At 44.3% G+C, this 144,179-nt stretch overlaps 2 protein-coding genes, 1 long non-coding RNA gene and 1 pseudogene across 3 annotated transcripts; 2 read left to right on the top strand and 2 right to left on the bottom strand.

Annotated features, from left to right (window-relative positions):
- Positions 1-23,274: 23,274 nt before the first annotated feature.
- On the top strand, positions 23,275-41,818 carry Xkr5 (XK related 5). The gene is made up of 7 exons (XM_021654748.2): positions 23,275-23,409; positions 25,481-25,664; positions 31,970-32,154; positions 33,258-33,467; positions 34,858-35,027; positions 36,931-37,042; positions 40,215-41,818. Exons 1-7 carry the CDS (start codon positions 23,352-23,354, stop codon positions 41,339-41,341), a joined length of 2,046 nt encoding a protein of 681 aa, XP_021510423.1. The 5' UTR covers positions 23,275-23,351; the 3' UTR covers positions 41,342-41,818.
- A 46,191-nt stretch (positions 41,819-88,009) lies between these two features.
- Agpat5 (1-acylglycerol-3-phosphate O-acyltransferase 5) lies at positions 88,010-133,735 on the bottom strand. Its single transcript, XM_021654744.2, has 8 exons — positions 133,252-133,735; positions 112,735-112,804; positions 107,642-107,757; positions 105,654-105,743; positions 98,135-98,225; positions 94,740-94,901; positions 92,678-92,801; positions 88,010-90,577 (listed from the first exon to the last, which is right to left on the bottom strand). The coding sequence occupies exons 1-8, from the start codon at positions 133,468-133,470 to the stop codon at positions 90,352-90,354; spliced, it is 1,098 nt and encodes a 365-aa protein (XP_021510419.1). The 5' UTR covers positions 133,471-133,735; the 3' UTR covers positions 88,010-90,351.
- On the bottom strand, positions 115,300-116,755 carry LOC110559347 (cellular tumor antigen p53-like; annotated as a pseudogene).
- A 19-nt stretch (positions 133,736-133,754) lies between the features above and the next one.
- LOC132653589 (uncharacterized) lies at positions 133,755-142,988 on the top strand. The gene is made up of 2 exons (XR_009591306.1): positions 133,755-136,828; positions 139,989-142,988. It is a non-coding gene; the product is annotated as an uncharacterized LOC132653589 (long non-coding RNA).
- Positions 142,989-144,179: the final 1,191 nt, after the last annotated feature.

Raw genomic sequence — 144,179 nt, 5'->3', positions numbered from 1 at the left:
TTCAGCTGATGCTTTCTCATTGTCGCAGAAGAGAAGTCCATGTACACACATCTGTTTAATACACTCATCTTTTTAGGGCATCTCGGTTGGTCCCATTCCTTGGCTACTGAGAATAGAGACTGGAGTAGCATGGATCTGTGGGTACAACTGCGGTGACCTGACTTACATGCTACATGATGTTCAGATCACGAGCTACTTCCAGGATTAGTTTCACAAGGAACCTGCATACTGAGTGCCATAGTGGCTGCACTACTTTGCATTCCCGATGGAAGTGTTCGCTGCTGTGTGTGTGTGTCCTGGCCAGCATTTCTCATTACCCTAGCAGATAAAGAGACTTCATGGCTTTTTGTGTGTTTGTTTGTCCTTTTCCATTTGAAAAGAATCTGTTTAATTCATTGTCCATTTACTTGCAGGCTGGTTTTTTCTTTTGGCATTTAACTTTTGGTGTCAAATTTGTTGTTACATTTTCTGGATATTACTCCCCTGCCAGATGAACAGTTGGCAAAGAGTTTCTCTGATTTGACAGCTGTCTCTTGATTCTGTTGATTTCCCTGTTGTGTCAAAACCTTGAAATTGCACAAAATCCCACTTTTCAATCATTGCCATTATTTCCAGAGCTACAAGAGCCTATGTTGGCTGCTTTTGTGTCACTGTGACCAAATTTATGTCATGAAGCTACCATAACTATAGAAATGACAGAGACAACTAGCTGACTGGATAATCACCCAAGTTTCCTCTATAACACTGGGGCATCACCTTTGGCCTTCTGGCCCAAAGACTTTATGAAGCAGGAATTACGAAGGACTTGCCTACCTTGTGACAAAGCTCAGCAATCAACTTCTGTGTCCTGCTTATCCACAGCTTGGACTGCATGCTGTCTGCAGTTGAATTAGCAGTTTTTGCCCAGTGACTATGTTGCCACTTTTGAAGCAAACTCCATGTAGAAGATCTATGATGCCCCCAATTTTTAAAGCAGAATAGGGGTTCTGTCAGGAAATGACATGTCTCACTATCAAAAAAGCCTTTTATTAATAAAGCATCTTAAGTGCCATAAAAAAAATTTATATCATGAACTGTGAAAGGAAGAAACACCCATTATGAGTGAGAGGTCAGAGCGCCCAACCCATGGTTGCTAGGCCCCACGCACTTCTGAAGAACACGGAAGTGGGGGCATATGGTGAAGATGCCCCTTTACCTCATGGCAGGGAAGAGCCAAGAGACACAGAAGAGGTGCCAAGGAGAGAGATGCCACCCACCCCTGTGACCTATTGCCCCAGATACTTCTTATCTCCTAAAGTTTCCAGAACTTCCCAAAGTCCAGCCAGAAACCAGATCTTCTAAATGTGAGCCCATTATGTTGGGGGACATTTAATATCCAAACTATTTCCAAGACCTAATCAGAATTTTTTGTATTTTACATCTTGCCATGATTTTCTTATGTTTCTCTAGTTGCTTCAAAGTTCTAAGTCTTGTGAAAAGGTCTTTAGCACAACTTAGGTTTGTTTTTAAATAATAAACCTAACAAATAGGTTTATGTGAGAGAAACCAAGCAAAATGCAGCCCCCTATATATGAGGACTCAGTTTCCTCAGCTTCCATCACTAAGTGATTGTGTTTTTGTTCAGTGTACATAAGATTTGATCACTGAGACAAAACACCTGTTATACATAACCTATGGGAGGACAGGTTGATGTGAGCTCATACTTTCAGAGGCATCTGACTGTTGAGGGGAGGAAACTGGCAAAGCAGTGACATTCACAGCACCATGGCCAGTAAGCAGCCAAAGCCCTATGGGCTTTCTTGTTCTTCCCCTGTTGTTCCACCTTGGACCCGGTCTATGGGATGTTTCTGTCCAGAGCACATTTTCTGCCTTTAGGTAATCCTCTCAGAAAATGCCACCACAAACACCCCAGAGGTTTATTGCTACCATACTGGCTGCTTCTCAATATAATCAAATTTACAATAAAAATGAAACACAGTACCTTTGACAAGAATCTATCTATCGGTAGCTGTGTGGGTTTTTTCAAGGCCTTCTACTATATTCTATTCATATTTTTGTCTCTGTGCTGATATTATACTATTGCTATAGACAATAGTATAGCTTTGGGGAATCAATTTGAAGCCAGATATCATGGTCCCTGCAACATTCTTCTTTCTGCTCAGAAATACTTTGGCTGTTTTGGAATCCTTTGTGTTGTCATATGAATTTAAGGATTGTATTTTTTTATTCTTATAAAAAAATTCATTGGAATTTTGGTGGGGACGGCTGTGACCCTGTAGATCTTTTTTATGCCATGGCAAGGTAACTTTCATAAGTCAGCTGACCCACATTCATGGAAGTCTTTCTGTCTTCTACTGTCTTTTTCATTTTCTTTCTTCAGTGCTTTAGACCTCTCATGGAAGTGGTCTTTAACATCTTTGATTGTATATACAAGTCTATACATATTCTAAAGACTATTGTTAGTGGGATTCATTTCCTGATTTCATTCTCAACAAGTTCTTTATTGATACATAAGAGAGTAAAACAAATCAGTTGATTATATATCATGCTATTTCGCTGAATATATGTATTATATGCAAGTGTCTTTCAATTCTTTCAAGTATAAAATCATATCATCTGTAAAGAGGGCTCATTTCTATGTTTTGTATGTATTTCCCCTATGTATTTTCCCTTATTGCTGTAGCTATAAACCCAAGCACTATATTGAATAAGAGTGATGAGAATGAATACAAGTGTCTCCTTATTAATTTTAAAGGAATTACTTTCAATGTTTCTCCATTAAGTATAATGTTGGCCATTGGCTTATCACACATAAACTTTATTATAATGACACAATCCTTCCTTCTACTCCTAGTCATTCAGGGCTTTTATCATAAATGTATGGTAAATTTTACCAAAGTCATATCCTGCATCTACTGACATGGTCATGTCATTTTTCTTTTGGTTGTATCTATGTGTTATATTATTTTTCTTATTCTGTAAGACTAAACCTAACTCCTGTGTCCTAGAATGCAACCAACTTTATAAGCATGGATGAACTTTTCAATGTGTTGTTTATTTTGGAAATTGAAACATATGTTCACCGTGGAACACTTGTATGTAACTTTCATCTCTCACTGTTCTGCCCTGTGCTGGTTTGAATGAAATCCCCCTCCCTTGGGCATGTGAGTACTTGGTTCCCAATTGGTAACCATTGGGGAAGGTTTAGGAGGTGCGACCTTGCTGGAGGAAGTGCATCACTAGGGGCAAGCTTTGAGGTTTCAAAGCCTTCCCCTATCCCAATTGACTCTTCCTGCTTCCTTGTGGCTTGAGCTGTGAGCTCTCAGTTGATTCTGTCACTACATCTGCCTGCTTCCATGCTTTCTGCCCTTAGGGTGATGGATTCTCATCTGCCTGGAAGTATAAGCCAACACCTCTTTCTATAAGCTGCCTAGGTTCTTCTGGTTTTTTCATCACAGCAATAGAAATGAAACATACACTCTTATTCAGTTTTGAATCTAGATAAAAATTACTTTGGAAGTATTCTTTTCCTTACTATTTTCTGGAATAATCTGAGAATTACTGATATTTGTGATTTAAGTACCTCATAGAATAACACGATGATACTCCAGTATTGAATTTCTCTTCATTGAAATTCTACTACTGGTTCGATATTATTGATTATTGTATTATAAAACTATTCAGGCTGCTTATATCCTTTCAATTCAGTTTTGACTTGTCAAATGTGTTTAGGAATTTATCCATTTCTCCTAGATTTCATAATTCATGGCAATTTAATTTTTCAAGTATTCTATAACAACCTTCTTGTGGTATCTTTGATAACGTCCCCTCTTTGATCTCTAATTTTAATTTTATTAGATTCCCATTATTCTTTGTTTTAATTAATGTGGCTAAGGATTTGTCTATTGTGTTTTTCTTTCCAAAGACTCAATTCTTTGTTTCATTGATCATTCACATTGTTTCCTTGGTTTAAATTTCATTAATATCACCTGTTGCTGATATTAATTTGCTACCTTGTCTATATTAGGGCCTCCTCTGCTTACTCAGAACCAAAAAAGAAAAGAGATAAATAAAATTTTACATATAACATATATATCTCTGAAGGGCTATGTAGATACCCATGGATTCTATATACTTCTACATTTTTAGATTAGCTTCCTAGTTAAAGATAATCATTTGAAATCATTCCACCATGAAGCTGGAGGTGTACTAAGAATTTTGTAAGATTCTTCTCTGCACTGAGAATCTTCCATGTCAGGAAATAAAAGCTTGAGGGGGACTTCTGCAGAGTCTGGTTGACTATGAGCCTATCTGATATCAACATTTCTTTGACACTATTGCAAGTTACAACAATCGTGGGCAATATGAGTAAGAATCAGGTTGATTTAGAAATAGGATCTGAGCTAGAGATCAAACAATGATGAGGCCTCTGTTATCTACTGGGTGACTTTGGTCCAAGATGCTTCTGCAAATGATGGATGAGGTTTAGGAAGCAGATTTGCTTCCCTTCCCTTTCTGTCTCACAGCATCACAGTCCACTTAGATTTATATGATGACAGAGAGGGTCTATAGATCCCTGTCTAATGCAGAATTCACAAGAAAAATATAGCTATTGAGCCCTGGCAATGTGCCTAGTGAAATTTCAATTTCTTTAAATGAGAATTGTTGAATTAAGGTGGTGGCTTCCATGTTGGACTCAGTAATTTCACAGAGAACAAACGTAAATGAACAAAGACTCTTTTGTTTTTGGCTGATGATACACACACACATTAAATATATATATATAATTATATGTATATATATTTATATATATATATGTATATATGTATGTATTGGCCAATCAAGTCATATTAGTGTCCAATCTAAATACCTCATTTAATGTCAATTAATTGTAAATGCTCTGTCTCAAAAAACTATCACAATCCAGGATAGTAGGGGATTGGGGCTTCTGAGCAGGAATTGTCAGAGAACTTGAGTCATTTCTGTAAGTTACCATAGGAGGTGCGTAATATTATGGTTTGATAGTTATAAGGATAATTGTGATATGTCCTGTATAATGCAGAAGAGTAATCTGGGATACATTCCATGTATTCTGTGATACCCCACAAACGATAGAATAAATACCAATTCCAGAAACATATGAAACTTTTACAAGGTAACCATAATATCAATATAACATTAATAACCATGCGTTTCAGTGGAAGTGGTGGAGGAAGTCTGGAAACTCGGACTGTAGTAAGAAGGACCAATCTTACTAAAAAGGAGAAATTTCAGGGTGTGTTCATGGCACAGTTACGCCTGTAGCATTAAGCAATACAGTATGTTGCATCCGGAGACAAGAGTAAGGTTGGGCAATTAAGTGTACTGGGAAAGAAACTTGAGTCTCAACATCGAAAATAAAATCTACACTCATAATCATTTAAATTTCATTAATATCACCTGTTATATTAATGAAATTAATATAACATAGTGCATCACTAGGGGCAAGCTTTGAGGTTGTATAATCTCCTGCTCATCTTTGGCAAGTGACCTATATGTTGGTGTGATTTCATTACCTGCCCCAAGGAATCAGCTCCATGACAATTGCTTGGAAGAGAAAATTATCACATGAAATTACTCAAATTATCTATCTTGCATCCACCAAATGTTCTGAAGTATTTGGCATTATAACCAAGAACCTAAATTGTATCTGCTATCTGCTTTCTCCTTGCAGTTGTTGGCGATATACTACGTCAGAAACTCAAATCTGAATACCACCGATGCATCGAACAAGGAGGATATTGTCAGTTTCCCAAATGTCCTCATTATAGTGTACATCTGGGCAGCTGTGTGCCAGTTAGGCCCCACTGCTGCAAGATAAAAGACTGATTGGAAGAAAGAACATGGAAGTCAAGGGACAAATGCATAAATGATGTTTTAATAAAAGAAACCTTTTTTAAGCCTATCTACTTTAGATCAAATTGAAACTTGTGTTTCAGGTTAGAAGAGGTTAAGAAAACACAAGGTTTGGGAAGAGACTTGGACCAGGAGATGGGACATTCCGGAAATCCTGTCTAGTCCTGAGTAATGATTTTGCAATGTCACTCTATTTGATTTTATTGTCAAACCACATGTGAGCAGTGCAGAGGAGCCATATAAGACTGGACCATGAACAGCTCTGAAGCCTTCTGAGGCCTGATCTAACAGAGGATGACACTTCATAGCCTTAGCCATTAATGAGGTTTCCTCTCCAAATCCAGGGCTAATGTCTTTTCTTACAGGGATTAGCACAAATGTTATAGGAGTATCCAACCACCTTTTTATTGGATTCAAAGCCTGCTCCATGATATGGAATCCATATTTGATAGTGATGATGAGGCCAAGAACATGAAACTAGATAGATCATGTGGCCTGGGGGAAACCTACTACAATTATTCTGTTGAATGAAGATAATAATAAAATGACACTGTGGTCATACTGCTATTCCCAAAGATCAATGTATCACTCAAGCCTCATCAACAAAGCTTCTTCTTGCAGTAGATAGTAATTAACACAGAGAACGCAATGAGTTTATAGCTCCCCTTCTTCTGGTTTGAATCCCTGGCCTTCTGGCCACCTGCTCCTCCCCAGTGTGTTCTTAGGTGGTATGCCTTGCCTCCTATTTCTGGACCAGTGAGGATAAATCTGTGGTTCATCTTCATGTCAAAATACATGACTGATATAAAAGAATAGAGGAAAAAATACATGAATCTCATCCAAAACATACTTTCCCATATATCCAGAGTTGTTCCAGAACAAATACTTGGCATTGTAATGGACAAATTTATAGCCAATACGAAGCAATATACAAGCTTAATAACATTTGAAAGGCACAAATCCTGCTAGACTTAAGATGTGCTTATACACTGAATCTCAAAATGACCATCTTTAGCAGTGTGACCTCTCGCCTGTCTAAAAATTCCCAGCTGGCTTGCTGTCAAACAAGGGACTATCTTTCAACTGAACACCTTGGAATGACAACCTCCTTCTCTAATCTACAGCTTCTTTTTTTTTCTAATAATGTTGATGTTCACAGATTTGGAGACACATTCTGTGCTCCAACAAGCCAGTTTAGGACACTTACCTGTGTGAGAAAATTGTAACAGTATAATTGATAGTGAAAATCAGAGAAAAGGAATGTATTTGATGTGGTTATATTAGGAAGGACAAATATCTCCAGTAATTCCCACCACACTCTGGTCTATCTTTGATACTCTATTTTGAGGACAAGTTTTAAACAGAAAGGGTGAGGCATTTTTGTATAAGTACTCAAACTAAGATCACTGACACATCTCAAGATCATCCAGCAAGATCTTTCTCCAGTAGGTAAGTACCTTCTCTGCCACATGTCAAGATCATCCAGCAAGATCTTTCTCCAATAGGAAAGTACCTTCTCTGGCTGCCCTCAGGGCTTTAAGCTTTTCTTCTTCTAGAAGGTGACTCCCAGGGGGATTTTAATTTATTTGTGATAACTGTCTCAATAGTCTGATAGCCCAAGATTGGGGCACAGACTGATTTTTTTGGAATATATTCAGTCCTGCCAGGCAGGCCTGTTATATACGCAGACAGTTAAAAATGGCAAGATATTGAAGACCAAATGCACAGGAAGAACACAGCCACGTAAGTTAAATACAAATGAGCTATGAAATATTATATTCATGGTATAATAGCATTCTATGTGAAAAGATGCAACAGAAAGAAGATATCAATAACATAAAAGTCAATCTTAAAATCATCACTGAAATATGAATGTTGGTGCCAAACAGCCAAAAGTGGGACAAAAAGAAAAAAATATATATAAAAAGTAGGGAGATGATGCACTCAAGATGCTCTCTTGTTAAAAGAATTTCAGAGAAGAAAACAGAAAAATGGGGATGTAAAATATCCAAGAAATGTATGAGAAAATTTCCCTAGTTCTTTGTATATTTGAGATATTAGCCCTCTCTCTGATGTACGGTTGATAAAGGTATTTTCCCAATCTTTAGCTTGCCATTTTATTCTATTGACAGTGTCCTTTGACTTACAGAGTTTCTCAGATTCCTGAGGTCCCATTTATTGTTGACCTTAGAGCCTGTTGGTGTTCTGTTCAAGACAGTTTCATATGCCACTGAGTTCTAGACTTTTCCCCACTTTGTCTTCTAATAGATTTAGAGTCTCTGATTTTTTTTATCAAGGATCAACTTGAACTTGAGTTTTGTGCAGGGTGATAAATTGGGGTCTATTTGCATTTTTTTCTATATGCAGGTATCCAGTTAGACCACCATTTGTTGAAGATGCTTTCTTTTACCCATTATATGGTTTTGGCTTCTTTGTCAAAAATCAAGTGCCTGTAGGAATGTGGGTTTATTTCTGGGTCTTCAATTTTATTCCATTGATCAACCTGTCTGTAAAGAACTGTGTTGGAATTTTGATGGGAATTGCAGCAGATCGAGACAGTTATTGGAACTTGCAAACAAGCATGGAGAGGAACTCCAGAGGTCCTGTGGAAGTGTTGGGAGAAAGATGGAAGGACCTGGAGGGGATAGGAAACTCACAAGAGGACCAACAGAGACAACTGCCCCAGTCCAATGGGGGTTTACAGAGACTGAGACATTAACTAAGGAGCATGCATGGTCTGGACCTAGGCCACCTGCATATATGTGGCCCATGGGTAGTTTGGTCTTCATATGGGGAGCCTGTCGAGTAGAGGAGTGGGAGGGGGTCCTTTCTCTAACATGTTCTATATTGCCTGCATTTGGATCATTCCTCCTGACAGTGTTGCCTTGTCTGGCCTCATAGGATGAGGATATTCTCAGTCCTGGTGTGACTTGATATGTTGGGAAGGGTTGATACAGAAGGAGGAGTCTCCTCTTTTCTGGGGGGAAAAGGGAGAGAAGAAAGGGAAGGAGAAGAAGGGGAGGTTGGCAAGAGAGGAGGGACAGGTACCCTTGGGATGTAAACTAAATAAACTGAAAAAAAAAAAGAAACTCTCTAAGTTAAAGACACAATGAATCTATTGAGTAATAAATAGACATTTGAGTGAAAAAGACTAATTTGTCAGTCTCATCTGCAAGAGCTTCCCTTGGAAGCTCAACTGTTCTCTTTTCAGAGACGTATCTCCATCCAAATTTACTTTATTCATGGCTCAGCCTCAACATCCATCCTCATGGTCTTACCTTCTCTGTCTCTCAGCATCATAAGGTCCCCAAGGAAATTTCATTTCCATGGATATTTCATATAAAAACCAAACATCACCCCTGTGTTCTAAATGTCATTAGTTGGTATATCAAATCATTTTTCCTTGAAACCCCAGCATCTGACCTGTGCTAAGTCATGTTTGGCCTTCATAGCCTGAAGGTCCTTGTCAATTCTTTCCTGTGCATGTTTTCTTTCTAAAGTGAGGAGGACAGTCAACCCTGACACATGCTCACTGCCATGCTACCTTTTCTTCCTCTGTACCTCCATTATGACACTTTAGCCAGCATGTCCTACTTCAGATCTGCCTATGTGAAGGACAGTTGTCCTCCTGAGCCAACATTTAGCTATTTCATTTGGGGACAGAGAAGAAAGAGAGTCAGGAGAAAGGACAGTTTGTCACTCATGAATGGCTATAAACAGTCTCTGGCACATTCACAACTGAACAAATAGGACGACAGATCATTCACTCGAAATTATTGGTATGGAGTTCATGACAATTTGAAGATCTCTAGCAATGATTTGTAAAATGGCCAACTCAGTTTCCCAGGAGCTGGTATGGCAAAACATGAATCTTGGAATGCAGCAGAGTGTGAGCTGTTTGTGAGGGATGATGGAAAACCTACTGGATTTCTGATTCTCAGGGTCTGTCTTCAAATTAAGGAAAAAGGAAGCATTCCACTGAAGAATAAGAGAGAATATGAACCTGTTGATAATCATCCAGCCAAGGAAAATAAAGAACAGTGTAAAAAGGTAAAGCACAGGATAGATCATTCAATCAACTGTCTTCTACTGAAGTCTGAGCAACTGTAACTCACAAGATCCCACTGCAATTCAGAACATGACATGTGTTGTATATGGCACTGAGTTCATAGCCATTATGTTTTTGTTTTAATCTCTGACTTTGCTGGCTACTTACTAATGTACAATCATTTTTAAATGAGCTTCATTACATTTCATTCAAGCCTAACATGTTTTATGACCAAGTCCACCACACATGACCCTCCCTTGTTATCACAACACCCGGTTGGACCCATTTCTCATCCCCAAAACTGTTCCTTCTACTTTCATTTCATATTGTCATATGTGAGTTACATATACATATATATATAATATATCCACGTATGTATAATTTTGATTCCATAATTGAGATGAAATATGTGGGGTTTATGAGTCTTTATGAGTCTTCCTCATTTGTCTTGACATGGTAATAGCTAGCTGTGTCTATTTTCTTGCAAATGCTGTAATGTCATTCCATTTTTCTGTTATTGTTTCAGCTCTTGAGATAGTTTCATGCATCTCAGAATTGCCTCCAATTCACTGTGTAGCCAAGATGACTTTGAACTTTGAATCTTCCTGACTTGGTCTCCCTAAGGCTTGATTAGAGGCACATGCCCTCATGCCTGGCTTATGTTGTGCTTAGGGTGGAAGCCTCAGCTTTGTGCATAGTATATAAGCACTCTATTAATATAACTACATCATTTTTCTTAATGGATAAATGAAAAATTAGTATGTATGCATATATACTGTTCTTTTTAGAAACCAGCATGATTTCTAACTATGTCCTAAATATTTGTCATTATGCCCACAGGTATACCTCCTGGGTCTATGACCTTTCCAGTTACAGGCAGTTAGCTAGGTTAGCAGTACCAGGAATGAATTCTCCCTTATTGAGCATGTCTGAAGTCCAATTCGACAACTGTTGATTACCTCCAAAAGCAATACTATTGCACCATTGAGGGTGTCTTGCTGGTCCATTTATTGTTGTGGTTTATGGGCTTCAGAGCTGGGTAAACCTACCAATTGTTCCTCTTCCTTAGAAGAATGCATTGCACCTTCCAATATTATGAGAGCTGGTGCTTGGAAAGGAGGCTTCAGCTCATTTCCAGCTCAATTTCTCCCTAAGTCCAAAGTATGTGGTGCCTGGGCTTAGGGCCATAAGTTGATTAACCTTAAAAGTTTATCTTCCTGTAGGACTGCATAAAGCATCTGGGTAACAATTCATCGTTCTTATGCTAATACCCTGATTTCTGGATCAACATTTTTTTTTCTCGCAACCATGCATGCACAGCGTAACTTCGTATCACAAACCAGTTCCTGTAGTGTTACTTGTCCTGGGAAGATGTGAACAAATGTTGGTTCACTTCAAATAGGGTACCATGGGCAGCTAAGAAACGATTCAACACACAACTCAAAGTTGGCGAGCCAGTAAGTTAATTTGGCTTTGTCATAGAAGTGTGTAATTGAGGGATTTCTTACAGGAGCATGGGTGACCCAAAAACAGTTGTGTTGCTGTATATCTTTTCTGTTGCTGTGATGAAACACCTTGGCCAAAGCAACTTAGAGAAGACAGAGCTTATTTTAGCTTAAAGTCCCATAATAAAAAGAACTCATCAGCACAGGGAAGCATGGCCAAAAGCTGCTGGTAGGGTGGCAGGAGCAGAAAGCTGAGCTGTAGTATCCTTTACACTGCTAGAACTGCAAACTGGAAGTGGCAGGGAGGTATAAATCTCTTAAGGCCCATCCCCAGTGATGCAGTTCCTTCAGCAAGGCCACGCCTCCCAAACCTCCCCAACCCACATCAGCAGCTGAAAACCAAGTGTTCAAATACCTGAGCCCATGAGGGACATTTCTCATTCCAACCACAAGAGTCACCTGCTAGTACAACCCCATCTTCTGTGACAGCTCCAAGCAAGCTTCTTCATAGTCTTTCTTTCAACTGCATGTCTACATTCTATGTAGGCTAGCCTGTCCCCAAAGATGACCTGCAGCCGGAGCACACAAGGAGTAATTGCTGAAATCCTGAGAGTCCTGCCATGCTATCTCTCTCCTTCTACCAGCACGTGTAACAGCCCATTGCAGTTACCATATAGCTAGCTGTCAATGTATCATTTTATCATAGGTTAGCACAACAATTTTTGCTCCATGGTGGCAGCGGATCAGGTCATTCCCAGAGGAAATTGCTTTACCCCAAAATCATCACACAAGCATATTTGCATTTCAGGTCTACATCACCATGAGCCTATTTACACCCAGATGTGTAAAAGTAGGTCATCACCATATTTTTCCTACAGCTCTCTGAGATTTGCTTAAGACTCTTCTCTCCTGAATCTGTAGCAGTATCACCTTTCAACCCCGTTAGTTATAAACATAAGTGAAAGTCAATAACAATTAAAAACAAAAGGTGTTGTCCCCAGGATCAAGTCATAGGAAAAGATTAACTAGCTCACCTATTTCAGTATTTGGACAAAGTGAAATGAATTACAGATATTTTCTCCATCAGAAATTTAAGAAACAATCTGGCTCTGGCCACACTAGCCTCGATCTCAGTAGGAAATCTACTGAGAACACTGGGACTCCTCCTTCACTGACTATCTTGAACCCTCAGGTTCTTCTCAGGGCTGACAAATAGGTATGATGATAGCAATGGTGAATGTCAGACTGATGATCTCATGGGTCAGTTAATAGCACATGGCTATTTTATTTTATGGAAAATAAAAAGTCCATAGCACATGGCTAAACAGTGGCTCAGGACCCAAAGACAACAATCGGCCCTCTGGGTTTTCAGTAGTATGTGACATCTTTAATTTTGCATCTAGTCAGCCTAGTGGGCTTAAAAGTCATTAAAGATGGTGCCCAACCTTGTAGTCATATTAGGGTATCATTTCCTGCTTCCTTAGACACTAATTTTAAGGAAAGGAAAGTATCATAAATTTTACTCCTTGGAAATTGAAATACTATATAAACATCAGAAGAACTCACAATTGCCTTCTTTAACATTTAACATTAGCAATGGAGGAAGGCATAGTTTTCAAGGCTTACTGAGTGAAGGTTATTACTTCCTGATAAAATACAGGTATTTTACATGTTGGTTTTTCAACTTTCTTAAATCCTATTTAATCAGATAGATAGATAGACAGACAGAGAGAAACAAAAACAGACAGACATATTGATAGCTCATAGATATACACAGATGATAGATAGATAGATAGATAGATAGATAGATAGATAGATAGATAGATAGATCATAAAGCCACATAGATTTATTATTGTTCTCCCACTTAAATGGGCCCATAAACCTGGAAAGAAAATCATCCTTCAGGAAACTGTCAGTTCCAGAAACCTCAGAAAAAAATAAAAAATATGTTAAGGAAATGGGATGAATAGCTATCTCCTTAAAGAGATATGCACTTACACACTTCTGAAGCCACTCCCTCCGTTCAGTCACTTGTCCTATCTGCTATGCCTGTCCACATTCTGAAATCTAAAAGCATAATTTTTCTTTTTTTGTTTTAATTTTGCTCTTTTACTTTTTTTAATTTTAATTTTTCTTTTTAGTTACATTTTGTTAACTCTGTGTCAAGTATAATTTTTCTATACCACTCCTGGTCATAAACCCAAAGGATGCTCCACCCTACCACAAGGACACTCGTTCAACTATGTTCATAGCAGCTTTATTCATAATAGCCAGAAACTGGAAACAGCCCAGATGTCCTTCAATCAAAGAATGAATAAAGGAAGTGTACCACATTTACACAATGAAACTACTCAGCTGTTTGAAAAATAAATTTGCTGGCATGAAATTTGCTGGCAAATGGATAATGGATGGAACTAGAAGAAATCATCCTGAATGACAAATGTGGTATTTACCCACTTTTAAGTGGATATTAGCTGTGAAGTAAAGGATAATTATGCTACAATCTATGGACCCAGAAAGGCTAAGGAACAAGGAAGTCTCAGTGGAAACACATGGATCACGGTGGGAAAGGGTTATGGAAGAGATTACCCAGGTGGACTGAGTACACAGGTGGGTGGCGGTCAGGGGGTGGTGGAACAGGAGAAAACAGGTGGATGGGGATGGAGAGAGTACTGGGAGAGACAACTAGAACAGGGGGTAGCTTTGGGGGGGGTTAGGTAGAACCCTGGGGAAAACCCCTAGTAATGGAAGATACGAAGCCTGAACAGGCCATCTTCTATAACCAGGCAAGGTTTCCAGCAGAGGGGCTGGGACAACAACCCAGCCACAAAGCCTTCCACCTACAGCGTATCCTGCCCAAAAGGTGTGCTGGGGGTAAAGTTGGCACAGTACGCGTGGGAGTGGCTAACAAATGAAGAGTCCAACTTGGGATCCATACCACGGGAGGGAACCCATACCTGATACTGCCTGGAGGATCAGAACCCAGAGGAAAGATAGCCCAGATACCTAGGGTAGAACCAAACATGACCAACGAAAAAAGTAATTAATTTTAATTAGTTAAAAATAAATAAAATGAAAATTTAAAAAGTCAATGAAATTAATCCTAACAATACTCTGCTATACTTGTAGACCGGAGCCTAGGATAATTATCATCAGAGAGGCCTCATCCAGCACCTGATGGAACCAGCTGTGAGACTCACAGCCAAACATTAGACAGAGCTCAGGGAATCCCATAGGAAAGGGAAGGAAGGATTATAGGAGCCAGAGGGTCAAGGACACCAAAGAAAACAGCCCACAGAATAAACGAAGCAGGGCTCACGGGAGCTCCAAGAGACCGAACCAGCAATCAGGGAGCTTGTATGGGTCTAACCTAGATCCTCTGCATAGATGTTATGGTAATGAAGCTTTGTGCTTTTATGGAACATCGAACAGTGAGAACAGGGGTGATATCTGACTCTTTTAGTTTTTAATTTATTTTTATTAATTACAGTTTATTCACTTTGTATCCCAGTTGTAGCCCTATCCCCCAGGCCCTCCTAATCTCACTCTTCTTCTCCTATGCCCCTCCCCCAGTCCAAAGATAGGAGAGGTCCTCCTCCCCTTCCAGCTAAGGGCATGTGCCTAGTCTTATTGTAACATAATGTGCCATGTTTGGTTGATATTCCTGGGAGGCCTGCTATTTTCTGAAGGGAAATGGAAGAGGAGTTGATCTGGGGGAGAGAGCAGCTGATGGGAAAGGACTTATAGGAGAGGAGGGAGGGGAAACTGTAGTCAGAATAAAGGGAATAAGCAAGAGAAAAATAAATAAATTTTTAAAGTATAATTTTCTGTCACTTATAATTTTCATATTCATTTTATTAAGAATTTCATACATGCATATGTTTTGATGAAGCCCCCATATCCCCTACAACCACTTTCCTCCACAACTTCATGTGCTTGTACTCTATCTCTCGTTGTATCTCTCCCTATGTTTCTCTTTTTGTCTGTCTCTGTCTCTCTCTCTCTGCCTGTGTGTATCTGTGTGTGTGTCTCTGTGTCTCTGTATGTGTATCTCTTTGTCTCTGTGCATATGCATGTGTCTTTCTCTGTGTGTCTTGCTCTCTCTGTTTCTCTGTCTCTGTATCTATGTCTATTTCTCTGTCTCTTGGTCTCTCTGCCTGTCTTTTTCTGCCTCTGTGTGTTTGTGTGTGTCTCTCTTTCTGTGTCTCTGCCTCTCTCTGTCTCTCTCTGTCTCTCTCTCTCTCCTCTCTCCTCTCCCTAAGTACACTTAGAGATGTCTATATGTACATGGCTGCAGCACCATCTCCTAGAGCATAGTCTCTCAGAGGTCTCTTCCCTGAAGAGAATGACCATTTCTCCCCAATAGTCATCAGTTGCCAACACTGCTCAGCTAGGGATGGGGCTTCCTGAGCCCTTTCTCCACCCATACTGAGACTTCAGGCTAGCTTGAGACTGTTCAGGTCTTGTGGATGCAGCCCCATGACTCAGGTTACAACAGGCCTGTCATGGAAAGCAAATACTGTTTCCCTGCAGATGCTTACAATATTTCTTTCCTGCTCCTTCATGATGATTCCTGAGCCTTGGGCAAGGTAATGTGACACAGAAGCCCCATTTAGAGCTGAGCGCTTCCATCCCTTTTTTCCCCACATGTTGATTGGCTGTGGTTCCCTGCATTAAACAACATCTGTTCCCACAAGGGGTTAGCAGAATGGTTACAGTAGCATTTGGTGTGATGGAGAGGACCACCAAATCATTCACATCCAGTGACACCAAACATGGGGTGAAACGCCTTCATGTTAACCCAAGGGAGATCAGAGTTTGCAATCTGTAAAATATGGGACACCTTTTGTTCCATGTGTCCTTTAAACAACTTGACATGACTTAGCATTCTTTCTTTCTCCCCTAATTACATCAAATGCAAACTTTCTGCACAGAGGAGCATAGCAATAAATCTTGTATGTTGACCCTGGTGTTCTTTTTATTATTCATATTAGAACCTTAATAGGTATCCAAATATGTATTTCTCGGATTAGTTTCTATGAACTCAATAATTCTCACGTATCTTTAGCGGGCAGTCTATATCCCAAAGGGTCATATTCTGTAGCTCAACTAGAGAGGCTGCAGTGGGTGTTAGTAGACCTAGTAACACTTAACGCTAGTTACTTAGACACTACTCGACAGCATGAAGGTCCTGAAGAGAGTCAGCGTGTTCTGCATGGCACCTGTCTCAGAGTAGCCATCATGATCTCCTTAAGCAAGGAAGGGTAACTTTCCTCACATGGGGTTGACAGGCTGTGTATAAATGCAGAAATGTAGTGGTTCGACTGGCCTAACTTCACCCATGCATCAATAACCTAGCATTCAACATTCTACCGTATCTCAGTTAATTCTCTTCTTTTAATAGTACCTGTCCTGTGGCTCTGGGATTACAAATTACACTGTAATTCAGTCACTCACTAGAAGAAATTCTAGGTTTGGATTTCAAAAATCTCAGCTCCTTTGCATGTCATCAACCATAAGACCAACCAAGATGGATACAAGATGTAAGTATTCAATTTAAGTCTATAAACTTAATGATAAAACACCTTAGGAAGCCTTTGAAGCATTGAACTGGGAGAGAAGAGAGAATTCAGAAGCATTGGCACCATTGAGAACTGGACATGCTTATATCTAACTACATTCTGAAAAACAAACGGTGTTAAAAAGTAAGCCCACAATTAAGAAAATATGTGAAAATCATGTGTCTGTTAATAGATGAAAAGCCAAATTATGCAAGCCATTAGTACAATTAAATAGAAAAAAAAGTAAAAGGAAGGGAACTTTTCCAGTGAGACGGCCTACTCCTATAATCCAAGTCCTGGGAGACTGAGGTAGGAGGATTGCTTTGATTTCAAGGCCATTTAGGACTACATGGTGAGTTTCTGGACAATGTGATTTACAGAGTGAAAATGTGTTTGAAAGGGGGAAACATGAATTAAATAGATGGGGACACACAGAGAGAGAAGGAAAGGGAGAGAAAGAGAAGAAAGGAGAGATAGAGACAGCACTAGTGTAAAACAGGCAAAATATTCAAACAGGTTCTTCTTGAAAAAAAACGTGGAAATGCCCAAATAATCCATGAAAAGGGGTTCAACCTCAAAAATAATTAAGAAAATGAAAAGTAAGAAATAATGAGGTGTCAATTCCCTCTTGATTCAGTGGCTACTATGTGAAAAATGAAAGACAAGGAGTTGATAAAGATGAAAAATAAAAAATGAATTTCCTAAGCTACTGGTATAAACGTGACTGACCACCAGGGAGGTGGCTACCAGCGGGAGCACAGGGTTCTTGTGGGAGAACTCCCTGTGTTTATGAGAAGACTCCCAGAAAACAAGATAAGAGTCTTGTGACCTCAGTTGCTTGTTCTTGGGATTTGTTTTAGGGCTCCTCCCAGGTGTACTGGCTAGGAGTGAGCTTGAGTCAGATCACTCATTGCTTGCTGATGTTACTCAGTTAAGTGTTTAAATTATCCTCCATATGCCTCTATGGGAAAACATGTTTTTGACACATGTGGCTTATTCTTATGATTGTATACTTTATTCATGTGATTCTGCTTAACCCACAGAATATAAACTGTGGGTGCTCTAAATAAAATCTCATGGCTCTTGCATGACATTTTAGTCTGCTTCATATATCAGCTTCATTCTCCCAGGTCCCAACACCTCTAGAGCAGTGAAAGCTAATAATGAATATTGTTTGTTGCATGGATGTTTCTCAATCAATCAATCAATCAATCAATCAGTAAAGCATTGATTGCGGTGGTAGCTTCTAAATGATGAGCACAGTTCCAAAAGGACTGAATGTCTTCTCAATATATTTCCACTCAAATGTTCACTGTGATATTATTCATAATAATCAGTACATAAAATCAGCCTCAACTTCCCAGAGACTCATACTCCAACCAAGGACTATTCATAGAGATAACCCAGAACCCCTGCACAGATGTAGCCCAGGGCAGTTCAGAGTCCAATTGGGTTACATAGTAATGTGAAGAGGGACTGCCTCTGACATAATCTGATTGGCCTGCTCTTTGATCACTTCCCCCTGGGGGGGAGCAGCCTTACCAGGCCATAGTAGAGGACAATGCAGCCACTTTTGATGTGAACTGATAGACTAAGATCAGAAAGGAGAGGAGAACCTCCCCTATCAGTGGACTTGGGGAGTGGCATGCATGCAGAGGGAGGAGGGAGGGTAGGATCGGGAGGGGAGGAGGGAGGGGCTTATGGGGGGATGCAGAATGAATAAAGTGTAATTGATGAAAAATTAAAAAAAAATAACTATTAAAAAAATCAGCCTCAGTGAAGCTCAACTGAATTTTTAAAAATATATGAATACACATGGATACCATTCAAGTTGGGGGAGAAATACAGACAAGTCCTTGTAAGGAAATATATGAAGCCAGTAGGCATTATCCTAAGCTTAAAAGTCTATCAAGAAAAACAAATACCACAGTATGGCAGACATGTATAATCTCACAGAAGCTAAACTTATATGTCAGTGTCAGGCATAACTGAAAGGCAGCAACAGCAACAGTCCTATCTGTAACATTCATACCAACCAGTCAAAAGCTTCCTCCTCTCTCAGCCACAAATCCTGGGAGACGGTATTACTCTATTTTAGTCATCTGGAGACCAGGGATCAGACAACTAGAGAACACTCTCTATTTAAGCCCAAAGAAATCATCCAAACTCACCCAGCCAAGACTGTAATGACTGCCTTGCCTTGTCTTCACAGAAAAGTATCAACAAGGTTCTAGCTCCCTCTGCTGGGCGGGCTTCAAATCTTCTTCCTCCTGATGATTGGAGCTTTACAGATAAACTCAGATAGTGTGGCCTGCCTTCTGTCTTTGAGACCCATGAAAATGCCAAACGTGCTTTCCAATCTCTACCTGTCCTCATGTCAACATAGCCAACTGATTGCTATATAAAAAAAAGAGAAGAGTGTGAATTTCATCTCTAGAAACATCCAGAAAACTCATGCTCAAATAAACACTAGGTACCATCACTCCATCAACTTGACTAATAAAGTTAAATGCCAAAATGCCTTGAATGACATCCTGTAGCCACATGCCCTGCTGGGCAGACTGCACACACAGAGCATTAAAAGGACAGTGTGTCATCGACTTGACATCCATAGCTCAATAAATCCAGTTAATTTTAAGCTATCAGGCAAAAGCTGTTCAAAGAGACTTCTTTCAGTTAAACCACTTCCATGAAACAGAGCTTAGATTTTCATCATTAATCATATATATGCAAACATATATGTGAGGGACAGTGTGCACCTGAACAGCAAAGCCACAGGAAGCCTGTACAAACTGCCACTGAGATGTCACATCGTAAGACAGTGATGAGACAGTCTAGGTGAAGATCAGAGACTAGAAAGAACATACTTAGCATTTAGGAATTACTGCAAAATCAGAAAAATTAAATAAATGCAGAGGAAATCTTTGAGAAAGTGGAAAAAAAGCCTACAAAGTAAAAGAAATGAGGAAAATGATAAAAATATATTTCAACACACTTAGAAATTTCTTTATCAGGTGTAGAAAAAGATCAGAAAGAAATAATTTTATGTCATCAAAGAACTCTGTCAGCTACTTCTCCATAGATAAAGAAATATGTGATTTCTAAATTCAAAAGCTGTCAACTGCTGTGGGAAAGACCAGCATCTAGACAAATCTTCACAAAATAATGAGTACAGACTGGTGATGTAGCTCTGTTTGTAGAATATTTATGTAGTATGCACATGGCCCTGGGTTAGAGACACAGAACCACAGAACCTGTCTGTCTGTACATACATAAACGCTTACTGTATCCTCAGGAGGTGGAGGCAGAAGCATCACAAATGAAGGCCATTCTCAGTACCATGGAGAACTTGGGGACTACCTAGATTACATACAAGCTTGTCTGAAAGGAGAGCCCAAAACAGCAGACCAAAGGGGAAGATCCTGTATTTTCTGGAGAGAAATGAAGCTTCAGAGGAGCCACAAGTCTATGTCTACAACTGACTTGTCTTCTGTGGGGATCCTCAAGAAACTGACCGATGGGGCTCTGCAGGAGAATAAACATGGCATGGGGATGGAGGGGGGGGGGAGTACACGAGCCTAGAAATGCAAGAGTGTAGCAATTTACAACACAAAACAACTAGCAGTTTCTACCCATCGGTGTCCTTCCATATTTGCTAATACTTCTCATTGGAAATTAATGACATTTCTAATCAGCAATCAGCAGGACTTCAAAGAGTCACCTATAGTCACAGGTGAAGATAAATGATGATGCCAACAGCTCACAGATGAGTTGGTGAGGAGACTTCCAACAAAGGCACAGTAAAAAATACTTTCAATATTGCATATGGAATAGTACCTGAGGCGACCTCTGATGATACCTAGAGAGCATGGAGAATCCAGACACAGCACCCCCATCAGAGGTGGGAGAGCTATCTGTCCTATCACAGCGACAAAGGCAGGCTGCAGAGCAGATGTGCAGAGACTACACATTTGTACCTCTGCATTAGGGAGAAAGTTAATTCTATACAAGATTTAATGTGAGAACTACAGTGAAAACAGAAATTTATAGCAAATTCATGGCTCAATCATCTGGAAATATGTAAACACCCAGAAGAGTAGATAATGCTAATATTTAAGTCAAGTCATAGAAATTCTTTCTTTAATAATTTATTTAATTTTTATTTTATGTGCATTAGTGTGAAGGTATCAGATCCCTTGGAATAGGCATTACAGACTGTTGTGAGCTACCATTTGGGTGCTGGGAAATGAACCCAGACCTTTTGGAAGAGCAGACAGATCTCTTAACCACTGAGCCATCTCTCTGGCCCCATAGGAATTCTTAAGAACAATAACATGCCGGGGTCCAGCCCCAGAGAGACAAAGCCTGAAGAAGGGTGGATGCAAGAGCAGTGAGGGTCAGATTGAGTCAGGCACAGGGTTGGGGAGAGTCTTACAGCCTGCCTGACAGGCAGTCATAGTTCTTCTCTATTTATACCAGAACCGAGTAAGCAGGGATAGATGTTCCAAAACATAGATTGTACCATTTTGGTCCCATACACATATTTATTTATTTATTTATTTATTTTTTATTTATATGTATGCGATGATCTGCCTGCACGTTCTGGTGCCAGAAGCAGACACCAGATCTCACTCTAGATGGTTGGGACCCATCGAGTAGTTGCTGGGAGTTGAACTCAGGACCTCTGGAAGAGCAGACAATGCTCCCTGCTTGGGAGGCCTGAATTAGCAACCTTCAGAGGGCTACAAGCAGCCCTCTGGGAAACAAGAACCCACATCAAAGAGATGCATGGCTAGCCACAGGCAGCTCCTAGCCCCCCAGGACCCATTTTAGTCCTGGGCATACACATACCCTGTGTGGAAGGAACTCCCCCTGCCCTGAGGAAGGCTCCTCATACTGGGAAGCCCAGTTTTTCTCCAGGAAGAGGCCACTAGCAATCCAAACAGGCCATACCAGCCAGGGGCTGGGACTCACCAAGAGTGTGAGGCGTCTTTGAAACCACAAGCGATCTCCCAACTCAGCAACCTCCTCCGCCTGAGATTTCCCGGGTCATCATTTACCCGGAGGGGTAAAGGATACCAGCATTTTTGGGAAACTCTCCCCTCCTGCCATAACATACTACTGAAAGGAGGCACATTACCCAAGGGGAAACGGTACTCAGCATGAAGAAAAAGAAGGCAGAGAGAAGGAAGGCCGCAGGCGGCTGTGGTCAAGAGCCACCCACCTTTGCCACACAGCCCCATAGACTACCCCACCTGGCATTCCCAGTTGTGTCTTCCATTTGACCCTTCTGTGCACTGTATTCACAACATGCTGAGCCTGGGGCAAGCTGGCCTCCCCAGTGAACACAGCACGCAAGGCAGACCAGAGAGGCAGCCCGCGTCCTGATCGCCCTCTTGCCCTCCTTGAAACTATTTTTAACGTATGAAATACGGGATAGGCAGCTATTTCTCAAACCATACGCCTAGGAACGGGGGCGGGTGGAGGGTCGTTTGAAAGCTAGAAATGTTGAGAACTGTATTGGAATGTTCCCATCCCTCACCAATCATGAGCACTGTTTGCTCCCAGTCCTTATTCTGCTAGGTCCTATTGGGCAGAATGGCTATAGGCCTGATCTCTACTTAATAATTTCCTACACGCCCCTCTTCTCTGGATGGTTTTTCCGTTGGGCATCAGGGATTCAGAACAATCTTTGTCCCCACATCCACGGGCACGATCCTGCGTTACCGCTGCCTTGTGACAAATGCCAGGCCGATGTTTTCCCATCTCCCAGAAAGACTCTCCCTGGGCAGGTTTACTTCCGGCTTCGGAGGATCTGAACTAACCGCCGTGGGTCCCTTGAAGAAGAGTCTGTAAGCAGAGCAGAAGTTGTTGAAGTTGCAGATGCCACCTGGTGAGCCCTCCCTTTCCCTTTTCTGGCCATATAACTGAAAGATTTCAAAAGACCCAATCAACTATTCAAATCCCACCCCCACCCCACCCCCCGTGACACGCACACGGGAGCGCGCGCGCACACACGCCAACCTGACTCATGGCTCACTGGACTTAGCTTTGAGCAAACCCCTCTGACTGTGAGCACTGCAATCACCCAGCGCCTAACCCATGGCACCTCACAACAAATCCGCTGTGCCTTCCAGCCGTTAGGATGCTGGGGCAGCATGAAAATCCGGCCCAGACGAAGGGACAGCTCCAGCGAGACTGCCCCTTAAGAACCTGTGCGCTCCACCACCCCTCAACCCCCGACCCCCGTCTCTGTCCCCGCCCTCACCCCCACCCAACCAGCAACTCGGCGCCAGGCTCCTAAGAAAAGCCTCTTGCCTTGGGGCTCCAGGCCGGAAGCCTCCCCTGGACCTGGCGGCGGGCAGGGGAAGGGGCGGGCGCAGGCGGCAGCAGCACAGAAGATGCACGCGGGGCTCCTGGGGCTCTCTGCCCTGCTGCAGGCGGCCGAGCAAAGCGCGCGTGAGTGCGGCGCAGCCCGCGAGTGCTCACCCCTCCGACACCCCCACTCCACCCCAGTGTGCGGGGCACTTCTGCCACCGCTGCCCCGGGCAGGAGGCAAAGACTGCACCCGCGCACGCACAGTAGAACCCCGGTCCTAGCCTGCAGAGCACTCCTCTGCGATCCCCATCACTGGTGCATGCTTCCCTCCACCCACGCAGACACCCCTCCATGCATGGTACAGATACAACCCCACTCCCCAAACCCTGGGTCCTGAATGCCTGCCCGCTCCAGCCCGCACTCTGCAAAGAGCTGCTTGAGGAGGCTGTGTGGGGCGCCAGCGCTTGGTGAGGCTCCCTGGACGTGGGGCTCCTGGTTGGGGTAGCCGCACGCAAGCCGAGGGCTGGGAGAGGTAGGGGGCGGGCTCCCAGAGGGCACTGATTCCCCTTTGGTGTTTGGGACACAGCAGAACGCTGGCTGCTCGGGGCACAGATCCCATGTGCAGCCAGCAAAGGTGAAGCAAGATGGCTATACTTTTCGCGCCTTTCGCGTTTGAACTTGTAACCCTTTCGGTGCTGGCTTAGGGTGCTTCCGCCCACTTCCGCTGCTCTCCTACAAGGTCTTGTCCGTGGGGAGACCACCATCCTTCCTCTCCAAGGTTCCACGTTCCGCCTTGGACCCGGTATCCCTGAAATTTACCTCTATATTTGCAACGTAGTGTAGCCCCTCCAGATTCCCTCCCCCGAGGCCCGCTCAGAATTCCAAAGGGCTCTAGGCTGGACCCTGGAGCAGCCAGGATGCACGCGGCTACCCAGGGTTCCCTAGGCCCCTAGCTTTCTAAGAGGGCAGGTTTGAACGTTTAGCGGGAAGCACTGGACAGAACCTGCAACCGAGGAAAGAATAGCCGCCATCCCGCTGCCCAGAGCTGCCAGGTTCCCAGCTGTGACTCAGTGCAGAGGGGTTTGTGCCTACAGATCCACATGCCTTGGTAATAGTGGCAATAGTGGTGTGAACGGATCGCCGAGTGCCCTCCAGGCAGTTATCAGTAGTGCCAACACAGCTTCTTGCTGAAATCCAAGGTTATATAGTCAGAGCCTGGCCCCGATGGCATAGGCCTATATAATCCAAGCCACTGGAGAGGGTGGGGTATGTGAACATGAGTTACAGATCCAGCTAGGCTACTGAAAGAAGTTAAAGCCGGCCTGAGCAACTCAGCAGACTATTCCCTCGAAATAAAAAGGGAAGAAAATGGACTGAGGGATGGCTCAGGGGTAGAGGCCTTACCTAGTATAGGCATAGTCCCCTCTTCCCCAAAATTCAATCCCTAGCACCAGGGAGGTGCGATGAAAGGACAAAGCCAGTGTCACACAGCATCGCTCATGCAGCCCTGGTTGGCTGCAAGAGTGTGGTGAGCATGAGATCACCTCATGTTGTTGGACCCCATCACTGGGCCTCCCCTAGGGGAAGGTTCGCCTGTTTGAGCATGTACTAGGCATCAGGTACTTGGCACATGTCCTGTATAACCCCACAGACAGCCCACACACACATACTACCACTTTATGCCTGTCTTATTGCGAGCAGGCCCTCCTGGTTCCTTGCTAATGGTAAGGATGCTGTGTTGGTTGGGACCTAGGTACGTTTGTTTGTTTGTTGTTAAATGATCTAGTGGACAAGGAGCCAGGGCAGGTTTAGCAAAGCTCACAGTTCCTAGGGCCGAGAGGTAGGGCATGCCATGTGAGGCCATATGGGAATACTCAGTTGATCAGGAGCCAGAACCTTCTGCTGTGGCTTCCTCAGACAAGACAGGCTGACTGGGCTGGACAGATTCTTGGTTTCTGCGGGTAGCTGCTGTGAGATTTGGGCTATAGGGAGGGCTCATGTCACTTGGCCCCTAACCCTGGACAGGCTAAGACGGAGAAGTGCCATCACCTAGGGTGCATGGATCTTGGATGGAAGCTCTGGGTTGGATGGCTAGCATGCATGTCCCTGGTGTGTTCTTGGAAGAATACTGTAACGTACAGAAAACAAGTGTTAACAAAACAGCTGCCTGACTCCGCCCCTTCAACGACCTTCCTCTTGTCTCTTACCACAGGCCTCTGCACCATTGTTTACCACTTTGCCACAGGCTGTCTCCTCTGGGGTTGGCTAGCCCTTTCTGTCCTCGTGCCGGGCTTCTTGGTCCAGGCCCTGAGCTATCTGTGGTTCCGCGCAGACGGGCATCAGGGCCAATGGTGGCTGGCGGTGCTACATCTTCTGCAGCTTGGCGTCTGGAAGCGGTAAGAGCAAGCCGCCCCCCTCCCATCTGATTCTGTGGGGGAACTGCCCTGTCCGTACACACTCTGACCTTAAAGCCATGCACGTTCGGGGCCGTGCCCCTGTGCGGCATTGACAGCTCTAATATCGGGGGACTCCTTCTCACTGCACCAGTGACTTTTGGAAAAATGTTTTTCTTTGTCTTTAGTTGGATTCTACATCAGTGCTGTCTCCACCCCTTACTCTAACCTCTGGAGCCACATAGATCCGTTTGCTTAAACTGTTCCATCTGATGCTTTAGCGGCATAGACTTAATTAACCACAAGCTAGACAGTAAAGCCCACATGATGGCATCTGCTTTGCTCTTCTGTGGCAGGAAGCAGTGGCCGGGAGCCAGGGCCAGGGTGTTTGTTTGTTTGTTTGTTTGTTTGTTTTGTATAAAAGGGTTGCCAGGTGTAGGTCTGCGGCAGGTGGCTTCCCTGGGCCCACAGGTCTCTCCAGAGGTGAAGTGTTGTTTCCACCTGGAGATGGGAAGCCGTGTATTTGCAAACCCAGCACTGTTCCGCTCCCAGCTGTCCTGTAACTCCATGGAGTTGAGGGGATTCTTATGAGGAGGGAAGAAACAAGGTGAACCCTGAGGCTCACGTGCTTATTAAATCACAGATGACCAAGGTTCGAAGGGCATCCAAGGGGCCACTGGCAGGAGCTTCTCTCTGTCCTCGGAGGTTGTCTTCCGTCTCCATCCAGGTTGGACTTGGATCGGAGTAGAAGGTGCTTCTGGAGAGACATGGAGTGACAGCCTGTTCTTCATGTTCTCCTCCAGCAGGCATCAGGAACACACACATGCCGGGACAGTTTGACCCGGCTGGGCCTTCCTGCCTGAGCGCCACTCCTGAAACAGGCTGTCACTACCAGGGGGAGGAAGGATATCTCATAGAACTTGGGGTTACAGACTTCTCGGCCTGCTACCTACGCCCTCATCTGCCTTGTAATAAGGCCAGAAGGCTCGCCAAGAGCTGGGCAGTTAACTCTCCAGGGTGAGACCTCCAAGATAATGGCTCGTCAAACTAGGGAAGTAGCTTCAACACAAAGAAGCATTTGATAGCTCAACATCAGAATTCAGAGTAGCCTTTAGAAAGAACCACCCTTCACTGCTCTCAGGTCAATCTGCCTTCTGGGGCTCTGGAGAGACCCAAGCGACCCTTATAAACCTTCAGAGAAGTGATGCCAGAGGCAGAACTCTGGTCCAGATTTATGGTATTTGACAGTGATGGCATGGTTTCTGCTACACACTTAAAAATTAAGATGGACAAGTGAAAAGACAAGTGAAAAATCAAAAAGTGGAAGAAACAAAAAGCCATGTAGAGCTAACTTAGAAAAAACACTCAGGTGACTAAAAAGTCATGTGTACAGCGACATAGTCGTTAATCCCACATAGTCGTTAATGGTCACATAGGCTTTAACCCCAGCCCTCAGGATGGAAAGCCGGGTAGAAGTGAGGCCCTCCGGGCTACACAGTGAGTTCCGAGCCACTCAGGGCTACGTGGTCAGACATACATGCCTCAAAATTAATAATTAATGAATGCAAAACAAACAAATAAATAAGGGAGCTGAAGGGATGGCTCAGGGGCATAGGCTACTCTTAAGTTCCCAGAACCCATATAAGTTCCCAGAACCATATAAGGCGGCCTATGACCGGGGATCTGATGCTCCCTTTTAGCCTCCACAGCCACACACACACATATGCGTGCCCGTACATACAAAAATAAAAAAATAAATCTGAATTTTAAAATTAATGTATAAGGGATGGAGAGATGGCTCAGTGGTTAAGAGTACTGAGTGCTCTTCCAAAGGACCCAGGTTCAATTCCCAGTACCCACATGGCAGCTCACAACTGTCTGTAACTCCAAAAGCTGACACCTTCACACAGACATACATAGGCTAAACACCAATGCACATAAAATAAAAATAAATAAATTTTTGAAAAAATAAGAAAATGAATGCATAATTTTAAAAGAAGAGAGAATTGAGGAAAAATAAATATTGATTTCCAGGAAGAGGTAAAGTAATACGTCCAGAGATAACGGCAGAATATGCAGTTTTTAGAACTGGACCACAGATTCGGCCCTCTTTCCGGCAGCCAGAAGAAGCATAGTGGATGCCCCTCCAGAGTGTGTCAGAGTTCGCAGGGGAGCCCAGCTACAGTCCACCTCCTCAGGAGAAAGCACTGAAACTGGAAAGTGATGAATCTCTTCCTTGCTCCCAAACTGGCTCTCACAAAACCAGGAGATAAGCCAGCAGATCAGGTTTTATTCTGTTCTATTTTCATTGCAGTTTGTCAAAACCACCTGTAGGGGGAGCCAAAAGTGTTGTGTTTGCACAACCTGGAATTTGATAAAATGAAGGCCATTAGCTGGCTCCGTAATGAAATGCAGACGAATGGACTAACAACAGAAAAATCAATAAACGCAAACCCCTTGAGGTAAAGCCACTTATAAAAAATGCAAGGGCTGAAGACATAAATGGATTCTGGTTTTAATTCCAAACAACAGGAACTATAAGGCTAAGTCTACTGCTCAAGAGAACCTGATGTTAGTTAAAACTCATTTTACACAACGGCAGCTACTTTTTCCTACCTGAACATTCTGTTTCCAGTCTAATGGTGTGTGAACTTGCATGTCTTCTACCTTCTTAGAAAGCCTGGCTTCTCTGTTTAGAGACCCAGCGGGAGAGGATGGGAGACTACATAAAGAATCTTCTACTCAGTTTGCCTCTGGTGTTGCGGAGCAGCTTTTCTTTAGTGAGGAGAAAGCCGAGACAGACTTTAAGGGCATGTAAGACCAGCTTGACACAGATAGGGGCACACATTTAAACACAGGTAAAGGCATTGGCCGCCAAGCCTGACCACCTGGGTTCAATCCTTGGGACCCACGTGGTGGAAAGAGAGAGCCAGCTCCCAAAAGTTGTCCTCTGAGTGCCATAGGCATGCCATTGCGCACATGCGCCCACACAGGTGTACACACACTAAATAAATGGATAGACAGATAGATTGCTGATGAAGCACAGCTGTATTCCTGCCTTGCACTATTGACTGTCTCAGCTCTATGTTAACATGGGCAAAAGAAAGAAACACTCAAGAATTCCCCAAGCTGTGAGCCCAGGATAGACTCTTCTAGCTGTGGAGGAACTGTCTGACATTTGCTGTTAAGCGCTGAAAAACGTACTTCCAGAGACCTGTCAGGGAAGGTAATTGCACCCCTAGGCTTCAGTTCCTGACGTGGGTAGTTTTGAATGCGGCTAGGACTCTTGGGCCGTCAGCAGGGCTGCTCACGTGGAGTCTATTGCATTCCCTGTGTACCGCAGACACACATAATCAAGTGCGTGTCTGAGACTAACTCGGGAACAGCCGAACACAGCAGTACCATGAGGAAGGGCCAGGAGCGAAGGAGCGGATCAGGCCTTAGAGAGACAGCACCAGGAACAGTTGGCACAAGCAGCCAGAAACCCAGGACAGCGGAAGGAGGTGGAGGCCTGAGGCACTGCTTCCAGAAGGGAGGTCTGGGGGGAAAGACCCCATGAACAAGCTCCTATGAATCCCATCTCATTCCAACGCCCCGGAAGAGCGGGTCCCCAGCAGCTGCCTACCGGTCTCAGCCTGAATTCCTCCATTTCCCTGCCCAGCCTTGCAAGGCCACACTGCTGTTTCATTATTCCCACGCCTGGACCCCATTCCAATGCCACGGTCCCCACCCGCTGGTCTCTCACACTCCCTACTCCCAGCTCGGCTTCACATCCACAGTGTTCTCTGGGCCATCAGCACTGCTGCAGACCTGGAGCTCCAGGAAGTCCTCACTAGCCACCTTGGCCTCCTCCACATATATGCAAGATAGACATCTGATGCGTTTTTCTTCCTTGATTTAAGCATTTATTGTGTGTATGTGTGAGCATGCATGTCCATGTGCCTGTGTGCTTTCCACAACTGGGACTCTTGTCTCTAAAGAACACCTTTCGTCTTTCTTATTCCTTCTGTAGTCAAAAGCCCAGTAACACTTCAGGTGAAAGGAGTTGAGGGTGTGGCTCAGTGATGGAACACTGACCCAGAAAGCACAAGGCCTGGGGTTTAGTCCCTGGCACCAAAATAGGGGAGGTGAACCAAAAAGTCCTTGGTGGGGACTGGAGTGCAAGCAGGGAGAGGAAAGCACATCATCCCTTGCAGAGATGATCGCGGATGGAAAGGAAAACTATGGCATATTCTTTTAGCGCATGTGGTCTCTCGACAGTAAGTTTGTGTCAGGAATGATGTCCTCAAAGACCCAAAAGAGCTCAGTTCCCTCAAGGAGTCAGATGATGAAAAGAGAAACTTGTTTGTCCTAAACGGCTTTCCTGGGCCCTCAGCTCCAGAAATGAAGTTGTTTCAAAGACAGCCCCCAACCTTGGGCCTGGACAAGTGAATGATGGCCAAAGGTCAGTCCAGTTTGTCGCCTTTGGAATCTTAGCAAGCTGCTTTACTGACCTTCCTAGGTGACCATCAAGGTGTGCCTGGCTCTAGGCCAGGAGGGGCTATTTCTGAACTTGGGCAGAGCAAGGAGGTTCAGCTCCCAGATGGAAGCACTGGGCACTGTTGTCCACATAGCAGGCAGGGCCACTGCCTCCTTGCTGCCCAGCATAGACCCAGGGAGGCTGTTGGGACACTACCCCCACAGTGACCCCATGGACAGCTGGTGTGGTTGTTTGGGCTGTGAGGAGGGTGGCCGCTTCCTGGTCAACTATCACAAGATGAGAGTATGAGAACAAAATGCCTGTTGTGTGTTTGTGGGGACACAGGTACAGGCTCCCTCTAGCTTCTTTCTAAGTTTTGATTCTTGTTGACATTAGGAAGGTCACCTAGTCGTGCCTAAGCTGGTGTGATCCTGTGGCACCACTCAGCCCAGTCCTGCAGGCCCCTGGTCCCTGCTTTCTAGCTGTTCCTCTTACAACCCAGCAGCCTCTTATCTACACTTGACTTTGAGAACACTCTGCACTTGCTCAAACTCGCTGCCCTTCCCATCAAACACTTTTTGGTGACTTCTCTTTCTTCAGGGTGACTAGTGGCTAAGGTTCTGCCTCGGGCCCCCAATATCTACACACCACCTCCTCTAGCCACTTCCTAGCCACTTTGGCCATGCCAGCTGCCTTTGTCCAGGAGTCCTAATTTACAACCAGAAGACCCTGATCCTTCCCAGGTGAGAGGGAAGGCTCCCCTCATTCCCACATTCCTCACTTATGAAAACAAAGTTTGTGTTCTCCACTGTCAATCAGGCAGCTGCTCCAGGCTTCTTTCTGTTACATGTTAGCATCCGAGGGTTGAAGTCTGGAATCTCAGAGTCACCTATAAGGCCTTCTCCACCCTGCTCTGCCAAGTCCTGCTCTGCATACTCCCAACACTGCTACCTTACCAAAGCTCCAGTAATTATTGCTTGAATACTGTATTAGCTTTCTTCCATATGTCCATGCCTTATGTGCATACACACACACATATACATACAGGTACATGTATGTGTGTGATACATGTGGAGACATAAGTGCATGTGAATGCACTGTATGTGTGCATGTATATGTGTGAACATGCATCTACATGCTCATGTGTGTTTGCACATATGTGTGTCCACATACATGTACACATTCATACACAGTAGATATGTATACATTCATCTCATATCTCAAACACAGCATACACACCTCTCCCAGTTTCAATGTCCCAGAGAAAAAGCCAACTTCCATGAGCTGAAATTGAGAACTCTGAGGTTATTCAGTAGGATCATATCAGCCCCTCGCTTCTCCATCTTATCCCATCAGCTGGGACCCATCTTCCCCAGCTGCTGGCTCTTAGAGTGTTCTGGTCTGAGGGCACAAAGAGTTCTACACTCCATGAAGGAAGATGAGGACCCCGTCATCTGTACTCTAAGGAGATGATGACCCACAGTGCCTTGCAGCTGATCTCTATTGAAAGGGTTCATTCCCCTCACTGGAAGATCTGGGGAGAGGGCATTGGTCAAGATTCCCTGCAAGCCTGACCAGACCCAGCCTTGGTTCCTTAGCCCTGCAATAACTTCAGCCTACCCACCCCTTTCCCTTCCAACCTTAGGGACAGTAGCCTGCTGAGCACATGAAGTTTGAACCGAAATGCCAGCTCGGGCTAAGAGCTTAGCAACAGCCTAACTGGTGGCCTCGTAAGCCATCAGTAGGGGTAGAAGACACTTGAGAATGCCTCATATCTCCATGTTGGTTGGTGCTGAAGCCTGCACGGGTGGCCTCATGGTCCACGTCATGATGTCTTTGCTTTCTGTAGGCACTGGGACTCTTTGGCAGCCGCTCTGCGGAAGGGACGGGAGGCTCCCTGCTGGGGACAGCTGCACCTGCAGGAGGCTGACCTGTCAGCCCTCCGGCTCCTGGAGGCTCTGCTGCAGACAGCGCCCCACCTGCTGCTTCAGGTGTATGTGTTCCTAGCCTCTGACTTCACAGCCATTGTGCCAGGTGGGTGCCTTTCACTGGGACTCAGAGCAGCTGCTTCTGACATAGCAGGAACACGTGCCTGGCTTTGTAAGGACTTGGAGTCCCTGCGAAGATTTCTGCTGTTTGGGAGAGTTAGGGAAACCCCATTGTCAGTAACCCAAATGCTGGTTACAACTGGCTTTTGCTAGGGTCCTGAGTTCACAGGGACCTGGTTAAGCATCTAGAGTCAATCCAGAAGACAAAAGTGTGCAGAGCGGAGATAACCTTGAACACGGCCTGGGAAAGTGCTTCTCAGGGCATCCACATGCCTATCTCTCCTGGGTCTGCTCCTGTTACAGGAGGGCTGACACCTGAAGGCCCCACAGGAACAGTCTTCTGCAGCTGTGTTCCCAGCTCCATTCTAGTCCTGACGCCTCATTACTCCCTTCTCCTGCTGCTGCTGCTCCTCCTCTTCCTTTTCTTCCTGCTTTCCTGCTTCCCCCTCCTCCTCTTCTTCTTCCTCTCCTCTTCCCTCTATTTTATTGGTTGGTTGGTTTTGTTTTTTTGAGGCAGGGTTTCTCTGTGTAACAGAGCCCTGGCTGTCCTAGAACGCAATCTGTAAACCAGGATGACCTTGAACTCAAAGAGATCTCTGCCTCCTGGGTTCAAAGGTGTGCACCACCATGCCTGGCTCTTTTTCCATCTATTTAAGTATCCAAACTTAAAACTATTATGTTTATATGTGGCTGCATATTCCTCCATTCTTTCATTAAACCTCTTTGTGTGGGGGAAAATATTTGTAATACACTGGGTCTAGGGCCCTGTGGGACCCATATACTTTTAATCATAGTTTAGACAAGAAGCCTTAGAAGCTCAGGGGCTGGGACATTTTTAAAGGACATCCAGAGGAAAAGCATCTAAGTCACTGGGCAGTGGAGACATTTTTGGCCTCCTCTTATTTCTGTGAAAATGTGTGTTTGAAAATGTGGTAACACCAAGTTACCCATCACCAAGGGGTTTGGTCAGTAGTACATCATCATTGGCTAGTTTTTTATAAGAAGGTGGCTGCTCCCAGAAAAGGATAGTGGGTGCATCTGTGTGTATGCTTTGGAGCCTGTAGAGAGCTCTGTCTGTTCAATCCCCAGGAATCAGCGCCCTGCTCTCCTGGTCTTCACTGTCCTGGGCCCTTGTGTCATACAACCGTTTCCTGGGCATCATGAAGCCAGGCCACCGTACCGTGCTATGGGCTGCTCTCTTGTGCCAGCAGCTCTGGAGGATGGGTGTGCTGGGAGCTCGTGTGTTGAGCCTGGTTCTGTTCTGCAGAGTTTACCGTGTCTGGGTTTTGGTGGTTGGAGGTAAGCAGGGCTTCTGTTCTCTTTCTAAAGCCTTAACAGGAACGGATCAGGATCCCTGCTCCCAGATCCGTGGCTGACTGGGTTTGGCAGAGACTATTCCAGAGACAGTAGAAAAGCGGGTCTCTGTGTTCCCAGGAGACCTCAGGAGGCTGGCTGCACAGATGTGGCGTCTCCCTTCATCGCAGTAACCTGGAATCCCCCTGGGTACTGACAGTTCCAAGAAAGAGAAAGTAGATCTGTCCAGTCCTCTTAAGCCTAGAATACCCACAGCATGGCTTCTGCCATGCTCTGCCGGTTGAACGGTTCTTGGCAGCCCTGACCCGTGAACACAGAGGGCCAAACCCTCCCTAGTACCCAAGAGTGTGCATCCAAGGCAAGGTGGGGGGGGGTGAATGCCGGATCTTTGGATACACTGCCGCAGAAGACTGTTGCCGATCCCACTTTTTCTAATACAAAATTGTTGCTCATACAGAAGTGGGTGTGGATCTCACTATGCCAACCTTACAGGAGGGAGACCTGGGTTCCAACTGGTCCTGCACAAAACCGTGCAGTATATGTGATGCTGCTGAGGGCCTCCATGAGCACCTCATTTCCTTTGGTTGTTCGACACTGTCTTTGTTTCACACAGGAAGGCTCCACCGGACCCCAGCCTTCCCACAGCCAGCAGCACAGATACGAATGTGATGACCAAGAGTCTGGCCCTTCAGACTCCTGAATGGGGCCTGTGTGTCCTTGCCAAGGACAGCCGTGTCCTCTGGTCATCAGTGAATACACTCTGCAAGAAGGAACAGTGTACTCTTGTTTTAAGAGAAGGGAGAACATTGAGAAATAGCTGGCCCATGTACCAAGAGCAAACATTTAATACAGTTATTGGCAGAAAAGAACATTTTTTTTTTGGAGGAGGGGGGAAAAAGCTGTGTCCTTACAGAGAAATTAACTGCATTTTATTCATCATTTTAAAATTCAGCTTGTGCTCCAGAATGAGGCTATTCATCTTAAATATAAGTATAAAATTTGTAGCTCGTGTACAGGGAGTTCTCTTTGGGTCCGGAGGGCTGGGTTTTGTAGCGCAACAGTGTAAAAAGCATAGAGTTTTGTTTTTTGTTGTTGTTTTTATAAATGCCTCTTTAAATGCTTTCTGGGAGCAGAAGGGTGTGCCTATGTAGGGCCTGATAGGTGTCGCTGAAGCCAGTATGTCTTCTCAGCTCCAAACTAGGCCAAAGGGCCCCTGTGAGGCTCAGAGAGATAAAACACACAAAGAATGAGTAGCTTGTCCGGGCCCCTCAGTTCTCTTCTGGTTTGGGGCTCTCCTCTGGGTTGGTAAGTTTCAGTGCCCTCCCCTTTTCTGCCTCCTCACTGAAGGCTGAACTTCCACGCTTACTCTCTCCAGGCGCCCACTGGCTGGTGATGACCTTCTGGCTCGTGGCCCAGCAGAGTGACATTGTGGAGAGCACCTGCCACTGGAGGCTGTTCAACCTGCTGGTGGGGGCCGTGTATATCCTCTGCTACATCAATTTCTGGGACAGCCCTTCCCGAAGCAGGATGGCCAGCTTCTACCTGGCAAGTGGCCACGGTGGTTTTCTTTTGTGTTGCCTATAGCATATTAGGTGGGAAGGTACGCCCACGCACAGATGTGCCTGTATATCTGTTCAAGAAGGGATTGGAGGGGGCCTGGGGAATCAGCTGAGTCCATAACAGTACTTACTATGCATGTGTGAAGACCTGATGTCAAATTCCCATCAATCAAATGCATTGGACCCTAGCACGGGGGGCGGACACAGACAGATCCTAAGACCTTACTAGCCAGCCTTGCCAGAATGTCCAGCTTCCAGTTTTATGAGAGACCCTGTCTCAGGCAGTAAGGGAGAGTGACAGCAGAAAGCACCAGATCTTCTCTACCTTCCACATGCCTACACACTGGGTATATGTGCTATGCAAGCACCACACACACATACACACACACACGGAGAGAGAGAGAGAGAGAGAGAGAGAGAGAGAGAGAGAGAGAGAGAGAGAGAGAGAAAGAGAGAGAGAGAGAGGAATAGCCTAGCCTAAGGAGAAACTGTAAACAGTGATTACACGCTTTGAAAATAGTGTGACATCTAGCTGCTGCTGGCTGCTAGGAGCTTCAGGTGCAGCCAACTCCACAGACTTCCTTGGCAGGTGCACTTGGGCACTTTTCCAAAGCAGAGATGCCCAGGCCCTTCCCCAGTGAGGCCTGAGAATTCTCGTCTTGGAGATAGAATCGGGCAGCATTGCCAGTCCACCTTTGGAGGCTGCACCCATGGACTCACCTTCTCCTTTTTCGGAGGCAGGACAGCTCTGGAAAGCAAAGCTTCACCCATCTCAGCATGTTCATCTCAGCATGCGCACAGCCTACAGTGATCTCAAGGCTAGTGTGCAGCAGAGAAGAATATGTTATCAGAGTCCCAGAGAACCACAAGGGCCAGGTGAGGACAGAGGCTCTGTAGCTAGGGAAGGCTTTGCAAAGGGGACAGTGGATCTGTCCACAGAGACGTAAGAGATGCCTATCTGAAGAGCCTTAGAGGCATCAGGGCACCTCAGGCAAAGCTACAGAGGTGGCACAGGGACTGCAGAGCACCGAGGAGGAGATTCCTGAAAGGCAAATACAACATCCGGTCTGTAGTGATAGAACAGAACTGATTTGTGCAGAGGTGATGAGAAATTCTAGAAGGAAAAGGAGAGAGTAGAGGTGAGGGGTGTATGGGGCTTGGGTTGAGTCAGAGAAATGGAACTGTGTAAGAAATAAGGGAGGCAGTCAGTGGCTCTCCCGTCTGCTGTCTTAACCAGAGCTGTCAAGTGTGGGAACAAATGACTAGTGTCTTTATGAAAGGCAGGAGGCAGGGGTCACTCGGGGTAGAGAACAAGGTGTCACAGGCCGAGAGAGTGGCCTCTTCCCATGTTTGTATTGCAAAGAGATGTTGGCTAGTCTTTGAGGAGACCTTTGTGAGGGTGGGGTGGAAGACTCGTATCTGAAAGGACAGAGGGTAAATTCACAGCTGCAGGCTTTCTGGTGTGTCCACTGTAAGAGAGGTGCGGGCCTGAGTTACCTGTCATCATGCTTCACCTAGAATGAGGTGCCATATCTCCTGGCAGCTGGCAGCTTTCTCAGGCAGGAAGTTCCATCCCGGCATATAGCCTTGAGCTGTTAGAGCCTGCATTGCCATTTGTCCTCTGTCTTGGCATGTGATGGATAGAAACCCCTGTGCCAAAGGTGTGTTGTTCCCACAGTACTTCCTTTCTGTCTGCGATTCTGTGGATGTTTTCGTGAACCACGCCAGCAAAACCTCCCCCTGTAGAAACAATCCCACCGAGGCCTTGCTCCTGCCTGGAGGGGGCTCCTTGGTTTGTGAACCCCAGCAAAGACAGGAGGGAAGAGCTGCAGGCAGTAGGCTATGGAGCTGTGCGCCTCAGGTGTGGTGACTCTCTCTTGACCCCACAGGTCATGCTGCTGGAGAACTCCATACTCTTACTGTTGGCCACTGACTTTCTGCAGGGGGCACCATGGAGCAGCCTGTGGACTGTGGTGGGTGTCTTGTCTGGATTTCTGATTGGTAAGACCTACTCAGCCTTCTCAGGCTCACCTCCTCCCCAATTTGTATTTTATTTTATTTTATATTTTCACATGTATGCATGTGTGGTATATATGCACTTACGAGCACATGTTCACGCGTGTGGGGATGCGTGTGTGTTACATGCCCGTGCATGTGGGACTTTCCACCTGTTGAGAAGGGGTCTCTCACTAAACCTACAGCCCACTAATTCCTAATGGTCCGGCAAGCCAGCCTGCCCTGGGCACGCCCCACCCCCCAGCTGCCCCCACCTCCCACAAGCGGTCTCTGCCTCCCAAATGCTGGGATGCCAGGCAGACGCCATCCCTGCCCAGCTTATTTGTAGGTTACCAAGCGTTCCCATGTCTGAAGCAAGTGCTCAATCCACCGAGCCATCTCCTCAGCTACAACTTGTATTTTTTAAACGAGCTAGGAAGACGGGGGACAGGTTAGGAGCAGTGAGCAGGGGATGGGGTCCAGGCTGTGGGGAAGGAGGCTGTCACCTGTGGCCCGAGACTCTGAGCTTAGCTTCCTCTACCTGGCTGGACTGCTGGGAGACTCGAACGAAGGTAGGAGCAGCTACAACTGTCCAAAATGCTGCCCTTAAAGTGAGTGGTAAGATGCTGATTTCTAAGCCACATGCGTGCCGGTGACGGCCAATCAAAAGCTGAGGATGGCCCGTATCTCACCTAGGCAAGAGCTTCCCTGCCACCTACAGATCCGCCTACATGCCCGTGACCCAGTCATCTTACAGTGGAGAGGGGCTCCCTTGGGATACGATATTGAAGTCTTCAGAGTTAAGAGACTTAACCCTCTATTTGGAGTTTTTTAGTTCACAGCAGGACTGTGCACAGTAGGTAGGCGTGCTCCTGTCCCTTCGTCTCAGAAGGGGTTGGGCTGTGCCATGCTGTTCCTGTGCCCACCAGAAGGTGGAGCTGGACACATCTCTGACTCTCCTTTGGCCCCCTGGGAAATCCCCCAGTAGAAGGAACGTGTCAACATGAAAAACGGAAACAGCCAAACTGTGAGTCAGTCCCTAAACCCAGGCATTATAGAAAGTTATATTTAATACATGTTTAAAATCACATCATATTAACGTTATTGCCAGACACGGAGGCTCTTTTCTACAAATCCAGTACTTGGGAGCCTGAGGCAAGATCACTGATGTTAGTTCCAAGCCATCACGGCCTATGTAGTGAGTCTGAGGCAAGCCCGGGCTAAGAAGAAAAACCCTATTTCAAAAACAAAAATCCAAGGAACCTCCTGTTTGGCATTCGAGAAGCCCTGGGTAAATAAACAATTTAAGCTGAACACGAGGGCTCATGTCTACAATCCTAACACTTAGCTGAGGCAGGAGGATTGACACAAGTTTGAAGCCAGCCTAAGCTCTATGTCAAGACTTAGTCTCAAAAAAACAAGTAATTTCACAGGTGGGGAAGAGGGGGGAAGACTGGGAGGGGAAGAGGGAGAGAAGTACAGGGGGGGATACAAAGTAAATAAACTGTAATTAATAAAAATTAAAATAAATAAAAAAGAAAACAAGTAATTAAAAAAAAGAAAGAAAAGAAAGGAAAAGTTATAGAGGCTGGAGAGATAGCTCAGTGGTTAAGAACACTGGCTGCTCTTCCAGAAGACCTGGGTTTGATTCCCAGCACTCACGTGATGGCTCATAATTCCAGTTCAGGGAATCTGATGGTCTTTTTGGAGCTTTGGACAGACATGGTACACCGATATACATGCAGACAAAACACACGTACACACAAAATAATATTTTCTAAAAGAATTATAGTTCCACCTGGGCACAGTGGTGCACGCCTGTAATCCCAGAACTCTGGGAGGCAGAGGCAGCTGGATCTCTGAGTTCAAGGCCAACCTGGTCTACAAAGTGAGTCCAGAACAGCCAAGCCTACACAGAGAAACCCTGTCTTGAAAAACAAAACAAACAATAACGACAGAAGAATTATAATTCCAAGAACACAGACTTGAGACAGTTCCTGCCCAAATCTAGGCTCCCCGTTTCCTTCTTTTCGTGGATAAACTTAGTATATACTGCACACCAGCTTGGAGCTACAGCCAAGAATCCAGCAGGTGGCAGGGTCCCACAGAAAATCAGCGCGCTCAGCGCCTCTGACTGGGGCAGATCCCTCTGCCTAACGGGCACCCTGCGTGAATAGAGTACTGTTGGGGAGCATTGCGGCCTTTCTCTGGCCTTGGTGGGACTTGTTGCAAAAGATGAGTAGTGATGGGATACCGTTTGGGTCGGTGAGAATGCAGGGCACTGCATAGAAACCAGCATGTGACCTGTGTCCGGTGCAGAGACAGAAGTGCATAGGAATGCTGGTCCTTGTCCCCACTTCCAATCCTACCACAAACCAGTGCCCTGCCCTTATCCCCGGATACACTGAGGGCCTGAGGGCAGTGTCCTTTGGGCTCTTCCTAGGGTCTGTCACACTGCCTTCTCCGGGTGCCTTCTGCCTCCTCCTCACTCTTGGTCCACACCTCCTGCGTGTAGAACGAGCACCCTTAACACAGGCACTTTCTCTAGTGCAACAGGAAACTGGAAACAGCGTGGGCGGCTTACTGGAATGCACTGCTAAAGAGATTACTGCAGCAGTCAACACTTCTGATCGACATAAATGAAGCTGACAACAATGTGATGAAGATGTTTGTGCACAAAGGAAGTGCTGTTGTTGTTCGTGGAAATGCCCTCACGCGGCTTTTGAGGAGCATGGCTGACCTCTGCTTCGGGCTCTTGTTTTTAAGGCCTCTTTCTTACCTCCTGCCTCCCACGGCTTTGGCGTCCTTCCACAGTGTGCCGGTGGTGGGATTCTGAAGGATTCTGGGAGATTTCTACCATGCTCACATGTGTGCACACATTTGCACATAGCTAGAGTGGTTGATGGAAGATGCCCGCCAGGAAGAAGCCTGGGGCTCAGCAGGAGGAAAGCCACATTATACAGCTCTTAGGTTCAAAAACATTTGCAGCTGGTAGATGCTGGGACCTATTTAAAATCCACCCTTAACAATGTCAGTTCTGAAGTCTCAGAGCCTTACTGTAGGCCAACACTATATTGCTTCATTCAGAGTAGCCCTGAGACTGTCACTCAGGGCAGGATATAGGGTGTCCCGGAACATAACATCATGCTCTCCTTTTTGCTGTTATTTTCTTTTGCAGGGTGTGCATCGCTGGTTATTTATTATAGCCTGCTACATCCTAAGTCCGCAGACATCCAGCAGAGCTTCATGAGGAACTGCTGTGGCCCCACAGAGGATGACAGAGCTGAGTCAGAGCCTCCTCCCAGGGCCATGGTTCCCGCTGAGGAGAGGCCGGACAGCTCAAGCTGGTGCCAAGAGGAAAGCTATGAGCTAACAAGTCTAGATAAGGCCTCCAGCCCAGAGCAGAGCCCTGCCGAGGTGGGGCTGGGGGACCAGAGATCCGGGGAGTATTCTTTCTTCAGCCACCACCACTGGCTGCTGGTGAAACTTGCTCTCAAGACAGGAAGCATATCTAAGATCAACGCAGCCCTTGGAAGTGACAGCCTTGGCTGCTCCTGTCCCCCCGTATTGGGGTTGAGTCAACACTGTAATCTGCAGAGGAAGCCCCTGTTTTCCCAGCGAGACCTCCTATCCTCTCCCCATGACCCTTTGACCTTGGAGAAAGGCTCCGAGTATGCAGGTGCGCCAATGGCAGAGATGGAGTCATTGGAAACTTCGAGCTATGTCTCCTTTGCCAGTGAGCTTGAGGACAATGCAACAACCCAGAAGCCACCAGCTACGCAGGAGGATAGCCCAAAGGCTGGGACCAAGGCTGACCTTGCAGCTCAGGACAAAGGCACAGACGGGCCCCTAAAGGGGAAGGGAAGACAGGAGAGTACCACACTGTACTTCAGCGCCACCATGGACAGGACCACATCCTCCTATGAAAAAGGCAGCCCCATGGCTCTGCGGACATCCCACCCAGGGACATTGGGAGAGAGCGGGCCTGTGCAGCCTGCATTGCCTCAGGCAGTCACTAAGCCCTTTCCTGTTACCATGGCCAACATTAGTCCCATTCTAGGCAGAGTCTCAGGCAGGGACTTCTGCCCCCATGCAGACCTCCATGGAAGAGCCCCAGACCGTTGGGAGTGTGAGGAGTGGAAGGGGCCTGCAAAGGACCTGAATTTGCAGCAGCGTTCATTGCCAAAGATGAGCCTGAAACCTGCTGAAGAGCCCCAATTCACATCTACCCCCAAGTCCGAGTCTCTCCAGAGGGACTATAGCTTCAGGGACAGGATGAAACAGGAGGCGAGTTTTTTCATCTGATCTTAGCCATGGTGGAATAAGACAACAGGCCTATATATCAGACTCACCGTGTAGCATCATGGGAAGAGGAATCCCATGCCTGACACCATGGGTCGTTGTACTTCTGATATCTGCCTACACACCTGAAAAGATGAGGGGTCGGGATTGGGTAATGACTGAAATCTCCCCTACACATCACACCTGGCACTTAAGGCACAGCAGAGATTTGGGGCTAGAGAGATGGCCCAGCGGGTAAGGGCACTGCCTGTTCTTCCTGAGGACCCGGGTTCAATTCCAAGGATCTACTTGGCCCCTCATGAACCCCCGTCACTCCAGTCCCAGGGAGATGACGCTCTTCTGGCCTCGGTATACACTGCATACACATGGTGCACAGAAACAAGTGCAGGCAAAACACCTGCACACTTAAATGTTTAAAAAATAAAAGCATGTTTTCTAGATACATTAGTTTTAGTCTCGTATTGTTAGAGAACACAAACCCTTTCTGGAAATAGATGAGAGCTGTAGGTTCATAGTCAACATAACTGAAAATATGAGCAACACTTTGAGTTCAGATCCCTTTGGCAGGATCTAAGTAATATTGAGGGACAAAGGTTGTTTTTTTGGTTCCATTTGGTGGTTGTAAGACAGAATCACCATCTTGCTATGTAGCCAAGGATGGCACTGAGTTCCTGATCCTTCTGCCTCTACCATCCAGATATCCTTTCTACAAACCAACCAGTGGGTCTTCGTCAACTTTATAACCCACTTACTTCATCTCCACAGTGTTGCCTCTTCCACTCAACATAGGACAAGAGCATCAACAAATGTCACTCTCCCAAATGCTTGATTCCTCTCTATCTCTTCCCCTAGGCCTCCTTTGTGGGTAGGATATCCCAGTCACTTTCCAGAGTTCTGCTGCCCACCTGGTTAAGAACGCGAAATCACAAAGCACCAGAGAGAAAAGCACTTGGTAGGGCGAGTGGGGTATCGTCTGCAGACACCTCTAGGTCCAGAGGCAGCCATCAGGCTTGAAAAAGACACGTGGTGCTGCTTAACTCAGCCTTGGGTAGCTAGGGAGACCGGGTCTACAGCGAGCCTTCAGGCCGTCTGCATCCTTGCTGCAAGCACATGAGCTGGTCAGAGAGTGTGGGAGGGTGTTGTGGTGCATGAGTGAGTGAGAGGACCTTGTTACCAGAGGGAAATCGGTGCATTACAGTTGCTGTGCTGCCAGAGGGTCAGGCTCCTGCCCTACCTAGGCTCGCTGCACCCCACCAGATGAGAACACGTGGGCACCTTCCTGTTTCCCCACAGACCCTCCCCACCTCCCTCTTGATCTCTTCCTTTAAGCTCTCATTCTCGCTCTCATTCACACACACACACACACACACACACACACACATACACACACCAAAGTTCATTAAGGTACCATCTCATCTTTGAGCTCTAACTCCAAGGTCCTGCACAGATGGGACAATACAGGAAGGATAAACTAACCACCCCTTATAAACACTGTTACAAACTGTACTTTCTATGTGGATCCAGTGAACAGGCAGTGTTACTGGAAAAGGGGGAAGAGATGGGGAAAAGGGAGGAGAGAGGAGATGAGAAATAGAGGAAGTAAGGATTTATTCTTCCTTTAGCAAACACCTCGCTTCTCAGACAAGCTGGAAGACTAGATATTGTCTTCCATAGTTAATTCTGATTAGTGTAAAGGCCACTAAGTAAGACTGATCCCTGTTGATCCAGGCCTTTGGCCTAGCATAACCTTCACAAACGGCCTCCTCAGGTGAAGCCACCAGTTAGCAAGAAGGGTGAGAAAATGTGTGTGCACTTCTTAGAGAACAGTGGGAAGCCCACACTGAATTGAAATGCTTTTGCGCTGCCCACTGAATGCTGCCCAGCTGCACCCCAGAGCTGGAAGGAAGAGACTCTGCTCGTGGCCATGGTACTCAGGAGAAGCAAAGGATACTTTCCCTAGTCCCCTCTGAGCCTGGCTGCCATCGACAGGACACAATGGCTGATCTAGGAAAACAGACTTTATTTCCTCATCAGGGCTAATGTAAAACACCGAGAAACAGTCTGGGGGTGAATTCAGGACCTTTGGAGTTAACCCATAGTGGGCAAGGTTTTCTCAGTGTGTTGCATCGGGGCGGGGGGAAGCTCTTAGGCAAGCAACAATAAGGATTAGAAAACTTAGTGGTCTTTTGTGTGGTTGGCTGATTTTGATAGGTGAGAGGGTGACGAGGCGGGGCATTCTTAGGTCTGTTCTGAGAAATGCTGCTCTGCAAGTGGACACTGCAAGACTCATTTGTGGAAGGGCAACTCAAGGAGGAAAGACTGTTGCAAAGAGGCAAACTGCACTGTGCACTTAGTGAGGAATGGCAACCTTGGTGTCTGAGGAGCCACAGGGTCTTGCTTTCGCCTAGCTTGAGAAGATCTCCGAGTAGCCTCGCCTCATGCTCTACAAGGTGGTGTCGCCCAGCTGAAAAACACCTGTGAGCTTCAGGCCAGCTCCTAGGGACCCAGGCTGCTCTCTTCCCTCAGAACATTCCTGGTGACTGAATGGCTGTCAGCTTATTGCTTCCTGGGTCACACCCCAAGCAGCCACCCTTCTGGAGAACAAGCAGCAGCCATTCTTCCCATGTCTACACCACAGTGAGAGCTTTACCCCTGTCTTGCCTCCAGTAGGCTAGAGACAGATGACTTCAGTCAAGCCCAGGAAGAGACACAGGGCTGGCCATGGAATCTCTCAGAAGCCCAATGTCATATGGCAGCGGCCCAGCTAGGAAAAGCAGAACCAAACCTGCACCATCATGCCTGTGTCAGTCACCAGGCTCAGAGGAAGGGGAGGGTGCATCTCTGCTCGACACAAGTAACCTGCCCAGCAACAAGCAGCCCACTATTGCCTGCTCTTCCTTCTATATGAGCTGCTGCGAGGGCCAGCTGAGCCTGGAGCTGAGGCCTCTCGGACTCTTCCCTCATCTCCCTCCATGACTTATCCTGCCCTACAGCTCTCCACACTCAGACCCAGTGCCTCTTCCACTGTCTCCTGCTCCTTTGAGCCATCTCTGTACCTCTTAGACTAGCATCACAAGATGGTGGAGCCGGACCTGTGGGCTGTGTCTGCCTTACTCCATCCCACCAGGTCTTCAGCAGAAGCAGTCATTACCCAGAAGTCCAAAGTGGTCCACAGGAAATTCACATCTGCTGGTGCAACTGGCTGCTCTCCAGTTCTTCAGATCTACCTTCTCCATGGAAGGGACACGCCATGTGCCTGAAGACTGCAGACTGTAATAAACAAACATCTCCACTGCCCTGCCTACCAAACGCAGGAGAACCTAGCACTCTCAAGACCTGCAGGAAACTCTGTAAACTCTGAGTTGATTTCTGTAAATGTTGCTATAACTGGCTCCCTGGGAAGCCTATTTTGCTCTGCTGTCTGCCCCTCATGACCCCTGGCGGGCACTCAGCAGCCACTTCCTATGTGGGATTCAACTTGGAAGTTCCCTGAACAACTCCAACAAAACTTCTAGGTTTTGGTCCAGACAGTTAACCTGCTCCAGTGTCTTTGTGACAAGCTTCTGCTGGGGGAAAGGGGGTGGGGGAGAGTTTCTGAAACCAAGGAGGGACAGGAGCATGGGTTGCTTTTGCCACCCGAAGGAGGAGAGAAGGGGCAGCAGATGTGAGTCTCCACAGCTGGCCCTCAATACGATGTGCTGCCAGTAAGGACAACAACCAACCCACAAGGGACCCAACGGGAAAGAACCACAGAAATGGCTACCCTGTTCCCTCCCACCCAAGGACCACATAGCCATAACACTCCTACAAAAATCTAGAGGGCACCAAGATCTCCCACCCCGTAAAGTCAGCTCCTGCCACCTGGTGCAGGGTCTGGGTGGAGAAAGACTGTAAACGGATGGATGGTGGTCATAGCAGTGACCTTGGGACTGACTCCCTCACAACTGAGCCTCAGCCTCTGAACCAAGTGACTCCCATGCTGTGTGCCTCTACTTCCCAGAGCTTTCCTCTCTCCTAGTGCGCTGACAAATAAAAGCCCATTTCTGTGTCCTGTCGTGCTCTGAAATGCTGGTTACTTTCCATGGCCCCGCAGGCGTAGAGGCCCAGCTCACTGTAGGCACCTCCACTAGGCTGCAGGAAAATCAAACACTGATTTACAAACAATGGAATTGTTTGTACTGGTTTTGGTGGTTCTGGGGATTGAACCTCAGAACTTGCACTTGTTGGACAAGCATCTATCACCAGGTTTTATCTCTCCTTCATCCTCTTTGAGGGAGGTTCTCAATAAGTTGTTTGTTCCGGCCTTGAATTAGCCATCCTCCTGCTGCAGCCTCCCAAGGAGCTGGGATCACAGGCATAGCAATAAAGGAATTTTCTATCACCTGCAAAGAGAAGAATGAATGCCCAGAAGGAAGCTATTTTGGGAGGCCTCTTTAAGCTATCACAGCACACAGAGAAAGGCCCACCTGAAGATTTGGCCCAACACTAGCTGGCTGTGCTCTTCTACAGATGGGCACATCAGCCTTCGCACACACAACACAGGCTCTCTCGGTGAGCATGACACATTACTAGGGACTACAGGTCATCTGTGGGCTCTTCTGTAGCCTGGATGTCCATGGCATGTCTACTCACAATCCAGGACCTTCACCAGGCTAGGCACGTACTAGAGAGACTGGACATAAAGGGATTCTGGCCTTGACCAGGCTCAGCTTCCCTGGGGGTTGAGGACAGGGAGCCACGTTTCTTTGGAGGAGATGCAGAAAGACCAGTGAAAGCACAGCTTCACCCACGTGTCCTTCCTGCAGCCCATGACCCTGCAGTCACCATGACAGAATGTCTGTGGGAGGGAAGAGCTAAGGCATAGTCATCAAAGCTCAGAATACAGAAATCCAGAAATAGGTTTTCCATGTCCCCAAAGGACCTGTTTTTATAAATTATTTGTAAAGGGTTCAATACACATTTTCTCTTGCTGCCGTAGAGAGTTGGCAGCGTGGGGAGGCACCAACTTGAGGTTTTTACGCTGTGAGTTTTTAGCCTTCACCGACTCTGTCTGCCACTTTTAGCTGTGCTCTGCCTGCAAATGCCAAACATCAGGGCTGTTCACAGCACTTGGAAGGGCAAACAGATAAGCTTACAAGATTTGTTGGCCCCAGGCAGAATGCATCAGCTCCTCAGATTGGGCCCGGAGTTGTTTTTCTTTGTCTTTTTCATTATAAGGAAATCCGGCCAGGGAGGGTGCAGAAAAGCCGCACCTTGTACAGCAGGCCAGGAGTGCCAAGCACACAAGATGGCTGTGTGTGTGTGTGTGTGTGTGTGTGTGTGTGTGTGTGCAAGAACAGGAGGGGTTAGTTAGCATGTAATACTTCCCAGCAGGACATGGTGGTCTTCTGTACTGTATCACACATAGGCTTATAAGGCCTCTTTTGAGTTCTTCCCCGAGTTGGTTTTCAGGCTAAAAGCTCATCAGCTGACCAAACTAGGGTTAGTTAAGCATCTCATGAGGACTTTGCCATTTTTAAAAATTATTTTATTATTTTGTGTGTATGGGTGTTTTGCCTACATACATATCTGTACACCAAATGCATGTAGTGCCCTCCACGGCCAGTAGAGGGTGTCAGATCCTGTGGAACTGAAGTTACAGGTACTTACAAAGTTGCCCTGTGGGTGCTGAGAATTTAGCCCAGTCCTCAGGAATGACAGCCAGCCCTCTTAGCCACCAAGCCATGGCTCCAGTCCAGGCTTCACTTTAGACCTCAGCCTGGTTGCTTTCTTCGTTGTTTATTTATGTTTTGTTTTGTTTTGTTTTGTTTTTTAGACAGGGTTTTGGGAACCCTGGGCTGACTTCAAATTCAATATATGGCCAAGGGTGGCCTTGAACTTCTGATCCTCCTGTGTCTACCTTCTAGTGTTGGGGTTACAGGTATGTTTCATATCCCATTTATATGGGTTCTGTTTTTCCCAGCTTTCTGAGACTAGGGGAGTTTCCTGAGATGGGGCATTTTAATGCTAAAAAGACTGAAAGGGCTGAGAATTCACCAGAAAGTTAATTCTACTGAATTTATTTGTTTGGTTTTTTGTTTGTTTGTTTGTTTGTTTTGTTTTGTTTTTTAATGCAACCACCAAGTCAGAAAAAAAAAAGAAAAAGAAAATACGTTTGGCTTAAAACATGAAGGGAAAAAGTCAGGTGAGCATGCCTACAATCCCAACAAGCCAGGGTCTGAGGCAGGAGAAATGTACATCAGAGCCAGATTATAATTCACAGTGAACCAGGCCCCCCCCACACACACACACTAATCTCACCAAAGACCCATTATCCAAGCATCCTTGTCACAGGGCTCACACCCACTTGTGACACAGGTACAAGAAGGTAGATCCCATTCTGGTCCCTGAGAACACTTACACATACCCTCACACAAACAAACACTTCTTTTTTTTTTTTTTTTTTTTTTGAGACAGAGTTTCTCTGTGTAGCCATGACTGCCCTTGAATTCACTCTGTAGACCAGACCAGCCTCAAACTACTGCCTCTGCCTCCTGAGTGCTGGGATTAAAGGCATGTGCCACCACCTCCCAGCACCCTACACATAATTTTGAAATAACAAAAACTATATATATATATATTTAAAAGCAGTAGATGAAACAAGTTCCCAGGGCCAGCCACTGTACCCAAACCCATCAAGGATGACTGATGTCAGCGCTATCACTGACTATGCTCCAAGCGTGGCCCGCTCTGAGAGTGACAGCTGTCATCCGGATTTTACGTTAACAGCTTGGGAGGAGGAAACTGCCCGTGGAAAGCTACCATGGAAAAGTCCACAAGGATATAGTCACTACAGCATCTCTGTCAGGTTTCCAGGGCACATGGACTCCGGATCTTGGTGGAGCTCAATTCTTTCCAGCAGCTGTAAGAGACAGGGTTGGGATTTTTTTTATTTTTTTGTTTGGGGGGGGGCGTTGTTTACACATTGACAAGGCTGGGGGTGTGGGAAGGGATGGAGAGAGGATGAGAGCAGAATAAACAGCAAGATCTGCCCTAGTATGTCCCTTCAAACTGCAATGAGGAAAACAAAGCAATACCGTTGTCACCAGCCCACGGATTCACTTTCTTTTCATTGACACTTTTTTGGGATTTGCTTTTGTTTTTTTTGTAAGTAAGATAAATTAAAGAGGTTTTTGTTTTGGGTTTTTTGTTTGTTTATTTATTTGTTTTTTTTTTTTTTTTTTTTTGCTTTTCTTATGCCTAAAGTTTGCCCTGCTAGGGAGGAAATGAGCACAGGCTCTCTGCTACTCAGTGTTGGGAGGAGCAACACAGGGGAGGAGCCCAGGTCACTGCTCCAGGCCCCAAAGCCAGTGCTCGCCCTTGGTCTCCCCAACACTCCTCAGCAGGCCCCATTCTGATGCCATAAAAACATTTGCAGAGACGTCGCCATCCCTGATGGACGGTGGCACACAGACCGGAGCTTTGCACAGAGTCCTGGGAAAAGAAGACACAGCTCCTTCTCAGAACATGCAGGGAGATCAATAAAAGCCCCTATGAAGAAAGAAGCCCAGCTCCCCAACAGGATGGGGCCCAAGGCCTGTGCACTTGAGGAGAAGGAGTTTGCCGTAGTTCCTTAGCTTATTTTTAGTCGCAACCCTTGCAAAGAGGGTGGCAACATTTCACTTTGCTAATATATCCAAGCTTCCACTCCCGGTTGCAAGAATTTGGAGGTTTTTAAGTACTTTTTATTTGGAGATAACTGATCTGAGTAAGGGGAAGTCAACTGGCACAGCTGAACGCTGTGCGGCCAAGAACGCATTCAGGATTGTGGTCATATATTTCCAATGATTTACAGCCGAAAGCCGTATCTGGCTTAGCTTGACTTGGGTTTGAAATAAGGAGCCAGCTGTCTCCTTGTCTTGCGTAATTCACGCTAACACTGAGCCCTGGTTCTGGGCTGCAAATAAAACGTTCTGTGTGGAGAAGGAATTAGCTGACACTTCAGCGCACCCAGAGGCGAAGGTTTTGTTGACAGCCCTAATTAAGACATCCTGCGGTGAGCTGCTGAAGCCGGCTTTGGGTGTGTTTCAGTCCCCTGGAGTAGAGGCTTCTCACTTCTAACCCCGGGGTTGCCAGTAGGGCTGAGAGTGGGGATTGTGCTGACAACTGGCCTGGTGCCGTCGGTCACTAGGTGGCGCGCGCGCACCTCCCCAGGCACAGCCCCTTTTTAACTCAAAGGATGCTCCAAGGACCCAGAGGCCCAGGGCCGCTGAAGTGTTGGCTTGAGGGGCTGATTTGTATCCTGGTACCTGCAGTCATGTTAAGAAACGCCCGTGTGGATAGCACACGAGGCTTACCAAAAGCCAAGCACTTGCAGGACACTGCATTTTCCCAGCAAGTTTCCAGCCCTCTCGTGTTGGACTCTGTCTCTAAAGGTCCATGAAGATAACTGAATGTTCAAAATGCTAACACCCATTATCCGTAAAATAAACAGGAGGAATTTCTACTTCCAGCAGCAAACTGCCTGACATTCAAAGTCAGCATCAATGAAACAATCATCCAGTTTCTTTAACACCAAACTAAACTTAGCGCTCATGAGCTAGGCTCCTTACTAGCTATGTGCCACAGAGGCCAAAGGCCCAGGTTTGCTAGAGCCAGCTTTACTGATGCACACGGCTGCTGTTGCATATTCACTAAGAAAAATAAGTCAGGAAGTGTAGCACTTGCCTTTAATCCCAGCACTCCAAGGCATCTCTGGGAGTTTCAGGCCAGCCTGGAGATTCAGGCCAGCCAGGGCTACATAGTGAGACCCTGTCTTTAAAAAAAAAAAAAAAAAAAGGCAGGAGAAGTTGCTTAGTGGGGGTATGAGTGCCTGCTACTTGAACAATGAGAACTTGAGTTCAGATCCCCAGCACCCAATAAAAAGGCAGGGTGTGGCCATTAGGGTATATAATCACAGGAGGGAAGGAAGGGAGGGAAGGAAGGGAGAGAGGGAGGGAAAAAGAAGGGAAGGAATGGAGAGAGGAAGAAAGGGAGGAAGGGAGGAAGGCTTGTTGCATTCTTTGCAGACAGTAGGATGCTATCCAGCACTAAAAGGAATGGAACCATCAAGCCTCAAAAAGACTTGGTGGAAATGGACCTGCCAATCCCCAAGGGAAAAAAGCCATTGAAAAGGCCCGTGCCACGTAATTTCATTCAACATTGTGGGAAAGTCGGGACTGGTTCAGTGCCTGCAGAGTGCAGCACAGCAGCTTTCTAGGCAGAGGTGTGTGGGGAAGCATGCTGCGCTGCAATTGTGCAAAACCATAGGTGTACAGTTCGGAGGGTAAACAGCGCCAGCGTCAACAGTGACTGAGGTAAGGCAGGTCTGCAGGGCAAGATAGCGCGCCCTCGTGGGAAGGCAGAGGACAGACGCGCCCTTTGCATCTTTGGTTCGGTATTTCCACAAATCTAAAATTACTGCAAGGGGCTAGAGAGATGGCTCAGCGGTTAAGGGAACTGACTGCTCTTCTGGAGGACCCGGGTTCAATTCCCAGCAACCACATAGCAGCTCACAACTGTCTGTGATGCCAAGGATCTGACACCCTCACACAGATATACATGCAGGCTAAACACCAATGCACATAAAATAAAAAATGAATTTAAAAATTTTAAATAAAATAAAATTACTCTAAGTAAAACCCAATTTTAAAGAAAGTTCATAATTGTTTTCTCAGCCATGGCCACAACCCGCTCTCATCCTCTGAACTGTGTCAGTGGATGCCTTTGTGTGTTCATACTGGGAGTGCAGTCTGCTCTGAGGTCAGACACAGGCCATGCTTATCACCCTTGGTGAGAGAGAGGGAAGTTCTCATAGGAAGGTTGATTCACACATCAGGGACAGAGTAAGACATGGAACCTATGTCAGTAAACTCCAGTGTAATGCATGGAACCCCAAGAATAGAGATACCTTCGTGCAGACCCAACTTACTGGGGCTTGGCTCCAGACAAACAGTGTGGTTACAGCTAACACAAGTCATGGATCATGCATTTGACACAGGCTGGAGGCCGTGCTGGTGTCTACATGGCCTCACTGTCCTCACCAAAGGCATGTACGAGAGGGAGAAAAAGCCCCACCCCATCATCAGGCCCCTTCAAACATGGGTCTATTTGAAAAGGAGTCAGAGTAAGTGGAGTCCAGGGGACAAAGGTCCCGGAGTCATCACACAGGCCATCTGCCTAGATCTGGCCCTGTGCTTCCACACACCACAGTGTGGTTTGCTGGCCTGGGCTCAACATTCTTCTCTGACTCTCACAACGTATGTAACTTCAGCAAGCATGTTAACCATCCCATGTGAGATTTCCCTTCCTCTAAGCTGGAGTGATAATAGCAGGCCCTCCCTGCCTGAGGACCAATCCAGCTTTTCAGTGAAGTGTCTGGCCAGATTGAAAATACAGCCTGAGTGAGTGCTGCTCCCCAGGCAGTGGGGAGGTCTACCATGAGCTGTGAGTTCATCAGCTTCAAGGGGACATTCAAGCACACATACGGCGCTGGAGAGCTGGCTCAGCTGGCTGAGTACTTGCCTATCATGCACAAAGCTGTGTGTTCGAGCCCCAGGATTACATAATCTTAGACCTCAGGTGGAGAGAGGAGAATTTCAAGGTCCCCCTCTGCTATAGCCTAGGCTGCATGAGACCCTAGAGGAGGAGGAAGATGGAGATGGAGGGGGGAAGAGAGGAAGGAGAGAATAAACACTCACCTTTCCTGCCATTGGCATACCTTCTGTACCCACAAAAAGCCACCTTTCTGTCCTGTGCCCCTGACTAGAACAAAGAGAAGCCACACTTCCCTCACCTTGGGAAGGCTTCCTTGCCCATTACTGTGGCCAGAATATCACAAACTTTTCTTACATGAGGCTGAGGTCTTTGAACTGAAGGTAAAAAAAAAAAAAAGAACCTAGAACTTCCCTCAGCACAAAAGCAAGAAAGGCTACAGTTTCTTCTGGATCACAGAGTTCCTGGCACGTTCTTTCTTGTTTCCCTTCCTGGATAGGGACACAAGGAATGAAACATGGCCTCCGCATGATCTCAGGGCAGTATCCAGTCAACTATGATATATTTACTGAGAAATTTTTAATAAATAAACCACAGCCTTGAACCCATGTGCCCTTATAAACCAGCCGGTTCTCATGGGGCGAGTTCAGGGGCTTTTATGAAGCAGTACTCTGTTCTCATGAGAATTTTATTAGAAATTGGAGACTTGAAATGCATCAAGCAGGAAATTTATGAGGGCTGCATGGGAGCTGCTCCTTCCATTTTGTCATCCGGGTTAATTTACTTCTCCGTCTTATGTTGATTTACTCTGTAGGTTTTAGTCCCGAACACTGTCCTGAATTTCTCAGCGCATTTAAGGCAGCTAATTGATTTCTTGAACTTTCTACTTTCCATTTTTACCCTCGGAGTCAGATGGATAATTATTGATAGTCTATAAAAGAAAGTTCTCGGAGTCTATGGGAAACACAAACGACTAGACAAAAAAATAAAAAATAAAAATGGCCTCAGCAGGTCTTCCCAAACATCTGAGGAATAAACAAGGATGGTGATGGGAAACATTTTTACAACCACAGGCAACTCTTCACGTCTCTAAATATTCCACTTAGTCGCTTCTTCAATTACTGTTTTAATTGTGTTTTTGCAAAGTACCCAGTTAATCTCACTCACTCCCCTCCCCTCTAAAACCACCATTGTTTATTGTCGTCGTGTAACCCAACTTGGAAACAGCCCAAAACCCAGAATAGATGTTTGTCCTGCTCAAGTGCAGGGGAAGTGTCCCAACACGTTTCTGCTCTGGGCCCGGGCCAGTGTTTCGGAGACCTCCCTGTTAATGGTGTGAGGGAAGACGCCAGGCCAGGCTGGCCTTGGCTAGAGTCTCGAAGTGTGGGTGAGTGACACAGGAACCAGCTCTCTATTAACTAGCTGACCCCTGTTCATTGTTTGCACCTGATTCAGGGGCAGCATACCCACCATAGGCGCCATTTCCCGGTCTCTATATTTATTCTTTGGCTGTGATTGGGTTTTTCCAGCCAGAGTCTTGCTTTGAGTTCAGGGAGTTGCTACAATGACCTGGCTGGACTATTTTAATGTCTTCTAGCCAGTGCTGCAATGCCTGCACATGGATTTTAGAAAATAAATTGTATGTATTTATATGTATATATGCATACAAACACATATATGGTACGGTTAATAATATCAGTGTCGTTGGATCTAGAACTGCATAGGAGACAAACCTCTGGGTAGGCCTTTGAGAGAGTTTCTGTGATGAAAAGGCCCGCTCTAAATATGGTGGCGGAGGTCCCTGACTGAATGAAGGAAGAACTGAGTTGAATATCATCCTTCAGCCCTCTGCTTCTTGATGGCAGATGGTCTATGACTGGCTGCCTCACTTGCCATGCTTTCCCCATTGCGGCGGACTCCTCTGCCACTGAGTCAAAACAAGTCCTTCCACACCAAAATAGCTTCTCGCCAGGTGTCTTATCTTAATAATGAGAAAAGGATCTCATTCAATATTCTTAAGAGATGCATTTGAGAAGGCACACCCAGCGCTGGGCTTCAGAGCCCACCTGGCAGAGCACCTCCATTGTGTTGGGGAGATGCTATGAGAGGACGCCCCTCAATACAGGACGACAGGAAGAATGTAAACAACTGGGGTATGCCTCAACACGTCTCTCAGAATGGCCAAACCCAGAACACTGACAACCCTGGACAGTGCGGGCATGACCGTGGAGTGACGGGAACACGTTGCTGGGTGGAAAGCAAAATGAAGTAGACACTCTGGAAGATGGTTGGCAGTTCCGTGTGCAACCAAGCATACTGCCGCTGTCAGGGCCTGCATGGCTGTTCCTGAACGTTTACTCAAAGGAACTGAAAATGTCTGTCTACACAAACACCTACACACCTATAAACCTGAGTTATAGCTCAGCAGTGAAGTGTTTGCCTAGCATATGCAATGCCCCTAGTTGCAATTCCTTGTACCCCACAAGTGAGAGAGAGAGAGAGAGAGAGAGGGAGAGAGAGAGAGAGAGAGAGAGAAAGGCAAAGGAAGAGAACTTAAAGCAGATTGCTGGATGAAAGCAATTTTAAGAGGATATATGTCTGTCCATTGTGGCTTCAAGAATCTAACAATGAAAATGTAAAACTATGACGTGGTAAAAAGCCAGTGGTTGCCACACGGTTCCGAGGAGGGCGAGCAAATAGATCACAAAGAAGCTGGGAGCAGATACTCCCATTCATGGGACTCTGCTGAGTGATGTCACTCCTGTGTCTAAAGAACGAGAAAGCGTGCACAATGCTACGAGTGAGCTAGTGTAAGCTGTAGGTACAAGCTATCCTTAGCATAGCTCAAGGATTATGACAAACATGGCCATCGGATGATGGGGTGCTGAGAGTGGGAAAGCTTGTGGGGCAGGAGGAGGGTACAAGTACCTGGGAAATCTGTTTTCTGCTCCATTATGCTGTGACCCTAAAACTATGATTTGTTTACAGTCCATTAAAGAACAAAAAAACCCAGAACAATAACCACAAGAGACAACCTGCATTTAGGAAACATGAGCCCCAGATCCTCTGGAGTACAGAGCTCTGCTGCAGGGTGAATCATTAGAATAAGCAGATCAATCAAGTCCTCGAATTGGCATTGAGCACAAACTCCAGCCCACAGGGGTAAAGTGTGTTGCTAATAAGACTGAGGATAGTAAAGAGGGCTTCCTGAAGGAGGAGGTTTGCCAGGACTTAAACTGTGCATGTTTGGCTCCCGGTAGGATAATGAGACCATACCAGAGGCCTACGGTTCGGGTCTTTAGCCTGGGATTTCGCCTCTGGCCTTTCCACAGCTGGCGTCCTATTCCTGAGAAGTTAACAAATTGGTTTTCTTCCACCTCTGTGTTTTGATGGCAGGCCAAGGAAAGCATGCACCGAATGAAAACCAGCCCAACTGAGAGCGCAGCAAACCCATGTCCCCAGCGAGCACACCCACCAGAGCAAGCCCCACAGTGCCCTCCTCAGGGTGGCTGGGAACTCAAGCGGTGGGTTTCGACATTCCACATTGCCGATTAGCTCAGCCTCCACAGGGCTGTTGGAAACCACAGGCAGGTCTGGCAGGGTCTCCCTCAATGCGGGAACATTTCCAGCCACCACACACAGGCCTGGGGAAAAAATAAAACTTCAGTCTCCCGGGACAAGCCCCAGAGGGCAGCACCCTCCCCACTTGAAGTCGTGGGCAGCCCCAGAGCAGGGATGCCCTGCGATAAACATAGCCACATAGCCGAGAGACTCAGGCTTAGCTCATACCCATCCCAACACCACAATGTCCAGTTGGGTGGATTGCACCCATCCTGAGGGACAGGACTAAATTTACCCACCAGATACGAGATCCCAAACAGGAACCCACCGGGTAGACGGTGTAGCCTACCAGCCCTCAGAGACTGTCACAGATAATTCCAGCCAGGAAGAAAATCTCTCAGTCCAGTGAACCTGACTCATTGTCCCATGAAATGGACTGAAGGTTGTGATCCTCCCAAAATCTTTTTTTATTGAAACACTCACTCTCTGAGTGCAGTCCCTGGGTAGCAGGGCCTTGGGAGGTGATTGCATCATAGGAATAGGGCTCTTGTGAGTGGGCTTAGTGCCCTTGTAAAAGGCTTGGAGAGCTACCTTGCCTCTTCTATCACGCGAGAACACTGTGCCACGGTGGCTGGATCTGAATGACCTTGACCTTGATCTTCCCTGTTGTTTGTTTACATGCTACTGTCCTCTATCTATCTCCTGCTTTTAACCCATCCCATCCGGGCTTAGCTTGTTGAATGCTGCCCAAAGTACGTGCTTTTGTTTTCTAGAGAAAGAATTCTAAAACATTTAGGTAGTCTCTGCAATGCTAGAGACAAGAGGATGAGCCATTATCGACTTTCTTCAAGAAAACTGATGACTCAGGCAGAACCACGCATCACTGTCCTTAGATGACCCGGATATTCTAGACCTCTGTGAACCCATCCAGTCTCTGCCAGGATTTCACTTGAGAACATTGCCCAGAATGTGGGAGGCACAGGTCAGAGTCAACGTGCCTCGAATCTCTGAGCATGATCAAAATAGAAACCAGCTTCGCCTTTGAGTTAGAGCAGAGAAACGGCTGGAGTCCAGCTGGCTAGCCAAGCTCTCCTCACTGAAAGAGAACCTATCTTTTTAAAGATGTTCCTGCTCCAAACGCTCTGGTGTTTGACCACTTATGGCAGAGGGATAGCGAGTCACTGAAACGTGAGCTCTTGGGAACCAGGGCTGCAACTGCCTTGCCCCCTGTCCTCATGCCCCGGTCCTTTGGGCTGCTATCAGAGACCGCCACAGACTGGGAGACTGACAAAGAACAGAGTGTTTCTCTCACATAGTTGTGGAAGCCGGAGAGGTCAAGGTCAAGATGCCAGCAGATACAGTGTCTGATGAGGACTGGGTCATCTTGTTACCGAAGTTGTTAGGGTCAGAGCCTGAACCCTGGCAGCCCTAAAAAGCTGGGCTCTGCCATTCAGCCTCAATAGGTCAATTAAGGAAATAAGCAACAGTGAAGAGCAAAGAAAGGAGACTTATTCAGTGTGGCCACACTGGGAGCATACAAAGATCCCCAGTGACACAATCCCCCAGTCCATCCTGGGGGTCACCAACAGGATATTTGGGCTTAAAGACAAGGCTACAGGCATGCATAAGTGAAAGTGTGGCCGGTCCCATCCCTAAGCTGTGATTGCTTCTGATCCTCTCTCCTGCAAAATGGTCTGAACCAAATGAACTCTCTTTCTGGGAGACTAGCTTGCCCCCTGGCTGGTACCAGGGTCCTACACTTTTCTCCTCCCAGCATGAGAATCCTGGGAAAACTCCCATTCCTTGGGGTCTGTTGCTTTAATAGTGTGAGCACTGAAAAGACCCAAGTGTCTGTTTAGGTTATTTTTATTCCTGCCAGAACAGTTACCCTCTGGAGTTCTGGCTCCACAAAGCAGGGGTGGCCTAAGGTAGAAGGATCTTTTATTTTGTATAGCAACATTTTTAATTGAAACAATTGTTTTCATCACTATATTCTGATCACACTTTCCCCCAACTCCTCCCAGACCCTTCCCTTGCCCCCATCCACCCAACTCCATATCCTTCCTCTCACTTTAAATATATATATATATATATATATATATACACACACACACAAATAAGAAAACAAGAAACACACACAAATCTTCCCCTCCCCACACACAAACCAAAATATACTGGCAAAAGACTAAAAAAAAAAAAAAAATGCCTAAAGTAGTATGAGACAAAAAGTCTACAAAAATACCATGGAGTTGTTTTGTGCTGGCCGGCTACTCCTGGGCATGGGGCCTGCCCTGAGCTGTGGCTGATATATCTAGTTAGACTCCACTGGAGAAAACTAATCTCTCCTTTACCATCAGGTATCAGTTGGAGATAGGGGCGGGAGAGCTCCTGTCCACTTCTCCCTCTCAGCTTTGGGACCTGGTCTAGCCTCAACCTGTGTAGGCCCTGTGCATGCTGCCACAGTCTCTATGGAGTCATAGTACTTCGGTCTTGTTGTATTTGGAAAACACTCTTTCCTTGGAGTTATCTGCCACCTCTGGCTCTAACACTCTTTCTGCCTCCTTTTCTACACAGATCCCTGAGTCCTGATGGGAGCGATTTGAGGAAGACATCCTGTTTGGAACTGAGTGCTCCAAAGCCTCTCACTCTGCATATTGTCCAGTTTCGGGTCTCTGTGCTAGTTCCCACCTACTGCTTAATCTGATGGTGGCTGAGTGAGGCTCTGATCTATGGGTACAGCAGAACGTCATAAAATGGTAGTCATTTTATTGTTATGTTCCTTTAGAACAGTGGCTCTCAAACTTTCTAATGCTGTGACCTTTAATGTGGTTCTTCATGCCGTGGTGACCCCCAACTATAAAATCATCTCGTTGCTATTTGTAACTGTAATTTTTCTGTTATGAATCATAATTTAAATATCTGCTGTGCAGGATATCTGATATGTGACTCCCCCAAAGCGTTGGTGACTCACAGATTGAGAACCACTGCTTTAGAGCAATATTTGGTTTGCCCCTAGGCCCATGACCTATCTAATCTCAGTTTCCTGCCACAAGAGCTGCATCATGCATGGGATCCATCTTACAAAGTGGGCTTTAAAGCCAATTGGAAGAGTGCTTGGTTACTGCCAGCACACTGGTGCCACTATTGCAAACAGCTTATCTCTCAAGCAGGTCACTGTTGTAGGTCCCAGGTTTTGAAATGGAGTTGGTGGTTACATTTCTCCTCTGATAGCATGTAGAGCATCTTCCAGTACCATGAACACTAGCTAGCAGGGGTGAAGGCTCTAGACAAGCACCAACTCAACTTTTTTGTGTTCAAGGAGATATGTGTTGTCTTCAGAATTAGGGCCTTACTGTTAGTTTGTGGAGAACAAACCAATAGCCTTGGCAATAGCTGGAAATGTTTTGGGTTTCCATGGAGTTCCTTTGGCCAACAACTCAACAAGGTCTAACCTATTCTTTGCAGTGGACATTTCACTTAGTGGCATAAGATGTCTAGTTGGGGGCACTGTCTCCCCATTATTTGGATATTACATTTAGATTCCTTTCATGCATGTGTATATTTTGAAAGCCTTTTCAGTGGCAGGTTTTCCATATGGTCCCTCAAATGGCCCTTAGGGTTAATTGTCTCTCCTCATACTCCCTCCCTTATTTCTACCCCCCTCCCTAGTTAAGGCTTCCACTCCAGTCTCCCCCATCTCTGTGTCAGTTTCTCCTGGTGAAAGGGTCTTTAATAAGAGTTTTTATACCACTGACCAGGGAGTTCCCTCCTGACCTGAGTTCAAGGCCTCACTTTTCATCCCTGTCATACCCTGACTGAATGTGGAGAGGACACAGTCACACCTGCAGAACAGGAGCTGTGACACCGTAAGTGATAACTCATGTCTCTGCTGTGAAACACCAGTGCTCTGCAATGCATGGTGGAGTTACAGTCCTTTACGTCCATCATAAGTTAAAGATACTGCAAGTCGAAATGCTGGTAGCGAACCTAACCTGCTAACCACCACAGCTAAACCCAGCCTGCCTTAATATACTCAAAGTGCATTAGCACGTAGTTGGGCCAAGTCCTGTAATGCTATTCTATTATAGAATAAAGCACTGGATACCAGGAGTGAAAACCACATATTACCAAGCCAGAAAGTTCCACCCCACACCATCCTGCAGTTCTATAGTGACAAGACCTCAGTTTGTTCTGAGTAACGCTGAATCCAAATAATGGGACATTCCCAGAATGTTAGGATCTATCCCATCTATCCCAGAAAAGTGAAATTCCTCAAGGTGGATATACCAGGCAAAATGCTAGATAGGCAGGCACACCTCACAATACGAAGAACCAAGGCTCATCGTGGTGAGGCTAGAGATCCTGCCTATCAGCCACGGCATCCAAACCTGACCTACAAATGGGATCTGTGATGGCAACATTAACGCCAGAGTTGAGCAAAATAACCACTTCACATGTCTAAGGAGAAATCAGCTTAGCAGAAGATTAATTTCATTATAAACTCACACTCTATTTGGGGGTGCTTTTATGGAAATGCTTGCCTGTTGCCCCTTCCCTGCAAACACTGACTTGTGCTGTAACTGAATTTCCTGCCTGGCTCATCTAAGTAGGACTCGCTTGGTGTTTTAGCCACAGAAGAATTAAAGTTCTCCATCCTCTCTTATCCTGCCCCTCTCTTACAGAATCCTGTCTCATGAGGTAGAATTCTCAGCAATCATCCCATCCACTGACCTCCCTTGAAGGTGGAAGAAGCTGAAGACAATGAAGGCCAACACACCTGCCAATGTCACAGTTAGAATGGATTCGGAGTCAATATCCTATTCCCAATGCTCTCTTCCCCCACATGACTTCCCTATTCCAGGACAACCAACGAGAGAGGAAGTCCTTTCCCAATGCCATTCTGGCAGCACCCCAGCCTTACTGCACATTTTGGCGTGAACAACTTCCTCCCCCATACCTCTCCTGGTCCTCCTATCTGTGATCTCACCCAAGATGCTGCCCACTAGCTCCTCACTTCTCACAACCTCTGGTAGCCACTAGTCAGCCACTGATGTCCTAGACCTTGAGGCATGGATCCTTTGCCATTCCCTTTCATCTTGTGCTCTGGGCTGTATGCTTGGTGTTGCAAAACACACTAAAAAAATGAGCCTCCTATCTTATTTCCTCTCTGTGGGGATTGTGAAAGCAGGGTGCATAGAAAAGCCAATCATCACCCCTCCCCCCCCAACCAAGTGAGGGAAAGGACCAAGCAACAGACATTTTAAAATATGTTAGCACTGATTATTAGTTTATTCCAGGTGAAGATGTTCATAAATGTCTTTAAACAGTGCCTAGATCCCTTTCCAGATAGCTGCGGTCAGCACTCCACATCACATTCCTTCCTCCTGCAATCCTAAATCCAAGGCCATCCCCACTCCCTGGAGATTTTGTCCTGCAGAAGACACACCAGATGCCGCAAAGTCTACTTGACAGTGATGACCAAAACCCTCAAGCCACTGCTCAGTGGCGTTTCTTTGTTTTCCAATTGACATTTAATTAAAAAATCAAAAGGTAACAGAGTCCCATATGGAACTGTTGTACATATTTATCTGGGTTACATCTCCCTTCTCCTGCTCCTCCCTGATGTCGGGCCCTCCCGTTCTCTGCTACACTCTTTTGCCCCAGGCTCCCCACTTGCATATTGTTCTGTTGTCGTCCCTAGCCCTCCCTCGAAGCCTCTTTTTTTCTAGACTCTTTGGCCTCCTTCCAGTTTTCTGGTTTTTTCCCATATTTCGCCCCACGCGTAGTTAACAAACTAGGACCCTAGTTTGTTGAGAGAGAACATCCGTGAGTGTGACTTTCTCAGTCTGGGCATCTCACTCGATGTAATCTTCTTCAGTTCTATACTTTTTTTTTTTTCTCTGCACATTTCATAGTTTCGTTTTCCTTTCCAGCTGAGTGAAATTCTGCTGTGTATATGAACCACTGTACCCAGAATGGCCGTCATCAAGAAAATAAATGGCAACAGACGCTGCCAAGGATGTCGGAAAGAGGAGCCTGTAAGACACTATGACAATGTACGGTGGAGGCTTCTCAAGTAGCTGCCAGCCGTATGGCCCAGCTGTTGTAGTCACGGACATGTACGTGAAGAACTTTACAACCCACTAAGGAGGTACGTGTGCATTCACGTTTGTCACTTTAGTAATAAACATTCTTTTCACAAGAGTAAGGAGTTGAAGCAATCCTACATGTCACTCAATAGACAAATAGCACCTTTTTATAAGAAAACGCCCTCATCACCAACCATGTCTGCCCTAGTACAAACCATCTAAACCCAAATGACAGGTGACCATCACACAGAGAGAAGCCCAAGTGACAGAACCATTGCACACATCATCTTTGCTATACTTCTTAATGTTCAAGATATTTTTTAATCTCTATTTTGCCATTTCACAAAAGACACTGTTACCATTTTTTCTAAAACTGCATAATACTTAGAAAAGCAGTACAGGAGATAAAATAAATTAAAAAAAAAAAAAAAGTCCGTTAGCCCTGCTCTAAGAAGAATGGAGTGGAGTCAAAATACCCTTCTGCCAGTTCATTCACCTCTGCTGAGGTTCCCCAGGCTCTGCCTCCTTCCACACAGATGTGCCAAAGCACAGAAGTAGTTTTGAGGTTAGATAGCACCTAATACTGTGTTTGCCATGTTAAACCTGCAGTGAATTTTTAGTTTCAAAAATCAAGCAAGAATGAACTTATGGAAACACTGCCTGCCTGCTACTCTTATCTCCCCCTTTAGATGGCTAATTCCTGCAGGGCAGGACTTACACTTTACTGGGCTCTGTGTCCCAAACACTTAGTACATGGCCACTGCTCAATCTCCAGCCCACCACGAGGCTCCTGAGCCCCTGGGTGCAGGTCATACAAAAGGGCTGCCCTGTCAGGGTGAGATTTATCTTCATACACACACAGACATGAAGAGTAATGTTCTAGATCCTGTCTGAGGATCTGAACATTTGGTTCTACAGTCAGTTGCTCATATTCTCTGTTGCTGGGTAGCTACCTACAGGGCTTAATTTCCCTTAACATGTCTTCATTTTAAAAATCCTCCAAAATGCTCAGGCCTCTGGGAGCTTTGCCACTCATACCTGGGCCTTTAGTTATTCTCACAAAATCAAATAAACACTCTGCCTAGCGGAGCTTGAGAACTACCGGAAGGAGGAGCACTGCTAGGTTGGGGGGTAATGGCCTTAGGAAGCGTGACATCAACTGGAAAAACTTTAAGAGGAGGTAGTGCTGTGCAGGAGTCATGCACCGTGCCAGGAGGAGACAGGAAGCAATCACTCTGAGCTGATTTCACACGGGAGGCAGCTCGGCGTGGTGTTGTAGCAGACACTCAGGGCCCCCTCCCAACGGCACCTCAATATACATCCTGTCACCCCGAGAAGCCTGTAGGTACAGCATTGTGAGGCTGCCGCCTCTGCGAGTGTTTTGGAAGCTCTGTGAGTTCATCTTGGCCTGGAAAATGGAAAATTGGAGCTGTGAAAATATACCACGTGGTCAAGTTTCGTGCCTGGCATGGTATACAAGGAAAAACCTTACAGGGTCAAGATGTGGGTGGCTGTGGGCTCCAGCCAAGTGGAGAGTTCATCAGTCCCCTTGGGGGGAGGAAAGAGGAGATAGGATTAAAGCTTTAGTAGGTTATGGGTTTGGGACAAAGAAGGTTAAATTACTGGATGTAACCACCTTAGACTCAAAGCATGGCTGTCAATCAATGATATAACCACCCTGGCTGTCACTGATGGAGCCAGTCATTGAGAAGATAGCTCACTTAGTAAGCTTGCTTACCCAGACACACATGGGTATGATGGCATACCTCTGGTTGTCCCAACTGTTGGAAGGCCAAGGCAAGAGGATCATGTCTTTGAGGTCATCTCAGACTAAATAGTGAAACAGAAATACCCCCAAAGCATTGTCTTGAGGGGATCCACAATTGGTCTTACCATCTTCCTCTTACAGATAACAAACTTTTCTCTAGATCCCTGTGGGCCACCCACGATCCTAAGCTGAATGTTACTATCATCAGGCATTAGAACATAGCTCCCCCCTGACCACAGCTAATCAACATCCCCATCCCTGCCACCGAGACTTGGTGACTCACTGAGGTGCCTCTTCCCTTCATTCCCTCAGTTATGTTCCTTTCCAGATGTGCCTGTACCTTCTTTTGCTGGTTTCTGATCCTTTGAAACTTATTTGGGAATCTACCTACCCAAGCTGAAACATCTGGTGGCCCCATGCACAAATTAGCTCTCACCACAAATATGGCTGGCTCTTCAACAGGAAAGCACAAGTCAAAATGCTACCAGGCCTCACAGTTAACAAAGACTACATAGGAAGCTCTAAGTTTTAGCCAAGGACCACAGCTCCTGTTTACCAATTTGTAGCCTCCTCTGTCTCTTGTATTCTGTTGGTGATGCTTGCATCTGTAGTTCCTTTTCTCTTCCTTGCTTTCCCATCACCTGGATTCCCTCAGTTTGTGTTTTCTTTATTGCTTCTATCTCCATTTTTAGGTCTTCATTTTATTCATTTTTTCACCTGTTGATTGTATTTTCCTGCATTTCTTTAAGGGATTTATTCACTTCCTCTTTAAAGGCCCCTACCATCTTTATAAGGTTGGATTTGAGGTCATTTTCTCGGGCTTCGGCTGTGTTAGGATATCCAGGGCTTGCTGTAGTAGGATAGCTGGACTCTGGTGGCGCCATGCTGCCCTGACTCTTGTTGACTGTGTTTACACTGGCCGTTAGTCATCTGGTTGTACTGGTGTTGGCTGGATGTTCCTGATGCTGACAGAGCTCCTCAGAAGGCAGAGCTCAGAGGACAGAGCACAGCTCACCTCAGCTGGCAGTACTCCAAGTGGGCCAGAGAGGCAGGTGATTGGTGGGGATGGGGACCCCATAGGCTTCCTTGGGAAGGCAGATGATGAGGAGCTTGGAGCCTCAAGATACAGCTGGTGTTGTCTCCCAAGAGACAGAGAACCAGGATGCTGGGAATCAGATCAGCAATGGACACCCACTTTACACAGGGTTACTCAACTCAACAGATGTATCCCAAGCCTGCTGTACCTCAGGTTCTGGGAGGCAAGGAGATACAAAAACAGCCAAGACAGTGTCTACCCAAGGGGACCCCCAAAATAAAAGGTATAACAGGTAGATAAATAAGCAGTTCTGTGCACTTAGCCTTTTCACAGACAGCATGTGTGTGACCTGGAATTAACAAGGCGCTGGACATGGTAGCCCTAGTGCATTCGCCTTTTATTTCACCCACATCTAGAGAGACGTGAGAGGAAGATTCCTAAGAATTGACCACACCATCTCTCATGTATCAAATGCATTCCTTGTGAGATGCCTGCTAGAGTGGGGTGAGATCGGGATATCAGATTGGACCAATGAGATCTCCAGGGAGAAAATCTGGTCTGGAGATGCAAAGATGGAGTGTACTGGCCATGAGGTCTTTGAGGAGCAAGAGATAAGCCAAGTCCCTAATGAGTTAGGGAGAAGAGGAAAAGCCACACATGAAACAGAGGGGTGGCTAGGTATTGGAACACCAGACTTGAGCAGGTCCCTGAAATGCCATGAAGTACAAGGGACCAGCCGTACCAAATGTGGCAGATGAGCCAAATCCTGTGTGGACCGGGGAAGTTATCCATCTAACCTCACAATGCCACTGGTGGCCTCTACCACGAGCTTTGTTCAAAGTATCTGGAGCTCACCAACTCCGAGCACTCTCAGGAATGGGAGGAGGGTGGTGGCACTGCAGACAAGGGGCTCCCTCAGAGGAATTCTGGGTAATGTAGAAGCACACCATGGCAGCTTGAAGTAAACACAAAGCTTGTCCTTTGCTCTGGGTTTGATCCTGTTATTGTCAGTGATGGTGATGGTGAATGGGTGGTAGGTTAGTTTATTGGTGGGTCTTTTTTAAAATTCAGAATTATTTCTACGTATCCCAGGCTGACCTTAAACTCACAACTCATCCTCCCAAGTGTCAGGATTATAGATGTGAGTATAGCTATAGAAAGTGTACCCCAGGTATGATGGAGCCAAAAGAGATGGGAACCCAGTGATGCAGAGGAGAGACTGCTGGCCAGCTGAGAAGTGAAGGCTCACAGGTGAAGGGGCAAGGCTCAAGGAGGAGCTCGGGCTGGTGCTCCATAGCAGTAGAGACCGAGATATAGGCACAGAGGGCAACACAGGTGATGGAAGTCTAAACATTCCCTCTGGGTTGCTAGGGTGAGAAGGTAGGTTTTATGGGACACTGGACTAAGTGAGGTTCCCATAGCTGGTGACACAAGTGATATTTCTGTGCTCTTTATCTGAGGATGTGTGTGGTGTTTGTGTTTTTTTATACGTCACAGTGTGTTTATGTGTTAGTGTGTGTGAACAGATGCTTGTGTAGAGATGTGAATGTGCGTAAGTGTCTGGATATGGGTGTACTTGATGGTGTGACTGTGGTTATACATGTCTGTGCTGAGTGAGTGGGTTTGGGGGTATTAAAATAGGTGGATCCATGCTTCTGTAGGGACGCGTCTATGTGTCTGAATGTTTGAGTGTGTTCTATCTGACGGTATTACTGCACTCGTGTGTGTATGTGTATCTGAGTGTATGTTTGAGTGTGTAGATTTGTGTCTGAGTGTACCCGTGCTTGTGACTGTGTACTTATGTGTTTGAGTGTATGAACAGGTATGCTTGTATATGTGGAACTGGCAGAGCTGGTTCACAGGACACTCAGGGTTAGCGCAGGAGAGGGGCTGGGTGTGGAGAGGTGGGCGTGCACACCTCCCCTGCACCGTACAGGAGGGGCCCTTAGAGCGCAAACATGGGAAAGGCATCAACAGCAGGAAGGGCAGTTGTGCCTGGCACAGGAGTGTCATGCAGGAGTAACGGGATAATTAAGGAAAGGGAAACGCGAGCTGCATTCTCCAGTAAGCTTCCGGAGTGCCTTAGCCCCTGGGGGAGTCTGGCCCACCCTCATCCCGGGCCTAGTGAAAGGAATGGGGATCCTAGAGGCCGCTCCCTGCCCAGCCTCATCCCTGGACCTCACTGAGGATGAGTGCTGCTGCCCTCACCTGCTCTATGACGAGCTGAGGCTCTGCTGCCCTCACCTGCTCAATGACGAGCTGAGGCTCTGCTGGCTGGCCTGGAGACACAGCAGCTTCCAGGAGCCGTTTAGCAAATGGAGCCAAGATACCATCATCTTACCACAGCCTGCAGGGCTCTCTCTCTTGAAGGGAAAAAAACTGGACCAGCTCCTGAGATGGTCCCTGGGAGTCCAGTCCCTGGGAATCCAGTGGGTCATCTTCACTCATCTGCACCTCCCTCCACAGTAGTCTTGAAGCACAATGCTGAACCCATCCTGTCCCATTTGATACATAAAGAACAACGATATAATGCAGTGAATGGGTAGGCCAGGCTGGTTGTCTGTCCTTATTGGGAGCTTCTATCTCAAGTCAAAAATGAGTTTATACGAGTAACAATTAAATGACCAGCCCTTGAAAACAAACAAATAGCACTCAACAGGTACTGCGTATGCAAATGAGAGCCCAACCAGGAGGGATGGCTTAAGCTACAGGGGTCTGTCCATACAGTGGAATATCATGGACCTTAACAAGAACAGGGAGGGTATGGGCCTGCTACCCCAACACAGCATCAACAAGGCTGAGGCAAAAGGAGGCTACAGAGGGCAGGGTATGGTACACCTTGGCCGTGTCCTGGGGAGATTACACGAGTCCTAAACGGACAAATGCCCTTCCACAGCCAAGTCCATAACTGAGTGTCAAGTGTTCTGTTCTCTGCCATATGCTATGTGCAAGGTACCTATTTGTGATGGCCAGACCTGACTGTCACCTCAGTTGGCTTGAGGAACTCCTGAAAGATGGATGAGGAAAGCACTTCTTTGGGTGTGTCCAGAGAAGAGAGGGTCCACTCTGAATGTGGGGGTGCCATTCTGGTGGGCTAGGAGTCCAGACAATAAAACTGGGAAAGGAAGAAAGCTAGCAGCGCCGTGCAGAGCAGGTTAGCCCAGAACTCAGAGATCCACCTGCCACTGCCTCCCTGGTGTTGGGATTAAAGGCGTCAAAGTCTGGCTCTACCCTGCCAGCCTTTGGTATGCTTAAAAACTAACATTCCCCCGAATTGGCACTTAGAAAGACCTCAACTGAGGGACTCAGAAAGACGCTAGAATTCCAATGTTGATCAGACCTGCTCCCCTTCTTTTCCTCTAGATGAAGCAAATGGTCAACAGACACACTCATCTCGGTCCACTATTGTAATCTTAGAGCCTCAGCCTACTTCCCAATTAAAGGCATCCTGGGTATTTTTTAAAGTGAATGACTCCAATTTAGAAAGCAAATGGCTCTTTTCCAGTCTATCCATAAAACTGTGTGTGTAAACACTATTACTTTAAAGATTTAGGTCTTCAAGAGTAGCTTTCCTGTGTTTATCTGTTTTTAGAAACATCACCTGAAAATCCAATTAGTGGCATTTGGCAAGCAGTAGGTTTCATTTTGGTCCAAAAAAATTTGCTATGAGTAAGAGTTCATTAGGCCTAAGAGGATCTGAACTTCACTTAATTTTGTTCTTGAGTTTTTAAACACTGTACTAAAGTAAGTAACCCAGAAATCTGCTCATCCCCTACAGCTATCCAAACATCATATCACAATTCTAGGTAGTAGACATCCCAAGTCAAAGGGCTGGCAGGGCCACATTCTCCACATTCTCCCACATAAACTGGGAATCTTTTCTTTCTCCCACTGACCTTCTGGACACTGCCTATAAGGGTGGCTTGTGGGCGCTCTGCTCCCAGTCATGGCCCTCACATGGCATCCTACTCTGTCTTTCTCCAATCCTTGTTCCTCTCCTGCATTTGCTACATAGATAATCTGCAGTGGAGAGATGGATATTTAAAAAGTTTTATTTTATGTGTGTGCTGCTGGTATATACGTATTCACACTGCTGGAACTAGAGTTACACGGGCTGCCGTGTGGGTTCGGAGACTTGAACCTGGGTCCTCTGCAAGACAACATGCTCTTAACTGCTGGGCTGTTTCTCCAGCCAAAGGGAGTTAGACTCTTGATGTATGAAAGCCTCCGAGCAATGGGATTGCTCTTCAACAGTTTTCCATCACCACCCCATAGGGGCCACGACTCCAACCTGCTTCTCTCTTCCTCCAGCCACAACTCAGAATCTCTCTTATACTCTCAAGGTTGAGACTTCTTGACCTTGGCAACTTAGATTCTCTGATGATTAACATGGACTGTAAACTTGACAGGATCTAGAAGTACCTAGGAAACCATCTTCTGAGCATATTTGCGAGGAAGTTGCTAGTTTAAGTTATGATCTGGGAGGACCCCTAAATGTGTGTGGCAGCCCTCATCCATGATCTGGGAACCCTGGGTTGAAGAGAAAGAAGAGTGCAAGCTGGGTACCAGCACTGTTTCCCCAGTGCTTCCCCACCGCAGATGGGATGGGAACAGTGGCCTCATGCTCCTGAGGCCACGGCATCCCTGCCATCATGAGCGGTCCCTCAAATCGCGACAGTTTAACTGTCAACTTGACACAGTCTAGAGTTATCTGAGAAAAGAGATGTTGCCCAGATCAGATTGGCATTTGGACATTTCTTAGGAGAGAGGGGTTAGTTTGTTCATTGACACAGGAGCGTCCAGCACCTGTAAGCCTTCCCGCCCCCTGGGAAAGGGGATTCTGAGTTGTAAGTGACTGAGCTTCCCTCACAGGCCGGGCTGCCACCTCTAAGTTGGATCAGGCCGTTTCCTCACCTATGTTCCTTTTGGCCAACACAGCAACCTAAGGAAACAAGACCAGTAGGTTTTTCTCAGCATTGCATCACAGCCATGAGAAAAAGAACTAAGAGGGATGAGTTGTAGTCTCCTGTGACCTCTGGCTGGCAGCTGCAGCCACAGTTGTCAGAAATTCAGCTCTATGGACAGCTTCCAGTATCTGCAGATGCCTGGAAAGCAGAAGCCGAAGGCCAGCTAGAGCCATCAAAGTCAGCCACGCCCAAACGCACGCTCTAACTTCCCTGCAATCGACTCCTGTTATCCTCAAACCTCTGTTCCCTTCCCAGGTAAGAGGATAAACTCGATATTTTAAAACTGGTTTCTTCAAAACCTACTACATAAAGATTCCATACATTAAGATTCCATCTTTCATTAACCCCAGGACTCACCATTTCTGATACTCTGGCAAGTCTGCTTACTGTGGGAATTCCCTGCCTCTGCTCTCCCAGATGCTGGCATTCCAGGGAGGGATGCCACACCCACCCCGCTTTCTTGGGAATTCTGATGGCTCTGAATTCATGGCTCACACTTGCCGGACAAGCATGTCTGTTTCTGGGCTGCCCCCTAGACGTCTACTACTCTTTAAAGACAGGGTGCAGCTCAGTCTGGCTTTGGACTCCCCTAAGAGCTGCGGTTACAGATGTGCACCAGGCCTGGCTTACGACCACAGTTTATATGGAGTTCATTGAACAAGGTTCTCGGACTCTGTCCCGCTGCTTGTGCAAAGGCAAATTTCTCTTCATCTCTAAACAAAAGGACCGATGACATCAGCAGGTAGAAACCACACAAAAAAGGAGTCCAACATGGCCACGGCTGGGGAAAGTTCTAATGATATTGATTCTCATAGTCTCAAGAGGATGAATTCCTCAGGGACACAGACGAGGAAACACATCTGACAGTCATGAGGTGCACAGGGTCCCATGGTGCGGATTCCTCCGCTTGCTGGGGTTTTTCCATGTGGAAGAAAACTGTCACCTCAACATGGGCTTTGGGCTGGTCAGAGGCCAGGGGGAACTGTTCTCACAGCATCGTAGACAGCACAGATGGAAAATGTGCCTCAGCCATCCCATCCAGGGAAGGGCATTCTCTAACGGCTCCACACACGGCTTCAGAGTCGAGGCATCCACCCCATCCCAGGAGACATCATGTGGTCAAACGGCTCCCCAAGTTGTAAATTTCCTTCCACTCATTTTCTTGTTGCATTTCAAGAGGGTTCTTTTTAAAAAGGACGAAAGAAAAAAAAAGTAAAAAAAAAAAAAACAAAAAAACAGTTCCCGCTCTTTCTCTTGTGGGAGAGCACTGCTAAGGCCATCGTCTTCATGAGAGCAGATGTGACCTGGAGGCACCCCACGGTGGGGCTTGTGGACTTTTGACAGTCTATGTATCCTAGAAGGAAGGGAGGGGCACACTCACTCCTTCCCACCCTCCAGGCTATTTGTATGCAGCGCTGTTCTAATCGCCTGTGGCCTTTCCTTCTCAGGAGGCCTGAGAGTTCATAAAGTGTGGAGGACACTTAATGGAAGCAGACAGACTCCATCAGTTCATCCATGGGGAGTCGCCGTGCATGTTGGAGCAAATCCTGCTAGCATTGTGTGGCTGCTGCCGTCAAGCTCCAGCCAGCACCCCCTCATCCCTCTCCGTCAGTAAGCCCAAGAAACTTATTGGTTCCCCGAGCTGGAATAGCACTTTGGTTTGTCACGGACAACCTGTAAGGAGCAGATGCACATTTCTTTATGTCTCCCCAGGGACAGAGTTCCTGAACTGAGCCTAAAGAGGACAGTGTCCTATGTAGGAAAACCTATTGGAAAGGCTCACGTTGTCTTCGGACGTTAGCAGACTTGCACAGAAATCCCAAGAATCACACTTTCGTTGACATGATGTGTGGACTTCGCCTTTGTGGGGGACTTTCATCACCTCTGACAACATGCCATGACATACTTCAGCTCCAGGCCTTCTTAAAACCCTGCTGCGTGTAATCTTTTTCATCCCGTGGAGCCCAAAGAATGATCAGCTGGGGAATGAATTTCTGCGAGCTATGTTCCCGCATGCATATATGGCTTCTGCAGACACCCCCCTCCTCATACCGTAGGACTCAAATGCTGGGCCTGAGATTACCTTCCTCTTGCAGTTCTTAGAAGCCGTTTACCTCCATTTTGTCTCTTGGCACTCTCTCTTATCTGGTGCCCAAAAAACACAGCATAAATCTCTCTCTCTTTCACAAAATAATTGGTTAATCCCTGTTGTGTGTGTCCTCAGGAGAAGAGTAATCCTGGGCTCTCTGAAAAGCAGCCTTGTTTTTGAATTACAGGAGCCTCCCTCCAGTCACTGGCATGTGAGATTTGTGGATGCATAGGGTGGTAGGCCCCTCTGTGGTGGACCTCATTCCCAAAGCCAGCCACCACCTCTGCCAGAAACATCTTAGTAAGTAATAAAAGGCAAGGCCAGGGTCCTGGGATGCTGGCTCTGTCTCAGCAGATGGACCTGGGAGACTCAGGAGCAGGGGACCAGGGGCAAGCCTGCTGGCCCCGCACTGCCCTGGCTCCCGGGGATGTATGCACCGATCTGGGGAGCTTCTCCCACCAGGAGCAAAGCTCATGGAAAGTTAAGAACTCGGTGGTGTGGGTCCTGTGGTATGCACACGTGTGTGCGTGCGTGCGTGCATGTGTGTGTGATGACCCAAATCATCCTGAGGATAAAGAACAAATGTGTTTCATAGCTTCTTTAAAAAGACGGGCCCAACTGGGTATGGGGGCACATGCCTACGATTTCAGCACTTACGAAGCACAGGAGGATTTTAAGGCCAAGGTGAACCTGGGCTACAATAACAAAACCCTGTCTCAGAAAACCCCATAACCAAATAAAAAGCCTTAAAGAGCCGAGAAAAGGAAGAATTGGATGGAAAGGCACAGCAGCGCCCTCCCCACAAAGGTGCCCTCCAGAGGGAAGGGCTCATTGGTGTGAGCATGGCAGCTAGGCTCACGGGGCGGCTGCTCTCTCTGTTTTATAGTATTTTCATCTTTGCGTTGAAGCTATGGTTTCAGGACTTGGATCGGGAGCTATTCAAAAACTTAACTGGCAGCTTTTCTTTTCCTGGCCACTAGGTGGCGCCAAATCCCCAGTCGGTGTCCCACTTCAACTGGGAAGCTACAAGCGAAGCCCAAACTTAGAATTACAAACTGAACAGGATGGAGGAGAAAAATGTTCTGCACCCTAAAGCCGGCCTTGGAGTGGTCCCCAAAAGAGTTGAAGCTCTTGCAAAAGGGCAGCCCCTCGTTCATGGGCCTGCTGTCCACAGATGGTCCTGGTGCTGCCCAGCTCTCTCTGAGCCGCCTCTCTGGCTGCCCCTTTCTCTTTCTTTCTGTGTGATTGGCTGCTTTCCCCTACAGGAAGTGAGAGCTGTTTACAGCTTCTGCATCCACAAAGGGGCCTTTCCCCAGAGATGGCCAAGCCTGTGTTTACCAGGCTGGCTGTAAATCCGTCAATACCAGCTTGTCCTCTGGTGGCAGCCCCAGGGGTGGAGGAGGGGTGGGGGTGCCCTTCATTCATTGACCTGGGGAAACGGACTGTCTGGGCATGTTACTGTGAATTCTGACTGGGGTCAATGATAAGGGCAGCAAGACAGGCCCCGGGGCTGAGGGAATCTGTCACACAACAGGCTTATAACTGGCATCTTCCGGCTGCTGCCGTCCCAGGACAAACAGAAGGCCCGAGCGTAAGGGAAAGGAACAGCAAAGCCTGTTGCCCTGCGAGCTACTCTGATCTGCTTTGGTCTGCTTGTGCCACCGGGAAAAGGGGGGGGGGGAGGAGGCGGGGGAGGCTTTCTACCTGCCTAAAAGCTCAGGCCTGAGAGATCTTCCCTGCTGCTCACCCCACCCTCACCCCCCTTTCTCTGAGGTGAAGGACAGCACCCACCAAAGTCTAACAAAGACTGGGGCAGGCACAAAGGGCCTGACCAACATTCCTGCAATGTCAGACTACAGATTGGCAGGAGAAAAGCATAATAAATTTACTTAATGACAGATTTGTGGGTGCCAGAGCCATAGAGAATGAAGCCCCCAGAACTTTGAGGAAATCCTGAGGCTTATGTTGCACTTTGATGAGGGATGGACAGCCACATTGGAATGTGACTGAGCCGGAGGTCTGACCTAATGGGACAGTCGGGGAATCTTCCAGACCTACAGCATCCCTTCCTTCCTACCTCCCTAGGAGGTTCCAGGTTCCCTTGGGAAAAGGAGAACTAGTTTCTCGATCGTTTGAGGGGAGGGGCAGGTCAGGTGACAGGAAACACATCAGAAAGACCAGATCCCATTGTTTTGGGAATCTTTCCTGGCTCACCCTGGCTGCCCTGTTAAAGTTAATTCAACTCATGCCGAGGGGGAATTCCACTCCAAGCCAGCCTGAGCAGGTGCAGAGTGCAGAGGTGAAGGGCCCTTCTTCCAGGAGCCCCTTTGGTAAGGTGAGGGGCATCACCTTCCTTCTAGACAGCTCAGATGTGCTGGACGGGTAATTCCACTACACAGAATGCTCGGCAGACCCCTCGTCTCCGTTAACTGATAACCTCAGCTTGTGTCAAGTTGACATAAATTGAGCCAGCGCAACGGAACCCTTGTCAGCTTGACACACAAACACATCACTGTTAGGCCACAACCTTTCCTCTCCTGTTCACCCAAGACCACACATCAACATAAATAACCCAACATGAAACATTTCATAAACGTTTTTAAAAGTCCCTCAGTCTTTACAAATGCAAAAACTTTAAAATTCAGTCTATTTTAAAAATCCAGTCTCTCTTAAAACCTAAAATCTCTTTTAAAATTCAGTCTCTCAACGATGGGCTCCTGCAGAACCAAAAATAAATTAAATACTTTCTTACTTCAAGAGGGAAGAGCCGGGGTACAGTCACCATCTGATCAAAGCCAAACTCCCACTGTGTAAATAACTCAATATCTAATGTCTGGGATCCACTCACAATTGTCTGGGCTCCCTCAGAGGGTCACTTCTCCACCTTCACCCTCTGCAGCACACAGCATTTCTTCTAGGCTCCTGAGGCGCCACTCTGCCGCTGCTGGTTTTCTTGCCGATGCTTCGACGGTAGTGTCATCTCCAAAATGCTGGGGTCTTCTGCTGCAACTGGGCGGTACCTTCACCAATGGCCTTTCCTGGTCTTTTGAAGTGCGAAGCCCCAGCTTCTCTTCATGACCCATGATTTCAAAACTAGTACCACCTGGGTGACTCAGGTTTGGCCACCAGGGTGAGGTACAACCTTGACCACTTCTGGAGCACAGCTTCTGTGTGCTGTCGCTCAGGAAATACTTCCCAGAAGATTTTGCCTCTATGATACTGGTCTCTTACAAAAAAAAAAAAAAAAAAAAAAAATCATTGCTAAGTTCCAGCTGGCCAGCATCAATTGTTCCAGTAATGCAAAGGTTTCACATCAGTGGTTAATCACAGCTGCTCTGTTAATCACAACTGATTCTTCAGCCTCAACTGAGCAGCATCCACTGCTCCAGCCCAGCAAAGGTTTTGCTTCAGTGGCTCTGGTCTCCTGTTAATCACAGCCGATTCTTCAGCCCCAGCTCACCAGAACCACGGATTATTTACACTGATGGCGCATGAGAGTCTTCGTTCCTGTCTGAAACTTCACAAGCCAGGCCTCCATTGTCTGTGCTGCTCTCAGCATTCTTCCAGGCTCCTACAGAATGAGCCACTCAACTCTCAGTGGCTTTTCCAGCCCCAAATCTCAAGGTCCTTCCACAATCCCCCCCAAACATGGTCAGATCTGCCACAGCGACACCCCACTATCCTGGCACCAATTTCTGCCTTAGCGTGACTCTTGCCGTGATGAAACACCCTGACCACAAGCAAGTTGGGAAGGGGGAAGGGCTTAGTCGCCTCACACTTCCACAGCACTGTTCATCAGCAAGGGCGTGAGGACAGGAACTCACGCAGGGCCAGAACCTGGGGGCAGGGGTTGCTGCAGAAACCACGGAGGAGTGCTGCTTACTGGCTTGCTCCTCGTGGCTTGCTCAGCCTGCTTTCTTATTACGGCCAGGACCGGAAGCCCAGGTGTGGCCTCACCCACGATGGGCTGGGCTCTCCGAAATCAAGCACTAATTAAGAAAAGGCTCTACAGCCTTGTGTTGGAGAGCTTTTCTCAGATGAAACTCCCTCCTCTCTGATAACTATAGTCTGAGTCAGGTTAACATAAAATTCGCCAGCCTGCTCCTAGACCAACGGTTCTTAACCTGTGGATCATAGCCCCTCTGGAGGCCGCATATCAGATGTTTGCAATTCAACACAGCAGCAAAGTCACAGTTCTGAAGATGCACTGAAATAATTTAATGCCTGGGTTGGGGGGGGGGTCACCACAATATGAGGAACTGCCTCAAAGTGCTGTTGCAACTATTAGGAACGTTGCGAACCACTGCTCCTAGACCCACCTACCTTCCTTAACTCTCAAACACACCTTCGATTATCACTGGGCACTAGAACTTCAGTGTGGGAATTCTAGAGTGGATACAAGTATTTGGTCTGTGAGACTCCATTGTTAGACTAAGATGAAGCCATGCTTAGCTTGGGAACGGTGACAAGAAGCCTTTGTACGGGATGACTTTGTTCTGAGAGATAGCTAGGAATAGGCCAAAGGGACGTGCATTAAAAGAAGAGACTGTGCCAGAGTTTGGGTAGCATCAATCTTTCTTAATTATTCAGAGTAAGACAGTAACAGTGTATCCAATGAATGAATAATTCAAAAAGAACTTAACTTGGCTCTCACTCCCATGTTGCTCCAGGAACAGCTTTACTTCTCCTGTAATAGGTTTCAGATGTCTAGACAGATAGATGGATACCTAGTTGCTTTTAGAATGTCAGTGACAAGAGACATGTCTGGCTGGCACAGCCTCCTTGTGTACTTGGCCCACCTGTGGAGGTATCAGAGCGTGTGCTAAAACAGCATCATAGACAGAGCCCGCCCGGTGGAGAGAAGAGGGTCCTCACCAGCCCCACAGGGTCACAGCAGCCGTCAGCGGCAGTAGATGCATAGTGTCTGCATGGATGCCCATGCATTTTGTAGACAGCTTCCTTCCCCTGAGTGGGCATTCCTGGCCGCTGAGAGTTTGGGAGGTTGAGGATGATTTCCTTTTGGTCTCTAGAGTAGCTTGCACCAGTTGCTGCAAGAAGGTTCCAAACAAAGACTGGAAGGCTCAAGTGCTCATTTGTTTTTAGACATTGGAAGTCTGAGCTCAAGGTATCAGCAAGCTGGTTTCTCTCGAGCCCTCTGTCCTCCTCTTAGGAGAGGCTGTCACCTCCCCCCCCCATGTCTTCACATGGGCTTCCCTCTGACCAGTCTGACTGGTTTATGGCCACCCTGATGACCTCACTGACCCCACAGAATGGCTACCTCTGGATGCAGCGTGTGCTGAGGGATTTGGGTTCGGGAGCATTGACATATAGGCAGGGGCTGGTTGTAGCAATCTCACCACGGCAAGCAGAGCCTGAGCTCCTGCTCTGTGGGGCTGCCTGGCACATCCGTTCCCTACACCGACAGGTCTTTCCTCCTCTATGAAGACAACTTCAGGGGATTGGAAGAGGGCTAACTTTTTCGAGACAGTGAAGTGTGAGGGTTAGGTTTGGAGGGCTAGACTGGGCTAAAAGTGAGTAGGTGCTGAACACCAAACTAGAGGTCTTCAGGAGCATCCACTGAACTCTACAAACAGCTTCCTTGAGGAAAAGCTTGGTCAGAGTCCGGGCACCCTTCTACGGAAGGGAACACCTGACGAAGACTCCCTTGAATGCCTTCTTTCTACTCTGGGAACAAGCCAGAATAGGCAGAGTGATGGGGGATCTGCTCATTGTAAGCCCTTATCAGTCCCAATGACACCTCCATAAATAAAGACAGAGCCAATACTCTTATGATCCGGGAGTGGGAAGGCTTCCTAGAAAAACAAAACAAAACAAAACAAAAATGCTGAGGCTTGCCGAAGGAGCCTGTGGCCACCACAGGCTGCCTTGTCTGGATCGTGGGTGTGTAGGGGTTGTTGTGAACACAAAGAGTGGTAAGAGATGCAGAGGGCCAGCATTGAAGAGTGGGCTCTTGGTCAGGGTGGCTTTGCGGTGACTGAGGGGGGAGGCAGCAGAGGGGCTTATCCTATGTGACTATCCAGGCTGCCATGTTGGCCCAGTGAGCAGTGTGACCCACGCAGCCACTGGCGAAAATTAGCTCAAAATAGTCTTTACATCTGAGAGAGCTTGAAGGACCTAGTTTCCACAATGAAGAGACTCGAGCCCGACGAGCAGATGTATACACCCACTGGTGGTACTCAAGGCTCACACTGACCCTTTCCTGCTGCTTGAGGGAGGGCACAGGATAGGTAGGACTGCAGACATTAGTCCCTAGTGACTTGGTGACTTTGAGTGAACGTCAAGCCTTCCCTCTTGTCAACTCATTGGCTTGGCTCTCAGACCCCACCCCGAATCTCACCCCCACCATGTCTACCTGATGAAGGACAAGCACCCCTACTCCTTGCAGCTTTTAAACACTCCAGGTTGACAGCTTTGGGCATCCACCTACCAGTAGACTTAGTTTTCCGGTCTGTAAAATGGGAATGATGATGCTATGCTTTACCTCATTTTCATGACCCAAAAAATCTAGCAGAGAACAAGGCAGAAAGGAACTACTCTGGCTCAGGGTTTGGGGGTAGAGTCCACTGTGAAGGGGAGGGCTCACCTCAGGGCTGTGGCATTGGAAATGAGGTATCCGGATGTATTACAATGGTAGTCAGGATGCAGGAGGACAGGGCAGAAGCAGGGCAAACCCATCACCCTCAATGCCTGTCCCTAGAAGCCCATTTCCTCTGGGGATCAGGGTTCAAGCATGTGAACTGTGGGGTCACCTCACATTCAAATCATAGAACCTCACTTACTGGTCTTGAGGCCAAAAGAAGGGCCATTAGCCACTGCAGACAGGTAACATGCTAGTTCGTCCTTATAAGAACACAGGAGCAAATATTTTCAGCTACCACAGCTTGGAACCATCGTGTCAGGTAAACAAGTAACACTAGCTGAGGTACTGAAGTAGTGTGCCCAATCTGGAAAACTATGACCCTATTCAAAATCAAAACAGCTGGGAATATACCTCGGTGGTGGGGAGCTTCCCCAGCATGTGCAAGAGCCTCGCTCCAATCCCCATTTTGGGGGCTGTATTGCTTTTCTCATCATGGGACAAAATGCCTAACAACGGCAACTTAAGGGTAAGCTTATTTTGTTCAGTCTGAGGGTTCAGAGATGGCATTGTGGCAGGAGTATGAGATGACTGATTCTACCTCATCCAGTCAGGAAGCAGGGAGATGGAACCTGGAGCTCACCTCACTTTCAAAGTTTTATTCTGTCCAGGACCCCAACCCAAGGAATAGCTCTGCTCAGTTGGGGCTCTTAAATCAACCTGTTAATCCAGTCTAGAGGCTCTCTCATAGACACGCACACTGGTTACCAGACCGTACCTCTTAGGTGACTGTAGATCCTGTCAAGATGGTAATACCATCTATCATGGTCAAGGCCCCACACAGAGAGCAGAGTGGCACAGTACTTGCTGTGACCCAATCCAGAGCCAGCACCCACGACTCTTCCTTCCTTCCTTTCTTGCTTCCTTCCTTCCTTTCTTTTCTTTTTCCTTTTCTCTTTCTTTTTCTTTCCTTTTCTCTTTTCTTCTTTCTCTCTTTCTAGTTTATTTTTATTTTTATTAATTACACTTTATTCACTTTGTATCCCCCCATAAGCCCCTCCTCCTCCCCTCCCGATTTTACCCTCCCACCCCCTTCTTCACTCATGTCCCTCCCCAAGTCCACTGATAGGGGAGGTCCTCCTCTCCTTCCTTCTGATCTTAGTCTATCAGATCTCATCAGGAGTGGCTGCATTTTCATCTTCTGTGGCCTGGTAAGGCTGCTCCCCCCTCAGGGGGAGGTGATCAAACAGCAGGCCAATCAGATCATGTCAGAGGCAGTCCCTGACATGTAACTATTACTATGTAACCCACTTGGACACTAAACTGCTATGGGCTATATCTCTGCAGGGGTTCTAGGTTATCTCCATGAATAGTACTTGGTTGGAGTATGAGTCTCTGGGAAGACCCCTGTGTTCAAATTTCTGGTTCTGTTGCTCACCTTGTGGGGTTCCTGTCCTCTCCAGATCTTACTATTTCCCACTTCTTCCATAAGATTCCATGCACACCGCCCAACAGTTGGCCATAAGTCTCAGCATCTGCTTTGATAGTCTGCAGGGCAGAGCCTTTCAAAGGCCCTCTGTGTGGGGGGGTTCTAGCTTGTTTCCTGTTTTCTTCTTCTGATATCCTTCCTCTTTGCCTTTTAGGATGGAGATTGAGCATTTTAGTCAGGGTCTTCTCTCTTAATTAGTTTCTTTAGATGTACAGATTTTAGTAGGTTCATCCTATATTACATGTCTATATGAGTGAGTGTCTTTCTGCTTCTGGGACAGCTCACTCAGGATGATCCTTTCCAGGTCCCACCATTTACCTGCGAATTGCATTTCTCTGTGAAGCCTTGGCTGTCCTAAACCATGCTGGCCTCAAACTCACAGTGATTCACCTGCCTTTGCCTCTCTGAGTGCTGGACTAAAGGTGTGCTATCATGCCCAGCTTGACTTTCTCATAGTTGCTGCAGATTGTTTCCTGGCTGTACAGTGCTGATGACCAACAATCCCTGGGTGACTATTCAAGCCTAACTCCCATATCTTACCAATGTTTATTCGTTATACAATTTAATTTTTACAATAGCTTGACTGTGGCCTATAGAGTTAAAACATAACTGCTTTATGCTACATGTGTGGAATTGTCTAAGGACAAATTTGATTTTAAAGAAGTAAAATAGAAACTACTTGAGAAATAGTTAACAAGCTGTATGTAAGCTATGGAATGTCTAATTCCAGATTTTGTCTACTGAATCAACCCTTGTTGAGTGCTTAATGTGTTCCACAAATTGTGACAATTTGTGTCTAGGAAAGTTGAGAGAAATGTGCTGCCCTTTGCCATTTTGTTTTCCACGTCCACTGGGGGAAATATGCCATGTACATATGCAACATTAAACTTCATAGTAGCCACATTTTTTAAAAGGTGAAAATAATTTTATTAGGCACGTATTTCCAAAACATTACATGATTGCTATAAATATTAAGGAATTATTTTTTATTGTATTGTGCTTGCTTTTCAAAGTCTACCACACATTTTACACATATAGCACAGTTCATATTACCATGACTCTGTACCCCCACAGGTGTGGCTACCACTCTGGAGAGTGCTATGGAGGTATGGAGGGTGGCGTGGCTTAGGGTCCCAGGATAGGAGCTAGGAAGCTGTAAATGAATCACCCCAGAGCTCAGTGGAGAACAGAGTTCTGGGGGAGGGCTAAAGACAGAAGAGGCTGATTGGATAGGAAGAGTCACAACACAAGCTTGCTGAGCAAGCAGGTGGCAGAGATCATTGAAGATAGTCCTAGGCTTTAGGGCCATGCAGCTAAATCCACTTGGGAGAAAACTACATACAATAATAAGCTGTTATCTGCCATGTGATAATGCCCATGTCTTAAGATGTGTGGGTCCAGAAAGAAGTGATTTGTGTGACACATAAGATCCAACCATAACCTCAGGGGCTCTGATCTTCAGACAATGTATGACCTTGAGGCCAAGTCCAGTTTAATTTCTAATTCCAAGTTCACTAGTGAATGGAGCTAGCTAGTCATAAATAGACCAGGAAAGAGACTTATATAGCAAGATGGATGAGCAGCAGCCAACCAGGAAGTGAGGGGCTGGGACAGGAACTTGTAAGAGAAAGAACAGTAGAGTCAAGGGACAACCAGACACATAATGGCTCTCTGTTGGATTTATGAAGATGGGGAAGACCATCTAACATACATACTAACATACATGAGGAGAGGGCAAACACATGAATGCTAACATACATGAGGAGAGGGCAAATACTGTTTGGGGATTAATCTATGTGTGCGTGTACAAGTTTTACTTCATCCCACAATGCCTGGTTTGCAGCGTCACATGCCACATTAGAGCATCACAGAAGAAAACCTACAACAAAGCATGAGGAACAGTGATGCATGGTGGTACCTAGGTACCATCATTCTCAACACTCAAGTAAGGCAGGAGGAGCATGAAGTCAAGGCTGGCCTAGGCTACATAAGAAAAGCCTGCCCAAAGACAAGAGTTATCTGCTCAAGGAGGAAATAAAATCTTACAACATAAATGAGAAAAGGGGGTTGTAGCAAATGCTGGAACTGCGATCATTTTGCAGCCCAATTTCCCACTGGATTTCCTGGAAGAGCACAGAATTGCTGGAGCCAACCACTGAGGCTTGCAGCTCAGAAGGGGAGGGGCACCAATGTAAGTTCATTACACAGACTACTTCAGTGGATCCTTGCAGTAAGCCTGAACATAGCAATGCCATCAGTTCCTCCTTTTCGGTTTCTGGGAAACTGGGGCAGACATGAAGACATCTGACAGCTTCCCTCAGCTGGCTGGTGACAAGACAGGGATCCAGTCCCATCATCTCCAGAACTTTTTCACAATGCCTGACCCAAAGCTGGGCCTCCCCAAAGGAGACATACTGAGAAATAAAGTGTGAGGCTGGAGAGAAGGTGATGAAGTGCACTCTTCTAAGGGACCCAAGTTCAGTTCCCAGCGTCCATTCCAGGGAGCTCACAACACTCTAGCTCCAGAGGATCTGATGCCCTCTTCTGGCTTATATGGGCACTGCACCCACGTGCACATACCTACTTAAATCACTTAATTTAAAAAGATGTGAGGAGGCCGGAGCGATGACTCGGCAGTTAAGAGCACTGGCTGCTTGCTCTTCCGGAGGACCCAGGTTTAATTCCCAGCAATCACATGGCAACTCACAATTCCTGTTCCAGGGTGTCCGGCTCCCTCACACAGACAGGCAAAACACCAATGCACATAAAATAAAAATAAACTATAAAATGCCAATGAGAGGACCCTATGGCACTCTTTCCTATGACTTAGGTTAAAAAAAAAAGAAAGATGTGATCCTAATGTTGCCACTCCCCCCCCCCAGCTATCCTTCAGTTGTCTGAAGTACCTAGCTCATGACATCTGCTAAAATCTGAACTAAGTGCAAGATACAAGAGATAAAGTTGGGTGTCTGCACACTCAGTGGTGCGTTCACGGGACAGTGGAGGTCATTTTCCTGCCCCCTAGTGAGTGCACATTACAGTAGGCAAGAAATGTTGGCATGTCATTATCTAGCACCTAAGCAGACTAGGCACTTTACAGTCACTGGGAGAGATCAGCTCTGGAACGGCTGCAGAACAATGTGGTTACAGCTGCTAGTGAAAACTACTCAGAGTAAAACCAAACCAACCGAAGAGGGTGAACAAAATAATGAAAGTCTTGTATATTTTGCAGGTATGTTTCAGGACTTTGGGACACACACTCACAGTTCACATTAGATAAATGTTAGCTTTACGAAATTCTCCTTATAGCACTGCTTCATTAGTTTTGGAAAGTGCCCTTTAAGAATCCAAATAGGGCAGGGTATGGTGGCACACACCTTTAATGCCAGCATTCAGGAAGCAGAAGCAGGCAGATCTCTGTGAGTTTTGACAGCTTAGTCTACACAGTGAGTTCTAGGACAGCCAGGGCTACATGAAGGATCGTCTCAGAGAGAGAGAGAGAGAGAGAGAGAGAGAGAGAGAGAGAGAGAGAGAGAACCTAAACAGATGTTGAAAAGCACTTTTACATAGTTATGGTGAATTTTGCCAGTCAATAGAATAGGCTTGGATGGAAGCTCCGTGAGTAAAGTGCTCGCCACAAGAGGATGAGGACTCAAGTTTAGATTCCCCAGCTGTTATGAAAAAAAAGTCAGTCCTGGGAGAGCTGCGGGGGTTTGTGGGGCAGTTCAGCTTCATCAGTGAAGACCAGGTCCAGTGACACTGTCTCAAAAAATAAGGTGGAAATCAGCTACCCCAAGGTGGTCTTGAACTCATTATACAGCTGAGGGTGAACTTAAACCTTTCTCCTGTGCCCACACACTGAGAGCTTGGGATTACAGTGTTTGTTGCCGCAGTAGGTTTGTGTGGTGCTGGGGATCCAGCCAGGGTATGCTATGCTACGTAAGTGCTGTACCAAACCAGCCACATGCCCAGCCTGCTCTATTGGTTTACATGGTAAATTGCATGTTATCCATTTTGCAATCTTCAGCGTTTGTGCTCAGAAGAGAGTGCAAACGTTGCCACTATTCTCGGAACATTGTCATCCCTCACACCTTCAATTTCATTCAGGGAAGCAAAGCTGAAGACTTTATTTCTCAACTCCCCTGGCAGCTAAATGAAGCTTTGCACTAGGTTATAGCTGGTAACGGTTAGCAGAAACACTGAGGACTCCCTGGAGATGCCTTAAAGGAAACTGGCATCCTCTGTCCTGACCTGTTCCTTTGGCTGACCTCAAGCAGAGAATGGCAAGGCTCTGGCAGCCACTATGGACTATGAGGCTGAGGTTAGCAGTGCATTCAGATGAGAACTTAGGGCCCAATACAGATGAATCCAGCTCTGTGTTGCATCTGAAAAAGAAACCACCTGTTCAAGCCATTCATACTGGGGGCGGCAGGGGGGTGGGGTGGGGAGGGAGGTCAGTTCTATACACCTGGCTCCAATCCAACTTCATCAGGAAGGTTGTCTACTTTTAAAAGTACTTCCTTCAGAATTCCCCTAAGTATCCAACTCAGTGCTCATGTGGGTTTACCATGGTCTGAATGTCTCTCCAAAATTCAAGCACTGAAAACGTAATCAGCAATATGGGGTTGAAGGAAGGGCCTTTGAAAAGGTTGGGTACTAGATGGAGCCCTCATGAAGTAATGCCATCATTAAGGGACTAGGAGACAGCTTGGTCCCTTTCGTCCTTTGACCTCCTATAGCTCAGCAACGAGGCCTCACTATACCACAGGAACTGCCACACTGATTAGGACTTCCAGCCACCCAAACTGCAATGAATTTCTCTGGGAGAAAGGGAACAGGGGAGACAGAGATAGACAGACAGACAGAGAGATATCCCAGTTTTTCTATGTAAATCAGATTATCTCATTTCTATTAGACAGAGAAAGGATATTTGCCACACCGGTTGTTGGTTCTTCTCCATTCCAGCAAGGCACAGAGAACACGGCAGGGCCGCAAGACAGACTGAAGAGACAGTGCAGGTGACAAAGCAGAAGGAAAGAGGTCTCAGACAGATGGAACTGTGTCAGCAAATGGAAATATGTTAGATGTCCATAAAATTATTAGAATGACTCCAGGCCCAGAAAAAAAAGTAACTCATGCAGGCATAGACCAGAAGGCAATATAGGCAAGGTTTCAAGTGACAAAGAAAAATTTTTAATCATAAGCATTTCTGACAATTCTGAGTTCCAATGAGTATAAGAAAATAATGAACAATCAATGAACAGACCCTCACACTTCTGACAAGCAGAGCTGGATTGAGTGCAACTTTCCATACAGGATCCCATACTCCATGGTGTCCCCACACTGTCCTCCCCTGCAGAACTCAGCATATTCCTCACTACACAGATGAAGGAAAGCTCCGACAGGCATGTCCTGAAGCTTACATCAGCACAGACTACTCAGTCTGCAATCTACCTTAGTGCGGAAGGGTAGGACGAACCCCTGGACATGACTGTAGATGCCACGCCATTCCTGTCATCTGTGCTGTCAGCAGGAACACTCAGCCCAGTCGCCAGCCTTGAAGATCCAGCATCTACCCAGCTGAGAGGCCATGAGACTGACAATGGAGGTGTTCTCCCTCCTTTCATATCTCTATACCACTTTATCTGAACCTTAGACAAAACCTACAATCTGAGCCATAGCTAGGACCATGCAGTTCCACACACCATTGTCTTTTTGTGAAAGAGGAAGGATTAGATTATATCTCATTGCTGGATTGTATCTGACTTTACTCAAACCCTCTGTCTGACCTGAACATCATCTGTGAAGACAGGAAATGAACTCAAATCAACACCTGCTACATTTTTGTCTATGCTCTGCATCTGTTGCTTTATCTGTGTTAGTTCACATGGTCTCAGCAATCCTATGTGGCTAACATCTTAGCAATGTTCTACAGGTGACAAAACTTGGGGCACAGTTTATTTAAAGTTGTCCAGGGCTGGAAGGCTAACCAGATAGAAGGAGCCAACATCCAATGACTGGCCTGCAGAATCATACAGAGTGTGGCTACAAGAGGTCCAGCAGTGCCTGGCACAGTGAGCTCTCAAGCAAGTCTCAAACAAAACACGGATCTACAATAATGCAGCTTTATAGGTACATCTAGAGATAAAACATACACACGCAAATCATAGACACACTTTATGAACAATGTAACTTTTTGTCAACGGATTTTTATCAAAAAAAATTTGAGGTTCATATTTTCCCTTTGTGCTGGATCGTAACGCACCTGTGAAGCCAGTAATACAGAATTCTGAAGCTCCGTAAGAAAATGTAGTGATCAAGTACTTTTCCATTACTTCAGAGCCTAACTTCCTGATCACTCAAACCAGATGGTGTCAGTAGCATCCCTAGTTTATTTTCCATGAGGATCTAGAACACTGTAGAATACATCTTTCTCACTTATTTATTCAGACATAAAGTCATAAAGCACCCGTGTGGATGGGACAATGGCCGTCTCATCATATGAGCCTGAACCGAGCATCTTCTCTGCTGCCAGTTTTCTGTTTGCAGCAACTCTTCCAAGGAACGTATCTGCTTGGTGTAATTAAACTACATACAGAATAGGCATGTGTTATATAAGGTACGCTATATGACAGATTGATCTCCTGCCTCTTATGAAATCCCATATAGGACTCCATTTGCCGAAAGCAACAGATCTACCTCGGTATACAAACTGAAAAATATATCAAATGAAATCTTTAATCAATTTTCAATAATTTATTTTATGTATGCTGGTGTTTTGTCTGTGTGTGTGTGTGTGTGTGTGTGTGTGTGTGTGTGAGGGTATCGGATTCCCTGGAACTGAAGTTATAGTTACTTTACTTACTGCCATGTGGAGGATGGGCACTGAATTTGCTCCTCTCAAAAGCAAACACTGCTCTTAAGATTTCATCAACAAAAACGTTGCAACTAAATTCAAAGTGATTCTCTATATAACTCTATATGTCTGTGTGGGTGGGTTGAAGAAGATCTCAGTAGAGAGTCCTGTTTAGTCTGAAACTTGCTATGTAGACAAGGCTGACCTTGAACTTGTAGCTATCCTCCTGCCTGGGTTTTCTGAGCGCACAGATTGCAGCTGTGTGTCACAATATCTAGCTTTTATCCATGACATATAAATAAAAGATTTTAAGTTCAGTCAATCACACAAATACTTTACCTACATAATATCAAATTATCTGAATATTCCAAATATTAGTTTCATCAAAGCACTGATTGCCATACTAACGTTCAGCAGTATGGCCTGGAGCTTTGTACTAATCCCCAAGATTCTTTCTGATCTGCAAGCAATCTCTGGCATACCTCAAAATGACTTGTGTAACCTTACCTCCTGACTGGCAGATTAAAAGGCCCGAACCTGGGCAGGACAGAATGGAGCAGTTGTGGCCAATGTTCTCGAGCTTTGAGGACAGAAGGCTCAAAGAGAGAAACAGGAAGAGGAGGAGGAAGGAGAGACACCACCATATACTTCTTGTGGATGAAGGAAATGGCCCAGATGAAGGGTAAGGACATATTTATGGAATTATGGATGAGAGGTGGCCCTGGATGGGGCTGGGAGGTAAAGGTAGTTGAGAGGGCTAATATCTGCCCTGCCCCAGGCAAGATAAGGAAATTCTAAAATCTATCAGGTGCCTGTGTCTTTTATTGATTGTGATAGTGGGTTAGATATACTGCCGTAATAATTATAGGGCTAATTAAATTAACAGCAACACTAATGCTTGAACGCTGCATGTAAGGCACTGGTACTACTGTAAGTCAGCCAATCTTGGTCTAAAAGAGAAAAAGAGAAGGAGAAACCAGCCGGCCTATGTATACGCTAACGTTCTACAAACCAGTGTCTAGAGCATCTACCAGAAAAACCTTATGTTCAGTCTCCACACTTCACAAACAATTCGTGAGGGAAAAATTTATTCAGGACTTTATGCTTGACCTTGCTATATTCGGAGACATTTCTGTTCGTTCAAATGTGGATCTGCTACACAACTATAGTCAGTTACTTCATTCATGCCCACATTTTGGCAGATTTTAATGTCTAGTTTTTTCTTAATAGCTAACCTAGTTAGGTCATCTGATTGATAAAGCATGTAATATTACAAAGAAAAACCGACAATCTAAGTGGAAAATCTAATATAAGTGAAATCTAAGTGAAAAAAAAAATCACATAGAAATAAAATATGGAAGAAGCCACCACGGGTCTAACAATTGATCAGGTCAGCACTCTCATTTACAGCCTTGCTGAGTGAACCTGACGTGTTTTCTGGGGTAACACAAGATAGCTGAACTGCCATCCAATGAACACAGGGAAGTACATAGTACATCCTCTAAAGTAAGCAAATTAGCTTATAGAGTCCGACTGTTGCACTGCTTCACAATTTGGGGTGTTCTAATGTATTTTTTAAAACTTTAAAAAATATTTTAAAAATAGTAATGCTTTATTAACTCAGAATGCAGGGTTAATCATTAAACCTTTTATATGCTAGAAAATGGGTGAATACCTGAGTCATGAAATGTTAGACAGCACAGACATGAGAGACAATGAGATTTTATTTGTTTTCTTACTTTCATCCGAACACCCTTTCTGAAAAACACAAAAGCATGCACACTGATGGCGCTCTTATGAAGGAAAACTCCTGTAGCCCCTAAGCTGCAATTCAACAGTAATACAAATAAAGCCTTAATTTATATTATGTCAAAAGAGTCATAAGTAGGCTGTTAATTTTCCGAAAATAGTATGTCAAGTCAAAAATTAACACATTTAGGAGATGCTTCTAATGTTTCAAAGATTTTGAAACAATTCATTTCCAACTACTACATTTGAGAGGCTGCTCGTGAGGAGAGTGAGTACACTACTAATGCTCAAGAGATCAGACGCAGACCACTTTGCCCTGTTTAAAAAGAATCACTTATAATCCATGCAATTCCAATGGTGCCGTCTCTTAAAATTTAAATGCACAGCGCAGCCATGATATTTAAAGATTTACTTTGTGTATATGACTGCCCACGGAGGCCAGAGGATGTGTCCAATTCCATGCAGCTTGAATTACAGGCTTCTGTCAGCTTCCATATGGGTGCTGGGAACTGAAGCCTCTGTAAAAGAAGCATGTATTCTTAAATGCTGAGCTGTCCCTCCAGCCCTCAGCCATGTTTAAAGTCTCATAACATATACTTACTTTGATCTGATCAAAATAAGCTCGTCTAGGACTGCTAAAAAGTGTATTTAACAAAGGCATGAGATCAATCTTAACCTCACTTTGTAAGTAAAAAAATAAAACATTAAAATTCAGCACAGTAACATGATTTGTTTTTAGGCAGCTGTTTTCTGAGAATGTATGTATAAATGAAAATGCACACATGTCAATCTGCATATTAATATATAAATATACATACTAACACAGAGAAACCAAGTGATAGCACATGACTCTTCAAAGATGTTGAAATGGCTCATTTTCTGGTTTTGGAAAAACAGTAAGAGGCAAAATTTTCCTCAATTTAAAAAGAATTTATTTATTGTGATTCAATTGGTCTATTTCAACTAGACCATTGATATAGTAACCTTGTGACAAATATCTGTATGACCTTTGCAGAAATGTTACTAAATGGCTAGTGGGCAATCCCACTTAAATTACAACATAGAAATACAGCAAATCAACTTTAGAAAGCCTCCTTCCCCAGAATACACTGTTCCACGGTTGAGAACAGTGCAATCTGGTCCTGAAAGGAAGCTCTTGTTCACAGGTGATATGTACCCACAGTGTCACTCCAGGACAACTAAGAAATAACAAATTTACCCAATCCTGATGCTTCTTGCCATAAACAAACACAAAATGCTTCTACAGTGGCCGAGAAGGCTCACCCTCAGGAGTCAGAGAAATGCCCCTCTGAGCCTAGGCAGCACTACCTGCACCCCAACAATGAACAGCACCACTGGATGACACCAAGCCAGAGAACCAGGGCTAGAACAAGGAGCAAGCAGCCATAAGCACACACTCCAGACCAGATGCAGTGCCAAAACAAAGGGAGCCAGGCAGAAGGCATGTGCGAGGACAGATAGTCGGGGTGCCTGCAGACGTCCACCGACATGCGGGTAACAGGGACCCTTACGTCTATAACACTTAATGGCACAGGTGCTGGGAGGTACTAACAGTAGCTCGGAAGCTGCTTAAAGCTCTACCAAGTGGGACAGAGGCAGAGCAGAGCTTCAACTCCTTCCTGACATGTTACCCATTATTCTCTGCAGAATAGGGGTATGCAAATTAAGCATTTTAAAATAAATATTAGAAATATTCATTATTTTGCAAATATAAAGAAAATTAGCTAAATAGAGCAGTATAATAAAAATATACACTAGACAGATATTTTTTTGCCATGAATACTTCTCACCTTTTTCTTTGAATATCAACACATCATTGACTTGTGAAAGACAATGAGACAATGTCTTTCATTGACTTGCAGAAATTACAAAAATCCAGTATCGTATAGCTTCAAAGTATAAAATACTTTAGTATTTTAAGTTTGAGCTGCCAAGTAGTCAAAATGGAAGATAACCAATATAGTGAAACATGCTGCAAACTAATGTTAAAATACAACCATCTGAATTACAAACTATCAAATTATACAATCCAAATAATCTTCACAAGTTGACGTTAATTCACAAAGAACATAAAAGACAGAATAAACTCCTCTTAGCTTGCATGTCTTCAGCAACCCCAGCACCTGAAAAGCCATGTGTGTTTGCCCCAAATCAACTGCATGGCTATGATCACAAATTCTATTTTACCCAGTGTCCAATCAACAAGGCTTTTAAAAAACTTCTTATTTAATTCAGGAAACAATGTGATGTGATATGTTGCCGCCAGGCTGCTACTTGCTTATGCTTTGATAACAAACCATAGGCAGCCAAGGATGGTTCCGTACAACCAGGTGCCCACATACAGTTTCCTTCCGGACTCCATCATGAGCATGACTGCAGTCAAACTCCCCAAGATCAACACTGATGGTAAAGTCTTCTTGACACTTAGTCTGGAATGAACACTTTTCCCAGGAAATTTGTTTCTTCTTTCCGGATCTGGTGAATCATAGAATTCTATGAGCAACCTATGGCCAGAATAAAAAACAACAGAATTGATACTTTCAGTTTTGGACATTCTGGTGTTGAAAAAAAAAAACAAACATAAAAAACAAAGAAAGGCCATCTACTAGCTATTGAATACTTGCTGAGCAAGCACAGTTCCTTAGAAAACCTGGGTGAGTGAGGTGTCAGAGATGGTAAAACATGAGAAATGAAACACATGGCTTAAGGCATCTAATGAGGACTTTGGGTTTGTTTTTTTAAAAGTTTACATACTTTTATATATATACCATGTTTGTGTCTGGTGCCTGCAGAGGCCAGAAAGAGGGTGTCAGATCCACTAAAATTGGAGTTACTGACAATGGTGCACCACCACGTGGGTGCAGAGAAATGACCCTGAGTCTTCTGAAGAGCACCCAGTGCTCTTCACTGCTGAGCTACTGCTCCAGGTTCATTTTTGTTTTTAAGCCATCCATTTGGAAGAAGTTAATAGCAACCTGATTCATGACGAATGACCCACCAGCTTCTCTCCTTCCCATCACTCTCATTCCAGGAGAAGTCAAAGAAAAGGGCTGAGGTGGTACCTCAATGGTAGAATGCTTGTGCCTTTCATGTGTGAGGCCATGGCCATTGATCCAATCACACAAAAATAAGCTTTCAAAGAAGTTAAAGAAAAGATTCTTTTTAATTTATTTTTTATTTATACAGTATTCTGCCTGCACACACACCTGCATGCCAGAAGAGGGCACCAGATCTCACGATAGATGGTTGTAAGCCACCATGTGATTGCTGGGAATTGAACTCTGGACCTTTAGAGGAGCAGCCAGTGCTCTGAGCCATCGCTCCAGCCCCAAGAAAAATTCTCACAATATACATGGAGTTTTCCTCCTGCGGTGATCTAAATAAGAGTGGCTTCCATAGGTTTATATATTTGAAAGCTTAGTCACTGGGAATGGTGACTATTTGAAAAAGATTAGAAGGTGTGGCCTTGTTAAATGAAGTGTGTTACACAGGTTGGGTGGGGAGTGGGGTGGTATATGGGGTAGGCATGAGAGGTTTTGAGGTCTCAAAAACCCATGCCAGGCCCAGTCTATCTATCTGTCTCCCTCCCACCCCTCCTGAACTGTGGGTCAGAATGTAGCTCTCAACGACTTCTCCAGCACCATGTCTGCCTGAATGGCCCCAGGCTCCCCGCCATGTGATAGTGGACTAAACCTCTGAGACTGCGAAGAAGTCCCCAGTTAAATGTTTTCTCTTAGAAGTGTTGCTTTGGTCACGGTGTCTTCTACACACGAACAGAACAGTGACTCAGACACCTACCAAAAGTTTTCATTCCTGTGAAATTGTAAAAGCAGACTAGAGAAATAAAGACGTAAGCATGTAAGGCTACATCATCAGGACAGGATGCAACAGGTGCAGGGAACATTGCCATTGCCTGGTGAGGTGACACCAAGCATTACTAGTATGTGGGTATTAAACACTGTCCAGTCCTTCTCTGAAAATACATTTTCACATGCCTAGGTCTTCCCACACTGTCCCCATCATCAAAGTAATTCCGAATTGCTGGTTTGAAAATTATGTCAGGTACAAACATGTGACAACAGAATGAAGAAATCTAATATGAAGTTTCCTTTTCAATAGGCTGTATTGCAATAATTTCTACTCAAGAAAGGAGACAAATTTCACTACGAAAATTATCAATTGCCTGCCCCTTCTTTCCCGCAGGCACCGGGGTGCTGTGCTCCTCTGTGCTCCAGCCTTGCTGCATGCTATATGGCAGAGGAAAGCCCTTCTGCTACATCTCATCACACAGCAGCCTGACATCTAGGGAACATTGCAGGGTCCTTATTGTGACTCGAAAGTTTAAAAATGTGAGTGTGCAGAGATAGAGTAAGAGTTAACTTGAGTTTATAAAAAGTATTCTTGAAACAACACAAATTTGAGTTTCACAGTATACAAGGGTAATTCAACGCTAAACATGCTACACATTAAGTATGTAAGGTCTTATCTATGCAAGCTTGATTAGTATCCCCTAAGTAATGACTGAAACATTTCTTTCCACACTGGTTACTAGGGTGAAGTTTGGTTGAACTGCAGTTCTGAAAGCCAGCGCTGTCACCACTTACTTATCTTTTATCTCAAAACGCTCATGAAGCCACTTTTTCATGTGCTCTTGCTCCTCTGGAACTTCTCTTCTGTCTATGCGATCAAAGTGAATATGAAGTTTTGGGCACTGTCTGCAGAGAAACTCTAACAAAGAAGAAAAAGATTTCACGCCTTACTACTCTAGAATTCATGAATATATAAGGTAAGTTACAATAAAAACAAAATAACCACCAAAAAGTTGAAAATAATAAAAACCATAACTTATGATTTGCAGTATTAAGTTGAAGTTAAAAAACCCACATTAGCACACAGCTCTTGTTAACCTCATATTGGCCACCACTGACTTCTAACAGCTGAAATGAAGAAGCAACCATCCTGCTAGATGGGAAAATGTCATAATGAAACCTATCATTTTGTATATAACTTAAGAATTAATATTTATTTATTTATTATTATTAGTTACATTTTATTAACTCTGTATCCCAGCTGTATCCTGCTCCCTCATTCCCTCCCAATCCATCCCTCCCTCCCTCCCTCCCTCATCTCCTCCCTGTCCCTTTCCAAGTCCACTGATTGGGAAGAACCTCCTTCCCTTTCATCTGACCCTGTTTTATCAGGTATCTTCAGGACTGGTTGCCAAGTCCTCTTCTATGGCCTAGCAGGACTGTTCCTCCCTTGGGGCATGGGGAGGTCAAAGAGCCTGCCATTGAGTTCCTGTCAGAAATAGTCCCTGGTCCCCAAGAATTAATTTTTAAAATACTTAGAAGTTAAATTATTTTTTATATTTTAGTGATTTTTCTCTGTTACTCTCAAAGCCAATTCCTTCCACAAACTATGTAAGAAAACTGGTTGGTTTTAACCATAAAACTGCTTCATGGCCTAAAGCTTAACATGAAAATAAAGATGAGCATTGGCAAAGAAAAAGAACTCAATACGAATGGAGTATGTGGGGCCAGGGAGGGAAATTTTCTATAAAGACAGACTTCAAATCTTCAACATACTGTGGTTTACAGACATTTAGAACATGTCTTATGTTGGGGGTTGAATTCAGGGCCTTGGGCACAAAAGACGAAAATCTTTCTACTGAGCTACATCCCTAGGCTTTTGATTTCCTGATTTAGAATCTTACTAGGTGGTTCGGCCTGGCCTTGTACTCATGATCTTCTGCCACTTTCTCCTTAGTGCTGGGATTATAAGAGCCCTCTTTTCTATGTGGCAAAATACCTTGTCTCTCCCATCTCTTTTCTCTACAATGAATACTCCTAAAGGGGTCGGAATCTTCCACCACTCCTTTTTCACCTGTTCCCTTGTTTAAATGTTGAGTTTGTGGCTATAGCTATAAGTTATTCTTACTCAAAGCCCTTTGGTTATATGACACAGACAATAGTCTTTAAAATCTAGCATGTTTGAAAAAGGCAAAATTTCAAATAATGACAATGCCTTTCCCAAACATACTATAATGAAGACTCAAGGCAAAACAAAACAAAACAAAACAAAAAAAGCGTGGGTGGATAGAACTGGGTTAGTGATGAGAGCTAAAGGCCAGCTTGGTCTACACAGTAGTGATTTCCAGGAGAGCCACAGCTTCATAGTGAAGTTCTGTACTGAAAAACCGAACCAAACCAAACCAAACCAATCAAAAGAAACAAACAAATAACAAGAGAAGGTTCATGGCTATACTGGCCATCACAGTACTTCCTGATACTGCTAGCTGAACAGCTTTTCTGTGCATCTTTGTAGCTCTTTCCAGTTTCACATGTGAATCTCTGGCAGAAAGAGGTGAGGTTAAAGACCTCCACAGACTCACCAGAAATGTGAAACTTAGAATGATGCGTGAAATTTTAACTGCTATACATTATAACCACCAGTAAGTGCAATAAAGGCCAGCTGTGGTGAGGTATATATAATCTTAACAGTAGGTAGCTGAGTCAGGAGGATTGCACAGTTGAGGCTAGACAGCAAGACAGCACACCATTCCAGAAAAGCTGTGAGTTCACTTATTAATTAAAAACGGGGAGAAAAGGCTTATCCTACCTGTATTATGTACTATTCAGCTTCTAAAACATGAGAACATTGACTTACCAGTCATGGATGGTGGGTTTGAGTATTTTCCTGACTCTTTTTCATTGCTTTCGTAAACCACTGTGACATCGTAAATTGCATCTAAATGATTCTTCATAGAATCAAAAGCAACGTGAGTTGCCTTTATTCTTGGTGTCAGCACATGTTTTAATACTGGAAGGCCTAGAAAGCAGGTGGATTCAGGGTTGTCATAATTAGGAACATTAAGGTCAACATCTAAATTACTTACCAACTACCACAATAGACAGGAATTAAAGTGGAATGCCCTACCTCATACCCACCACTCTCTTCTGCTTCTTCCTCTCCGTAACTCAAATATGTACTGACAATTTCACAGGAAGCACTAGGTCTGGCAATGTGATATGAACAGCAACTGAGAGCACCCGAAGTTTATACTACCTCTCTCCAGAGAAAGTGGCTGCATTAGGAAGAACAGCTACTGGATGGTGGGACTGTCTACACAAGAATTTTTAAAATGCAGAGTGGTGTGGGAAAGAAAATGATTCCCACAACCACATATTTGACTTTAGTCCCCAGGGCAGAAGGAGCGTAATTTATTCACAAATTGGTACTTAAGTCTGAAAAGCTGGGAAACCTCTTTTGTCAGCCAAGTCCTTTGCCACTAGAGGCCATCCAGTCTCAGGACCTTCACAGAATCACCCTGTGAAACTTACAGGCTTCATGTGGCCTTGACCAGAAGTTTTTCTTCTTCTTTTCTTTTCTCCAAAACAAACCCAGGCTGGCCTCAAATTTATGACCTTCCCTCCTTCGATACCAGGTGCTGGAACCCTAGCTATGCAGCACCATTTCTGGCTCAACCAGTATCTTCATTAGATTATTAGGAAGAGAAGCAGGTTAGATGTGGTATCAATATACGAGAAGAAAAAAAGCTACAGCAAATTCTTGCCTGTCTGTACTAGTGCACCTACTCCACTAATCTCTAGTTATTGCAGCCACACACACTATGCTCTCGACCAAGACAAAGCTTAGCCTTCCTGTGATTGCTCAGAAGGAAATTTTCATCCTAGTCAGAGAGCATGAGCTCCTCTAGGCTTCATCTGGAATGAATTGTGATCCCCACCAAGTGCTTCTCAGTTCTGAAGCATGATGTATTATCATTCAATATCCTGAAATTTGAAGCCTTTAGCAACTGATTCTTCCTAGTGTATTTATAAAATTCCTAGGTGTATACTTGAAGCACTTATATGAAAATGCCCATAGTAAACCCATATTTTATAGACTAATTTTAAAAACTAATAATTAAAAAATTTATATCAAAAAGGAGAAAAAAACAAAGAGATAAACCTTTCCGGGAGATTATTTACTACTTGCTCTGGTATCCACTCTACTCTTTTCATCTTCATATATCCCTAATTATTCTGTTTATAAGCCACATTTCAAAAATTAAGTAGATGGGTCAAAAGCACAGTTATACTTGTCATGTCTGATAAAACTGGGGAGAGAAATAAAAACAACTCCCCTTCCCTTGTGTACTAAAGGGAATAACCTACTATTCCCTTTGGTCAGGGTTCACCCTTGAAGACAAGAGGTGTGGCTGGTTAACTTGGCACAGGTTGGAGTCACTTGGGAAGAAGGACTGTCAATTAAGAAAACGTCTCTGGAAGAATTTGCCTGTAGGCCAGTCTACTGTGCATTTTCTTGACTGATAACTATGTGGGAGGGGCTAGCCCACTGTGGGCAATGCCACACCTAGGACGGTGGTCCTGTGGGCTGTGAGACAGCAGACTGAACAAGCCATGAGGAGGAAGCCAATAAGCAGCACTTCTCCATGGCTTCTGCATCAGTTACTGTTTCCCCATTCCAGCCTGTTTGAATTTCTCATGTCTACCCTTAGTGATAAACTATGCTGTAGAAACATAAGCTAAAATAAGCCTTTTCATTAGGTTTGGGTCATGGTGTTTTATCAAAGTAATAGAAATCCTAACTAAGATAGCAGAGAGTTTATGATGTTCTTAAAGGCCAAGAGAAAAGAGAAATAGGATTGTTGATGTCTCAGAAATGAGAGGCAGAAACAAATGGGTTCCTTAGAGCTGGCTAAGACAGCATATGGGTTTGACCCCTCAGAACCACATGGTAGAACACACCGAATCCTGCAAGTTAACTTCTGCCTTTCATACCATGCATACTATGGCATGTGCAGTACCATTTTCCCCAAAGCGGAAGGATGGCTCTATAGGAGAGTTTGGAAGGAGGACTGAGAAGAGAGAAATGATGTACTTAATCTGAAGAATAAAATAACAAGTGGAGTCCATAGCCCAGGCAGACCTACTGAGAGCTGCAAAAGCCTACAAAGGTAGATTAGAATTAAACCAAAACTAAGCAAGATCCAGTAAGACAAGGAAAAAGAAGCAGCAGAGTGAGCGCCATAACCTGTATGACCCAGGTCAATTTCCAGACACATGAAGATGGCAAGAGTAGAACACCAGACTTAGTACCAGATTGTGTGGGCAGCAAAATAAACATTTCCCCTAAGACTTTGAAAAGGGCCATGACCATGGAAACAACCTGATTTTACCTGCTCCATGACACATACTTCTTTTTTTATGATTTATTTAATTTTATTTTAAGTGCATTGGTGTGAGGGTGTCAGATTCCCTGGAACTGGACTTAGTTGTAAGCTGCCATGAGGGTGCTGGGGATGAACCTGGGTCCTTTGGAAGAACAGCCAGTGGTCTTAACCACTGAGCCATGTCTCCAGCCCTGACACATACTTCTTTTTTTTTTAAACCTTTTTTATTTTTAATTTTTTTTTTCAATGCAGTTTATTCAGGAACATTGAACAATCCTCGGACCCCGGGGAAAGCCAGCCCACAGCTTAAATAGCCTCTGGGTAGCCAACCCAGGCGTGCCACGGACACATACTTCTTAAACACACAAGCTACAGCAATCCTGAACTCTGTCCTTTACAGAGTGAGCAGATCCAGTTTTCTTGGTTTTTCTGCTGTACCTTTCAGCATTAGCTCAGCCATTACTAACATACTTGCCTGCAGTGTCCCCTGACCTCCACTTTGATTATTACACAAACACCTATGTTTACATATATAATGTATAATACACACACAATATATATCCATGAATGCTTTTTTATGTTATATGCCATTCTTTATACTGAGTCACTCACAAAAGTGTACTTTCTCAGGATTACATTTATTTACCTTTTAACTCAATTCACAGCATGGGAATATGCGCCATAGCAAGCTTGTGGCTTCACCTCTCAGATACAACTAATAAGAATATACTTAACTCTGTAAAAGATCAGACAGTCTTTCATCTAGTTCTTAATAAGAAACACATCTTATCCAGGAAGAAGCAAAGAAAGCAAAGCTCACTCTTCTCAAAAAGTGTTTTCTGAGTACAGTCAATTTCTTGCTTACCCCGTTGAGCAGCAAATGCCTGACTGGCTGAGAGGAGTTTTGTCTGCATTGGATTATACCTTGTTCCCTCTGGGAAAATCACAAGATACATCTGTGGAGCACAAATAAGCGTTAGTCTGTGCGAGTCCATTGTTGTATCCAGTGACTTAGAAATTCAAGCTGTTACTGTTGAGGTAGTGTTTCCTATGGTGAGAAAATGTGCATTCACTTATAAACGACCTTTACTTTTAGTACAGTAACCAATATGCAGATTCAATTGGCTGACCACAACATGAATTATAATAAAATAAAGCTTTACATTTATGGTAAAGCCAATCTTTAAAATTCTAAAACTGTTTCTCAGAACATGTAATGGTTATTAATTTAAAATTTGGACACAAAATGCAGCCTTGTAATTAATGACCAAACCCTCCAGTCCCCAATAATAACACATGACATGTTATTGGAATCTAATGCATGTCAGCATGAGCATACAGAGTGCACTCATAATATCCAGCCTCCAATCTTCTACCATTATAGGCGTGTAGCTAGCAAAGCCCTTATGTATCAAGGCTAACAGTACATCTATCTGAAAACTGCTTATGAAATTAGTACTTATGTTTCAAAAAGCTCACACACTATTCCATTTTATAGTTATCCTAGTGCACTTTCTATCAGTTACTTTAAGCAACCTCATACTCATTATATAAACTAATATAGTACCTATAAATAAAATTAAATATCAAGATAGGTATTTACTAAGTCATCAATTGATATGTTTTTATTTTTAATTTCTTGGGAAAGTAAAAAATATTAAGGCCATGTAATAAGAAAACTCCCAACTTGAGAACTGAGTTGTAAAAATGACACTTTTTAATTGGTAGCCAACAGATAAAATAAACTCATCAGGTAAACAGAAAAGTAAACAGAACGTAGAAAACAGGATAGGGATTCATGAGAAAAAACTATGTCCATTTAGCCATGCTTAAGTGATCCCCAACAGTACTATTTCCTTGCACAAGCTAGTATAACAATTTGTGAATCTAAAACGCCTACTAAATGAACCTATAGCAGAACATAAATCTGTTTATGAAACAAAGAAATTCAGTGATTCATCTGAAAAACTGGAATAATATACAACAGCATCTCTTCAATTCTCCATTTTCAGCTCCTTTGGTCTGGATTTAAGCCACTCCCCATGCACTAGCATTGTGAACAGTTGACCCCCAGCTGGTGGCATTATACTGGGAGCTGCTAGAGCCTTTAGAGTATGGGGCCTAACTGAAGGAAGTCACTGAAGGGGCAGGCCTTGAGAATTATAGCCCAGTTCCCCTTCCTGTCCCACCCAGATGAGAGCAAACAGTATCATCCTCCGGTGGCCTCTGCTATAGTAGCACAGTGCCACCCCTGCATGAAGGAATGTACCAACAAAGCATGGGCCCAAATAAATCCTTCTCTCAAGTTGCTTCTTATTGGAGAGTTAATCAGAGCCCTAAGAAGAGTGGTTATTATAAAAAACCAGTAGAGCATGTTGTTACTGCTATGATAAACCTGACCCCATGGCTCTTAGACATTTATTCTTAGGCCTTTAGAGATGTTTGTGGGTGGAAGATTATAGCACTATTATGTAGAGAGTGCCTATAACACTGTAACCAGAGCTTAACTGCCCAATCTGACGGTACTTTAGAAGATCAGGACAAGAGAAATGCCAACAGTGGGGTCAGGTTTGTGATGTTTCAGAAGAAACAATAAAGATTGGGAGTTGCCTAAGAGACCATTCAGTGGTATTACATTCTGGAAAAAATCTGGCTGCATTTTTTGTTTGGTTTTTTTTTTTTTTTTTTTTTTTTTTGGTTTTGAGACAGGGTTTCCCCATGTGGCCCTGGCTGTTCTGGAACTCGCCTTGTAGACCAGGATGGTCTCAAACTCAAAGAGTTCCATCTGCTTCTTCCTCCCGAGTGCTGAGATTAAAGGCATGCACCACCAATGCCTGGCTCCAATTCTTGATAATTCAGCCTAACTGAATTAGAAAGCAACAAATTAGTATGTTTGGTGGAGGAAATCTTAAGATAGTTTCTGGTATGATTACTGCTGACCACTCTTGGTCAGATTTATAATAAGAAAGAACAGAAACGTGAGAAAAAAGTGTGGTTTGGAAAATGAAAAATGAAAGAAAAATGAACAAGTTTAAAGTTGTAGAAAAGGGAGATGTAAAGACAGCAGCTATATAGGAGGTCAGCCCTGGTTCAGAAAAACCTCTTCATTTCTGTACTGAGACAGAATACACCCTCAGGGCAAAAGACCCCCATTCATAAAAGGGTCCAGCTTACAAAAAAAAAAAAAAAAAAACAAAACAAACAAACAAAAAAATTTGCTTGAGAGGAGAGAGTGCTGGGAGCAATTGCACACTGGATTGGCAGAAGCAAGCAAGTGCTCCTGGAAGCAGCCTACTTGTTTTTGCACAGCTGATGAATTAGCGCATCCCTGGCTTAGGCAAAGCCCCAGGGATTTTCCCTCAAGACTACTTATTGTAGCTGTATTGCCTTTCCATGCTTGTCTCATATACCTGATAAGGAACAGAAAGTTCCCTCACTGCCTATTGCTCCACAGGTGCTACTCTCTCTGCTGGGCAGATTTCCTGCAGAATCTTATGAAGATGATTTTATGATCCCTGAATTGATTCAAGCAACTTCTACCTTCCTGCAAACTAGCTAAAAGCCCCACAAAGCACTTGATTTATACCAAGATTGAAATGAATTAATAATTGAGAAAATATCTTCACTCTAGGTTTAGTCCAGGGATAAGGCCAGGTGTACACCATGACCATATGAATATAGAAACAAAAAATAAATGGTTAACTATACAAGACAGATACCTGTTTCTTAGGAAAGCCTTGACATAAAAAAAAAAAACTATCCTTTGAACATACAATGTACATTTGAAATAAGAAAAAGATAAAACTTCTGCTTTGAACTCATAATGAGCATATAGATAAAACCACTGCTTTACATTTAAAATGATGAAAAGTATCTAGTTAGATGTAGTTCTAATGAAAGAACTTACAACCAACAGTCCTACTGTAACTCCCCTTTTATGGAGTGATTGTATCTATTTTTGGGAAAGAGGTAATTTTTCATACAGAGAGAATCTTTGTCTTAGGTGGTATAGAAACCCAAGACAGAAATAAACATTTGTTGAGGTCCCTTGCTTCATCTAAAAATGTCTGTCTGTCTGATTGTGTATATATGTTTTTATGAATGATCTGTGGGAGCTTCCTATGTTTATATAAATGTACAGTTTTTCCTTCCTTCCTTCACTTTCTTTCTTCTCTCTTTCTTTCCTTCCTTTCTTCCTTTCTTTTTTTCCAACTCAACCAGTGGCCCCAAATAGCAAGGCTACCAACCTGAAAGCTTAAAATGTAAAGTATATTTACAGAGTTTCTACAGTAGCCAGAACCATCAGCCTGACACTTAAGAGTTGAGAAAGTTCAGAGTTTCTTGCTGCAAAAAGCAGCCCCAAATAACAAGACCTGAATGCTGCAGAGTTAGAGTACAGAGAGAAAGAGTAGAAGCAACAAGTTCCTAACCCCAACAGGCCTAGAACAAAAGCCTTTGGACCTTCTTTCTCACCCACCCTGTTGTTCCACCTCAGCTGCCTCTGAACCCTGTGATGTAAAAGCTCACTTTTTACAGAGAAGGCCTTAGCAGGAATTACCTTCTTGAAAATAATCACCTAGGGGGAAAATTTTTTTTAAGTTAAGTTTCAAAAGGAGCTTCAGAAGCTACAGCCACTATATTCCAAAGGGTCTGGGCTGTTTCTTGAAATAACATCAGATCTTGGCAGCAGCATCAAACTGGAACTACTGTATAGGCATGAGAGACATTAACAGTGAAGTGAGGGGGTAATGGAGTCTTGTAAGGCTCCAGAAAGCCAATAAGACATGTAGCAGGGTTGGAGTCTCTGTACGGAGCTCTTGAGTGGGCTGTGTGTGAAACTCTGAAGGAGAAGCCCAAAGTTGTAATGGAGACTACAAAATATGGGATGCTGACAAAGGAAAGCTGCAGGCACTGAACAGAGCAGACTAAGAAGAGAAACTGAATGTGCAGGTAACACAGTGGAGTAGGTTCACCTGTGTGCACTAGGGCGTCAATGATGCCACCAAGAACCCAAGATGGCAGACAGGGAATTTCAAGGTTTAGTGACTGTTGGGTTTCAGTATTGCTTTGATTTGATCTTTCTTGTGCTCCAATCCCCTTTCTGAAACGACAAAGTTTATTCTGTGTATTCTATACTGAAGCACGCAGCTTGATTTTTTTTTTTAATATAATAGGGGCTTACAAATAAGAATCTGCCCCAAGTCTTAGCAGACTTTGTAGTTTTGAAGCGTTGGAACTATAAGACCAGTAAGCTCTGAAGTTGGACTAGATGTATTTTGTAAATTTTATGTGGATGAATATTTTGTCCCATATATGTACGTGTGCTATTTGAATGCCTGGTGCCTGCAGAGGTAAGAAGAACATTGGATTCCCTGGAATTGGAATTACAGATGGTTATGAGCCATCATGTGGCTGCTGAGAACTGAACCCAGATCCTCTGAAAAAGCAACAAGTGCTCTTAATCACTGAGCTGTCTCTCCAGCTCCAAGGGTGAAGATTTTAAAATAAAACTTCTATGTGGTAGCTACATGTGTTAGCTTCTTTGCTGTTACTTTCTCAAACTGCTGACCCAAAACTGGTATCTATCTTCTTTAGCTGTCATGACATGAGGCAGGTGGTCACAGAGGAAGAGAAGATTAAACCTGAAGTGCCAGGAAAGCAAAGAATGACTAAGGGGCAGCCTGACATTTCTGTACTCTCTTCTCAACTAAGGCTATGTACATGAAATCCCTGCTCAAGAACAGAAGGAATGAGAACCACAAAGAAGCTGCTCCACACAGACTCAGCTACATTCAGGCTTTTTGCTTCTACCCACATTCATTGCTTCATCTGCTGAACTCTTATGAGAGAAGCAGAGGCTCATTCTTATCTATGATTATCTTTTACATATTTTTTAAAATACGTATTCAAGACACAAAATATCATTTTAAAGAGATGCTTCTGCCTCTGATGGAAAAGTGGCAATCTGTTTGACATTTAAAACTATTCAAAATGAAGAGCTATTTAACAATTAGATTTCTAAATATTTTTAAACTATAGCTATTATGAAACAATTTTTTTTTTTATTAAAAGCAGCCTTTCTCTATGGCATAAATTAGTGTACTTTTTTACTGAGTTTCAGTCTCTTATTTCAATGTGCGTGGTTGTCAAGGGATTAGAGGAAATACATGAAAACTCCAAGCAGCAACTTGCATGCTATTAAAGTTTCCTTCCGTTCTAGTTCAAAAAACCTACCTTATTAGTTAGTTTTCAAAGTCAATACATTTATAAAGCTGTAATCTTAGAGCTTTAAACCTTATTGGTTATATACTCCAAAATATGTTTAGAAGAAAACTATAAAATATATCATGGCATTTAGTTTCTTTCCTCATTGAACTTATTATTAACCATGGAAATGCCACATGTACATGTACACACAAACACACACACACACACACACACACAGTATGGACGAAAAGAGAATAAGCTGCCTCCTCGAAGTGTGTAGGCCTATACACCAGGAACCTGTGACATGGTAGTCATGTGATTTGTCAGGAAGTTCATTGGTCCTTACAATACAGATTAGCATAAATGATCCAGGAAGCCCAATGTAATCACAAGGGACCTGTCATAGGGAAAGGGTTGGTGAAGAATCAAAGCAAGAAAGTACCATTAAGGAAAGCACAGACCAGATGCTGCTAGTCTGGGAAGTGTCCTGAACCCATGAGACAGGCAACAACTAAAAGCTGGAAAAGCCAAGAATGTTATTCTCTCTGTGGTCTCCAGAAAGAACTATTGTGTTTTAGATCAGCAATACTGAACTTGTGACATCCAAAAAGTTTCCAAAATTAATGAGCTCAAACCATACAGTCAAACACAGAGACACTCATCCAGGTTTAAATTAAAAACAAAAACAAACAAACAAACCTGTAATGCTTTGCTTAAGACAGAGGCAAACTCCACCAAGGAGGAGGGAGGCCAGAAAGTGGACTTAGAGAAGGAGAGGGAAAAGATGAGGGAGGGAGGGTGGGATTGGGAGGGAATGAGGAAGGGAGCTACAGCTGGGATACAAAGTAAGTAAACTGTAATTAATATATATAAAAACATGATATGATGCCATCTTGTATTTTGTGAGGTCTCGGGAATGTTTTTATTCTATTACTGATTAAGCCCAATCTCTTAGTGTCCCCAAGATTTGACCCTCTGAATGACAGCACAATTGTACACAAGAATAGTAGATAGTTTTCTATTTCTGTAATAAAATACCCAGGGCTGGAAAAAAAAAATAGCCAGAGGCAAACAACAACTAATGAAAGCAGCCAGAAAAACACACCTCAAGCACAGAACAGTGTCCACACTTACCACTTTGACAGTTATTTTACTAGAACACACAAAGAAAGGGCATACTGTGGACACAAGGTTAACACCCATGTAAAAATGAAGCTGTTTATTTGCTTCACAGATACAATTCCACAGCAGAAACACAAGAAACCTTAAGGTAGTTGTTTCTGGCTGGGCTGACTGGCAAGTCGGCGGGAAGAAGAGATACATAAATGCACACCTTCACATTTTCAAAAAGTACAATTCTGCCTTCTGAAGATTAAAAAAAAAAAGCCAAACAATTCTACTAAATTTTATACCATTTCAAACTAAGGCACCCCTTTGTCAGCATCAGGCTCATTCTCTAGAGTACGATGTATGTGGAGAAAGGGGCCCTGCTCATCTCATTATACCTTATTCCCACCACCTCCAAACTGGTGCAACTTCCTACGATAGAGAGTCCTAGACACGTAGAAGTGAACAATGATCACAGCAGCTCTGGCTCTGCCTGTTATGTGGAGGGCATGAGGGAAGGGGGAAGGGAAGCAGATGAGAGCAAAAAGGAAACCATCTTCCAAGTCCTCACCATAATCAAGGGAGCCAAGGGTAAAAGGCATTTGGCAGCAATTAGCATTCTCGAAATAAAAGATTTATTGTCCTCCTTTATGGAGAAAAATTCTGTAAAATGCTTACACTGAATGATTTTCATTACGAGACTCTGCTTTGTTTTTTTTTTTTTTTTTGTAAACCATAATTTATACAATAAAAAATTCGAATTTACACAGAAAAAAAGTAATTGCTTCTTCAAGCACTAAATCCCATAGGAGGACTAGCTCTTTGGGGCTTAAATGTAAGGCTGCCAGTGCACTTCCATTTCCTGCAGACTCAAGGGCAAACTCCAGCTCTTCCTGAGTCAATGCTGACAGGTGACAGGAAGAAAGCTTGCAGTCACCTGTAGCAATCTTCCCTGACAGCCACGAGGACAGTTTATCTCAACGGAACTCTTAATTAGTTTCATTCATTCCATGTGGGGTAATGTATTTTCAAAATGACTTAGGTTTGAATTACTTAAACTGCACTCTTACTGGTGTTCCTGCGTTCACGTAGCTCTGCAGCTTGTTTCTCATTTCTTTTTCATTAAATTTGGCACTTCGTTTCACATAAATTCCTCCATGCTGGTACATAAAAAAGAAAAAAAAAAGAGCAATTACTCTTTAATTAACTAATTGTCATGGTCATTAAGAAGGTGACTGTATTCCCCATAAATAAAAAATAAAACCACATTTTAGAACCCAAGCTACAGTTAGTATTTAAATATTGCCAACTACACAATATGTAATTGAAAGTTAAGCTTTTTATGATGGGTCATAACTTATTGATTCCTGTCATTAACTGAGTCAATTAAAAGTATCCTTAAAATGTCCACAATCCCTGGACTGGAGAGATGGTTCGGCAGATAGGAGCACATTTAGAGGCCGGGGTTCAATCCCCAGTACCCGCATGGGCACAACCATCCGTAACTCAGCTGCAGAGCATCCAATTTCTTCTTCTGATCTCCCTGGGCACCAGGAATAGGTATACACAAGACATTCAATCATATAAAATAAAGTAAATCAAAAATAATAACTAAATAAATGAGGCTAGAAGGGAAGGGTATAAAAATTAAAATTAAAAAAAGTCTACACCTGCAACATTTAGGAAATTAAAATATCATACACACAAGACAGTCACATAGAATAAATTAAAAAAACAATAAATAAATAACAAATAGGCTATTAGCCAGGAGGAAAGGACATAAAAAATTAAAATAATATCTATACTCACAACCTTTAGGAAATTAAAATACGGACTCAACTACAGAAATCATTATGAACTAAATTTTGTTCCCCCAAAATTCTTATATTGAAGCCCCAACTTCTACAGTGACTGTATATAGACATAGAGTCTTTAAGAATATAATTACAGGCTGGAAAGATGACACAGAGGTTAAGGGTACTGTTGGTTTTTCCAAAGGCATGGAGTTCAATTCTCCAGCAACCACTTGGTGGCTCACAGCCATCTATAATGATATCTGGTTCCCTCGTCTGGCCTGCAGACATACATGCTGGTAGAACACTGTATACATAATAAATAAATAAATCTTAAGAAAATAATAATTACAGTTACGTAAAATAAGGGTGCTAGCTGAGGCCCTGCTAGTGGAATACATACTAAGACTGCACATGCATAGGAAAAGGCTAGCTCTGAACACAGGGAGAAGGCTGCAGTCTGCACGTCAAAAAATGTGGGCACTGGGAAAAGCAGCACCACCTACACCGTAATCTTGCAGAGAATGTCAGCACTCAGAACTGTAAGAAAATGCATTTCTTCACACTGAGTTCAGAATCCTGTTTTATCTCCTATCCATCACTAACTACTTTTGAATCAATTTCCTAACATAGATGTCAAATTCTGTGGCTTTTAGCTTGCTCTTGGACTTCTAAGTATTTATATTTCTGCTATTCTATTTACCTACATGTAGACACACACCATTAAGAACCCAAGCTGAGGAGATGGCCTAGTTGGGAAGGCGCTTGTCTCACAAGCATGCTGACCCATATTTGGAGCCCTAAAATCCATGTGAAGAGCTGGGCACAGCAGCATACACCTGTCATCTAAGTGATGGCAAAGAGGCAGAGACAGGTAGATCCCTGGGACTGAATCACTGGCTGACTAGCCTGGCCATTTTGGCAAAGGTCTAGGAGTGTCTAAAACAAAAAGGGAAAAGTGCCTGAAGAGCGACACCCATAGTTATGCTGAAAATTGTTGTTTGACCTCCATATGCATCCATACATACACATGAGCAAACACATGCGGCATGCACACATACAATTCTAAATAAAAATTTAAAATATGCCATTGAAATTATTTCTAAAAATGCCTGGACTAAGGATGTAAGTCATTACAAGACCATTTTGCCTAGCATGCATGCAGCCTCATGTTCAATCACTGGTACCATAAAACAAACAAACAAAAGATATATTTTCATTAAATGGTATTAAATTTGAAATAAAAGAGCAAAGACAAAGCCTACCTGAGCAAAGTAGAACCCATACAATGGAAGCCATTTCAACTTGTCTTTCAGCACGTATCGCACATGTCCAAGTGCATCCTGTCGGGCGGCCAGCATGTCTGCCACAATCCAGTCAACTATAAGACAGAACCTAGTCAGGACATCACTAGCCAACCTTCCCCTCACAAAAACAAAAACTCTTGTTCACAGTGCCGTCATCACAGCGTGTCCTGAAAATATGACTCTGGAGGCAAAGGCACAATTGTGCTAGGTAGATATGAATTCCTTATTTCCCAGCTTTTGAAACTCTGGGTTACAATCCCATCAGGGGTCATAGAACTGATTTTAGAAGCCAAAATTTTTTTGTGTGAATAGATGATTGGTTTTTTTAACAAGCAATGAGCAAAACTTAATTCAAAATCATATACATACTGAAGCAGGTATTTCTGGCCTCTCTCCCCCATGCTTCACTGTGCAGTGCCAGAACACGTAACACGTGTGCTTCTTGCTGCACATACTGCCACACTATGCAGTGTCAGCCAACGGCACCAAAACATGAGTCAGATTCAAGACCACTAGGATGGTATTAAGTGCAGTGAGTTTAGTACACATACAAAGCTTTCTGCTGTTGTAGAAACATAATGGTTTAATTACAGAAAATATTTACGATTTCATCACTACCACTCTTTAGCATGTAAGTACTAATCTAGTCTATCTTTTGATTGCATTACAGTAGGATGTTTTATTTTAAAAACTGCTATTTAACTGTTGGTGTGAGTTTCATTAAATAAATTTTGACCTAGGAATAGAATGGAATTTCAAACAATTTCTAAAATGGCACAAACCGTAATTCAGCCATGTTATATTATGGAGGATATCTGATATGTGATCTCCAAAGAGGTTGGAACTGCTCTCTGGAGTTCCTGGATGGTGAATATCCTGGCTATTAATGAGATAACTATCTAAGAACCAAACCAAATTTGGTATCTTTTCCTGAGATTTTATTTTTTAATGCATAAATCCATTTTGCTATTTAAGTAAGCAGTTATATTTTGGACTCTGAGGCACCTTCTAAAAACTATTCTGAGAATATACAAATATTTCAAAATATGTCATGCATACAAGATAAACTGCCCTGAACCATGACCTTAAATTTGAAAATTTTAGTAAAAACATCTAAAACGTATCTTACAAGGTAGGGACGGTGACAAGGCCTTTAATCTCAAAGCTGGGGGAGGCTAAGGCCGGCAAATTTCTGTGAGCTCAGGGCCAGCCTGGTCTATATGGCAAGTTGCAGGCCAGATGAGGCTATATAGTAAGACCTTGTACCAAATTAAAAAGAAGTATAGACAGTCAATGGAAACAACATAGATTCAACATGTGTACCCTACTTATGCACACTGAGGTTTCAGAGATAACACTGTATTAAATGATAAAGGGCAATGTATTGCATTCAGATGAATATTTGTGTTTTGTGTTTTGGCAAGAATAATTTTGGCAAGTCAGGATTCTTTAGAGTGATCAGATAAGGCAAGTTTCCCTTAACTTCAGGAGAGGAGAACAGGCAGATAAACATTATTTTCCTCATTTGTATAGCTGTGTCTCATTAGTTTCTAATTCATAGGGTTATGGTATATGACACATAGGGCTTATGCCCATGAATCCAGCACTGTGCTATAACCACCATTATCTGTATTAGTGCTAGATGCCACCCATATGCCAGGAACTCCACTGGGACTATGAATGTAACTGCGTACACTGCTTTAAGGCTTCTATCAGTAGATATCGTTCACACCTAACCGACAGGCGCAGAGAGCCTGGGCGCTCTGCCCATTGTCACAGAGCCTACAGCAAAAGCACACGTGAACAGGGTCTCCCAGAATGCAAAGTCCTCAACTGTATGGCCATATACCTAATCATACGTACTATTAGTAAGGAAACTGCCATCTAAACCAAATGAACAGCAATGAAATTTAGAAGGTAAACAGTGTCAAAAGCAGAAAAGAGGCAGGGGAAGAATCACAACTCTGGAGTCCAAAGATTATATAAGTAACAATGTAGACACAGGAAGGACACCAAGTATAAGCAGCCACTGAGAGAGACTAATATAAATGTCAACTCTATATGAGCATCGGGTGAAATATTCTGTGAATTATGTTTTCAGAGATGTTCCATTGTAATCCTTACAGCCTCGATATAAATACACCAGGCCCAGAAACCAAACCCACACTGGGTTTCTAGGCTTTGGAAGCCTCTGGAAGCATGCAAATCCTCATATGCACCGTTTTCCCAGAGAAGACTCCATCCCTTCTTCCATCATATACAGAACAATATGCAATTCTAATGCAATTCAGAGTCATTCCTCTGGTATGTTCCCAAGTTGTGGGTTTTTTTTTTTTAATATTTATTTATTTTACATATAAGTGTGCTCTATCTGTAGATCATTTGCATGCCAGCAGGGGGCATCAGATTCCAGTATAGATGGTTGTGAGCCACCATGTGGATGCTGGGAATTGAACTCAGGACCTCTGGAAGAACAGACAGTGCTCTTAACCTCTGAGCCATCTCTCCAGCCCCAAGTTGTGGGTTTTTTAAGGTATTCAAAGTATAGCCTCCTTAGGTTGTGCTACATGTGTGTTTGACTCAGCAGACGGGTTTGTGTTTAGCATGAAAGGGGTTCTGGACACTTTCTTCAAGTTGGCAAAACAAAAGAACAACAACAAAACCAAACAACAACAATAACAACAAAATGTAGTGTTCTTAAACCCCAAAGGCTGACTGTTATCAGACATCAGTCCTAGAGCAGGTCTCTTGGAAGCAGGGTTGGGAAATGTCCCTCTAGACTAAGAAAGGAATTGGCTTAATCAGTGTGGCTTGGCCTGGATCTCTTGCTTCCGAGTTGACTTCAAATCTCAAACATTAAGTAAGAATTCTAATCTATTGCTCACTCACAAAACTTTTCCTGAGGCCTGCTCTAAAGGCATATGAAGGCCAGCATGGACAACTGTGGCCATCTCAGCATCACTGTTACTGCATGGCCCCAGGAATGCTAGAATATGTGGTTCCACATGTCCTTACTAGGATTGCTATTCCATTAAGGAAAGGTTATTTCCATAAAACTCAGAAGAAACTGATAGGAAACTACAGAAGGGAACCTGCATGGGATCCACCGCTGGCCAACAGAAAAGGCAATATGAAAAAATGGAAGTTGCCACAGTCCATGCCCAGTCCTGGTGCCATTTGAATACTTGAGCCAGGTAAAAAACTCCCCTCACCAACAGGAAGTCAGGCTGTGGTGAGAAAGGTCAGCATGTCTGGACAGGCCTGTTAGAAGCAGACAGTCATCCTGAGCTGTTTTGTGGTTCTGCTCTAAGTCAAATGCAGAGTCTTGAGCCAGTCTCATAAACATGATCCAGGATAATACATCTAATATCAAAATCCCTATCAAGCTTTGGAACTTCAGCTATTGTGCCATGGCTGAGTAAATTCATTATTGTGAAACAGTGAACAACTCGTTTCAATTCTTTTACCTCTATATTTGCTATGGTGCAGGTAGTACAAGAGCAATAAAATCCAGACATGATGGCTAATGGGAGGAAAATAAAAGCCATAGGCACAAGTGACTTTCACACAGAATACTATCATCGCTTGGGTTGTCTTAGCTTTGGGATTCTAGGTACTGGACTTTTCACAGCAATAGAAATGGCACATAGAATATATGTATTTAAAGTAGGCATGGTTTAGAGAATCCACTTAGTGGGATTTTTGGAGGAAATGAATTATTTGGAGAAATAAAGCATACTTGAGCCAAAGCATACTTGGTCCCCTGGCTCCAGCCCTGTGCCTGTGAGGAGTCTCATGTGGAGGACCTTCATGAAGGGACTAAAGGACTCAATATATGATTTTCACAATTCCTTGGTAATCATTCAAAAAGAGATAGTTTTAAGTATTTGACCTGATTGAAAGTAAATACAGTTGTATACTGGAAACTAGTCTTATGCCTTCTCTGATAGAAGAATAGCAAGCTAGAATTAAACCTCCAGGATTAAAGAGGCAACAGGAACTACAGGTTATTGTAACAATACTGTGTCCAGGAAATGAGTGGTCACACATCAGCACACCAATAAGCAGCTTAATAATAATCAACAGAGTGCAACAGTAGTGGCATACAACTGTGATCTGTTACTCCAGGGTCTGAGGCAGAATTGTGAATTTGAGGCCAGTCTGGGCAACATGGCAAGAATATGTCTCAAAGTAAATAAGAGGCTAGGCAAAGAATTAATAATTAAAATGCATACACTTGGATCCACCAGTTTCATTTCTAGAAACACAACTTAAAAACAGAAACTGAATAGACTAAAGAGCTATTCCAGGAAATGAGAGAAAAGTAAGAGAATGTCCTATTACATGAAAAAGAAGCCTAGGAAAAAACTATACCTTTCACATTACTAACCTTGCCAAAAGGGGGGGGGGATAAAATTGTACAGTCAGACACAAAATCCACAGAAAATTCACGTTAACAACAACAAAACCCGCCTCACTTGTTTAACTATATAAGATTAGTATTTTTAAGGCTGAAGACAAGGCTCAGCAGTTACGAGTACATATTTTTCTTTCAGAGCACCTCAGTTTAGTTCTCCAAACCCATAGAGGGTAGCTAATAGCAACCTGTAACTCAAGCTGCAGGAAGGATCTGATGTTCTTCTGGCATCCACAGGTAAGTATACTCACATGCTCAAACCCACAAACCGATACATATACACATAATATAACTCATCAAATAAATGACCTTAAAATATTACTTTGATGAGTCGGGGATATAGCTCAGATGGTACAGTGCTTGCCTAGCTTGCATGAAGCCTTGGATTTAATCCCCAGCACCACATAAACCAGGCATACAAAGCACCTGTAATTCCTGTACCTGGGAGGTGAAGGCAGGTGTATTACAAGTTTAAAATCATTTTTAGCTACTTAGGGAGTATGAGGCCATTCTGGGTCACATGAGATACTATCTCTAAAACATATGTATGTATGTATATATGTATGTATGTATATCTTAACGCTCATTTACCATTTGTAGAAAAACCCAAATTTCATGTAAATGAAATACAAACCTGTACTTTGATGATTTGCTAAATATATTACATTTTCCTTATTTTTTGGCAAATCTCCATATAGCAGTATCTAAAAGAGAAGACAAAAAAAATCATTACTTTGATAATTTAAAACACGTGCATGAAATTATAAAAGAAAAAATGTGAAAGAAAATTGACAAGCACACAATGTCTAATCCATTACTAACAAACATCAGAGTTCTCTTGGAAGCCACACACACCATAAATAGCTCATGCTTATAAAGTACTTAAATGTAGAACAGGTTAATGATAAAGTAAGACAAAATGATTGATATCCCCATAAGAAAATCCATAAAAGCTTATTGATTGCCGTAATATATAAGACTTCACAGTACAGTGGAAGAGACAGACATATACATAAGAACTGTAATAGGACACAACACAAATATTATGAAAATACTGTATGTTAAAGATCTGTAAAATGGAGAGCTGGTGTATTCGCTGGGTATGTTTTAGCAAATGAGATGAAAGGGTTTCTGAACATATGACCAAATGAAAGCCGTGTGTGGAAGTCCTATCAGTACAGCTGTGTGTGGAACAAAACTCAGGCTAAGGAGCTAGAAGACTAGAACAGGGTGGCCAGAAAGGTCTTTCTGAGCTGGAACATCAGGGTCTCATGCAGCCCAGATGGCCTCCACCACCTGAGTGCTGGGGACTACAGAATGTGCCACCATGCCCACCTTATTATTTTCAAACATCTACATCTTATTTTTAAATCAAGTAATGACAAGATTTTCACTGTACTAGTTTTGTTTTCTAAGTCTTAAGTATTCAATGATTTAAAAAAAGGGGGGGGACTTCAAGGGAACAAACTTTTATTTGGTTGTTGTTCTTATACTTTATCATTATGGATTATACAAAAGTTAGTTACGGCAGAAGGGTCTACAATGCCTGAAATACCTTAACAACGACAACAAAAAGAAAGAAAGAAAGAAAGAAAGAAAGAAAGAAAGAAAGAAAGAAAGAAAGAAAGAAAGAAAGAAAGGAAGGAAGGAAGGAAGGAAGGAAGGAAGGAAGGAAGGAAGAAGAGAAAGAAAGAAAGAAAGAAAGAAAGAAAGAAAGAAAGAAAGAAAGAAAGAAAAAATAATACTGGGGTGCCAGCTCCTAATCAACTACTCTCCTCTTAGCAATAAACTATAGAGCTATTTGAGGACCATTGGCTACACTTTACAAGAATTACAGATACATGGCAATGTTTTGGGAAAAAAAATATAAGATATGTAAGGCTTCTTAGAGATATGTGCAGCCTATAAGCTGCAGATAACCCTTAAACTATCCAAAGATGCCTTTTTACCAGATGTAGTGCATGCCAGAAATCCCTGGCATTTGAATGGCTAAAGCGGAAGGATTAGGAATTTGAGGCCAGCCTGGGCTACACAGCAACACACACACACACACACACACACACACACACCCCAATAGTATATTTAATACATGCAAGGACACTAGAAGTAAACAGAAAACTACTTGGTCCAGCAATGATGATTTTACAATTAGATAAACTAAGGCATTAAAATAACAAGTTTCTTAAAAAAGAAAAAAATGTCATTATCAGTTAATGGCATAAGTTTCTTGTTCAAAATAAAGCCTGAAGACCAGCTAATGGCAAGGTCAGTTTAAGATTACACACTTTTACCTTTAAAACACCACCATTTTCTACTATTGTTTTTGGACACAAGCATGAGTCTCAGGCTCTTCAGAAAAAGCTGACTGTTCTCTCTCTCCCTTTTAAAGTGATAGCAAAATTTTATTGTAAAATAAATTGATTTATAAAAAGGGGTATAAAAAGGGAGAAGGGGTAGGGGGAATGAATAAATGTGGATGGGCTTTATAGAGTTGGAAGAAATTGACCCTGAGCACAGGGCGGAAAGGAAATGGGTCTCGGTGAATATGGATCTTATAAGAGTCCAAGATAGCATCTTACAGGGTGTGGGGTGAGGTGAGATTTCATTGTAGGTGCCAACAAGTGGCTAGATAGTATTTCGCTGACCCAGCAGAGACCTGGCAACTACTAACCCATTCCCCAACCAGGGCCATGAACCGGCACTCCCAAAGGGGGCTGAGCCCTAGCTACAGGGTAATAAAAGGCAGTGGAAGGGACAATCATTAGTTCATCAACTCTCACAACAAGCCCTGAGGAAGTAAGTAGGCTGATCTATACTTTACAGATGTGCCTATTCAAGATGGGAGAAGGCAAACTCAGTCACCACTGAGTATGGCCAATTATAAACTCCAACCCCACCTACAAGAATTTTCTTCCCCTCTTCAAGCCTTTCCTCAAAGGCAAAGTCTTAAAAGCTAAGTCGGTGTGTCTCACCACCCTCCCCAGATCAGCCCAAGGGGGGGTAGTCAAGAACACACGTCTTAAAATGGCAGGAAAAACGGGAATGGGAAGGGAGGTTGCTGATGGGGGACAGAAAGTAGAGGAGGCCAATCTGAGTCAGATTCCTTTCTCTTGATCATTAGATTCTTTTTTATTTATTTTTTATTAATTACAATTCATTCACTTATCCCAGCTGTAGCCCCCTCTTCTCCTCTCTTGGCCCTCCTCCAGTCCACTGATAGGGGAGGTCCTACTCCCCTTCCCTCTGACCCTAGCCTATCAGGTCTCATTAGGACTGGCTGCACTGCCTTCTTCTGCGGCCTGGTAAGGCTGCTCCCCACTCAGGGGGAGACATCAAAGAGCCAGCCCCTGAGTTCATGTAACAGGCAGCCCCTATTCCCCTTACTAGGGTATACCCATTTTGACACTGAGCTGCCATGGGCCACATCTGTGCAGGGGTTCTAGTTATCTCCATGCATGGTCCTTGGTTGGAGTAGCAGTCTCTGAAAAGACCCCTGGGCCCAGATTTTTTGGTTCTGTTGCTCTCCTTGTGGAGCTCCTGTCCCCTCCTGGTCTTTCATCTCCCCCTTCTTTCATAAGATCATTAGACTCTTAATGAGAGGAGGTAAATCTGTGTTTCTTGGTCTTTAAGGCAGCTGCAGTGAGCCCGGCTTTCTCCAGACTTCCCTGCAGCCTGTGCATCCTTCAATTTCAAGGCTTCCTTCAGCTCTCGGAATATCTCAAAGCTGTACGCCCACAGATCTTAAGAGTGAAATATTCTCCATCAAGTGGTGCTCTCTTTGACTGGGGAGAGGAGCTTGTTTGTGGGCAGTGTTTGCTTAGCACTTCTTTGGGGCAGCTCTGTGCAATTTTCCCTTTTACAAAAATTTTCTTCCTCTCTGCGAAGGTCTCTCCCAGGACAGGCACAAACACAAACCTCAAGGCTGTTTTGTTCTGTCCCAGCAGGTTGCCACTGGGGTCTTCCAGTGTGATGACAGTAAGGATAAACTGGCGATTCATGCACCCCATATAGGAGCTATTACACATGTAGCTGTAGTGGATGGTGATACAGTCAGAGCCAAGCTCAGGCAACTCATAGGGCACCACCACACTGTGCTGTAAAGTCTGCCTGAGATCCACAGACTCAGCATGGAAGTTTCCTTCCACTGCCATCGGAGCAGGGCTCGTTGTGAGGGCAGCATCTCACAAACTCTGTCATGTGCTGTGAGTTCTTGTAGATGGCCATGGCCCAGACACCGGTGCCAGGTGGAGGGGTGGAGCTGACCCACAGCTGCACAGGGCATGTCTTTGCCAGCTGGCGGGAAGCGGAGACGTGCATATGGCAGACTTGGCCATCTTGGAGTGCAGGAAGCCCACACGGAAGCCATATTAACCCTGGAAGGTTTTTTGGGAAGGGACGGAAGATGACAGGGGCCAGGGAGCCGCTGGTGCAGGGGCCTCCGGTCCTCTGCCTACTGAGCTGTGAACACTTGGAGGGTTTCCTCTGGGCCTACTAACCAATTTGTAACATCCTGGGACAGGAGCAGATCCTCCATGGACTCATACCGCAGCAGGGTGGCCAGAAGGTTCTTTGGAGGAAGTAGTTTCCACAAGTTCGAAAATGTCTCCTTACTTAGAGGGGTCTCAATGCTGAGATCTGACTGTGGCTATTCCACGGCAGTATCCAAGAAGCCAGCAAGGCTGCCTTTTAGCTGCCATCTAGTCTCACCCTGGCCACCCCTCAAGCTGCCTATTCTTACATAGATAGTTCTGTTTCTACCAATGAATTTCTCTAATCAAAAAAGGAGGAAGGAAGGAAAGAGGGAGGAAAGGAGGGAAGGAGGGAGGGAGGAGGGAGGGAAGGAGGGAAAGAGGGAGGGATGAGGGAGGGAGGAAAGGAGGGAAAGAGGGAGGGATGAGGGAGGGAGGAAAGGGAGGGAGGAAAGGAGGGAAAGAGGGAGGGATGAGGGAGGGAGGAAAGGAGGGAAAGAGGGAGGGATGAGGGAGGGAGGAAAAGAAAGAAAGGTACCCAATGATACAATGTTCAACAGAGAAGTCAGTGCAAGTAAGTATACAGACTGTCTTTAAAAGTCAGCTGGTGCACTGCCTATGAGACTCACTTCTAAACACCAGAGTTGTCCACTGTTCACAAAAAGATCCGCAGTGGTGTCCAGATAAGTACTGAATTTAACTAGATTAAGAGGATGGAGAAATGCCATTCAAATGCTACATGAAAAGGAACCAAAGTAGCCTCAAGACCTTAGTTGGTGGAGCTAGGAATGTCGCTCAGTTGATAAGAGTGCTTTCCCAGTGTGCAGAAGGCTCCTGCTTACCAGACTTTCTAAGGCATATCTGCAATCTCAGCACCAAGGAGGTGGAGGCAGAAGCATCAGAAAACGTCAAGGTCACCCTCAATATATAAGGTGGAGAGCAATGAAGGAAGACATCTAGCATCAACCTTTGGCTGCTACATGTGCCTGAGCACACAAGCAACCACATACATGCAACGTGCAGAGTATACACATCTACATAACATATATGCAAAAAAATACAAAACTGCAAAATAATGTTATTGCTATCATTTAAAAAAACATTTTTTTTTTGTGCGTGTATTTTGCCTGCACGTATGTCTACATACCACATGTTTGCCTGGTGCCTGCAGAAGCCAGAAAAGGTCATCAGATCCCTGGGAACTAGAGCTACAGATGGTTGTGAGCCACCACGTGGCTCCTGGGAATTGACCCTAGGTCCCACTGGAAAAGCAGCCTGAGGCATCCCTGAGCCATCTCTCCAGCCCCATTTATGGTTATTTTATTGACAAGTATATAAATAATTACATAATTGTAGTGTTTTCAAATTTTGAAAAGCTAAGAAGCTAGGCACAGTAGCTCATACTTGTGATCCCAGCACTTGGGCAGCTGTGCCAAAAGGATTATGTGAGCATGACACCACACTGGGCTTACACAGTGAGTTCCAGAGCAGTCTGGTCTGCAGAGTGGGACTGGGGATTGTTTTTTAAGAGTTAGGAATTCACAAACTACCTACAGATAAAACTTTAGCTCACCATATGACTGCCTACACACTTAACTCACTTGGATCTTCTCTGAGGCAGCTCTTTAGCGACTCCCTCCACACTGATGCCTTTCCACCTTCAGTCTAACCGAAGGCTACATTTGTCATGGCAGCTTTGCAACACAGCATGTCCTGTCCACAGTCCTAGGAGAGGGCCAAGGACACACTGTACAGTCTGACTTTCAAGTCACTGTCCCCTGTGGCCTGGTTTCCAGCCCAGACTTGGGTACTCAGATAGTTTCCAACAGACAGATGTTCAAGATTACACTTTTGTTTTGCATTAGCAAAACTATATCTCCTTTAGAACATAAAATAAATTTTAGAATAAACATAAATAAAACATGTTAAATGTACTGGATATTTCTAAAGACATCATTCTGTGAACCTTCTAGTTTACTTTAGTAACTTTAATCAAAGCATTTCACAAAGCATTTTCAAAACAAGGCATATGAAAACATGCTTTTAAATTTTATATGATTATTTAAGTAACTTCAGATTCTTCCACTTTTTTTAAGCTCATCTAAGGCCAGTGAGATGACTCAGTATATAAAGATACCTAGTACCAAACCTGATGATCTGAATTTGATCCATAGGGCCCACATGGTTGAATATGAACTCCTGAAAGCTGTCTTCTGACCCAAGCGCACACGCACACACACACATATAAATAAATACAAAGTGTAAAGCCCATTTAAAGTCTCTTTAGAGAAAGAGATTAATTTTCATTTTTCTGTTAATAATTAAATACAAACAAATCAAATACTCTTAAAATAATTTTCTGCTTTTATCAAGCCTGTTTATCTGCATGGAATCTCTTCACTTCATGTTGATCAGCTTTCTACATAGTTTTAATTTGTTCCATGACATGTAAACTACCTGAGGGCTAGTATGTCCCTACCTTTCTCTCTCATCTTAATACAGGCAGTAAAATGGAATTTAACACCCAAGGTCTCCATCCAGGTACTGCCATGCTTTGACTCTGGAATGGTTCCCATTGGCTTACGCTTTTGGTGTTTGTCCTCCAGTTGGTGGCACTGTTTGTTTTTTGTTTTGGTTTTTGGTTAGTTTTTGGGGGCGTGGAGCCTTCAAGAACTGGGCCTAACTGTCAGAAGTAGATTACTAGGACCTTTGAAGGTGACAACCTGGTCCCTAGTTCTGGCTTTGTTCTTCACTTCCTGGTCCACTACCATATGAGCATACTCTGTGGCCACTGACTGAGCTGCCCTGCCAGGCTTCTCTGCTGGAAGAGACTAAAATCCCCAAGACTGGAAGCCGAAATAAACCATTTCTCCCTGTCAAGTGTTTTGGTCACAGTGACATAAATGAACTAACAAAGTTTACATGTATGTTCCTTCTTTATCTCAGTAAGGTCTATTATTTTCAGCATGCAAAAGATGAAATTTAATAATATTGAGGGGAAAAAAGTCTCATTGTTCTCAGATATAAATGCTATTGTTGAAGAAATCATAATTCAACCCAAAATATGCCCTTTTGGTATAAGAATGATTTTGAGTGAAAGAACTAAGAAATACCAGGCACAAGAAAAGTACTCTGCCCTTGGACTTCTGCCTGGAGCTGGAGTACAGCTTCCGATGAAGGGGACAGGAACTTCCATTAGCCAAAGCAGTCCCCTGCTATAGCAGGAAGACCTGAGCTGCCAGTGAGTCTGTGTGACCACCCCTGGGTGTGCAACACTCACTGTCTCAACCTAAAAGACACTTCCTTTACACCAGTCAGTGCCTAATTTATTACTCCCTTGACTAGGGTTTCTTATTTCTCCCAAATTCCCTCCTCCAGGTAAAAATATTAACATCAATAAAATTGATGCTTTCTCTACAGTTAACCTTTTTTTTTTTTTTTGGTGGTTGAACTCACAAGTCTTGCATACACAATCTGAAGAAGAGGTTGTTGTCCTTTGTAACATGATCATCATTAATCCTACACACTGAAAAGTATTAGGCCTGGTCTAAGATTTAGATTTGAATCCCAGTCCTCCATCTTACACAAGAAATGGATGTGATGTGTCTGCTTTCTCTACACCTATCTCATTAACTTTAAGGCATAATACGCTAATTGCTTCTCAAAGGATTGCAGTGACATAAATGAGACTACATAAACTACTTTATATACAGCTGGTACAGCTGGAACAGTTATTACCTGATTTAAAAAAAATCAACGGTTAATGCTGGGTGTGACGGCATTAGGGGGTTCAACAGTTAAATTATTTTTTTTTTTTTTGTATCTAACACATTTTTCATTCAAAATTCTCATCAAGTAAAAGAAAGCGCTAACTAACTAGTCGATGTGCCTCAATTACACTGAGATGAAGCTGCAAGGACACGGACTAAGATTTCATGTTCAATTTAAACTCTGTTTATGATCATTTGAAATGAATTCTAAATGAAACAGTCACGCACCATTTAACACTTCAGTCAACCATGGACAGCATATACAACTAGAGAAGCAATCCCACAGGTTTCAAAGAAGTTAAAAACTTCCTAAGGCCTGTGTGATAGCCATCTTGTATCAGTAAATGGTGATGTAAACCTGCTCCAGGGCTGCTCCTATAGAAGAACTGCACATACCATTGCACAGTTCTTCACAGTAAGAAGACAGTTTCTGGGTGTGTGGTTTCTATACTAATTATTTTAGAGAGTTCCTACATATTAAAAATATGCTCACATGTTGCATTTATGCCTCTAAAAGGCCATGCTGACTGGTGTAACCACACCTCCTCCTGTTTGCTTAATGAAATCACTAAGATTGTGTTTGAGACCTGTCCTTGTAAAGAAACACAGGATTTCAACCTACTGACTAAGGAATTTCTACTGTAATATGTACGAAACCTGTGGTATTTTTCTAAGCCCAATTTGAAATGTTTCGTTAAGCAGTAAACTTACTAAATTACTAATTAGTAAAAGTAGACATTATAAGAAGACTAAATTAGTAAATACATTATTTAATTAATGATCAGAATGCAAAGCAATTACTACAATATGAGTAGAAACGTACATATCACAAAATTCATACAATCAGCATACATCTCTTGAGACTGTCCTTACTTTGGAAGTGTTTATTTTTTTCTCACCATCTATTAGTCTTTGAACTAGACAATATAACATATTATCACATTTAGTCTTTGTATTAATTATTTTTCTTATTGTTAAGAAGCATTTACTTTAGCCAGGCATGGTGGTACACTTCTCTAGGCCCAACACTCCAGAGGCAGATGCAGGTAGACCTCTGAGTTCCAAGACTGCTTGGTCTATACAGAGAAACCCAGCCTTGGGGAGGAGGAGAATGAATTTACTTTGGCTCAAAGTTTAAGAGGGGATGTTGAGGTTGGTCTGATGCTTTTATTTTGATGCTAATTACTGGCCCTCAAGATCTGATTACTGCCCAGATACACCTATCCTTGTATAAATTATTCCTGATTGGTTAATTAAATAGCCCTGTACCTGGGCAGATCGGAAGGAGGTAGGTGGGGCTAAGGTTCCCAGGATTTGGGGACAGGAGAATCATGGAAGGAGACAGACAGATGGGACCAGAGGAAATCAGAGAAAGCCACAATGGTTTAGTGTGGAAAAGGTTTGTGCCCAGAGGAAGGATTCCAAAGGTAGTGTGGAAAGGAGCAATCTAGATGAAGGATAAACAAGTATTTATTTATAAGATTATGGATCCAAGGCATCCCAGATAAGGATGATTAAGGCATATAGAAATGGATGGGAGCTGGGAGGTGGATGATGAGGTTATTGATAAAGTATAGGTGGAATTATTTGCCCAGTCTAAGGTATTATAAGGCAATTATAAAATCTAACAGGTGTCTGTGACTTATTGATTATGACAATGGGTTAAAAAAATACCACCATAACAATTATAGGGCTATTGGGTATTTAGCCCAATACCATTTAATTTTCAACAAGGGGATAAAGAATTTATTTTGGCTGGAAGTTTAAGAGGGGATGCAGTCTACCAAGATAGAAAGGTATTGTAGCAGGAGTGTGAGGCAGCTGGCCACACGGTGTCCATGGTTGGGAAACAGAAGAATGTTGCTCCTCACCTGGCTTCCTCTTTTTTCCTTTTTATTGAGTTCAGGACAGCCTATTAGATGAGGACACATTCAATTAAACCTTTCTGGAAAAACCCTCACAGACACACCGAGAAGCACATCTCCTAGATGATTCTAAATCCAGTCAAGTTGATGGTGAAGATCAAGCATTAAAGTCTTCAAAACAGCATGACAAATGTATTCCACTTAAGGGTGAGAACAGGAAGTTGAGAAGTGGACTTAATACAGTGTGACAAAGAAAAAGGAATTATACCCAGGCTTCTCACACCAAGATCACTAAGTCTTAACAAAATTATTTTCCACAAATATGAATTGTATGAATTCCACAAAATTCATACAATCAGCATACATCTCTTGAGACTGTGCCTAATACATGGCTGGAACTTAACAAAAGTTCACATATGAGGCCTGGGGATACAGTTCAGTTGGCAGAATGCTGGCCTAGCATTATGCTGTCCTGGATTTGATTCTAAGCACCACACAAATCCTGGGACTCAGAGGGATCAGAAGTTCAAGGTCATCTTAAATGAGTTTGAGGACAGCCTCAGATAGATAATATCCTACCCTAAATAAAATGTCTTGTTAAAAAAAAACTTACATAGTTATTTTTTCACTCTGCATATTAACCATAAGGATAAGATGTAAGAAACCCTTAAGAATAAAAACGTAATATAAAAAATGCCCTGGAGCAATACATACTCAGAAAAGGAGCAAAGCATTCTACAGGTGCACAGAGAAGTAACATTCACCACAATCCATCCAACTCAGAGTCACCAATTAATACAAAGATCGACTCCAACCTCATTTTTTAAAAAAACAACTCTGGGATTCAGCCGCATTTTTCCTTATTTCCAAAGTTAGTTTTTTATGTATTTATTTTGGTCTTTATCTCATTACATAGTTACTGTTTTTTCTTATTAACTGACTTCTTCCTATGCTGAATTTTATCAATGTAAAACACTGATCCCTAGCTGTGGTTAGTGCCTAATACATGGCTGGAACTTAATATAATTCTGCTAGATATGAACTCATTTATTTCCTAGGCTTGAATTTCCATAAACATGACAGCAAAGCTGCCAGCCTGTGAGATACCTCTCACAGTACACACACACTCAAATACCTTACTAACACTTTTATCTTAGTTGCCTTTGTTGCCATGAGAGAAACAGTAAACCTTGGTGTACTGCAGTTTTAAAAATTCCAAAACCACAGGCTCTTAAACCAAAGCAAAGGTTTCTCTGTTCCTTGGTAGTCCCAGAATTCTTTTACACTGTTTTGTTTTACACATTTCATATTTCTGGAGGTTCAATAATAACAGTAAATGTGAACTTTGTCAGATAAACACTTAACCATCTTAGCAAACCATTAAAAAAAATTCCTTAAAAGTAAGATTTAACACAGGGCCACAGAACCTCTAGAGCAGGATTCCCTTCAAGGTATTATGCTTTTTGTTCAAAAAGAAGGCCATTCTCCCTTTATTGACAGTTACAAGAGACTACAATCTTAGAGAGGAGGCAATATTCACATCATGACATACTAATTTGATGTCAAAATGATAGTTAGTAATGCAAAAGATACGGAATGATGATGGCAGATAAGGACCAGCACAGATTTGAACTGCACCTTAAGTTTACAGAGGCTCAGTTTTTAAGTACCTATAGACATTATTTTTATAATGACAAAAGAAGCAGTTGGAGTAGACTGAATGGCACAGCAGGGCAGGACAGAACTGAGGCGGCCTAAATGCTACGCCTGAAGTCTTCACAGTAATTCTGGTGTCATATTCCATCGGGTATCAACTGAGAACCACTTTGCCTTGCTCGATTATATAACTATGAGTCTTATATTGGAGTGAAGATTCAAAGGAACTTGTCATAAACAGTGAAGTCTATTTGAATAACCCACGAAAGAAGTTACTCTGAAGAGTTCCTTTTTCTCCTTTTGGGAAAGCTAGAAAACAACCACACAACAATTTCAGATACCAAGCATTTTGTGTAATTGTTTCTCTGTGCTCGTATAGCATGAATATGCAAGACAGTAAACTCACTTCAATGCCCGCTTGTAAAAGCATCTTCAAACACAGCCCCCAAACTGGTCTGTCATGAAGACTACACCTGTGATCTGCCTGGACCTGTTTTCTGTCTAAAAAGCTAAGAATGGTGCCTACTGTGTAAGAATGAATGACAACATTGGTACACAGGAGCATTCATAAAGGCTTTGCTACCAATCACAAAGCCATATCTGCTACCGTTTGTTTTTAAGATCTATTTTTAATTTAATTGTATATACAGGTGCACTGCCATGTGCACATGAGTGCAGGTGCCTGAAAAGGCCGGAGGCACTGAATCCCCATGGAAGTGGAGTCACAGGTGGTTGTGAGCCGCCTGACATGGAAGTGCAGGGCCTGCTCTTATACTTGGGGCCATCTCTCCAGCCCCCTTACTGACTATTTTAAAACAGATCTGAGAGGATTCTTTGCATTCTCATCACATGTACTCTTACACTACCCAGACCAGCATGTCTATCTGGGGTGTCCTAATAGCTTCCAGACTGGTCCCTTTGCAGAGCACTTGCTCAGAAAAGCTTTTGTAAACCCTACCCTCCACCCACTAAGGTAAACAAGGCCACAGAGCACAGTCAGTGTGAATCATCTGTTACTGCTTGTCTCCCCTCTAGAATGTGAGCTCCATATAGTTCTTCACCTACTAGAGACCAGAACAGCACCTGAAACAAAGTGCACATGTGAATGCTGATATATACACAGATGAAAACCCAAGTTCCCAGAACCCATTGGGAAAGAATTACTTAGCATTAGATTCTCTAGCTATTAATATCAAGCACTGTCTGAGAAACTAAGATGAAAATACGGAAAGAATTAACTTCCAATTCCAGTAAGAAGTTCTAATCTAATCCCAACTCTAATGTTTGATTAAAGCTCTTGGGAAAAAAATCTAAAGTTTCACAACAAACTAGTTACAGACCTAACAAAGGTGAGTATAGGGTAAGCAGACAGGGAAATCTGGCTTTCTCAAAATGTTTCAATGTTTTGTTGCATCTTTATTTAAAATAGAAAATTTAGGTGTTAAAAGATTATACAAACCCCACCCAACACCACATGGCAAGGGCGGGGCAGAGGATACCCAGAGACCAAGACCCCATGCCTCACTAAGATGAGCAAGTATGTGGTGGAGAGATGAGAGAAAAAGAGGAACAGTATTGCACAATGAAGAGAGGCAGAACTGAGACTTGAGGGTCATGAGGAACAGCCTGATGGGAGTGGCCTGTGCTGCCACCTGAGGACATGTTAAGGTCCTGTCCTATGTTGCTGCCAAGGACCATGTCTGGATGCATGGGTCTACAGTCTCAAGAGAGTCTATGTCAACATCCATGGCCCATGTTACCACCAAAGGCCATTTGGAAGTCCCTGGTCTAGCCTTTCACTTGTGACCATGTTGATGTTCAAGGGCTGCCTAGCACTTACACCACCCCTCACCAGCTGTGACACTCAGGAGAGCTAGCCCAGAGGGTGTTGCGAGCAGGAAAGCTGGACCCACCCTCACTGGCTACAGCACTGACACCTCACCAGGGCAACACAGTAGAGTTGGCCCTGATGGCGTGTATACCAGAGAGCTGGGAGGCTGACCAACTCAGCAACCACCTAAGGCTCAGGTTCAAGGCTCTGAGTTGTCCCACCCCAACATCTACCTCATCTACGAACTGCTGGAGCAGGTAAAGGGGCTGGTTCTGCAGATTCAAAGCTGCAGGATCTCCAGGACACAGAGCAACAACAGGATATCCGAGATGAGTCCCAGTAAGGATCCAGTATTGATAGCGTAGCAGAAGCCAGAGAGGCCTCAACCAGACCAATGACTGACTCGCTGCAATGAACATTTGCAAGTAAAGCTGTGTGGGCAAAACAACTTCCTGTGTGAGACATTGTGACACATGGGGCTTCAACAGCAAGACATTTTCTTGTGGTTTTGTTCTTTTTGTACTAGTAGTTTTGTTTTCTTTGATGGGGGTTTCAAGGGAAGATATGGAGGGATAGGAAAATGAGTGAGATTGGAGTGCATGATGTGAAAATCCCCCCCAAAATCAATAAAGACCATTAAAAAAAAATGACTATGCAGGGCATAGGATCTGGAAGAACTAGGAGAAAAAATATGGTCAAATATATTGTATGAAATTCTCAAAAAAGAAATAAAAACATTATTTTACAAAAAAACCTTCACAAATGAAACATCAAATACAAGGTTTGTTTGTTTACAAGAAGTATAATAAAGTTTTAATGATATTTTTCTAAAATTGTTTTATAAGTCTCTTAGTCAATTTCCTAGCCATATATAGGTTGTGTTAAATGAGAATTACACTTGGGAAACAACTTCCTGAATCAAAGGTTTTGCTCATTCTGCTTAAGCAAAGGCACACCCAAGTCCACCCTGTTCTATGGTTTCCAGCTACACAAAGCAAGTATTTAGAGTTTTAAAGAATCACACAGATGAAAAATAAGCAAGGACGACAAAGTTGAGGGAATAGACGATCAACATTTTTTTAAAAAATCACTGGTCGCAGAATCCAGTGAATACCTCTGCAGAATGTGGGAAGAATTCAGACCCCACACAAAGGTCAGATTGATTGACCTGTGACTCCCCTCCAACTCTAAGTAAACATATTTCATCCCAGGAGTTTAGCTGACTTCAGCAAGATTCAGATGCAAACTTGATTCAGGAAGCATTTTGGATGCTCTATAAGACAGCACTACAGAAAGACAGACAAGTTTATTTGGCCACCAGTTAGAAAGCCTTTGTTACTGAGAACTTGAAAGAGTACCAACCCTAGAAGTCAGGAGTCTACACACTCACACGAACAGCAGCTCCTTAGACCTGAACACCATCTTATTCCCAGTACTTTCAAACTATAAGGCAGGTCCACTGAAAACTTAAACTTATTTTACATAAAGCATCTTAGCCAAGGGGTAGGACACAGGCCTATAATCCTAGCTACTCTGGAGACTCAGGCAGGTTACCCAGGTTCAAGGTTGGTCTGAAGTATTAAGTGAGACTCCCTATCTCAAAATAAATATGTAAATAAATAATAGCCTAAGAGTCTTGTATCTTATTATCACAATATTAGTATTTGGGCCAGAGGGGATTAGCAGTCAAAGCCATTAATGGGAAATATATCTTAAAGTGAATTCTAATTGTTAATAACAAATTTGAATAGTACAATGTTGACAAAAACATTCACCAGGTGTTGAAGAGACATGCATCATATCACTAGACGGCCTGCATATACCAATAACCAGCTCTTAGATTTCACTGCAATGAGAAGAGAGGTTTGTTTGTTTTTGAGACAGAGCTTCTCTGTGTAGTCTTGGCTGTCCTGGACTCTCTCGGTTGACCAGGCTGGCCTCAAACTCACGAAGATTCGGCTAACACTTAAAAACATGAATTACTTTTGGGGGTAGGTGGAAGCAGTGTAGTGCACACTCCTGGAGGCTAGAGGAGGCCCTCTGGTGTTGTGCTCTGCCACTCTCTGCCTTATTCCCTTCAGACAGGATCTCTCCTAAACTGGAGCTAGGATGGCAGTGAGCAAGCTCCAGTGATCCTTCCATCTCCACCACAGTGGTGGGGCTACAGGCACACAGCCATGCCTGGCTTTATATGTGCTTGCTAGGGATTTGAACTCGGGTCTTGGAGGGGAGTCACAGGTCAATCAATCTGACCTTTGTGTGGGGTCTTACCACTGAGCCATCTCTCTAACCCCACATCCATCTGTCTGTCTGTCTATCGATCAATCAATCATCTATCTATTAATTTGCATATGGGGGTTATTCAAGCTTGTGCTTGTGGAGGTCAGAAGACAACTTTCACTCCTTCTACTATGTGGGTCCTGGGGATCAAAGTCAAGTCATCAGACTCGGTGACAGGTGCCCTTGACCAGCCTATTCACATTAACTTTCGATAACTTAAAAAAACATGCTAAAAGGATGATAATTCAGTAGGTAAGAGCACTTGGTCTGCAAAGTCAGGACCTGAGTTTGAACTACAAGTGCCCACATCTAAAAAATGGTGAGCATGTCTTCACATGCCTGTAATTGCAGAGCTTATGGATAGACGGACAGATCCCAAGAATGTGCTGGCTCACTAGCCTAACTGAAAATGGCAAGCTTCTGGTTGAGTTAAGAAAGCCCATGCCAAGGCAACAGAGAAAGACGACACACATCCTGCTCTGTCCTCCCTGTGTGGACACATAGGCATGTTCACCTGAACATTCATGCAGCATATGCAGAAACATACACTCAAACTGTTAAAGCCAGGTGTGGTGGCTTTCTTCTGTTATCCTAGGACCTGGGAAACTGAGTGAGGGGGAATTTCAAGACAATCTGAGCTACAGAGTGAGACTGTGTCTGAAAAAATAAACAAGAAATAAAAAGATATTTCATTTTTTAACATGACTACTGTAGTCTATGCAGCTACCTCAACCTGAATATTCACCTAGAACCTTAGATTAGAGACGTGATAAATCCAGCTTTACCTCAACTAAAAACAACAGCAACATGGTTGCTGTCATTTCTCTTCTGGGGGTGTCCCAGTCATCCCTGTGTCAGCATTAAACACTTTCTGCTCAACTCCTCACAAGTTTGCCTTCAACCTGGCTCACAGGCACACATGGCCTCTTATTCTGGGTCTCCAAACAGCCCAATCCAAGTCCCTTTGTACAAAAGCAAAAACAAATGCCAATGTCCTCATCCTGTCGTGTATAAACTCTCAACATAAAAGTTATCTCTTCCTCACATCTATGTGCTGCATGAGCAACATCTGTTTATTCAACTGATACCAAGAAGGGTTAGGACAATTTTTTATGCAGAGATTTTTTTCTCTGCCTTATTTTAAAACTATTTTTTCATTTATAAGGCTTGAAATTATTGTTTGTCTTTTTAAAGAACCTGTCTAGAAATAATCTTAAAGTTGGTTGTGATCCAACTATGCTAAAGTATGAACAAAAGTTTGACATTTAAAAAAATGTTAAGACACATCTAAGATATGAGGTCTGGTTTGAACGGTCTGTTCATTTTATTGGAATTTAGCACACTATCAGCTACCAGGAAACAGTCATTTCAAAATCAATCAAGAATTAAAAGAGGGCTAAAGAGCTGGCTCAGCAGTTACTTGCAGAGGACCTGGGTTCAACTCCCAGCACCCACATAGGGGCTCACAACCAAACCATCTGTAACTCCAGTTCCAGGAGATCCAATACCCTATTTTGTCCTCTGCAGGCAGGCACGTGGTATGCATACATACATATATACATGCAAAACACTCATACACACATAAAAATAATAATATAAATAAATACTTTTAAAAATTAAGAGAGCACTAAAACATGAGTAAGAAGCCAGTTGTTATTCAGAATGGAGCTTGATCTGAAAATCAGACAACTAAATGCTTAAGGAATGTGTGGAGTAAACTTACAAATTCATAAGTAAAAAACTAAAGTAGTATAGGAGACTACTTAAGGTACCTAGAGCAAAGGAAGCGAGCCTCCTTTTATTTATATAGCAAAGAAAGCAAAACTAAAAACATATCTTAGTATATAAATACTAAGCTAATACAAAGTTTCACTAAGAAATAACAACAAAATATTGAGTATTTAGAACTTGTTGTAAAGGACTGAATGGTGGCACCCAAACTCTATGTCCACATCCTAAGCCTTAAAAGCTGTGCACATGCCCTTACTTTGATAAGGTATCTCTAAAGCTGGCAAGATGGCTCAACATGTAAAGGTGTTTGCCACCAAGCCTGACAACCTTAAATTCAATCCCTGGGACTCACATGATAGAAGTGACTCCTGAACGTTGTTTTCTGGCCTACACACACACACACAACATGGAACTCGTGCACCTAAACAAGTAAATAAATGTTTTATTTTGTTTTGTTTTTAACTAGTCTTGAGGATGTAATCAAGACTCTTGAGATAAAAACCATCCTATATTATCCTGATGGGCCTACAGAGTACAGTTCAATGACAAACGTCGCCACAATGCAAAGGGAGATGGAGCTTGAGAAAGAAAGAAAGAAAGAAAGAAAGAAAGAAAGAAAGAAAGAAAGAAAGAAAGAAAGAAAGAAAGGATGCTGACCATGAAGCAGACATGGACAGGCCTCAAATCAAAGAATGTGACCAGCATCCAGCAACTGAAAGAGACAAAATCGGAGAGAGAATGGAATCCAGCCTATATCTTAATTTCAGCCTTCTGGCCTCCAGAGCTGTGAGAATACACAATCTGTTGAAGCCACTAAGCTTGAGGTGATCTACTGTGGTAATCTCAAGAAGAAATAGGCTTTCTATGATGTTAAAGAAATGTTTCTTTTCCTTTTTTCTTTTTCTTTTTTTTAAGATTAAAAATAAATTTAAAGTGTGTATCCTGGGGAGGGGGTCATATATGAATGTGAGAGCTGGTACCCACAGGCGTCAGAGGAGCCAGAGTTAAAGGTAGTTGTGAAACAGTCAATGTCTGGGAACCAAACTCAGGTCCACTGTGAAAGCAGTATGTCCTCTTAAGCACGGGCATCTCTTTAGTCCCCAGTCCATTCTCACCCCTTGTCAATGGATTTCAAATTAGAGAAATGAGCAAAACTTCCAAATGTCCTATTACTTACCCTAAAGGTAGGGGGTCACACTGCTCACTTTCAGAAGTAACGAAAGACCTGAAAAGTTCTATATTGGTGTGGGCAGACGGCAGATGTGCATAAAGCACTTGGCACACAAGCATCAGGACATAAGTTCAGATCCCCAGAGGCCACATGAGGCCAGACATGCGTCTGTCTATAAACCAGGGCTCCTACAGTGAGATGGGAGAAGATCTGGAACCTCAAAAGCCAGCCAAGCTGGACCCTGACTCAAAGTAGAAGGTAAAGACCAACATCCAAAATTGTCCCATGACTTCTCTCTACATAGATGCCATGGCACATGTGCTCCCATAATCATGAATATGAATATGTTATATACAGGCAGTGCATATACACATATACACACACAGATTTTTTTTAAACCTAAAAGGATATACAAATTACTCAGAATTTTAGCAATGAATATATAATCTCAAAAATGAAAACAAGAAAGAACCTTTATTTACCAAGAATCCAATGCAATATCCATCCAAGCTGCTTTTGGACAGCAACACAGGCCCTCCCCCTTCCTTCTCCTTCAAGTAGAATTAGTTGACAAGTGAGAGTTTGGATATAGCTGCCTGAAGACTGTTCTACACTGTCTATACACATTTTCTAAAAACTACTGCACATAGATTACTAATATAGCTAATGAACCAAGGTAGAAGAAAAGCCTATGTCTTAAACTCTTGTAACCAATGCACAGCTAATTACTTTGATTTTATTTTGATTCATATTATTTGATTCATATTATTCTTCCTCATGTGTAAATTTGCTCAGTACCATCATGAACCCCCTTTATATTTCATGTAACTAAAAAAGTTTTATCCAGACATGGTGGCATATGCCTTTAATCCCAGCACTCGGGAGTCAGAGACAGTCAGATCTCTGTGAGCTTGGGGCCTGTGAGGTCTACATAAAGAGTACCAGCATACCAGAACTACATGGTGAGATCCTGGTTTGTTTCTTTGTTATTTTAAATTCCATATGGAAAATAGAGGAGCCCTTTCTCTCTCTCTCCTAATCTTAGTTTTAAGATTACCTCCTTCAAACTTGCTAACTCCAAAAGCTCTAAAGTCACTTCTATAGCAGCTGCTGTAGCACTAGGGTATGTTCCTTTCCTAAGGTTTGCACTTGAGTCTCAAGTGCATGTCCTCTCTCCCGATCAATAAACTCACTAACTTTGCTTCACTCTGACTCATCCTGAATTCCTCTGCAGCAAGAATATGGGCAGCTCTTGAGTGGAGGGCCCTGAGACTGTGAGGGGTACTTGTCATGTGCAAGGTCAGCAACTATAAGTTGCATTCCCAGCTGTCCCAACTGCTAGTGAAAATATGTGAAACGAAATACTTATCCACGATTAAACCATACATTTGCTCGACAAACTTAATAAAGAGGAGGAAGCCATCAGCCTAGAGTTCCTAAAAAATTCGGAATGAAATCCTATTCTAAAATTCATTTGTTCAAAAACCTTTATTTTCCTATTTCCTAGGAAAATACTTAAAGATAGGTGAGTGATTCAGAGGTCCTAAGCCCCTTCCTCAGACATAATCTCCAACAATACAGGATACAGTCCCCAACACAGGATGAAAGAGCTGTGAAATGGAGAAAGAAAAAAAAAAAAAAACAACAAAAAACAAACAGAGAGAGTGCTCCATTCTGCCTGTCCTGAACAGTGGGGAGAAACCAAACAGAGCTCGTCTTTGAAACCAAAAACTAATTATGCTTAGGCACAATTCTAAGTTTTTATGAGACTTCATATACAAGTCACGTTAGGAGGGCTTTCTACTTTTTATCTTTTTCCAAGTTCAGTCTCAGTAGGGGAGAAAAGAAAAGAAACAGTAGCAGGAAGAAAGCAATCTGACAAGAGATCAGCCCACACTGAAGCCCAGTCCAAGCTGAAGAGAACTGTATCCACAGTGAGGCTCCCATTGTAACCAATGTATTCATTTCCCCGCTAGGCTCTCGCTTTCACCCCGGAGCAAGGCTCGGCAAGAGTTGTCCTTCACAGCTGTCACTCGGGTCAGCGCCCAGAGGTCTCCCTAATCTGAAAGACCTCGGAAGTGCAAACGAATCCGCTCCCACCACCATCACCACCTCGGACTCGGTGCCCTACTTTGGGAGGCACCGAGGCTGGCAGGAACAGCCGGCCGGGGCGGGGGTGGGGAGGCTGGGAGGGAGATGGGGCGGCCCCGGGAACACTCTCAGCCTCGGCAGGACGTTCCAGAAGGAACCCCCAAAGTGGGAACCAGGAACTTGCCCCGCGGCGGGAGGCCGGCTGCCGCGGCACGTGCTCGCCCCGCTGCAAGCTGCGCCGTCCCGGGCCGCGGGGGGCTCCGTCGCGCGGCGCGGCCCCGCCTCACCTGGACCCCGGTGTAGTTCTCGAAGAAGAAGAGCACCATGTTCTGGTAGACGCAGTAGAGCCGGTCGTCCACGCGCTGGTACAGGCGGGCGGGCAGCAGCGCGGACAGCACCCGCCACAGCGTCCAGGCCAGCAGGTAGGTGGGCGCCGAGCCCAGCAACACGACGCCCGGGAGCAGGTAGCGCATGGAGTACGTGTGGAGCACCAGGGACAGCAGCATCCTCTTGGCTCGCCAGCCGCAACTCCGCCCGCCTCGCCCGCGCGGCCGCCAGAACCTCAGCCACCGCCGGCCGCCTGCCAATCACCGCGCGGGGCCGGCCGCGCCGCCGCCCTCCGCCCTGGCTCCGCCCCCGGCATGGGCCGCGGGGCCCGGGACCCGGCGGGGACTGTGACGGCCTCCGCTCGCCGCCTCGGAAAGGGCACGCCTCGGCCTGCCGCGTGAGCTCGCCCCGCCGCGCTGGCTCTGCTCCCCGCGACCCACGCTTGTCAGTGGTGAGGAGGAGTAGGGCACAACTCCCCCGCAATAAGGCGCCTCCTGATTGGCCCGCTAGTGGCGGTAACACGCGCTCTGATTGGTCCGGACTCTGCTCTCGACACTACGCATGCTCGGCCGCGGGGGCTGCCTGTGGATGAGCCCGGGAAGATGTGAGAAAGCGCGTTTTGGCCTGTGCCGGCGTTGAGCTTTGGTCCAGCCTGAAGAGAGGAGCGTGGGGACACGAGGATGCTCCCTGAAAGACACGCGTGAACAGACTCAGGTCGGGGGACGCAGGAGGACCTCGGGGCCGAGGACTACCGGCAGCTGCAGCCCCACTCGCGTGCTGGAGGGCCTTCCGTGTCCCCACGTGCCTAGCAATCGCTCCTTCCCGCCCTGCTATTGCAGAATTAGGCTGGGTCCGTCTCCGGTAGCCTGGGTTCACCTTTCACAGGACTGTTTCCTTTTATTAGATCCTTCAAAGCTGTAACTTTTGGCCTTTCACCTCTTGCTCTTTAACTTGTTTCTGCTGTGCTTTATCCCAATGCCCTACGTGATAGGTCCCCACCTGCTGCAGGGCCTGGCTGGCATACGCTGCCCTCTACCTAGGGTCGGGCTTGCCTCACCTAGAGGCCTTTACTATATAATCCAGACATATTGTTTCCTCCGGCCCCTTTTGCCTGCGCCATGGTCCTTTCTCCCCACCCCCTTGTCTCTTTCTCTTCTCTCTCCTTTCTGCTTTCTCTTCTCTCTCCTTTTTCTCTTTGTCCTGACATATGTTTTTTGTTTGTTTGTTTGTTTGTTTTGTTTTGTTTTTTCGCCATCACCTCTGAGATGTGCCTCTTAAGGCACACATATGACTCCTGTCGTAAGCACACGATGTCAGAAATAGACAGACATGTTTATGTGTTTTTGCAATGTCGGAATTTATTGAATTGCCAATAACTTTCACAGCACAATGGTTTCACTGGCACCCAAGAGTCCACTCTACTTGGTAGCCCAGGCTAAGGCAAACACAGGTTCTTTTATTGAAGTCTTAATTACTAATATTAACTCACATACATTGCACATACATCACTCGGTAAGTATATCTCTCTATATGTTTACATATGTATATATATGGGTCACAGTGACTACAAAGGGTTAAAAAGAGGGATGGAGTTTTAAAAGCCTTGTGAAGCCAAAGCTGGGAAATTGACAGGAATGCAAAGAGTCTGTATTGATAACATGAGTCTACAGGAAAGAAGCTGCCGCTGTTGGCTGAGAGTCACAGAGCTGACCAACTGACTATTTTAACCCAGATGCAAAGGTGAAAGGTCAGGACTGAGTCTAGACAAAACAGCTCTTAGACAAATGGACTGCAGGTCCAGACTGGCAAACAGTTCAAGAAGGCAGAGTTGAGTAAAACACATCAAAGACAGGGAGGAGCCCACCTGAAGGTCTCTGGAAGTTCAGGGGTTCTCAGCCTGTTGGTCTGTGACATACTCCAGATAGTCAGATGACCCATTTGGGGGGTCATTGGCATGACAATGTTAGGCATCAGCCTTTGTCAACAGAAAAACAAGATTTCCAACACAGTTAAGTGCCTTCTCATTTGCTAGGAATCTCAGTAGAATTTTCATTTATAGAGAAAGGAAGAATATTAACCTTTTGTATAACTATGGTGGCTTTTTCCTTGTCAGATTATAATCCCATTTAAAACATTTCTGGAGCCACTATATGGATAATGCTAAGTGTGTGTGTGTGTGTGTGTGTGTGTGTGTGTGTGTGTCGTTTTCCTACTGAGCACTTTAAAAAAAAAAACATATGCTTAAGCTAATATTAAAATAGCTATAATAAAATAACCATCTCTGCTTCACTATAAATTCTTTTCACCATCAAATTTAAGAATCCCGGTTTAGCCTGAACTGAAGTCCCTAAAGTTCCAGGGGAACTCCTCTGGCTTCTGAGGATGACAGTGTGATAATAATCTTCAGAAGAAAGCCAGAGGTGGGGCCTTGATCTGGTTTGTTTTTTTGTGACAGTGGAGAAATCTAAGACACCACACAGACAGAATCAGCAGTTGAAGAAAGGTGTTTATTGGGAGCTGAGGAAACACAAGCACACAATACACACAAGCAGAGCAGAGGCTCAGCCAAAAACATCCAGTCTCTTGTCAAGGGTTGGGTTTTTTTTAATCTCTAAAGAGTCTTCCTGCCCTAATTTAGGGCTGGTCAGTTTGAAGAAACGAAGGTGAGGAACTGTGTTTCTGTTTCCTCATTACTAACAGTAATTTTTTTTTAATATTTGCTCCCATGAGCCTGACACCTTCGAGGAACAGAGTATTTCAAAGTGTACTCAAGCAAGGAGGAAACTCAAGGACAATTAAAGTTGGGGAGAGGGGGAAAAAAGTTTGGCAAACTGGAGATGTTTTCTGATTGGGGATCAAGAAAGCAGGCTTTCAGCAGTGGGCTTGGTGGGGGTGCTTCAGGGTCTTTGGGGAGTGAGAAAACCTGGAGTGTCAGAAAAGGCAAGCTTAGGAGTTTGGTTGGTGTCTAAAAAAGGGAAGTAGAAGGGAAGAATAAATGTTCTGGTTTCAAGTAGGCAGGCTTAGTGAGGGGCTGTAAACTGAGGGAGGGACCTGTGAGGTGTGACTACACCTCAGGACATGTTTTGCGGTATATCATGATTCTTTTGACTTCAATCTGTCTTCCCAAGATTGTAAGACAGTTTTCTATTCATCCCAGGAAGGAAAGCTCACGTTGGCTACCTTAAACATGTTATGAGCCACTGACCACTTGTGAAGGGCTTGGTGACCACCAACAATGCTGGTGTATCATTGCCACACTGATACTTCTGCGTCCCAAATGGGTCTCCAGACATGGAAGGCACCCGCTGTTTGCATCAGAAAGGATAGAGAGTGTGCCATTTTTACTAGAAGAAACTCAATTGTTTCCTGCATGGAGCCTGGGAAGCAGCCAACTGGCAATGACCCTTTTGATTCTCTTCACTACTAAGCATCTCTATCACCAACATTTGAACTTCCTTGTATTATGTTGTCATAGAAACCTTTGGAACTTTTCAAAGTTGTATGATGAAATGTTTGAACAGTCAACTGCCTGGCTCAGTAAGTAGTTTCTAAATATCGAACCATATTTTTACAGATCATACGTGGGTTCATGGTTCTTTCTGGATGTCTGTTTTGTTAATGTAACAATGCCAAAAATTCCCTCATCCTGAAGAAGCTATGAGTTCCTGGCTTTTTGGTGCAATATGGTAAGAGAATGGTCACATTTGAAAAAGCTTCTAAAATGCTCTTTTTTCCCCCAAGTACACATCTGAATGAGGCCAGATTTTATTCATTGACTTAATCAGCTGATTCAAAATACACAACCCTCACTTCAAAGAAAATAAGAGGTATTCTGGAGCCAAATACGAGCGACCATGGCAGGGAACACAGGCTTGGGTTGCCAACAAAATACCATGCTTCAACATGGTAACAGTTTTATGTTTTTATAGTAACTCAAAGAGAGTTAAACTTATAAGTCAAGTTACTGTCCAGTCAAATTACTTTTCAGATGCTTTGGTCTATGCATCAGGTATTCAGGTTCCAACAAATTGGGTAAGTCTCTGCTGTAGACTTCAGATGTTATCTGATGACATTCCTAGACTTTGGGTTATGGAAACTACAGGTCTTGTTTGTACATTATGCAAATATTGACCTAGTAATCGTGAGGATATTATGCCATGCACAGAGGTGGGCAATAGCTATTTAGAGAGCTGAAGATAATTGGGCTCCAGACCTGCAGCATTCTAGTTTTCCACAAGTCCAATACATTCTAATCAGTCAGTCTGCCTAGCAGAATGTTTAACACAAGTCTGCTCCCCTCCCAGTGTCCGTTCACAAGCCAAAGAACATGCCACAGTCTAACTACAGAAATAGCTGTGGACACCCCGTGTCTTCTTTTATATCTGGCAATAAGGAGACTGGCAGAAATTAAAACAAACTGTACCATCCTTACTAATTTTTTATTTTAAAAATATTTTTATATATAAATGCTATTTAGAATATAAACGGTTTACTATTATTTCTAAAGGAAGTAATAAATGACATGATGGAGGAAGCCACTTTAGAGGTTCTCTTGTCTTAAGATAGTCTCATGCTCCTGAGCTCAGATAGTTCTCTCAGGTTCTGGGACAAAAGACACATGCTAAAGTATCTGGATCAAGAAGTCAGTTTCTTAATGAAGCTGGCATCTAAAATGCAAGACAAAAGAGGAGAAACAAGAAACTTTTGATGAAATTTCAAGTCTAACATTCCTGGCAAGAACCCTAACATCACAAGGAACAAGGCTACTTAAACAAGTCAGCTATGGAACCCACCCTTCCTTATAGGAACCAAAAAAAAGAGAGAGAGAGAGAAACAGTTTGCTATGGTGTTTGTTAATTTTGTATCAATACCTGACAAAATACCCGGCAGGAACAAGTGAGGGAAGATTTGTTTTAGTTTCTGGTTTGGGGGTATTTCCATCCGACTCAGGAAGCAGAGAGCAATGCCAGAACCAAGGGTAAGGCCTGACTGTATTTATAAACTGCCACCAAAAGATTCCAGAGCCTCCCGAATAGCACCACCAGCTGGAGAATGGGCATTACAAGTATGACCCTGTGGGGACATTCAGACTTAGGCCAGAAAAGTTACTAGTCCCTGTTTGAGATAGGTTTACCTGGTGTCACCCACATTGCCATTCATGTTAAAACCTGTTATCCAGTGGGTGCCCCTGATCGATACGTACATATGTATATAAGCAAGCATGACTGAGGACTTACGTTCCACATGCTGATTTAGAGTCCGGCAATAAAGCCCTAAGAAGCAGAGTAGATAAGGTCTGCGTGGTGGAGCATAGTGTCAATGTTAAGAAGCAAATCATTGAAACTAAGGCCAGTGATTTAAAACAGTGACATGTGCAGAAGATTGAATTCTACAGTGGAATCCTCAAACTGTAGTGCTAAAGGATGCAAGGTAGGGCACTGAAGTTAGGAAAGAGGGAAGTCATACAGAGATGGAGGACCACATTCCTGACTGAGGAACCTGCACATATGGAAGTACCGAGGAGGGAAGGAGCTCAGTAAGCGATGTACCCAGTATTTCACTCCACCCTGTACCCATTAGCAAGCTCTACTGGTCTTACCATCACAATACACCCTATATGAATCCCTATCTCAGTAACCACACTTCTCAGACACGAGTTGAGAGTTGGTCCTTATCTGTGTAATTATAACCACCTCCAAACTTGTCTCCCTGGGCCTACCCATATGCCCATTGCACTCTGTTCACTAAATCCTCTACGTAGTAGCTGGTGGGGCTAAATTGTGCTCTCCAAATTCATGTAAAATCTTCCCCTCTGCACCTAGGAAAGTGGTCTTAATGTATGCAAGGCCTTTATAGAAGTAGACAAGTTAAAAGGAGGTGATTAGGGCAGGACTCAGTCACTTTAACAAAGAAACTTTGGGACTCAAAGCAGGTGGCCTCAAAGAAACACAAAGAGCAAAGCCATCTGTAAGCCAAAAAGGAGAAACAGGAACAAGCTTTCCCCTGCCAGTCCTCAGAACTATCCTACCTGAGTCTCGCTTTTCACCCTCTTCCCCCAAGATTAAGACAGTAGACCTCTGTTCAAGCCCCAGTATGTGGTGCTTTGTTACCCAGTCCTAGCCAACAAATAAAGGGCATGCAGATCCTTGGATTACTTCCCCACTGGAAATACTGCTGCCCCAGTAAAATCTCAAAGTCCCGGCCCCTGTCTGCAGTGCTCTGTTCTGAGCCACCTCTACAGCTGCACGGGCCACGTATGTGTCTTTCAGGCTCTCAGGTGCACAGCATCCAACAATTCAGTTCTGTGCCACTCTCCAGACTTTAGTTTTTGTTGAGTTTGTTCCCCAGGAAGATCGAGGTGGAAGGATGCATGGGTGTGTGCATAGATCAGGGGACAACTTTATGGAGTCAGTTCTTTGCCAGCTTCACATGGGTTTCTGCTGAGCTGTCTTTCTAGCCTAGAACTGGAATTTATAAACCAGGGTATTTATGATTCTTGAAACTTAAAAAATAATAAAATAAAAATTTAACTTATTTAAGTCCATTCCAGGTTTCAGTTTGCTGCATCCAAACCTAGTAGCATTGTAAACTCCCATATTCTACCTCTGTCTTATTACATGATTTCTGTGTGACATGATAGCTAGAAAAGGGAGGATCCTAGTGAAGAGCTTTGTTTTCCTCTTGCTGTCTTTCACAGCAACTAAGTCTAGAAAAACTCCTTGACTTAACACAAGTGGAAATCTGCACTCCAGGAAGATGAGCTTCCTGGCAGTCAGCTTTATCTTCTGGGAATGAAGGTCCTGGCAGCAGTTGCCTCAGTCTGACAGGTCAGTTGCTGCACACCTACGATGCTAATCCGAAGCACACTTAGGAGGTATTTGTGGAGTGTTTTCTGTGTCCATGCGCCTTCTCTGGAAGTTATGAAGGCATTCTACAGGCTCTGTCAAGCAAGGCAGCACCACAGTCAGCCTGCTCCAGAGAATCACTCCCCTCCATCCCAGGAACTGGATCCAAGGTAATTAAGTCCTGGGCCGGCTGAGACACCCGTTGATGGCTCCCCACAACCAAGCACTGGATCTTAAGAGTGACATAGACTCCAAGTCGTAAATGGTGTCATGCAAACCCAAACCACAAATGTCATGGAGGACCAGAATGGATGGTCTTGGAGAGATAGAAACAGACACAGTCTGTGTACGTGACAGGAAGGAGGGAAGAAGCCAGCTTACTTTGAAGCATCTTGCTGATTGCCATTTTCCATGAAACTTCCTGATTCTTCATAAGGCATGGCCATCTCCCTAGTTTACTAGAGTGGCCCTAAGATCTTTGCACAGGAGCGATTTTTGGCAAAGACAAGCCCTTGGGATACTGCCCAGTTCTCCCCAGCCTGGTTCAGCCTATCTGAGATGTCATCCTTTGCTGGCCTTCCAACACTGATCCTTCACCCAAACTGTTTCTTTCTCTAGAAAAGCACCCTGCTGTTCCATCGTGTATTTGAACACTTGCTGTCATCGTGTCAGTGCCACAGGTGTGATGTGAAAGGCCATCGTCTGATGGCCGATTTAATTAAAGCAAGCTTTTTAAGTTTCTAGACCCTGGCTGCTCCCCTCCTCCCAAGGCTGAGTTCAGGCAATCAACACCAGATGTGAAGAAGAGAAGGTTTTTATAGCTAATATAGATACAACTAATATATATAATAATGTGTAGCTAATATAATATAGAAAATAGGGGATTCCCAAAAGGGGGATTTGGCAAGCAAATAAGCAGGGGTCACAGCAGCAGGACATAAACATAACAAGTTGGTTATAACAACCTTTTGACACAAAAACATGGCTGCATCTCCTAGAACAAGCAGTACTGAACTATTTGAATTAAGGTCACAGGTGGGCCATAGCCTAATCCTTGAGAAACAGACTTAATCATAAACAGGAACTAACCTAGTTTATCTTCACTATAAGATGGCTTTCAAGCCCAAGCGTGGTATACTGCCCCTTCACTCTTTTTCTTGCTGCCAAGACCATGCCCAGGCTCATCTCTCTGATTACTCAGGCTGCACCCTCTCTTTATTGTGCTGTGGGGTGTCTCCACGAGAGGACCCAGCTGACCTCACTGCAGCTGACTAAGGAAGGGCTGGTTCATCTTGCAAGTCCCCAGCTCTGAGTGCTTCAGCCACACTGGCTGCTCAGGAGTTTTTGCCTGAGTCTAGTTTTTAGCTGTGGGTTTTGATGTTATGATAGCTTATGTTGTCTCTTGGGTACACAGATTACTTCTCTTGAGTTGTTAACATGTATAAGAGAAATTTTCCTACCAGACATCTGAGCCTTGAAGATTAACAAGAATTTTTAATGTTTTTAGCAGAATGTACTGCTGTTACCTACAACTTCTAGTATGCTCCTTCTCCTGAATCCCTTGTTTGGTGTTTAAAAAAAAAATGCTTTTCGGGGCTGGAGAGATGGCTCAGAGGTTAAGAGCGCTGGTTGCTCTTCCAGAGGTCCTGAGTACAATTCCCACCAATCACATGGTGGCTCACAACCGTCTGTAATGAGATCTGGTGCCCTCTTCTGGCGTGCAGGCACACATGCAGGTAGAACTTTGTATACATAATTAATAAATCTTAAAAAAAAAAAAAGACTTCTCTGGGACTGGAGAGTCATAAAGAGCACAGGCTATTCTTCCAGAGGACCCAGTTTCCAGGACCTGTCTACAACTGTAGTTCAGGATATCTTCTGGCCTCTAAGGGCACACATGAGGTACATATACAAGCAAGCAAAGCACCCGTACATAAAAAATGTATAGATAAATTTTAAAAGATGGTATGAAATGTCTGAATAATCAATAAAAATATGTTTTTTAAAAAGGGATTAGAAAATATTCAGCCAGGCATGGTGGTACACACCCTTAATCCCAGTGCTTAGGAGGCAGAGACAGACAGATCTCTGTGAGTTCAATTCTGCCCTGGTCTACAAAGTCCAGAACAGCCAGAGCTGTTACACAGAAAAACCTGGTCTCAAAAATCAAAACTATCCAGTTGTAGGCAAGCCTGTGGGGCATTTTCTTAATTACTGATTGATAGGTGAAGACCCATTTCATTCTGAGTGGGTCCACCCCTGGTCTGGTGGTCTTGGTTCTATAAGAGAGCACACTGAGAAAACCAGGGGAAGCAAGGCAGTAAGTAAGCAGCACTCTTCTGTGACTTGAGCATCAGCTCCTGCCTCCAGGTTCCTGCCCTGCTTGACTTTCCTTCCTGCAATGAAGAGCAATGCTGTGGAAGTGTAAGTCAAATAAACCCTCTCCTCCCCTATCTACTTTTGGTTATGGTGTTAAATCACAGCAATAGGAACCCTAACTACAACAATAGGTACACAAATCAAATCATTACTGACACGTAATAAGGAATTTGACTTTAAGGCGATCCTTAGGAATTTCTGATTACCTTCACTGGTGGTGGGACGGACACACTGACACCCTGAGATGCACATGGAGGTCAGAGGCCAACTTGCAGAAGTTGGTTCTCTTCCATCACGTAGATCCTGGGGATCAAACTCAGGCTGTTACGCTTGGTGGCAGTCCTCTCCCCCCACCCCCACCCCTTTTTTTTAACCTGCTGTGTTACCTCACTGGCTTTTAAAAATGATTCTTTGTTATGTGTTTAATTTTGTTGTTGATTAAAGATGTAAGCAAATGTTTATTTTAACATAAAGAGTTAATCGGCTGAATATTTGGTACTGCAGAATTAAAGCATTGTCTTCAGTGTTTTCTCAAGCTGATCTGTATTTTGGTTTCATAATCAGTGCTAAAGTTACCACTTCATACAAACACATAGTACAAAATGGCAGAAGTATAGGGCAAAAGTATGTTTAGGGGCATTTCAGGGAGTGTTGAAAATTATGCCCTACCCCAAGCCAAAATTCATTTAACAGTGTTTTACAAAACTCAAATCAGCAATTCAAACAGCAATTTTTAAAATCAAACATTCTAACATGAAACAATCAAAGACATCTAACTTGGTAGATGCTGAGGAATGATGATAGGAAAAGATTAAAAGCCTTTGTTTTCTGTAATTAAACCAGTATGTTTCTGAAAGGGCAGAAAACTTTACATGCCCAGTGAAAGCCCTGCAGTTCATCACATGCAGTAGTCTGGAAGCCAAGCTGCGTGTGGCAGTGTTCGTGGTTTTGTATGGACAACATGTATAGTGAGGAGGGCACATGTGTGTTTTGAAAGCAGCCTACAGTGAAGTCAGCAGGATGCAAACAGCCGGCGTTGTGAAAATTGTCGTGAGCTCACTACACATTTAATTTCCAGTTAGTTTTCAGTCACCAGATTTAAAACCTTTTCATAATCCCACATGAAGTTGCCAGCCACAGTTTGTGAAGCTGTGATCTCACTATAATCACATCGTAAACCCCTGACATGCTCCTCTTTGTATGGAACAGTCCCACTTTCTGCAGGGTACCCGCATCCTTTGCTAGTCCCAGCTTGTGCTGACACTGCAGGGCAAAGCCATTACATTCTTCCATAAGGGCTCACAGTATTTGCAAAGACTGGTCCAGGGCCCAGTCCCAATCCCAATCCAATAATACCACTTTGCATGAGTCTTTCTCAAGCCCTTTAAAACCATAATCAAGCATTTTCCCATTTTCCACTTCACTGTAGCTTTGGCTATACACTCGGTATTACTTTATTATCATCATTGTGTGTGTGATGTGTGCCATGGGGCATAAGTGGAGGTCAGAAGACAGCTTTGTGGAGTCCATTCTCTCCACTTCTTCCCTTACGTTGTCCTGGAGATTGGACCCAGGTCATTAGACTTGAGCAGCCAGCTCTTTACCCACTGAGCCATCTTGCTGGCCCCTTGCTATTTCTAGTGTGACTTTCAATTCTAGACAGG

Source organism: Meriones unguiculatus, chromosome 4 (assembly GCF_030254825.1).
Source record: "Meriones unguiculatus strain TT.TT164.6M chromosome 4, Bangor_MerUng_6.1, whole genome shotgun sequence".
Taxonomy (NCBI): domain Eukaryota; kingdom Metazoa; phylum Chordata; class Mammalia; order Rodentia; family Muridae; genus Meriones; species Meriones unguiculatus.
The sequence above is the reverse complement of the archived record's forward strand: the minus strand, read 5'-3'. Positions and strand labels throughout refer to the sequence as shown.

Excerpts from the sequence above, each read along its gene's own strand:
- Xkr5 (XM_021654748.2), top strand. The coding sequence starts at position 23,352 with ATGCACGCGGGGCTCCTGGGGCTCTCTGCCCTGCTGCAGGCGGCCGAG. Across the intron at positions 33,468-34,857 it reads CTGGGTTTTGGTGGTTGGAG|GCGCCCACTGGCTGGTGATG; the intron begins GTAAGCAGGGCT and ends TACTCTCTCCAG. Across the intron at positions 35,028-36,930 it reads GGATGGCCAGCTTCTACCTG|GTCATGCTGCTGGAGAACTC; the intron begins GCAAGTGGCCAC and ends TTGACCCCACAG.
- Agpat5 (XM_021654744.2), bottom strand. The coding sequence starts at position 133,470 with ATGCTGCTGTCCCTGGTGCTCCACACGTACTCCATGCGCTACCTGCTC. Across the intron at positions 112,805-133,251 it reads AGAACTACACCGGGGTCCAG|ATACTGCTATATGGAGATTT; the intron begins GTGAGGCGGGGC and ends CTTCTCTTTTAG. Across the intron at positions 90,578-92,677 it reads CGTTTTGAGATAAAAGATAA|GTTGCTCATAGAATTCTATG; the intron begins GTAAGTGGTGAC and ends TTCTGGCCATAG.